This window comes from Sparus aurata, chromosome 23 (genome assembly GCF_900880675.1).
Source record: "Sparus aurata chromosome 23, fSpaAur1.1, whole genome shotgun sequence".
NCBI classification, from domain to species: domain Eukaryota; kingdom Metazoa; phylum Chordata; class Actinopteri; order Spariformes; family Sparidae; genus Sparus; species Sparus aurata.
Window position 1 is genome coordinate 25,316,754 of NC_044209.1, and position 144,179 is coordinate 25,460,932.

General features: G+C 45.6%; 3 protein-coding genes across 6 annotated transcripts in view; 1 reads left to right on the plus strand and 2 right to left on the minus strand.

Moving 5' to 3' along the window:
- The first annotated feature begins 8,413 nt into the window (after positions 1-8,413).
- adgrl1a (adhesion G protein-coupled receptor L1a) lies at positions 8,414-108,086 on the plus strand. Of its 4 annotated transcripts, none has more exons than XM_030407094.1 (26): positions 8,415-9,313; positions 49,979-50,163; positions 64,005-64,218; positions 65,402-65,511; positions 72,018-72,032; positions 80,171-80,378; positions 80,599-80,863; positions 82,510-82,837; positions 84,217-84,510; positions 85,917-86,020; positions 86,987-87,172; positions 87,368-87,406; positions 89,290-89,470; positions 89,618-89,740; positions 90,669-90,877; positions 90,980-91,153; positions 91,763-91,972; positions 92,504-92,724; positions 93,041-93,107; positions 93,275-93,366; positions 93,489-93,657; positions 93,896-94,051; positions 95,243-95,339; positions 98,901-99,023; positions 101,370-101,387; positions 101,513-108,086. In XM_030407094.1, exons 2-26 carry the CDS (start codon positions 50,094-50,096, stop codon positions 102,430-102,432), a joined length of 4,593 nt encoding a protein of 1,530 aa, XP_030262954.1. In that variant the 5' UTR covers positions 8,415-9,313; positions 49,979-50,093; the 3' UTR covers positions 102,433-108,086. The 4 variants fall into 4 exon arrangements, with proteins under 4 accessions (XP_030262957.1, XP_030262954.1, XP_030262956.1 ...); XM_030407095.1 differs by lacking the exon at positions 8,415-9,313 and adding an exon at positions 26,648-26,690 and having other exon boundaries at positions 101,513-102,432; XM_030407097.1 differs by lacking the exon at positions 101,370-101,387 and having other exon boundaries at positions 8,414-9,313.
- Positions 108,087-110,351: 2,265 nt separating this feature from the next.
- On the minus strand, positions 110,352-115,837 carry LOC115574901 (uncharacterized). The gene is made up of 12 exons (XM_030406559.1): positions 115,608-115,837; positions 115,308-115,435; positions 115,025-115,138; positions 114,859-114,901; positions 114,552-114,611; positions 114,332-114,452; positions 114,154-114,231; positions 113,479-113,559; positions 113,301-113,378; positions 112,684-112,770; positions 112,296-112,386; positions 110,352-112,196 (listed from the first exon to the last, which is right to left on the minus strand). Exons 1-12 carry the CDS (start codon positions 115,657-115,659, stop codon positions 112,140-112,142), a joined length of 990 nt encoding a protein of 329 aa, XP_030262419.1. The 5' UTR covers positions 115,660-115,837; the 3' UTR covers positions 110,352-112,139.
- A 14,743-nt stretch (positions 115,838-130,580) lies between these two features.
- The window catches only part of ppap2d (phosphatidic acid phosphatase type 2D), an 18,051-nt gene continuing 4,452 nt past the window's right edge, over positions 130,581-144,179 (minus strand). Inside the window, exons 2-6 of the mRNA XM_030408504.1 lie at positions 135,606-135,763; positions 135,230-135,516; positions 135,042-135,099; positions 132,364-132,540; positions 130,581-132,129 (exon numbers count right to left, since the gene is read on the minus strand). Of these exons, the coding sequence (XP_030264364.1) occupies positions 132,025-132,129; positions 132,364-132,540; positions 135,042-135,099; positions 135,230-135,516; positions 135,606-135,763 (785 nt within the window). The 3' untranslated portion in view covers positions 130,581-132,024. The remainder of the gene's footprint in view (positions 132,130-132,363; positions 132,541-135,041; positions 135,100-135,229; positions 135,517-135,605; positions 135,764-144,179) is intronic.

Consider the following 144,179-nt stretch of genomic DNA (forward strand, 5'->3'; position numbering starts at 1 on the left):
GAGGGGAATGATAGAAGCAGCGATGGCAGGATAATTGAAAATAATTGAGCAAATTGCGGATTTGAGAAGTTGGCTTCATCAGCACTGCGGGGGCGGAATATGAGCATGTGGAGAGAGGAGAGGTGAACAGAGGAAAAGCCAGATCTTAATGATAATGAACAAAACACTCGCCTCCATTTTGCCTCCACCCCCGAGGAAAGCTCTGCTTATCTGAATAATCAGCTCGTACATGTCTCAATGTCACATGCATGGGAGAGGATGAGCACCTTTTGATCTCTGCATCCTCAGCCTCAGCAGCTATTCAGCAGCCTGAGGGGCTCACATCCTGGCCCCAGTCTGAAAAGCCTCTCAAGCACAGAGGAAGTGTACCTCTTTAGAGCAACTGTGTTGGAGTCTCTGCATGTAATTATATGTGTGAATTCAGCACTGGGCATGTGCGAGTCTGAGAGCGATAGAGAGATCGTCCATACATGGAGCACTTTTACCTGTCGGTTTGATTTAACAACTCTGAAAGTGCCCAACATCAAGTCGCACTTGTAAATGTAATGTCATGGCTAATGTATGCGCTCTCTATACAAACTTTTTGGGCGCTTCTCAGTGTGTATGTGCGTGGCAGCATAAATCATCCTCAGACTACTAAATTTTCCTTCGTGGGTGGATTTGTGTATCTGATAGAGTAGCAATACTGACAAGCTATTGGGACTAAAGGCGGTCCCTCAGTTTCAGTTGTTTGTCATCTCTTCCTTTTCTTCCTCCTACTCTCCCCGTCCTCAAGAGCTGCTTACCTTCCACAGCTTTGAAAAAAACAAAAAAAAAAACCATCTCGCTTGCAATTTACATTTCCATATGCTGCCAGTGGCGCCAGGGAGAGTGGATAATTGGGTTGAAAGTGGTGACGGTGAGAGCAGGATAGAAAGGGATACAGAGAAGGCCAACTGAAAAAAAAAAACACAAGCCATTACAGGATGGTTTTCTTTTTTTCCCCTTCACTCGTCATTTTGCCATGCTGCTCTTAACCACTTGTGTAGCTGAAAAGATTTACCTTGGCCTCCCATTCTCTCTCACTCTCGCAGAATCACTCTGTACTTGCCTCCCCCAGAGCCTCGCTCCCGCCCTGCTTCTGCCTCATCCATATTCATCCTGCGTCTCTCTCTCTCTCTCTCTCTCTCTCTCTGTCTCTCTCTCTCTCTTCTTCCTCTCTCTCACTGTGTCACCCACAGCATGGCGTTAATACACCAATTAGTACTAAGAGCAGATAATGGACTATGTCATATTGCAAAAGGGAAAGAGAGACACAGAGACACAGCGAGGGGAAAAAAGCGAAAAAGAGAGCAAGATTGAGCGGGTGAGTGAGAAAGGGAGAGCGAGGGAGAGAGAGACAGAGTAAAGAGAGAGAGGAGAGAGACAGAGTAAAGAGAGAGAGAGAGACTGGGGTGGTGGAGGTGTCTTTATGGATGTGGTCTCTGAAAATGTTGAAATGCTGCGTTTGCTGTGAACATCCATCCGATGGAAAGAGCATGATGGGAAGAGCGCTCTGGCGGTCACGGGGTGGCTATATAAAAGCTGAGGTGTTACACCAACGCTTTCCTGGCTCCAAATACTGATGCCTGTTTGGCTTTGTTGGACTTTTAAACCACTTTCATTGGTTTCTTCCCCTTTTACTACTGGAAATACCATACAGTTTCCATTCCTGCCACTGTGTTGGTATCTACGCCTACAGGCCCTCCACTCCACTACGCTGTATATACAGGGCATGCATGAAAGAGCACAGAGACTTCCTCCAGTTATGGTGCTTCTGTAGTAGCATGTTTTTATTTTCTACATAAATGGGATATTGATTTTATTTATGTACAACAGAGGAACATGATGAAAACAAATGCAGGTGTTTTGTCAGTTAATTTGCCACCACTATAATGCCATAAACGTGCAATGTAATGCAGTGTAAATGGGACTGGTATAATACAGATGTTCACCTTAATCCATAATTCATTATAACAAATACTTGTAGCTCAGACAAAACACAAATGAGGTACTGTTGTACTTAGTATCTCATGCAGCGCGTTGGAAAATGTGATGTACTTTCCTAACGAGTCTTGTAAAAAGAAAAAAAATAGGATTTGGGTTTTGTGGTAAAGCAGATAATTTGTCAATAACTGCAAAACAAGAAGCTGTGTAACTGTGAAAATAGGAGCTATTTGCAAATAGGGCAAGGTGTTATGTAAATAATGGTGCTGCATAAACATGAGCTCTGACTAGGAAAAATTGGCATTAATCAAACATGAGCTCAAACAAATTAAAATACGCCAGCTGTACGAGTCCATTTTTTCCTCCTTTTATAAGAAAACAAGAAATATTCAGGCAAACAGGACCACTGATGCTTTGTTGATAACGTACGTGTTATCATGCGAGACATCGCTCTATTGAGAATATAAATGCAACATAGGACACAAGTGAACAAAAGAATTATTATTAACAATGACTGAAATTTTCACAGTCATGGTCGAGCCTCAATGAATTTATTCAGTGCTAGAACGTCCCCACACACTAGTACAAAACCACTACACAGCTACCCAGTGGCAGGCTCTTATCTTGGATCTCCTTTCATTTTTTCCATCCCCAGTGTATTTTAACCGCTGCATTTATCAACACTTATCTGGATCATTTTATTTGGGAGAAGGCAGGAAAGTTATTATGATGTGGTGTCTAAAAAAATTGAAGTCTATTTTGAATCAAGCTGGACTTTTGATCAGAATCTAGCAGTTTCCTGTGTGTTTCTGTGATGGATCTATTTATCTGAGAGCCACTTCAGATGATACATCCATACTGAATGCTAAAATAAAATACAACGTGTTGTTGTCCTTAATGTTAACTTAACATTACCATTCTGTAACGACTGCACAGTGCATCCATCCTCTTACCTGTAGTGCTTTTTATCCATCGAGATTGTTTAGTCGTGAGCTGCAGAGTATTGGAGATATTGGCCGTAGAGATGTCTGCCTCCTCTCTGACATAATGGAGCTAGATGGCACTTGGCTTTGACACCTGCCATCTGTATCACCGCACAGAAAGAAGTGTGCGTCTACTCACGGACAAAAGCTGGCTAACCAGGCTCACAGCTCAGCCAAGGAGGACCTCACTGTCATGAGCACGAGCCTCTCGTGAGGTGATGAGCACTTCCTTTTGTGCGATGATTACGCTTGGTGGACGTCGTTGGGTAGCAAGAAAATACAGTTTCTATATGGAACTGTTCACATCAATTCCAGTGCATTATCTTGAGTAATCAGGTCATGATTTCTGTTAAGAGATTTTGCTGTTGGGTTTTTTCAAATGTATTTTTTTTTTTTTTTGGGCACTCTGAGCCCCACAAGCGGAGTGCCATCAAGTTCCATTATATGAGAAGGCAGACATCTCTGCATCTATTATCTCTAAAACACGACATCTCACACCAAAACAACTTAGACGGATAAAAAGCACTACAGGTAAGAGGAAAAACATCTATTTCTGATTTTAGGTTAAGCTGTTTTGGCTCATGTATGAAAAGACATGAACAATCCATATATTGGGAAATATCTGAATGAATTTGTTTATGTTTTTGTAAGGAGTAACTGTACACTGTGTTTGTATGCAGGAAGTTAGATATTCATATTTCTCTTTTAGGCCATTTGACTTTGACTCTGAGATGATGGTAATCATAAGTGAAGTGATCAAGCAGTAAGGGCTTCAGTATTTGTAACAAGGGACCAGTGCTTGTGTTTAGTAGGCCAATCAGCACTTAATCATGTGTAGTCACTATTGTTGCTAAGAAACAGGGTTGTGATGAACAACTGCTCAGAGCTTACAAAGCTACAACTGATGCTGTAGATCTGTCCACATTTGGGTCTTCGTGGTCCGTTTTGTACAGTAGGTGACGATGTCGGCCTACAGCCTTCACTGAGTGCACAGAGGAATGTGACTTTGCATGAATAATATCTCATCTCGAAAAGGGGAGAAAAAAAACTGATAGAGTGTGAGACAGCCGTGGAGCACAAACTACATTATGCTAGCTGTTTATTGGCGCAATGAGTCAGGCGGCCCATGAAGGTCAATTGACTGGATTTCAGAGCAGTATAACAGAGTAGGTACTGTGTGACAGAAGGCTAAGTGGCAAAGGCGTGTAGAGCCCCATTCAATACAGCCCAATATTAGCTTTCATAATAGAAAGTGACAAAGGCATTTTCAGAGGGGAGAGGAAAAATTGCAACATGCACTGTGCACTGGTGCAATTATTGCATGTGATATGGAAGTTGAATAATTTTATCTGGCAGCGTTGGCCTACGCTGCGTCCACCAGGAGACCAGAGACTGCCTGAGAATAATCCAGAATTATTTGCACTCTTGGCGAGAGATGAGCTAGAAGAAATTCAGACATAGTGAGTTCAAAATTCAATATATATTTAGTGCATTCAAAAAGTAGAGATACAGAGAAAAGATTTCTGCAAAACGGCAAACGACTATTTGCAGTGTAAAGATATAGTGGATTAAAGGCGTGAATAGAGAGTGATGTCACACTCCCTCACAGTGTGTGAGCTGTGATCTGAGCTGCTCTGTTCTTTGTTTTTGATGCCATCTGCATGTCAGTGCATGTGAGTCCCTCTCTGTCCTCCCTCTGTCCTTTTTCAAAAACTTTCGGAGACTTTTTCATATTAAGGCTAAAAAACGTTTTGCAGTGACAGAATTCTGATCCATATTTGAAAAGCCCTGCTTAATTTCACAGTTTCATCTGAGTTTTGTACTTTATTGAGTGAACAATGCACACGCTTGTTGAGGTCTGAGATGCTGGTGCTCTGGTGCAACATCCGGTGGCAGTGAATGTCGTATTTCACCATTAAAGAGAGACTACATAACTTTTGCTGAACAGTGGCGGAATTGTCTACAAGTGGCAATTGGACAACAGCAGCGCATTGAACTTCCCTCAGTGTCCAATATTGTCATGTTCCACTTGCTTTAAAGACATTATCATTAGGCTCCTTGTCTGAAAGTGAACGGAACAGGATCGCAAAGAATAAACAGGTTTCGCCCTTGTGGTGATATCTATGAATGTACTGTTAACAGTTACACGAGGGGAGAATAGTCTTAAAGTTCCCATGAAGTCAGAATCAATGTTCAAGTGTTTGATCACATACAGCTTGCTCTATGTGCAACCTTTTGCAAATTTCAGGCCCTACATCGACAAAGAAGTCATTTTACAGTTTGTAAATTCCTGGAAAACGAAAACAGAAATGGTTGATGACTCATCCTGCACTCGGGGGGCATACAAATTCTGCCTCCAATAAACGCTTCCTTTATTTTTATGACGCTGCCGTGGATGTATAAAAATAGGAACGCCGCCACAGTGTTTTCTCAGGCCTTATGGATTACTGTACAAAAACACAAGTCTATAACTTAATTCACTGATTTGGGTGAAACTGGATCAGATTTTATGGATTTCCCTCCGCTGCCCTCCGGCTGCTCTGCCTCAGCTCTGGACAGAAACTTTACTTGCTGTTAAAGTGACCGTACCTGCTGCTAACCAGCAGCCTGGCAGTGAACACCTCTGGATCAGGGCTGTACGCCACCCCTGAGAATGACAGAGGCTAGTTAGGTGATTAAGTAGTTTCCTGATGGACAGATACGGCATGCTTTGCAACTAGCTTTGTAGCTTTTTTTTGTGGCTTTGTTACTGCTGCTAAATGTACTCAGTAAGCTCAGTTAGCCGTGTAGCTAAGTTACTGGAAGCTTGAGTATATTGAATTGGTTTTATTGCTAATAAGTTGAGATGAGAATTGATGTTGTCTCCCCGTGTTTATACATAGTATAACTTTAAAGGGAAATATATATCTGATCTTAAATGTTGCTTTAAAACATTTTGTGTATATGTTTATGGATATGCATGTGTGACTAGTTCTGGATGTGTGTGTACACTCAGTATAATGATCCTACTCCTATAAATGTATGCTGTGCTATAACATTTTATCAGAGCTGTATATTGCTTCCTCCTTGGGCTGCACTTCCCTCTGTGCTGCGATGTTGATGTAGTACGGTACTGTATATGATAAGCATAATACTCTACATGACTTATATGTGATATAATGTGGTACGATATATAATGCAAACGATGCAGTGGAGATACAGAATATGCAGTAAGTAGCCATACGTTACAGTCTATCGTATAACACGGTGTAGTGTGTAGACCTATTATTCTTATGTAAAGTACTCATGTAAACCCTTTTGATGTGTGTGACACGGTGACTGTCAAACATAGACGGAGCTGCTGGCTCTGAAAAGGGAAACTAATGAGGAAGCGCCTTAAACCTGCATCCTCTCTAATGGTCAGTGTGTGTGTGTGGGGGGGATAACATGTATGTAAGCTTATGAGAAAAACGACCCTACTTCTCACTTGAAGTTTTTTTTTTTTTGCTCACTTGCTAGTTTCAAGTATTTTTCAAGACGGGATGATGTTCGTTTTGTAAATGATGATCCCGTTTAGAGTGAAAAAGACGATAAAGCAGGGAATGCTTTCGGGTGTGGTTGTCTTTTTGATTAACAGGTCGCAACCGCGGCAGGTCCTCGGGTTCTCTGTCAGATCCAGAAAACAAGATGGTGCCAAACTCAAGGCTTCAAACCAGAAGTCCACGAATGTTTCATTTACTTTGCCTGGTGTTCCAGCACCATACTGCATTGCCACTGTGTTTTGACATAGAACAAGACTACGTTTTTCTATTTCTATGTCCGGGAGAGAAACATGAGAGCTTACTGCAGTGCATGCTGGTAGTTCAGCAGGCTGAGGAGTTCCAGCTCGGCTCCAAACTGTTGCTGTGTGTCATCCTCTGACTCTGACTCTTTTCCCATTTCTCTACGTGCTCTACGGTAACGAAATCATGTTCCAGGAGAGGTTTTGAACTTTTCTGAGCTTTGTATTCCTCAGATTATTTTAGCTTTTTTCTTTGCTTTCACCTGTGAACATCCTGAAGGGCCCCTGTGCTACCAATTTGTTACACTTGTTCGGCCCCGTGTAGCCATCCAACTCTATTCTCAGCATTCTCCTCTGCACAGGGGCAGCAAACTGCTATGTTGTGAGTATTTTGTACCTTCAGAGAACGAGGGCTTTGACATTAGTCAGTCACGTTGCCTTTATTGCTGTTAAACTAATGAAAAACTATAACAAGCCCGTCGAGATGCATTTAAATTCAAGATGGTGCACTGCAGTGAAGAATCCACAAGTCTCATAATACAGATGAGTTGTGGTAGTTGTAAGGTTGCATGTATATGATTCCCACAAGATGTTATTTGTGCTTATTTCACTGAGCATACGGTATGAAAACGGTTGGATCTTTTTTTTTTTTTTTTTTTTTTTAATTGTTATCATTCACTTAAAATATTACCTGAAAAACACTTTCCAAACGTGAGGTTTTGGCTCTGTCATCACATCAAACTGAATGAGTTTGAGCTGTTTAAATTATAAGGTTCATAAAAATGCTGAGTGAATACTGTCACCTAAAAAAAAAACCAACTCAATCTCTAAAGAAATGTCTGCTCTCTCCAGAAACTTGATGATTTTTTTCAGTGCACACCACTTTAAAGAGGTTACAGTAAATAGCTGCATTAGGGAACAGCTATATTTCATCAAAGTGGGACTGCACAACATCGCGATGTGCAGCGTCAAGCGAGGCAAATGAACTCAAACATGTCAAACTTTTTGCTACCACAGTTCTCTTTTCTCTTGACTAATCTACAGGATATATCTGTCCAATTTACATAATGCTGTCTGATTGAAGGGTTGTGTATACATGGGAGTGTGTTGCTTGTGAGTGAGACGCAGGGCTCAGCCCGCTCAGTGAACCACAATCCTTCTTGACGAATGTATTAACCAAAGCACGGCCCGCTTTGGTTGTTCGATAAAATTCACTCCCCTACAAAATCACCCGCATCACTCTAGGAAGATCAGTTAATTCCAAATAGAGCAAATTAAGTTATTCAGAGGAAATTCCTCTAATTTGTTTTATATCGCAATATACATAAATATCAGAAAACCAAAATGTTTGTCCAATTTCACACAGCCCCGCAGTTTATCTACAGAAACCACATCTGCCAGGAGTTAGATGTATCGTGTGTGTCAGAGTGAGGAAGGAGATATATCATCTCATACAGGCACCTCTGGAGAATTACACCAGTCAAATAAAAAAATATGAGAAATACTTTAATTTTATTGTTAAATACTGTATAACATCAGGGCAACCGCAGATCACCATTTTAAGGAGGCTCCTGAACCCCACCTTGGGGAAACCACGTGGGTTTGAAAAAAAACAACAGCCAAAAAAAAACAAAAAAAACGGCGCTAGTGTTTATATGAAGGAAGTAATTTAAGTAGTGGGCGGGCAGGAGTGTCACATTTCCCCTGCCTTGAGTCAGGGTCGGTTATAAAAACTGTCCGGACACTGTCTCCGGGCTCCCAAACTGTATGTGAAAGGCAATGATGAATGCGCCAGGTTGTAAAAGGCCTGATGCAGAACTGCAGTGGTCGAAAATACCGTGTGAATGGTCCTGATGAGAGTGTGCGCTGCCTGCCGACGAAGAGGGAAACTATAGACGAGTGATCCGCTCGGTGCGTCAGGACGCGCCAGATAACCGCAGATGGCCTGTGTAGACTATCCTAATTCCAACGGGTGATTCCACACCGTAGAGCTTTTTTTTTTTTTCTGTGCGACTGCATGAAGGCGAAGAGTGTGCAGTTTGAAAATAGAAACGTCCTGTGAGCAGATAACCCATCAGACATCCAAGACTCCGATTCGTCTTACGCAGACGTTTTTTGCGACGGTGGCACATTTTTGCTCACACGCTCGATCTCTCCGGCGGCGGACGGACAACACGATTACAACTTCAATCCTGTTAATAATCCACCTCAGTGTCACATTTCCGTCACGTTGTAGTAACTCGCGGGTGACTGTTGTCTCTACGCAGGGCAACGATGTCGTCGCTGTTATTTATTTTGATGCCCACTCGGGCGCATTTTCGTGACAATCTGCTCCGTCCGTGAGGATTTCCCCCCCCCCCCCATCACATTTTGAGTCGGGTGGATTTTTAATTTTTTCTCCCCCCCTCTCCCGTTTTTCGTCGGTTTGTCTTTAAGATAGCAGGCGATTAATTTTTAATTCTTATGCATCCGCACGAAGACGGGACCAGAGAGGAGCAAACGAGTGATAACCAGAGGGGGAGAGAAGGAGAAGGAGGCAAGTGAGGAGGGAAGAATGAATGAGCCACACTGAGCAATTAAGGAAAAGGAGATTGGAGGAATCAAGGTAGGAGCGAAGCACACTTTTTCATCTTATATGTTTTAGTTCATGTGACGCCAGTGCGACGATTATAGCTTGTAATTTGCGCCATTCAGTCGCGTAGTGTCGGGCTGGCTGATGTGTTCAGGCGTGTAAGCAGATTTATGTATTGATGGTTTATGCTTTGACGGAGACGGAGTTCGTGTTACGGTGCGTCAACAGCAGTCGCTTCGTATTTAAAATGCGTGCTTGATGCTCTAAATTAGTCGGATTTAGGACGTGAGTGGGACTCCCGTTTGGGGGCCTATGCATCGCTCCGTGGCCTGCACAGTAATAGATTTTTTTTTAGCCATTTTAATTAACGGATACAGTCTGGAAGCAAATGAGTGTTTGCTTGTCCTGAGAGGGAAAGCAGGACGTTTTCACTTCGGCAGACGACACTGTAAGGCAGATAATAAGGGCTGTAAAATTGCCAGCAATGTAGAAAGTGGGGAACTAATTCTGTCCTGGACGAAATGTTTGGTATCACCCGTACCAGAAAAAGTAGAGAAGGGAAAAGAGGCGTCCTGGGATGGTGGCTGTGTGATTCCAGCACAGCATCCCTCTCGTCATTTTGTCTCTCTTTTGTGAGCACATGTTCCGTGAGAGAGGGAAAGAAACTAAGCACCCCATCGACTGTTAGGGGAGTAAATGCATCCGAGCGAAGTGTACAGCCTCAAAGTGAACTACTCTGCCCAATCCCCCATGTCCTAGACTACACCATTAATCCTGTACCTCCTCAAATAATTACCTATAGGCCAGCTGCTCTCGGAGGGGTCCGGGGAGCCCCAGGAGTCCTTGAGGAATGTTCCAGGGGGTCCCCAAGAAAATGAGATGTGATTTAATTTCCCTCAAATTCAACTTAGCTGGAAACCCAATTATAGAATGCATATGAACGGTCATCGCGGTGGGTTCATGTCATAAATAATACATTTATCATCTCCGTACAGCGTTAAACATCAGCAGGAATAAATCCTTCCACACATCCAGATCTGATTGGATGTGACCCCGTAATGTTGAGGGGTTCACGTGATGAGAACTGAGGCGCCCTTATATTGTTATGCTGAACTAATTCCCAATTTAATAATAAAACATCTAATAAAAAAGGAATGAGCAGCCCACATTGTAGTTATTATGGAAGAAGTTAAACCTTTTTGTCTCGGTGTTTTATTATGATAAAATTGAACCTGAGGCGGTCGACCAGAAAGACCCTGAAAAACACTTATTTTCTGCTGGTAAGCCTTTTCCTCATTTCACCGGGGTGCATTGTGTTTGTCCTGCCAATTCTTTGGGAAAAAATTGGCATGTCTACTATTCTGAAGGGGTTGAATGAAATTCAAATTCTTCAGGTGGTAAAACAGCAATATTGCAACTGTCTGATTGCGTTATCTGGGCATTCAAGAAGCAGGACTTGGAATTGGTTTACTGCCAAACACTCTCCCCGGGAAGACAGAAGGATTTATTTCCCCCTTGTCTGTGTGTCACATCACCATCAGAAAAATTATTCTCGGCTTTCAATGGGTGAATAATAGTCATACATTAGCATGGCATTAATGATCGTCAGACTTTTAATAAGTCACTAATCATAATTAGATTTATTTCAGCGCGAGTACAGCGTTTTTGGAAGCTTTGCAAAAAACTGTGGTCAGGTTTCGAAGAGCGTATTATTCTGTTGAAGGCACTCGTTGTGAAGGAAATACTGTACACAGATTCTGCCTGACCGTCCTCGAGCAGAATAATCGAATTATCCTTTTTTATCAAATGCTTTTAATAAAAAAGAAAAGCTTTATTCACTGCATGTGGGTAAACGGCACAGGCTCGTGCTTTCATTTCCAGTGTAAAGTGAGTGTAAATGCACACACACATGCGCACACATACACACACACACACACACACACACACACACACACACACACACACACACACACTATTTTTATGAATAAGGACAACGTTGCTCTGTTCCCGACGTGAGTGCTCGCATGTTTCCGTCGCATTTTTTGTTTTTTCCTCATCTGTACAATATGTATGTCCCCCCTGTAGCTCTTTGACAAGGCTGACTAAATGAATATGTTAATAGAACTTAAGCAGAAAGATACAGCGCTGATACGAATTTCAGAAAATGACCTATGATGTTTCACACCCTCAGGACAGCTAAATGTATTGCCTCGGCTGGTTCAAAGGGAATGTGAGTGTTACATTCATCGGATTGTAAAAGATCCTGAAAAGCTTTTTTTCTGTCACGATAACGTTCCGTTTTCCCAGCATGGCTATTAATTACAGCAGGGGACACATATTGAATGCTACGTGTCAATAAAGGATTGCTGTTTGCTATTTTGACGGTGAATGGCGACTTGTCCTTAACCTGTGAAGGACACTGACATATTTTGAATGCACGGGGTGGTGTGAAATGAAAAGGAGCGTGGCTTTTAGCAGCGGCACATTATTCTACTGTTGACAATGGGTAACAAATAGCATCATTCAAAAAGCGAAGATAAACAGACTACATACCACGGCTGTAAGAATTCAGCAAGTCCACGGTTCAATTATATTTTCTATTTGGAGATTAAGATTGTCTTCATTTTTCAGTTTTCTGCGTCATTTCAACAGACGATTTAACTGTGGCTACTATTGTTACCTTATCTGTGTGGATTTATCAAGAATATATATATATATATATATATATATATATATATATATTAAAAAAAAAAAGAAATACATTGGTACACTAAGCTGTTACAGATAACAAAATGAGGATTTGGCACATAATCTATTTATCAGTGCAACCTGTCAGTCAAGTCAAGAATAGGTTTTTCAAAAATGTGCGCAACAATATAAAATGTACAATTAGAGAAAAAAATACTCCGGTTTAATTTTAGCTCCCGATACAAACGAGACAGTGAATAAACATAAACCTGCATATATTTAGTCACAACGTCTGCAGTTTAAAAAAAGTGCAGCCGTTTGCCTTTTTTTACATGTCGTTTCCTTTTTTGTTCCTTTTGCGGGAAAACTTGGACGAGTTATAGATTTCAGTCGCTCCCTCTGAAACGGCGAAAGCATCGACCCTGCGTTGTTTATGTCTGCGTTTAACAGTACATGTCAAGTTATTGTTAAAATTGTTACACCCCCATATATTTAGCACCCAGATGTTTGCTGATGTAACACACACACACATGCGCGCTTAACACACACTCGAAATGTACGCCATGCTGCCACTGTAAGTTTATTCAACCTCCAGGAGGGACTGATGGGAGAATTTTTGTGCCAGTAGAGAATAGAGCGCGCCGGCACCGCAGTGTAGTCTGATGATAAAACTTAATCTCATCATTGCCTTTTCATGATGAAAGGCTCCCAGATATGATATCCGATTAGAACTACAAGCCCAGCGAGGTAGTCTGCCGGTCCCCGCTTCTCATGGACCATTGTACAGGGGGGATTTATTTTTTAATGATCACATTCGTGGTCCGTATTGATTTATTGTTGCTCTGGAGATTATTTGCAATTACAATCCACTCAAAACAACCCTTTCGTAAGATTGAATTGTAACTGAAAACTGTCAAAACAGTTTTTGTGTGCAAAAAAAAAAAATAAAAAATCACGTCGGTAACTGTGCAACTAGTTGCGACCTTTACCGCAACAATTTTGTAATAGCATTCACCATCCCCTTGTTCCATGTTTGCTGACATTTGCAATAAAGGAGATATGCATTGTTTGATGCTTTTATCAGAATGGGTTGAAGACTCAGATCGTCAGTTGTAGGTCTCTTTAACCTATTCCATCTCATTAGGGTGGAGGTATCCAGTGATGGATGCGGCGTTGCTCGAATCATTGCATTTTTTATACCGCCTCATGAGGTGCTGCTATGTATCTATGCATCTCTTGTGTATAGGCTAAGGGTAATCTTTTATGCCCTTTTCGGTTATGTCAGAATGCTGTGTCTCTATAGGGCAGTTTTTCACTGGACTGACCTAGAAAGGCTTTATTGTGCAGCACCAGGTAGCTTTCCCTCGCTGCTCCTTCATAGGCAGCACTGTTTACCTGGTGGTGGCAGCTCTGTGGTTGTCACCAGCCTGATAAGACATGTCCTGACAGGAAAGCCATTATGATTGTAATGACAGTTATTATGGTTCAGTGTTTTACCACCGCCGACAAAACATGCTGAAAATGGTTTAAAACAGCTGTTGTTGGACTAATTATTGCAATAAAAAAATAGCCTATTACATTTTCTAAGGCTGTTCGTAATGTGTTGGCTGTTTTCCCCTAAAATGCTAGATTACATTTTGGGAGCATGAACATGCAATAATGGACTGAAAAGAGACGGATAAGGAGAGAAAGAAAATACAGCAGGCGAAGAATATAGCGCAGTAGAGGAGGGGGACAGGTACATAATGGACAACAAGCTTGAACTGTCTTTGCTGAAGCGCCGTGGTGCAAAAGCGATGGGCAGTGTGTGCGTCCATTTTGAATCTCATGGCCTTTGTGCCGTGGCGTTCTCTGGGAATGTGGCCACACAACACGAGTAAATGCAGGCTCCCAGCTCTGTGGTCTCTGCTTCACATGGAGAAACACTCAAGGTGTGGGCTTTGAGAATCTTATAGGAACCTTACCACACACTGATTCGATTCAATTGCTGCCAGCCTTGAGCACGTGTAGGCGCCGGCATGGCGAAAATGAACAGGAGCAACGAGAGCACATGAACAGAAGAAATCGATGAGGACTCTTTTTCATAAATGGAGTGGGTGTTAAATTAGCTGGATGAGCCCATGTAGCAACACATTGGATTGAGTGCCTGGTGTATTTGGGTTGTGTCTATCGACTGAGAGACGACTTGGTGTACAGCAGTGAAAAGACTCAGTGATGCTCAATCAATGTGACCAATCAGCCTCACCAGCAATTCATTCGTTTTTACACAGATCAGTCGGGGGGGGAGGGGGCTCTGAATTGCTGCTTTAAGAGGCGCCACTGCAGTTTCGACGACCAAATGCTGCTGTTTGTAATGGTCGGCTTTGATTGCCCTTTTGAGCCTGCCCGATTTTCCTATTCATGTTGTTAAAAGGGACTTCAAATAGCAGTTATCAGCTCTGTATTAGTCAGTTTTCATTCTTAACATGCATTTAATGGCTTTTCGAGGCCCTGTGCCAAGATTCAATTTTGAAGGCACTTGAGAATAATGATCACAAATCAATATAATCTTGCTTTGGTTGTCCGACTTTTTGGGAAATTAGCTATGGCAGCTCCTGCCATTATACACCTTTGTGTATTGGCAATGATGCGCTTAACACTGTGCGATGCAGATCCTCCTGCACCGAGAGCCAAACCCAAAGAAAGATACATATGAATCCAATCACATGCTAATAGAGATCCAGGGAGCACAAACGCCCATTCAAAAGCACTAGCAAACAATTACAACCTTATTTCTTCAGGATTATGATATTTTTTTGACACAAATTGAGTCCTCAATTTACAACAAAACCAAACCACTGACGAGTAGAGAGGGAGAAAGAAAGCGCCAAACACAAAGCGAAAAGATGGAGGGAAGGTCCATCAGGTTGTCTTCGTTAAAGCCTCGTCCTCAGGTAATTGGAGCGGCTTCCCACGTCCAATCTGTCCATCTGAAAAGGAGGAGCACGCAGATGAAAGGAAACAGGGATCAATTGACCTAATAGCTTGTCCAATCAATCCTTGTGTATTTCTGATGGCTTGACGGAGGGTCCGGACTGGTGCGGGCGGATGAGCCTCTCTAATTGGCTCGGCCAGAGCAGGCAGAGCGGTAGGCAAGGGCGGTAATGGCAGGAGTAGTCGCCGCTCTTCCTCACACCTGGCGCGCTCACTCTATCAGCGTCAATACTGACACCTTTGTCCTCATTATCATCAGCTTAGTGCCATGTACAGACCCTTCGTCTGCCACTGCTAGACTCCAAATGTTCTTTCATTACACCTGCGTTTACACAATCCACTTCTCGCTTTCTGCCACTGACCCCGCACACCGTTTCTCGGCAAGGTCTTAGCTATCAACAAATGTGGTCAGGCAGCAGAATTAGGAGAGACGTGTGTTCAAACAGGAACACTGTCTGTGTGCTTTCGTGTGCACGTTTCTGGCTGTCTGGCCCTTACAAGCAGTTACGTTCACCTGAGACTCACCTGAGTTGTTCCACGGAGGACGGCTCCAGTGGGTTCGTATTTGTGTCAGCGGGTACTCCCCTCGGAGTTTATGGTGTTGGACTGGTGTGAGCATGTTTGCGTTTGTGTGTCTCTGCGTGTGTGTGTGTGTGTGTCCATGCTGTGAGCTGTGAGAAGAGGCAACACCAAGAGACAACACGGGACCAAAAGAAGCTGTTTGTTTGCCTGTCTGCCAAGATGGGAGTTGGAGGGAAGCGGGGAGAGAAAAGAGCGAGGAGGCAGGGGGAGGCAGGGGAGGAAGGGGAGGAGGGAGAGGAGAGGGAGGGGAGCTCCTCGACAGAGGTGTGAAAGGGCACGTATATTCATAAACAGCTGCAAAAACACCCAGAGCATAATACATACAGTAGGCAGATGCCAGATGAGACGGAAAGGGGGGGGGAGGTGCACCATGATGGAAAAAGTCCATAAACACCTAGAGCAATGAACTTAAGGAGAGGGGGGGGGGGGAGAGGGAGCGAGAGAGGGAGAGTGCATCCGGAGTGGATTAATTAAGGATTATAATTATGTTGGGACTACGCGTGTCTCACCTGAGACTGCCCCGTGCCGCTCCTTTCCAATCCTCGCGCCCTCTGCTCCGCTGCACATATGGACGCAAACCACAGGAAAACACTAGCCAAGCTCGCGGTATCATAGGCTCAACTCTGACACTGTGCAGAGGAGAGAAGGAACACAACAGTCTATTAACCTGTTCGCTGCTGGTTTGAAATGAATCCAGCACAGCGGCGGCCATATCATGTTAGTCTCTGTGTTCGTGCCGTGAATGTGCCGAGTTAAGCTGTTAGCTGAGCGCATACAGTTTAGGTGTGTGATCAGACAAACACTGATTCAAATCCCCCAGTATTTGGTCGGGGAATTAATTGGGTTGTGCAGATTACAAACTGGCGTTAAAGAGCAATTTCACATTTTTTTAAAAATCTAAATCTCCATTGATGTATTTTTAACCAATAGGGGGCAGTGAAACAGTCTGTAAATACAACAATAACATGCCTGTTTACGCATCCAGCAGTCACTGAGGAATAGCATTTATTTGGAGCATTTGGCTAACGGATGACTGAAATTCTATTATTCACTCTTTTTTAACTTTTTATTTTATATTTATTTTTGCTCTCCACCAACCTACTGATGGGAATTTCTGGCGCTTTATCTGCAGAATGCTCCATTACGTTCATTTGCCAGTCACAAACTTTTTCTGTGTATCGTTTGGTGAACAGGTAGCATGCAGTGAGAATATCAGAGTTCCTGTTCATAAACAGGTGCCTGCTCTGACTGGAGACAGAGCCGACAAATCACAACACTAAAAATTGTGGGCTGTGGAACCAAAACAATGGGGTGAAAAACACTAAAATGCTGCTGAGCGCTGAGGGGAAGTGCAGTGATAATTCTCTGTGGATTTGTCTACGACTGAAACCTTTGTGTGATGTGATTAGGGTTGACGTTGTATACCGGTGTCACAGTATACTGTGCTATGAAAGCTGACAGCTATCATGCCATTTTACATTTTCATATCCACGGTATTGAATTCTCCTATATCAGTATTCAGTGTTTCCCACAGGTTTACTCGTGGTGCCGTGTGACAGCGCGGTGTGTGACAGCGTAGCGAGGGACAGGCGGCGTCAGAAATATTTTAGTCAAAACAAAGGTTCATGATAACTCAATTTGTTTGCGAACAAATGCTCCATATAAATAGTGAAATGTCAATATAAATAACTGTTTACATGTTGAATAGATCTTTTTCATAACGCAGAAGTAGAAAAGAAAGATGTAAATGTTAACTGCTTTTTGACGAACAAGTCACAATAGATATTTAAAAGTATATTGAATAGATTGACCGAAATACAGTTCATATTTTTGAATTATATTCAAGAGGTCAAGAGATCACAGCTGTTGTTCTTCTCAGCCTCTTGTCATGTACTTATTTGCACTTTTGACATCCACTGTTTGAAGTTTTGAAAACATTTCCACTGCCTGCTAGCCAGTCCAACCGCAGGTTTAGTGCGTCTTGTTTAAGTACAACACCACGGTGGCAAGTCTACATACATTATTCCACTATAATTGACAACGTGATCCAATGTTGAAGGGGATACATAGTTGTAATTAGCGTGGAGTAAATTAGGTTGTGTTTTTAAATGGTTTCATTCATTTACATACTTGTGCCAAACAAATATAGCCGCAACGGAAAAATCTATTTTGAGGAAACGTGTTGCCGTCGGAGGTCGAGCTCATCGTATGTTTAAGGCTTTGAAAACGTCGCTAAACAAGCTTTCATTTCCTGCAGGCATCATGGATGCGGCACAAGCTGGCCACGTTTAAGAAGATGGCTTTGTAATGTGTCTTTGCAAATTCATCACAAATAAAGAAACCATCACAAGAAGGAATAATGAATGAACGGGTGTTTTTCTGCCTTTTCATCTTTACTGGTTAATATTAGGTAGTTATTGACTGGAGAAAAAAGTAATTCACCGGCTCACTGCGGCTCACTGCGGCAGCTTTTAAGGTTTTCTTCCATTTTAGTTAATGCGATGTTTGATGTTTGATGTCTTGAATCAATCATTATACCTTAAGTTTGACCATTTTGACCATGACAGTTTGTCGGTGTGTGTATGTTATTAAATGACTATTGCAGGTCTTTATTGAAAAAATGTTGGGAGTTCATAATTTACCTGCCTGGGCTGGTCTGAATCCACCTATTTTCTGAGACAATTCTACATCTTTTACAATGTCTGCTCAGTGTGATCCACTGTTATTAGAACCAGTTATTAGAGCAGCTTAAAATACGATTTTTTTGAACTGCGTCCTTTATTGTTCTGCCTATTTTCAGGACTACTTGTAACGTTTCATTGCAAATGTTAAAATAGCAGATGACCCAGCTGTGTGGCCTAACCCCAAATGTTTAATCACAGGTGACATCATGGAGGTATTTTTGTCCGTTGCTAGAATATCACTGTTAAATTCTATTACAAGTGACAGATGATGGTTTTTGATTGTTTGATTTTAGGGATGTCTTGGACCTCCTGTGGTTTTTTCGAATTTCTAAATATGAGATTTATGTATCCTGTAGTTCTATCCTAACTACAGCCTTAACCCAACCCTGCTGTAGATACATGGAGTTCAGGGATTTTATTTTTTTCTCATCAGATCTTCTCCTTGCATCACAAAGATAGGATCGACGTTGGCCTACAAGGGGATAGAGAGCAGTGCCTTCCGGTAAAGCTACACAGTGGCCAACAACTAGCACACAGCTGTGGATTTAACAGTCTAATTGTGAAGAAATGCTTCTAAAAATGACCATGCACGCTCAGCAAACTGTCCCTGGATATGTGAAGTTGTGTTTATTTGTTTGTTTCTAAAAAGTACAGTGCAGTGCAGCAATTTTTAGCAACCGAGTCCTTTTCATGTACTTTCATCTGAAACGCAGACAGCGATATCTTCACAAAAACATTCAAGATGATTGGCAGCATGAACGGCTATAGGTGGATGATGAGGGACATATTTTTTAATAAAAACACACTGCCTTGTCCGTCAGGATGCGAATGTGCTTTTAATCCGATAACGATTACGGTCGCACCACTTGTGCTCCCATCCTGTAGTGCTATTAGAGTATGAACAAGAACCGCACGTCATACGTCATCTGACCACAGAAGACACTTGCCAGACCGCAGCTTAACCTCTGGTCACCTCCCAGCACTGAGACACGCACGCACACACGCACGCACACACACACACACACACACACACACACACACACACACACACAAACTGACCACTAAAAGCACACGCACATTTGCTCTGAAGCCACAGACATGAGGCATTTAGGGAACAGAATGGGAAAGGATTTAATTGAGTCTTTGATCATTATAGAATTACCATGTGCCTTCTTGGCACCCTGGTTATTGTTTCATGGATTAATCGTTTTCATTCCACAAATTGTGGAATCCACACAGCAAATCAGTGTGCTGCCTGCTTGACATAGATATGCAGTTGGAGCAAGGGGATTTTAATGTGTTCTTGCCCTCCGATTGGCTTTAGCCGTCCATGCGACTTGATTTATTTGAAAGATTGGTTTTATTGATTTACTGAATTAATGTGGTGCCAGTTTAATCAGTGTGCTATGGAACTATGCAGAATTTGACATCTCTGTGAACTCAGATGAATTGAGTGTACCATATTGATCTGGTTATCCACAGTATTTATTCAGCTATTTGTCTGAGAGCTGATTAATTCAGTGTGTACGAAATAATGTAGGTACACGCTTGTGAGGCTGCGCGAGTGTTTATGTTTGCGCGTCTCTCCCTCTCCTGCTGTATTTGCGAATACGGAACTGGTGACTGAAGCCTTATGGACTGCAAGTTTCACCGTTTTTCTTGGAAAAGCAGCATTTTACAATGTTTACTTCTTCTTTTGCGTACACGCTGCTGTATGTTATAACACGGCACGTCACATGCAGGATCAGCACGTGCACGTTCAGCTTTAGCGTGCATACAGTGCGTCCGCGCACGGATATGCATGTATAAGTTCTGCGCTCGGATGTGTGCAGTGCACGAGGTATCGTTGTGTTACTGTGTAATGCGCCTTGTAATTGCAGGCGGGATATTGTCGGGCTGGAGCAGTGTTCAGCACCGGTGTGATGATTGAGCAGTATCTGTCAAATAGGGCCAGAGGAAGGAGAGTACTTCTCCAATTAGAGCTAACTCAGGATGGATATGGATGCTTTCTGACAGCTGTCTCATCCGATTCAGCTGCAACTGGAAGGAGAACATTTGTTTGGAGATGTTTGTTTAGGCTCATTATGGATAAAAGCACGAGCTTCACACATCTCTTTCCTCCCATTCCATGTGTAATGGAGGACCACCGATGTTGATATTATACAGCAGAGAATCTCAGCCGACACTTTGCTGCCTGCTCTCAATGAGCTAGCTCTATTCAAGCTGTGCAGTCCTCGCTGTAATCCTACAATACTATTTGAGCATACAGGGGTAAAAACAATTGAATGGATTAGAGAGATCATCAGCAAAGAAATGATGACTTCCTGGGGCTTGACTTGTAAGTCTACAGTAACATCCTAATACTGAACTGTATGATATTGCATATACTATTATGGAGCTGTAAGCTAGTGTTCATTCCAGGAGAGAAATCCACTGAGAGCAGTGTTAGCTTGCAACCGGAGGGTAAATTCTGCCATGTAATGAAATACAGCAGAAATGTAAACTCCTACTCCATGTGTTTATTTAATCATATGACATGGACTGCAGCGCAGGTCATAATTACCATACAAGTTCAAACAAATGCAAAGGGCAGCACTCAATATTCTTGTGGCATTTCAACTATGCATTATATTACGCTGTACATAGTTAATCAGAAGAATAACTAAAGTTAGGGATTATTCTTATGAATACAGGCAAACAGGATTGGGAGGTTCTTCCTTTTTGTAAGAAGTGTATAGATGGTGGATGCCTCAAGTTCCCTGCATAGAATTTCTGCCGCTAGGAGAAACGAAATAAAAGACGTCGTTAGCGCGGGATCATGGGAGTTTTTGTCACCCACCTTTGCTGAGGAAAATCTACGTGACGTGAAGCAGAAATGCTCACAGGCGAGGTAATACATTAGCATTTGATTCGCATTATGCAAACTGTTCGCTGACTTCCGTCCTCTTTTTCTGACCCCACCCCCCCCCAACAAGTGATTAAATCGAACTCGCTGTTATGGATGGAAGAATGGAAAATATGGATTTTTTTTTTTTTGTGGTTTATTCAACACATTTGAAATAATGTAAGTACACAACTCAACTAAATATACAACAATTCTCTCGTCATTTTTAGATGTTTTAATTAGTAAATGTTGCGTATTATATCTTTAAAGACATGCAGGGACACTAACCTTTTGTACTGTGCAGCATCCAAAGGTTACATGAATGCCAGTATAACCAGATTTAGGCACTGTGCTCAAATTACTGCAGCTGTCATGCAATCATGTAAACTGGATTATCTTAGTTGAATTAGAGCCAGAATTGAAGAAAGGATAAATCAATTGTCTGACCTCACGATCAATCTCGTCTGTGCTCTGCCACACCCCCCCCCCCCACTGTGATTCCTTTTGGTGGTTTGATTCTGTTGAAAGCGACAAACGGCAGCGTGGCTAGCAGTGGAAAACAAAGGAAAAACAGAGCAAAACGTGCCTTTTTGGGGTGACAGCAAAGTGACTTTCATGTTCCAACCAGCTCTGCTAGTGACGGAGCCCGTGTTACAGGGTTCTGTAAATTCATCATCACAACAAAACACAGGCGCACGGGCGCACAGCTTCCCTTGTGGTGCTAAAAAGATGTTTTGCTCGGCAACTTCCGCATCAAACAAATCATGTAAACAATGAGCCACTGAGCAAACCGAGTCACTGAAAACCATAATTGTACGATCGCCTTGAGGTGGTCATTCACAGTCAACAAGTTACGGTGTGTGTTTTTAAATGAACTGCCTCGCTCAGATCTGCTACTTTTGGTCTCGGCAAAGCTGCCACGCTGCATAGTAAACTTCCTCTCTCCATAAATCGCTGTTTTGTCTCCGTGCTAACAGTCTGAAAGTATCTACATTAACCTCTTTTCTTTGCTCTTTCCGTTACCCTCTGAACAATTTGTTCTGCCCTCGCAGACTCTTATTTGTCAACTAGCCAAAATAATTACGGTGCTTCAGCCCACATGCATACCTGTTTGCTCACCTACCATTTGCAGTTGACAGACCTAAATGTCTGTGTGCTCACCGGGTCTTCTAATATGTGCCTGTTTACACTCTCTTGCCCCTGCACCCTGCACTTACATGCACCTGTGAGGACTCCCCTTTCCGCTGTGAGTGTGCTAACGTTTGCCCTACACTCACCTTCTCCTGCTCATGCGGCCCCCCCTCGCTCGCCCTCCGATGGTAGCAGATATGGATGGAAATACAAATGACCCCTCACGAACCCAGTTATTGAGCTGTTTTAAAGCTGCAGGCTTTAGACAATATCCCTTCCTTGCTCCGACGTGCTGGAGAAGGAGGGGCCACGGTTTCTCACCACATCGGGGTTTTATGGGATTTATGACCCTCCGTCCCTAGCAGCTATCGCTCCCTCTTCCTGGCACTTCTCCCACTGGCTAGAATTAGCAGGCGAGGAAAACAAACAAATTACAAGAAAACAAACACAACGGCTAATAAGCATGTACTGACATGAAGAGAATGCTTTCAGCAGGATGCAGGCTGAGGGAGGAAAAGGGAAGGGAAGGGCAGGGTATAATCTTCTCTGCCTCTCCTCCGTCTTCTGTTTCTGCATTTCCCTCTAATTTCCTCCTGCCCCGCTGTCCCCTCCACCCTCTGCGACTCGCCAGTGGGGCTCTCCGAGGAGATCATCTCCGAGCACGGGCAATGCGAGACAGATGGGCGGATGATGGATCTGACGTGATAGACAGCGGGGTGATGGATGGCTGGCCGGCTGATAGGGGATTAATGCAGTGCTGAGGCCACTGCAGCACAGCGGATGGCTTAGTGATAGATAGATAAAACTGACGAGCAGATAAACAAGAGACTGCTAATCCACGCCCCCTTGATGGACAGAAAATCAAAGCGAGGTAAAAGAACCACCGAGGGAGAGGTAGACCTTGATATTGCCATCGCGGGGTGTAGCGCTTTCATGGGAGGGGTGTAAGTGGACGCAAGGTGAGATGAGGTAGGGGGCTGAGGAGAGTTAAGGAGGAGCACCGTGTCGTAGCACTGCGTAGGTGTGTATCAGTGCTAGCACATGTCTGCCGAGCCGGGCTGAATGTATTGGACGAGGGCGGGAGTTTTGGCGATACGGCGTGGTTGGGTGACAGCGAGGGCCGATGATACGCTATTTCGAGCGATGGCGAGCAGTTTGACTGCAGAGGAGAGATTGGGCATATCAGCAAATTGGCCGTAGTGGGAGGTGATGGGATGATTGGACGGCAAAGAGTGTGCTGGTTGGGTATCGGAGATAGCAGCGTTTGTTGTGTCTGTTGGTATTTTTCTTTTAATGCACTTCCGTCAGTGCAACAGCTTAACCTCCCGTGTAATGCACGAAAATAAAGGTTTTCGGGTCTCTGTGTTTATGCAATTCTGCCAACTGGCGAGTTGGAAAGGTCTGTCGCGATGAGAGAAAGAAATAAAAAAGAAAAAAAAAAAGAGCGAGTGGAGTGGAGGACAAGCCCGGGGAGAGTTCCTCCGAAAATCGGGAGCAAGCTGCCTATCCCTGCATTATTAGCAAGAGCTAAGCTTTGTCTCTCTTCACCGTTTCAGGGGGACCCCAGGGGTTCTGGCATCGATCCGGTGTGCTCAGAATGCACTCCGGTGTCACCTATTTAAACACAGTGAGCCGCTAGCCAACAGAGACAAGCCTTTATTTATCAAGCCTCTGATTTTGGCTGCACGGATGACAACCTGATTAGCACTTAAAGGAGCTCTTAAATCTTTTATTGGAATGGGTGGAGGCGATCTATACAGAGATGGAGACAGCAGTCCTAGCCAGAGAGAGTTATGGAGGATGAGCAGAAAGGCAAGGTGAGCGCCTGTGTCATCCGGGGGGTTAATGAAGGGGAGGGAGTGACTAGGCTGTGCTGCGAGAGAAAGAGGAGAAAGAGTGTGCGACTGGGAACAATGGGTGAGAAAAAGACGGGGTGAGTGAGAGCGAGCATGAGAGCGTGGAGTGGTGGCAGAGTTTGGGGGGGGACCAGATACAGTAAGAGCACAAGTGGCCGGGGCCGTGAACAAAATGTGGGTGAGAATATCGCGATCAAGCGAAAGGCCCGAGCAAATGAACAAACTGCTGAACAAACAAGTGGGTGATGGCCGTGTGTTTGTGCAGGCCGCGTGGATGTTGGTGCACACGGGCAAATGAATGAGTGAGGCATGATGGAAGAGACTAAGTGAGCGCGTAATGGGGGTTAGTGATGGGTGTGTTGACAGAAAGTGTCAGCTTTAACCACACTGACCTACGCATACAGGCTGCATGCGCAAGTGGCTGAATTTGAGTGCCAGCTTGGACGTGAACTGACTGTAAAATTGGATGCGAATTTCAAGTTGGATGTGAAATGAATGCAAATTTGAGAAGTAGGTGGTTGGTGTTTGTGAATCCATCCCTATGTGTCAGTCTCCTGACGTTTCCATATCATTTCAGATGAGCGTCTCTCCGGTCTCTTTGGCACGTAGCTGCATTTGAACACCTTGTTTCATGCTCTGTGTGATTATAGCAACTGGGATTTCACTGTCTTGATTTTCAGGGATTGCTCCCCCTATCACTGTCTCTTTCTATTACCAGGGTACCAGAAAAAAGGGGGTTGTATTTTTAGCTTAGATTTGACCCTATTAAATAATAATCTGACCTTCTTGGCACGCTGCAACTAGGAACCATTTTGTTTCATGTAATAGATGAGTACTTTATATTTCCTCTCGTAGGAAGAGGAACACTAAACGATGCCAGTGCTCGATTAGAGAGAAGCTGTTACTAGAGAGCAGCAAGATCATTTATTCTTGCTCTCTTTCTCTTGGGATGCCAATGGCCAATTCACTTTCGACGCCAAGAAGTGTGTGTATACATTTGTTTGTGTGTTTGACACTGGCAGCGTGTTGATGTACTGCAGGGACGTTTGGGACAAGGCTATTGTCTGTCCTGCGGCCTTGTGCTACACTCAAATCCTTCCCCCCCTTCTCACCTCGTCCCTGTCAGTAACTGCGGCAGCGAAACAATACAACCCGTGAAATGTCAAGAGAATTAGCAGGGCACAAATGCACACACATTATTTGCTGTCCCCTCTTCTCTCCCAGCCTTTCACCTGTCTCTCTCACCTTCCTGTCTGGCATGGCTCTGTCTCATGCCCTCTCCACCACCCTTGGCTACAGCATGCTTGCCTGACCCTGTCGTATAGTCTCCTTCGTGGCCTGTCTCTCGGTGATCACGCTCCATTATTTATGCTGTATCGCGTTTCGCCATCAATTCCTCGCGAATGGAACAATCGAGACAGATTTCCTTGACTGTCACAATAGCAGTGAGACTCTGCAGAGGTTGGAAATGGGATTAGTCTTAAATGGAATTTAATTTTCACCGTTGTTGTCTCCGAAGCCTGTCTGCCACCCAGACACCGTGACGCGCTTTGGTAGTGCTTTCACCATTTGTGTGTTGTGTGTGTGAGTGCGTGTGTGTGTGTGTGTGTGAGAGAGAGATTACTGCTGTGCTGCACAATGGCAAGAGTATCATTTGTAATGTGATGCACATGTGCAACAGCTTCTTGCCTCTTTTTCTACTAGCGCTGTAATGAAATTGTCTGCAGTTTCTCTCTGTGTTATTCCAGTTTCTCATTGAAGAGTTTTTACAGGTAAGACTAGTTGTCAATGCCTGAGTTCATGATACAGCAGGAGGTAGAGGGAGCTTTCTTTCAGCTTATTGATGGGGAAAATACACGGGAGCAGCACAGTCCTCCATAACAAACAAAAGAAACTTTTCTTTCGGTTTTGTATACACCAGACATCAGCCTCACCAGCTGCCATTCATTTATTGTGAGATGTATAAGGGAATGAATGAATAAATAGATAAATGAGTAAGTGCTAACTGCCAAAGTGTGAATCGATGTTTATGGATCGGCGTGCAAAGACCTGCTGTGCTGCAGATGAAAGCAAGGTTGGTGTGTGTGTGTGTGTGTGTGTGTGTGTGTGTGTGTGTGTGTGTGTGTGTGTGTGTGTTTATTAGTTGGATGGGGTGGGAGCAAGGTTCGGAAGGCAGCTGTGATGCTTTGAATCTGTCTTTAACTGTCTAGGTGTGCAAGTATGTCTATGATGTGTTCATCCTTGGGAGTCAAGAGGTGTGTGGTGCCTGTGTGTGTGTGTGTGTGTGTGCGCGCGCGTGTGTGTTTCCTGAATGCCAACGGTGGCTTCTGTTTCTGATGAATTCTGTTTGGGGTTTTTCTGACTTCCCCGCTCTCTTTTTCTCCCCAGCGCTTAACACAAACATGATCAATACTTGAATTAATGTGTAAGTAAAGAGTCAAAACATGTCGCCCTGGCCTTGGCACAGGCTGCCGCCCCGCCCCCACCCTGACAGCCTCCAACCCAGCTGGGCTGAGAGAAGTCAGGAGAGGAGTGAAGAGGAGAAAGAAAGAGCAACAGAGCATGTGGAGGAGAAGACGCACGTGTTCATTCGTAATGGACACATTATGGGGGTAAATTGGAATGCTTTAAGCTTTCAGTTTCAGTCTTCTTTTGCTGCTGTATTAATTTGAGTAATTATTAGTCAAGAGGTAATTATGTCTTGCTTCATGGGCGATGCCTCTTGTCAAGGAAGGCAGCGGCGTGGTGAATGACGTGTGCGCTCAAGTGTCGGGGTTGTATGTAATGTTGGGTATAAAGAACAGCGACTGCAGAATGGCTAGACAGGCAGGCCACAGGTGCGGGTGCCGCCTCAGGGGAGGGTGTGTGTCCGCGTGTGTGTGTGTCGGAGAGAGTCTTTGTGTTGTGTTTGCGTGCAAGCGACAGGGTGTGAGGCTCAAGAGGCAGAACGGTGATTTGCTAGTATTGTATTCCTGTAATCTGCTCAGATCAGATCAACCAGAGCCAATAATGCAACACTGAGCCAAATACCACTCTGCTCTTTCTTCATCTCTCACTTCTCTCCCTCAGTCTCTCTGACACCCCCACCCCCAGCCACCCCCACCCTCTCTCCGCCTTTTTCCGTTTTCACTGCAGTGGGAGCCAGCTTTGCTGCAGAGGGAAAGATGGAGTAAAGATGGAGAGAGAAAGAGAAAGACGGACTAGAAAGCGTCAGGAAGATGGATGGCGAGAAACGGAGATAGGACTGAGGAAGAGGCTCAGGGAACAGAGGAAGGTGGACGGGATGGAACAGTAAACGATTACTGCTCTGCTTGTGTGTGCTCCTGGTAGAGCCTGATACCGAATCAAACAGTGCTCTTTCTCTCTATTGACACACACACAGAGACACACACACACACACACACACTGGCCACAAGCATTTGAGTTTGTTTTTGGCCAGTGCTGGGTGGTGCTTGGCAGAAGAAATTAAGCCTAACAACCGTGGCATCTGTCTCAGCAGCAGGAGAGTCCCGCCTCCCCACCCACACATGACCTGCCCTGCTTTCATTCACTGAGCCGCCTGCTGCCAGCCTCAGGATGGGCCGCTGCCTCCGCCACTGCCCGCCACCCCCCTCCATCCCGGCCTCTCTGCACTGCCAACCACTCTGTGCCCGCGCCCATGTTTCCCCCCTCGAGCAACAACCAGGAGCCTAGCGATATGGCTGCTTCAAATATTCATAACAGCCACGCTGCAACACGGAGCTCTCCGCTCTGTGTTGCAGCCTCTCCATTTTGAGAGGCAATTCTCAAACCATAGCTGCTGTTAGCCCCGAACACGGATTGTGTGCTCCGAGTCAACTACTCTGTGGTCAGCGTGTATTAACAGCACGTACCGTTAAGCATTAAGAGTGCTTCAAATCTTCAGTCTGGCCTCCCAACTGATTGTGCACGGAGCTAAATATAAACACTCATCCGTTCTCTTTGCCGCCATCCCTCCATCCGCTCCCAACCCTCCCCCTCACCGAGGGCTGCGCACAACCACCAGCCTGCTATAGGGGTCGTGCTGCCTTTCTCTACGCTGAATCCCAACCCGAGCCGGGGAAGAGCAAACTAGCACGCATGCAGAAGAGACACCAGTGCTATACTTAGCCAGGCACACCACAGGCACACATACAAGGCCACTGTGTAATACATGCAAAGACTATTATGCACAGAAATGTATCTGTGTTCCTGCAAACAAACACGCAGGCCCACAGAGTGATGTGGAAGGCGGCTTCCGGGAAGAGAAGTTCTACTATGTGTCTCCCAGGAAGCCACAGGCTGGATAAACATCCATGTGGAGCAGCAGCAGATGCCTCAGTCTCCCTCTAATGCCCGCTCCTCCCTTCCTCTCCACTCTCATCCTCTCACATCCTACCACCTACTCACTTCCCTACGTCTCACATCCCTCTCTCTTACTCTCTCCTTTCTCCCTCCCTTAATGATGAGTACCCCCCACTTGCTCCACCCTTCCTTCTTCATCTCCCTTTCATTAATCCATCTACCCTTCCTTTATTCACTCCCCGTGTTGTCTCCAGTTCTTCTTTTCTCTCCATCTCCGGCCCTTGTTCTATTCTTTTCCCTCCCTTCTCATCATGCAGGCCGCCTGCTAGCTCAGGGTCCAGCTGCTTATCCTCCGTATTCGCCCGCTATATCTCCAGTTTATTTCTCTGGGGGGGAATTCTGTGTGTGCTCTCCACCGTACTGTGTTATCTAGCTCATCAAGTGGGTTGGAGTGGATGAGGATGGGGGTGGGGGTTGAGGCTGGATGCTCTGGCTTGTGGCAAACAGGTTGGCCCGTGGGGACAAGCACTAACGGCAATAAGTACGAAGGCATGGGAGGATGGTAGTTTCTATAGCAATTGTTTCTGAACTGGCATGGTTTCTAAACAACACGTCGTTATTTGTTAAGGTGAGCTATCAATATCATGAAGTTCTGAGGCTTCCCGGCGTGCCCACCAACTGCTCGTGGGCTACAAGATGGATGGGATGGCAGCTGGAACTAATGTGACAGCTGAGTCTCAAGGCATGAGCTTGAATAATGTGTGGCTTATAGCAGCTAAGTTCTAGAGCTTGCTTTTATGTGATTATTTCAACTGCGTTGGGGCATCTGCAATTTGGCATTGATTATTGTTGCTTTTAACAGCTGGGGCACTGTTTAATGTTCCTGTCAGGTGGGGGTTATCATGTAACCAGTTTCTCCCATCTCCTGTCCTCGCACCAGCTAAATGGAAGGCCATCTTCCTGAGAGAGAGAGAGAGAAAGAGAGCAAGAAAAAGAGAGCAGTGCAGCACAGAGCCCTTATTAAAGCTGTCCTCCAAGTCTGCCCTCTGACTGATTCCCCCCTGTAAATCTCCCCTTTAATTGGAGAGGGCACAAGAAAAGAGGTGCTGCCTCGATCACAAATGTATTCTGTGTCTCTAAGGATGGATCAGACGGAGAGAGAGACAGACGGAGAGGTCCTCAGAATGTGTGGGTGGAGACCAAGCACAAGTCAGAGATACAAACACGATGAGGGTTTGAGAAGTGAGATGGCATATTTACATTCGCCGGAGAAGTGCGAGGCGGGAGGTGAGAAGATGAAAACGTAGCACAGTAATGGAGAGAGACGGGCAGAGAGGTGCGGCAAGGGTGATGCAAGGAGAGACGGAGAAGGACAATGGGCGAGGAAGAGAAAGTAATGGAGGGAGACAAATAGAAATGGCTGGCAGTGAAAGAAAAGGAAGGTGTACGCGTGTGTGCGTGTGTGTGTGTGTGTGTGTGAAAGAAAGAGAGATAGAGAGGTATAACAGGCTGATTTCACCAGAGTTGCAGCCTGAGTGTCCTCCCTTAATGGGGTTTCCATGACAACAGTGTATAAGAGAGTCAGGCTCCAGCAGAGTGTGCGGTGTGCGGATGTGTGCGTAAAAAAATTTTGTGCATGCACGCGCTCCTCTCCTCAAGTGATTGATCGTCTGTGAGGCAACAGACAGTACAATACCGTGACACAGGTGCACCCTGGGAATTTTTTGTGAAAAGGTGGGCGGCAGTTTATTCCTTTTCACCGTTTGTCTGGTAGTACGTCCTTGTATGAATGACGAAGGGAGCGGCGGTGGGAGGGAGCGGTGTCATTGCCCTTCCTGGCAGCACCAAGTGGGCGTGCAGTAGCTGATGTGCACCGGCCACGTCCCTCGTACCGCTGGTAGCCATGTTGAATGAGGTTAGGTGATGTCATGCCAGTCAGGTGACGTTGTTCGGAGGGCCCAGCTGTCACGGAGCAGAGGCAGTCCCACAGGAGCGCCAATCTGTCATCATTATATTAATGACACGCATAGCACTGCTAGCAATGTCATCTCTTGTGTGTGCCAAAGCTAACGAGCAGCGCCCTAATTGTAAAATTAATTGAAAAACATTTTGATTAAAGACCACCCTCCCTACTCCGGCCCTCCTCCATCTTCATCAGCTCCCCTTTCACTCCATCTTTCTATCCCCCCGGTTGTGTCCTTTTTTGCGTTTCCTCCCCGGCCCCCCGCGGCTCTCACATTCACACACGGCTCTCACTTTCTTCTCTCCGTCTCTTCCCACTTTTGCGTCCCCGACCTTCGCCCATTTTTCCTCTGCGCTCCGTTTCTCCTTCAGCCTTTTCTAACCCACCAACGCGCTCCCTACCCAATCATTTTCTCCTCCTCTCAACATACTCTTTTTCTGCTATCTGTCACTCTCGTCTTTCGTTAGGCAAATTACAACTCTTTTATGTGCTCGATCTCCCTCCTTATCCCTCCCTCCCTCCCCTCCTTCTTTGTCTTTTCCCATCAGGCTCCCCTCTGCGCTGCCGTCTCTCTTGTCTTTTCTCCTCACGTCTCCATTACTGTCTGTTTCACGCCCTCAGTATGTCTGCGTATGTCTGTTTGTATGCAGTGTTGGAGTTGAAAAGGTGGTCGTCTGTACCCAGCTTTGTCTTTTTACTGCACCCCCCCCCCCCCCCCCACTCCCCTTTAGCCTTTTGTAGCCTCAGAGAGCGGTCACTCTCTTGTCTCCGACTCTCACTCGCTCACACTTTCTCATTCCCTTCTCTCTAGCAAAGCTCCAGAGCCAGAGGGAACGAGGGAGAAGTGATACGGCTAGTGTACACCTCTGCTGGTCTTTTTATTCTCTCACCTCTCCTCTCATCTTGCCTCTCCCTCTGCTGCTCTCACTCTATCATTCTGCTACCAGACTCCACGGCAAGATTTCAGCCTTTTGTACAGCTGTGCAAGTGTCTACCCACTGTACCTGGACATGTCATGATGTAATTAAGTAAATGACACACTGGGTATTCCATGTCCCACAAGGTGCCGGAAAGAATACAGTAGGTGTGAGTGCAAAAGACGAGGTGTGAGAGTACATATAGTCTGGGATAATGGGAGCAGCAGGGCTCATTAATGTCAGTCATCGCAATAATGACGGAGACAAGGAGGAGACGCTGATCATCAGCGAATGATCAATCGTAGGCCGTATTGATCGGAGCAACAGTTTGTCACCATGCAGATCGACACCGCTGCAGGACGCCGGGCTCCCGGGGGAGGGTGTTACTGTCTCACCACAGGCTCCTATGTTCATTTATTCAAGAGGACACATACGCACAAACAAATGTCACTCTGATAAATGTCTTTTTTTGTGCATAATTAGGTAAGCATAGCGCTTCGACAGTGGGAGATTGGCTCCACAAATTAAATCTTATCTCTAAACATGCGTATTAAGCAATACAGGCGTATCCGCAAATCCTTCATGTTAGTCTTAATAGTCTCCGGTTCGGAGAGAGAACGGGAACATTATGAGAAGATATACTCGTAATAATACCAGGTGCTTTGAGCCTGCCCTCTTTTCCTGACTCGCCTTCGTGACTCCACTCCTGTCGGCCCTTTTTTTACAGGACCCAGACTGCTTCTTAGAATAGCTGGCAGTGAAAGAAAAGATAGCAAAGTGACTGTAACACCGGGTGGAGTGTTGCCATAGAAACGCAGCGTCACCGCTCCTAAGCAGATAGCACATTCGGTGCCATTCCCTCCATCGTGATTCCCACATCCAAGGATGGAGCGAGAACAGGTGTGATCAACAGCTTTCTTAAACATCAGAGGGGAGGGGTGAGGACGCATTTGGCACCGGGAGGGACGGCTGCTCTGTGCATTTTGAACGAAGCTCGTGCAGTTGTAATGGCGACCTTGGGAAAAGAGCGTGAGACAGGTCTGAAACCTCGCTAGCATGCACTGAATGCAGAGCAAGGTGGCGCAGATGAAGGTACAGTGGCAAAACACATTGTAGTAGTTTCACTCTCTAATCTGAGACTTCCTAAATATAGCAATTTCGAATCAAACACGGTCTGTTAATTATAAGTGCTTGTTAGCTGTGGCCATAATTTCGGTCCTATCCCTGCCTATACACACCCTCCCTTTTCCTCTTTCTTCTTTATAGTCTGGAGAAGATGGCAGTGTTGGACAAGATGTTGAATGTGTCTGTGTGGGGCTGGCCCAAAGGCAGATCACCAAACAGCTGTGTGTTAGTGCCAGTGAGTAGACATTTGGTCCACTCGACCCGTAACGCTGGCACACAGGGTGGGGAACGGTGTCCAAGTCCTCCTCTCAAATCCTCGGTCCATCCGTCCATCCCCTCTCATTGTCCCCGGGGCTGCAGGCGGCCCCAGCTAAATACTGATCTGCCTGAACGGGCACAGGTGCAGCAGGGGGTCTGTCCCTCTGCCAAATGTTGTGCTTCTGTTTCCTTTAGGCTTATGCGAGAGTCGTGCGGTTCTCTCTTTCACTTCTGGGGGGATTGAAAAAGCTGCAGATGCAAGTGTTTGATCAGCCTGCCGATAGAATGGGAAAGAGTGGGGAGATTGAGACTCAAGTGCGTAAAGAAAAACAGAAGATATTGAAACAACAGAGAAAACCAATTCTGATGAGGATTGTGCAGGACTGACTTAAGTGACAACAGCGTTGCGACTGTTTCAAAGGTGTTGTGCAGCGCTGGAACTCACCAGAAATGGAGTGGAGGTCTGGCTGTCTGGACGGACACTGCAGTGTGCCTGCAGCTGTCCTCTGGGAACTGTGTTTGGTGCGTATGTGTGTGCCAGGGGTATCTTTAGAGAGGCACGCTGCAGGCCTCCCTTTGGGAGCGCAGGAAGGGGAGGGAATAGAGAGGTGCTCTGGTTTCATGTCTCAATCAGAAAAGCTTCAGGAGTACCTCTCAAGGCTCAAGTAGAAGCTAACGTCCATTTGTAGTGTATTTAAAAGAGAATGCCCGCACTTAAGGGCTACTTATTGCTTCACATTGCTGAACGGAGAGCGAGCGAAAGTAGATACATGCGTAAAAGCCTCGGTATACCCAGAGACTGACACATAGCACAGCAGACCTCTCTCTCACTCTCTCTCCCTTTGAATGCCCTTGCTTTCTCATTCGCTTTATGTCTCCCAGGACAGTGCTCAGAAATGTTGAAATGGGGCCTAACCCACGAAGCAAAGAGGGAGAGTCGTTTAAGCTAAGTTAAACAAGGGCACTTAGATTTTAAAGGGCCATAATCTTCAAAAAGGGGCGCTTTAAAATCAATTGACAAGACGTATAAAAGGTAAAGACAGATTGAGAGGAGGAAGGTGTAGTTGTTGGCAGTTAAGTGACTTATTTCTATGAATGAGCATGTTTAATTAAATGTCATTGATACTTGTTCCGTGCGAGCGTCTTTGCTTATGTGCACGTGTTCCACGTCTGCAAGTGTGGGCTTTAAGTGTGTTCGTGTGTGTGTGTGTGTGTGTGTGTTTGCTGGGCAGCGCAGGTGGGCTGGATCAGTATCCAGAGCAGCACTGAGCCAGTGATTCAGCCCGCGCAGTTATGGCCAGAATCCAATCAGGGCAGCCATCTGGTGACCAATCAGGGCCCTGGCTGTGATGTCACAGCAACAGAGCTTTGGGTTCCATGGGAGCTGGGAAGGGTAAATGCCATGAATCACACTGGACCTCTGTGCTGGTAACGCTGGCTAGCTAGGCCACAGAGCAGTCTATCAGGCCGTAGCTATGTGGGCATCAGCCGATTGGACGATGAGGCGTGAGGGGGTGGACTGTGCCGCTGACCGGGATATGCCGGGTCGCTGAAACAAGGCTGTTGTCGTTTCTGTGCCCGTAAATGTGGGAAGTGTTGTGTTTTGTGCTTTCTCCCTGAACAAAACAGGAATTGCTGGCCCTGCACACAAGCTTCTTCTTTCTTTACGGTCAGGCTTTCAGTGTTTTTACCGTAGGTGACATGTGGAAAGAAATCAGTATTTTTCCGTCATTTGTTACAGTTTGCAGATGATGACATTGAGACAGGAGCCCACGCAATTAGGGCAATGTACTCTATTTGGCGTGATTGACAGCTCTCTTAATTCTAATGTGATTAATATTTCAAGGCTCTCCTCCATGCGAACGTCTCTATAATTTTAAACAGTCTCAGAGAGCTCCGACCAGGGCTCCAGCGACCAGTGAGTCACCCTGACCCGTTCCTACGGTGGAAATGTTCCCAGCCTTAACACCACTTTCGGTTAGCAGACTAGAGGGGCGGCGGATGGCTGGGTGACAGAGAGAAGGAAGTCTCGGGAGAATGGCTGTCACTAGCAAAAGGCCCTCTGCAGGGCATCAGAGGGGAAACAGGACAAGCAGCCAAGAGAGAGTCTCTGTGAAAGTTGACCTTAAAAAGCTTCATAGCACCAGATATTGCTGTAACACTCAGGTCCGTGAATATTTCATCATCCCTTAAGCGAGTTGTAGAATATAGAAGGCTGGCGATGCTGCAGCAGCAGCTATAGTGGTAATGCAGTTCTATACTGTGAAGCCTCACATTATGTCTCAGGCTATATAGAAGAAGGGGTTTATATTTATATGGTAGCAGAGTCGGAACAAGCCTACAGTATTAATGCAAATCCCCCAGTTGGGACGTACAGTTGCATGGATGGAGGAGGGGGAATGGGCTGTTACGATTACTAAAACCAGTTAAATCCACCCTCCTTCCCTCCGGTGCTTATCTGATCAGCAGAGCAACCAGCTAGCCCCTCAGCACGGGATTTAATATCAAACACAGGACGTAAGCCGTGTTCAATAGGCATGACGAGGATAAACATCAGTGGGAACACGCAATGCGTTGCCGCCCCAGCCTGCATAAAAGGGCAGCGGGGGTGAGACGAGCGCGGCGTCTTGACATCAGCACATACGTAGGTAAACAGGGGGAGAGCCCAGAAGCTGGACCTCACGTACGCTTCACACAGCGAGCGTGAGTGCAGCGGAGAGGGAGGGTAAAAATTAGGGAGGGGATAGGAAAAGAAGAGTGAGAGGTGGAGGCAGTCATGCAGAGAGAGACAAATCGTGGGGCCTAGCATGGTGGTGCAGGAGGTGGGAGGTGTGTGAGCTTCTGGGATTGTTTGTGTGCGAGTGTATGTGTGTGTGTGCCCACTCTGCCGCCCTGGTGACTTCAGGTGTTATCTTCTTAGCCTCCAGACGTGACAGTGAGATAATTAGAAATGTTAACACTCACTGGAGCTTGTACTTCTATGATTTTCTCTCTCTCTCTCTCTCTCTCTCTCTCTCTCTCTCTCTCTCTCTCTCATTTGCTCTTTCTCTTTTCTATCTTTCATAAACACACACATACACACTCTCGAATTCTATTATCTCCCATAGCCCGTGTTATGAATGACACACTTAAAGCCCGGAATGACTTGGCCATGCAGCAGTGGATCACAATTAACGTCAAGGCCAGCATCTGTGGAAATAATTGTCACGGCTTAATTTTAATGTGCTGATGACCCGTTTTCTCCTACTTTTAATAAGAAATACTTTTTCTTAAATTCCAACTATCTACACATAAGACAATTAACTCGTTGCGAATTTGATAATTCATTAAAATTGTACAAATTGGTTGTTAATGACAGTATTTTCAAAAAGGAAAGGTGAGAAGGAAATGAAAGCCGTGAAATTGATTTCTATCGCAGTTAGATTAATCACACCACGGGATAAGACTTGAGGATGGTGAAAAGCATTTTATTTCCTTGAATAGACCTAGACAGTAGACATCTATTTTTGAGGCAGGCAACAAACAGAGCCCGGTCTACTGAAGCAGTAGGAGGACACTGCTGAAATTCTGACAAATGTCTTGGCTCAAGGAAAGGGAGAGAGATACAAAGAAAGACATGCTCACTGGAGTGTTTCGTATGGAAAAATGAAAAGTGACAGAAAGCTGACGGAGGGATGACAACCTTGTTTGTCCTTTGCTGGATGATCAACATGTGTTACGCGGATATGGGTCCCCAAGGTGGACACGGGCCGGCTGATACAGAGGGTTCCACGCTCCACTGGAATTCCCCTGCCTTTAAATTAGCATCCTAACTCCGCTTACTCAGCTAGCGGCACACGCTGTGGAGCAGTGTGCGAACACTGGCGATAATGAATCCGCACACCGTCGACATCATTAAAGATAATCTTGGCTCATTTTGTGCTGGGACACATAATCCTAAGATGCTGCGAACAACAGGAAGAGCTAATTTTGCAAGAGCAAGGCACATAAACACCTTCCTACTATTGTCTGACTGGCTTCCACCGGTCTCCACACCTCTGATGCTTGGCTGGAGGTACTATAGGTTGGTTTGCAGGAAACAGATCCCAGGTCAAGGCAAAGGCTTGTCTGAAGGCGTCTCCAGCGTGTGTCTAATTGAGCGCTGTGTAGTTAATTGTTTGTGCGTGGGAGGGGAGAAATCAATCTGTTTTCTCACTGCCGTGACTTCTAGGCCCTGGGGTGAGAGACTGGAGCTGGCAGACACAGACGCACACATACACACACACACGCACAGCTCTGCCAAAAGAACCCCAAACCATGCCTTGCAAGCACAAACTTGCACATGCAGACCCACACCCTTCCTCTACTGGCACACACACTCAAACACGCACACGCACGCTCCCTCCTCAGAGGAAGAGGATGTGCATGAGGGGTTATTGAGTCAGGGTAAAGTCAGATCCATCTATCGATCGGCTGCTTGCCGAGAGAGGAGTCAGGAACGTGAGACCTGCACAGGTCAGAGGGCCAAGAGACAGGGGATGAGAGACAGTGAGAGAGAGGGAGGGAGAGAGGGAGAGAGGGAGAAGCCTACAGAGCTTTACAGCTAACAGTGCCCCCTCCCCACACACCCACACACACCCATCCTGTCTGAATGCATAGCCAGTGTTCTGCCTCTGATGTGGATATTCAGAGCAGCTCTGCTCAGCTTCATGAACGTTTGAATGAGATTTCTTCACTTTGTAACTTGGGTCAGTGCCACATGTCAGATCAATGGAAGAGAAAGAGACATACCCCGGGAAACGAATCGCTATCCTTATCTTTTTATCTGCATCCATTGCTTTAGATTATTCTATACTTAATCTATATTATATATAATTAATCCACGGTGAGCCACCTTGTCAATTAACATATAAATGCCTTCTACAAATCACAAATTAATTAGCATATTCAGTTAATCAGCTCATTTGCATGTATTTAGTTATCTTTTAGGGTGTTTCAATTTGTGACTGAGTGCTGCTGTCAGTGAATGCCTATTTGCATTACAAATCTTTCACTGTGTGGGAAAACCCCCCCCCCCCCAGTGCTTCCTTCAGTGCACTCACTGGTGTCCCCCCGCAGAGCCGAAAGTGGCTGTGCTAGTTTAGGGGGAATTTGCAGCAAAAGAGTGTCACCTGAATAATTCACTTTTCCTTTCAATGGCGTCAGAGCACCGGCTCACCTCTGATCTCATTTGAGTCACCAAAACCCGTTTCCCATTGGCTGTCAGCTGCTGGTGGAATGCATGTAAGTCCCCCGTTGATTGGCTGAGAGTTGTTTATTTGCACCCAGTCAAAAACTCCTCTATTATTGATGGGAATGAAGCAAACTGAGATCTGAATTTGAGACATGAAAACAGGATGAGAACTGCAGAGGGATGGAGGGACCATGCGAGTACAAAACAGGGCCGGTGGGGGGGGTGGGGGGGTGAGGAGGGGTAGAGTCGTGTGCTTGAGCAGAAATATGTGGAGGGGGAGGGGTGATAAGGTGGATGAGTACAAATAGTGCTATCCTTCACTTGGATAGCAGCAGGCGCCATGAGATGTCTGTTGATTCATCTCCTTTTATGCGCCTGGTTCTCCTTTCTCTGCTGAATCTTTTTACGAACAAAGGCAGACTGAGGGAGTGATTCAGAGTGACCAGACGCCCGAGACTCCCGAAACGGAGGGGCAGAAAGGTCACACGAAACAGGAGGCTCCATGGAGACCACCGACCAGAACGAAATGTGTCGATGAACTGATGTACTCGGGCCTTCGGGGACGGGAGGAGATGGAGGGAAAAATGAGTATTCGAAAAGAAAGGAGAAGAGAGTGTGGGTAGAGGCGGCGCTGTGTGTGCGTGTGTGTGTGTGCGTGCAGATTTGATGGTGTGTGTCTGGGTGTACATGTCTCAAGGCGTAATCATTACACCAACGCACGTAGCAACACAAAAATATACAAGTGCGTGCATGGGAGTGTTTAAACGTGTGTTTTTCCCCGTGTGCACATGTGTGTGTAGACTAACTTCATTCTGCGAGGAGGGAGGAGGGTTGGGGGGCTGTCGGCACAGACCCTCTGGATCCTCTCCATGCACTAATGGGTGTTCACCTTGTGTGGATCCCGGCAAAGCGTTTCCAGCGCTGCGCTGTTGGTAATTAAGAGAAGCAGGCAGTGGAAAGCCGCACCTGTTACAGCCTGACTGACTGAGGCCCTGAGCTCTGGGCTCTGGACTGTGTCTCCCACTGCTCCTCTCTAATAATCAGACCACCACCGCCCATCCCTCCTCTGGGACCTCACAGCATGAATGTATGCACTCGTGTTTTTGTGTGATTACGTGAGCTGTTCAAAACAAGAAGAAAAAAAAAGGAACGGATTAACAGAAAGCCGGGATGAAGAAAAAGAGATTCTATAATCATTTCAGAGAGAATGGTAGCTTTAGGCTCGGTGTGGTTCTGAGTGGGATTTCTCTCAGCGAAGGTGCGCACCGGTGGAAAACATTTACCTGTCTTTTTCTTAGACAGCCGATAGACAAACGCACAGGCGGCCGTGTGATGATTAAGCTATTGTTGTGACTTGATTTCATCTTTCGAGGATGAACATGTCAAAAATGGTCTGTTTTCACCACCTCTGCTCAGGCTTATTTATACAAACACCCGCAATTTCTCTGTCACTGATTCAGTTGTTTCAAGTTGCAGACACAAATGAATAGATGAGGGGTTTTCAGAATTAAATTTAGATTTGTCTGAAGATTGCATGCTCGTGTTTTGCGTGTGGGCACACACGTGCATACATTGACTTTTATTTCTCCTCGGTTATTTCTGAAGGCTGCTGCTGCGCTGTATGTGGGACAGTGTCGGTGTGCCTTCATGTATATGCGTGGGGGCTGTGTATGTATGTATGTGTGTGTGTGTGTGTGTGTGACATAGGTAGACAGAGAGAGGAAGCAAGAGAAGAAGTGAGTGACAGCCATGTTTTGGAATTGGGGCATGTCAGCCAGGCCTGCTGTGTCAGAATCTCCTGATGCCCACTCTGCCCATCGTAAAGCTGGATAACCTTGGCAGGCAGATTGGGGTCACTACTATCAAATTAGATACATCATTCTCACAAACACACACACACACACACACACACACACACACCGTTGCACAACATCTGAATTTAGAGAAGGTAGGCATGTTTGCATCCACATAAAAAAGGCCAGGCAGGACAAGTCAGATCACTGTGGTCTTGCGATGCGTAAACACAATGATCTGATTGATCTCAGATTGGTATAAATGTGCCAGGACAAACTCAAAGTCACACTCATAGTTAGAGTTTGCCTGAATTGGTAGAATCGTCCAAAATTGGGTTCCCTGCTGCCAAGCTGTCACAATGAGAGAGCGTACTGGGTTGATAAAAGTCCAGATAAACTCATCTGAGGCTTAATTAATTTGCACTCACATTAAAAGCTAGAAGCTCATGAATCGCTTTGAATACAAACTGTTCTGTGCCTGTGTGTGGGTCATTTGGAAGCTCTGACATTCAGAGTATTGCTCATAAACAGCACTCACGTTATTGTGTCAGAAACTCAAGCCCTAAAAACCAAAAGAGACCTTTAAATAATCAAACACTGATGCTGTCAAAATCACGATTCCTCACCGGTCAAAAGGCTGCTCTTTATCAGCCGAGCACCAAGACCTGGAACTGAACGTTCTTACAAGCTGAACGCACCGCAGCACAGCAACAATGTCGACTTCACATTCAACGAGCAGCCTGCGGTGCACTTTAAAACCAAATGCACCGGATGGGGTGAAGCCTGTTTTAAGCCTGGTATAAAGTAAAGAGAAGGGAAACAATTCATTTGGCCGAGGTTAATTCAAAAGTCAGTACGTAACACTCACATCTTTCAACCTCTAAGCTCACCGTTTTACACCGAAATTAGATAAGAGTTATGAAGGCCAGCAACTGATGAAGCAGACAACAATCCATCTGTTCGAAATCCTCATCAGTAAAATGAGCGTCTTAGTTTGCTTTTTGGTCTGTCGGAGCCTCCAGCTACCTTGAAACCAAACCTCCGCCTGTATAGGGAGTGGATCTCTAAAGTGGCAAGTTGAAGATGTGAGGGAATAATTAGTTGACGCAAAAGATGGATACTTCCATTGTGTGGGTCTCAGCAATGAGATGAAAAGAATGTCAACCTATTTTTAAATGTCACTGTCTCTTTTTGTTCTGAATCCCTGCTCTACTTTGTGCCACAGATCTAAACTGGGTCAACATCACATGTGCTGCCCCGGTGGGCCCTTCTGTGTGTGTACATGTGGGACTGTGCATGTGTGGGAACATGCATGTGGATGCTTCAAACCATGATCATGTGTGTCTTATCATGCAGTGATATGAACACTTAGGACTGGGGTGTCCACAGTTTGCCTTGAGTGAATTCCCAACGGTTGCTAAACAATTACGAATTAGTTTTTTCCCGCACGTAATTATTGTCTATCGTCCCCAATTAGAAGTGAGCATGCATTATCTGCAAATTGTTTAAGTCTGTTGCTGTGCTCGTTATTGGAGGAAGCTGCGGGCGGGAGTGTGAAGAAAAGATCTTGTTTGACTGCGTGTCATGCAAACTTTGCATGTGTTTGTGTGCATCAGAAGTGCGTTTGTATACAGCGATGCTTGGCCGTGGTGCACTGTAGCGCAGCAGTGAGGCGGGGGTTGCCCTGCTGGAGCTTTCAGATTAATAGACACTGATAATAACACACACAACTCACAGCGCTTCTGTCCTTAATGAAGATGGATCTAGCCGGGCCTGGCGGTGCACAGGCACTCAGGGTGGCAGCCTGCCAGTCACAGCCAAGTGACATCTGGGAACAGCTCAATGCAAAGGGCGGGAGGGAGCAAGATTCACCAGAGAGTACAATTTCATAACATTATCATGTTATATCATAATCCATTGTTGGTGGCTCATAAGATTAATGTCAGGGCCGGCAGTTATCACTCTTGTTGTGCAGACTTAATGGTCACAGTGAATTATTCATTTTCTCCTATTGATTTGCAACGCAACTCGTGCTGACAAAGTTGACAGCGCAGGTTGACTGATATGGAGTATATCTAATTTGACTGCGAGGTTGGGAAGCAGGGGGAAAGAAATGGAGTAGAAAGCGTGAGAGACGGAGTCAAAAGCCAGAAACAAGATGAAGTTATGTGTCTCAGGGCAGACAGATATGGCATAAATGGAGCTGCTCATCCTTTTGTGTCCTCCAGATGTTTTTAATAGATTTTTATGTGTTCAGCAGAAACGAGTCAATAAGTCTCAAGAAAGCCCCAAGTCATTCTTTCCTGGTTGAGTCATTGGTTAAGGCAAGTCAGCTCCCAAGTGAAGTCACTTTTTATTTACCTGAGAAACTTCAGTCTTTAAGGGACTAGATGAGGTGTTAATACCTGTCAAAAAATGACATCATATGACCAACTTATCCAACCTGTTAGTGTAACAATAAATTGAGAATGGTTTATTGAGATGCATTGTAATAAACATAATCAAACAAAACTAAAAAAGCATTGTAAAGCATTCTTCAAAACTTAATTCACTTTTTCCTTATTAACAGATAAGATAAGTCATTTGAGTCACCACATTTAAGTCGGGTCACAATTCTTAAACTTTAAGTCCAATTTAAGTCTCAAGTCATGAATTTTCTGTCTAGTAAAGTCGCAGTTCATCAGAACAGTGACTCGGGTGGCCTCCAGTCCAAGTCACAATGACTCAAGTCCACTTCTCTGGTATTTAGATTACAGAAATTAGGCCCGTCACCTCTGTCACTGCAAAATAGCATTTTTCACACTGAATTATTATAGCATTTCCCCCTCCGTGTTGGCAATTGTCTAAGATGTTGCTGCCAAAGTGGGTCAGAGGTTCCATCCCTGTAAGATATTAGAGCCCATTAGAGCGGGGCTGCAGCCACTGTTTGTGTGAGAGGACAGGTGGGTGCTGAGGTCACTTCCTCTGGCAGCTGTGGCGGGCATCACAGGGCAAGCATTGATGGTCGGTGGCATTGCCTCCTGTTGCATCAGTAATAATGAACAGTGACAAGCTCTCAGACGCCACAATAAATCACAGGCCACGCTGGAGACACCGAGGACCGGCCCGGGCAGCGCGCTCTCTCTGCTGCGTGGTGTCGGTGCTGACGAACAGGCCGACTGACTCGCTGCCTGGCCAGGGGCAGACTATCTCTATCACTCATTCATAGATGCAGCACTGTTATCACAGTCAACCCCCTTTAGATACTTGTGCACTCTGATTAGCATGTATAACTGTCGCTCAGGAATATTGGGCTCTCACTGGCTGCTTTATTGGCAGCAAGGCTTTATTTTTGTATTTATTTTTTTATTTTTTTAGAACTACTATTGTTCCGGAAAGATATAATAATAAAGTGTAGACTCTCGAGATGAGGAGGATTGTGGTTTGGGCTGTGTGGAAAGTTGTAGCCGAGGGCGGATGCTGAAGCAGGAAAGAAGTGGTACAGGAGTGTCTATTAGATAAAGTGAGAGGGGCTCTCTCCCTCCCTCCCTCCCTCCCTCCCCCTTCCCTTTGCCTTTACCTCTTTGACAACCACACTAGCCCTGTTTGATATCCCTCCGCTGTGTTCTGCAGCTCTGCAGACTCCCTTGTCTCATTTGCATTCCCTTAAAGCACACTTCCATTAAAGTCTCTCCCTGTTTTTTTTTTGTCTCTTCCCTCTTTCCTTCTGTTTCTTCAAATACGTCTTTTTTTTTCCCTGGGTTGCTGTTTTGGAGGGAGCCTTATTCCCTGTTGACTACACAGCCTATCCCCGCTCTGCCTGAGTCAGTAATCAAACACATTGGCCCTAATACACAGGCCATTACAAGAGCTCTGATGTTCCATCTGCACACAGCCGGCACAATGGTGTCATTATATAAACAGCTCTGCTGCTGCAGCCAGCGAGATACTACCACACCAGAGTCCCGGCCTTAACTGACCTAGCCCAGTAAATGGAGAAGTGTTGGGATGATCTGACCTGAATGTGCTTGTGTAGTCGCTGCTGCTAGCTTAACAACATTATCCATCCTGAATGAATGCTTTAGTGTTACAGTATGCTATCCATTCACCCCATGACCGAGACTGCGCGCGCCGTTGAGCATCAATGCAAATGTAATAGAATCAGGTTGTTGTGAAGGAATAATATCTAATGCTATTATGTTGTCTTTGCTAGCGATAGCCTCACCAAAAAGGATTAGGGAGATTAGCGATAGGCCCAACTGGAAGATAACAGCGAAGGGGGTGGGAGGGCAGAGGTTTACACATGCTGCTATATTTTATTGTTTTTGCGCAGTGAAGCTGATTCAATCTCATTTTGGCAGCAGGCGAGTTTACAGAGATAATATGTGATTTTTTTAAGTTTGGAGTTTTTAGGATATTAAAGGGACAAAATGTAACATATGGCCAGAATTTTCGTTCAGTATATTCAAAACTTGAGCCAGTAATATGTAAAGAAACGACAGTGTTGATCAGAAGTCAAAATGTCTAGTGTTTCAGGGTTGTCGACTGAAGTTTGTGTGCTACAGCCGCGGCACGTTCAGTCTCCAAATACCACTTTGTACCACAAGAGCAGATAGTAAAATATTATAGTATATAGTATAGGTGAGTTTGCTATTTATGTGAAAAAGTATAACAAAATAAACTCCCAAAATGTCAAGAAATGTGGTATTTTAACACCTATTTTCCTTATTAAACATAAAATACAACAGCACACCTTCTGAATTCTGAAGTTTCTCTCCTCAACCAAACTATGCTGAGCTTACCTGCCTCGTTAACTCTTCGTAAAGCAACTCGTGATTCAAACTTGGTGTCGACAAAATAAAACTCACCAAATCAGTCTTGTGTAGTCTTTTCAAAATCCCCATAACCCAAATCCTAACCCTCTGGTTTGGTGGAAATAAGTCCTCAATTAACCAAGAATGAAGTGAAAATATTGAGACTCTACATACAGTTTTCACCTGCTGCTGACGACTCTCTCTCTCCTCTGCTGCTGCATGCCTCTCTTGTCCTCGCCTGATGTGTTCACTTGTCCATAGTCTGATCAGAGTCACTGCACACCACCTTTGTACTGTATTCCCTGTCTTTAAAGTGGCACCTGTCAGTCTCTGACGCTGTGTGTGGGCTACAAGATGAGTTCACTCGGAGGCTGCTGAGCCCTGTTGCCCACGATGACTGCTCCCATAATCAGTGGTCACTGCCCAGGGAAATTACAGTCAGCTAATAGGGCCTCTAGTTCCACTGCAAACTAACCTAATAAGCTAACGGCAGCTAGCTACACCCAAAGAATGTCTGATGATATTCTGCCGCCTATACTTTTAGAGCAACCTTTGAATTCTCGCTATATTTTCCAAATGAAACCTTTAAATACTAAAAGGGCATACTTCACTTGTTTTGAATTGCGTACGCTGGATAAGGCCTTTCCGTTGAGGTTCGTCGCTTTCGGTACAGTGATGGCAGCTTACTGTTTCTCATGTTCAGAATATTCTGATTCTAATGTGTGCTGTTGTTTTTCTCAAACACACACACACACACACACACGCACACTGCTAGCGGATGTGCGTCCAAATCATCACTTCCCCTAATTTGAATAATCATTGAATTAAATTCAACTGTCATACCTCAGCGTCCTGGAAGGCAAGTCTGTCAGTAAAAACACAGCCTCCCACTCAGCAAAGCTCCATCGCAGATGGTGATGGTAATGATATTTCATGGTATGTCTGTTACGTTACGAAAGAAAAAGTAGGATAATTATATTCGCTTTGGCGAGTGATTAGTTTTATGGAGGTGAAGAAGTAATTAATGAATTCTCTCTCATTCTCATTTATTGTTACACTTCCTTGTATTGCTCCCTCTTGCTTAACTCAAGAGAGTACAAAAGAGTATCGAGTGTGACAGAGCTTCAGCACCGATGAGTCAGAAGGAGAATTACTTACAGGCCCCCAGGCGAAGCATACGTTTTTTGTCGTTCTCTGCAGTCTCATCAAACTCTAATACTACATGGCTAGCCTTCACTGGGTCTACTGATACTTTCCTCTGAAATAAAGTGCCAGCCTCAGACCTGACTGAAACCAAATCCCAATGGCTCTGAGTAAAAGAATTTAGTTGTTTTCAATTTATTCCATTTTAAGTGGATGTTGGAAGTTTATTTGAGCTGGAATTTTACTTGATTCCAAATATTTAATGCAGCAGTTCGCATCGCTTTCTGATTTGTAAGTGAGATGTGATTGCCATTCAGTTTTGCACGCTCGACTGTGCCGGTTGCTAGGAGGCAATCATTTCCTTCATAGCGGGAGCTTTGCTACTGAACCAACTATTTGTTGTTGAAGCATCTGAGGCATAAACATCAATCCTAATAGCATGGGAGATGCTAGTGCTTCATCTTAAGATGCAAAGACATGCATGAAGCAACAAGCCGTCAGAAGTTAGGACTGTCAACTCTTTAAATCAATCATGAGTGTTTTCCTAACTGAATAAAATTGTGTGTTTGCGTCTTCCCGCTCCTCATTTTGCCCCCCGTTGCCTCGCATGATTTTCACTTGTTCATACAACATACCTCATTTTCGAACGTATTGAAATGCTAATTAAGATGGTTTCAGCTTTCAGGAGGCTTTATGTGTGCAAAGTATCCTCGGCAAACTCTTGGTAGAAACTTCGCTTTTAAAGCCGCGGTGTAGTCTAACCAGTCGTGTGGATCTCTAGCCTTTTGACCACAGGCTGCCCACTCACAACACACACACACACACACACACACACGCACACACAGATTCGAATCACACTCATACTTGTCTCTCCCACCTTGATATCAGATTCCCCACGGCGGGGGAGAACGGTAGAGAGAAAGCCTGGAGCTGTAGCAGCTCTGAGACTCGCACCAGCTTTTCTAATTATGCAGCAAAAACTGTCTACGTAAACTCTTTGTTCTCCCTCCTTTTGATTCTGGCTGGGTAATGTTCCTAATGTTCCGCTTTCTTCTGCACGGAGACGATATGCACCATGTGGCAAACGTAAATGTTTCCCATGACAGACGCACACAGCTTTTAACAGCGCCCCTCACCCCGTATGAAAAGGACTTGTGACACCCTGTTCTTGATGAGCATGTCTGCTAAAGCAAACAGATCCTAATGATCGCGGTGATTATCGTAATGATCCAATAGAAGTGGATAATGAGGTTATTTGCTTTGGATCAAGGCAAGCCCGTAAATTAATAGTCGAAGAAACAGAGGGTAGCCTTCCAGACGAGACGACTGAGCCGTGTACTTCAGTGTAACTTCGTTTAGACAGCACGCCTGTCTTTGTTTTCATGCGGCTGACTGTCGTTCGCCCTTCCTTCCACTTTTTCACTCGTGCTCGCCCCTCCTCACCTTTCAACCAGTGCAGCGAAAATTGCTGTCCATTCTCCCATTTTTGCGGTGCCCTGGTCTCACAGGGATATGATGTCCTGCTCTATTAGAAGAGAAACAGTGATGATAATAATGGTGGATGTGATCAGTGCAAAAGGTCAGCGTCTGGCCTCGGGCGTGTAGCATCCTCCAAGTAGGGGGGAGGCGTAGAGGGCAAAGACACCCATCTCACACCCTCCGAAGACTCCTAACCTTCCTCCACCCAGAGGCACACTGACTCATAGACACAAGCAGAAGAAATGCGTTCTCCTCTGCCATTATTTCCTGCTTTCTTACTATTCCTTTGCCGTTCTCACTCGGCTATTTTCAGCAGTTTACCCTCCCACTCTCTCTTATTTATTCTCGTGATGGAGAAAATCATCCTTCCCTTACTTTGTTTGTTCCTTACCTCCTTTGCTCCTTCTGTTCCTTGTTTATTCGTTACCCAGGCCGCATGATGCTTCCTTTCTTTTTTTTTTTGTTCGCGCGTTCCTTTGTTCTGTCATCCCTTTGTTTTTTCCTTTGCTTAATTTTTGCCTTCCCTCCATCCTTCTCTCCTCTGTTCCTTCTGTTCTCCCTTCCCACCACATGGAGTGTTGTGTAATTCTAGCTTTCTTTTTGTCACAAAATAAAATCAATTTATCCACCCTGCACTTTTCCCTCCCTCCCTCCCTCCCTCCCTCCCTCCCTCCCTCCCTCCCTCCCTCTCCAGTCTTCCTCTGGTCCTCCTCATCTGCTGAGACCACAGGAGAGCTATTGTTGAAAAGTACAGACAGAAGCACAGTCAAAAGAAACAAGAGGAAAGACAGATTTTTCTTATTAAAACCACAAAAGTTGAAGAGGGAAAAAAAAACAGCGGCCTGTCACCGCACAGTAGGGGGTCACTTTTTGACCATTAATAATACAGCGAGATCGGGGGGGTGGAGGAGAGAGAGGAGGGTGGGACGGGAAAGGCCGTGAGAGAGAGCGGAGCAGCCAACGCTTCTACAGTACCGCGTCTCATGTCTATTGCCATTTGTTTACTGCTTTTCCACTCTTTCTTTGTCTGTCCTGCCCTCCCTCTGAGCGTGTCCTTTTCTCTCAGCTGCTGGTCATAGAGGGTGGTCGCAAACAAACTCAAATTAAGGCTCAGGCACTTGTGCAGAGGTTGTTTGTGTGTGTGTGTGTGTGTGTGTGTGTTTGTGGGTTGTGTGCGATAGAAATAAATGCTGGTGTAAAAACAGCTGCCGCGGATGTGCTTTGTACTCTGTGTTCTGCTTTCGATCCCTCTCTCTCCCTCTTCACTGTTTGCCCTCCCTCACTCCGTCTTGCCGCTCGTACTCTACGACATCCAACATACTAATCCACACAGCGTCACCCAGGCAGGTCTGTGGCTGTGGGCCGGGCGGTGCCACTGGGGAGGAGGGTAAATATCAGAGAAGGTCAGGGAGAGGAGGGGCTGGAGAGGTGGAGGGGAAGCCAAATCAGTGATGATGAAGAGAGGGAGAGATTCCACCCAGTCATTCAGGATCTGCCATCTTGGCTGCCATGAGATGATAGCTCAGCCATGAGTGTGCGTTGATGAGTGTGTTGTTGAGCAAACGTACATTGATGAAAAATGCACGCAACAGACAGTTTATAATTCCAAGTGATTTATATTTTGGGTTACATTTTAGAATTGTGATTAGGACGAGGGTTCAGAGAATATCACATTGTATCACCCTGCACTGTTATAAGAAATGGAGATATTATAGATTTCTGGTGCATCCTTTATTACATTCAGCTGATTAAGCATTATTTATCTGAACTGATCTTGACACTTATCTCGTACAAAAGATTTGTGTAGCTGCCGTTAGTCAGCTAGTAACAATCACTGAACAAAGAATGCTGAATGGTCAGCTCTGCACCGCACAAAAGAAAGTAGACATATAGGTGGATAGATGATATCCACCACACAGATGGAACTGTATAGTAGCTGAACCTGCGTGTGTGAGAGAGTGCATGCTTACCCTCTTACAGTGTAGTATGTTGGTAGGATCAATCAATAAGAGTGGTCGAGGGATGGAGAGATCAAAGGAAATCCTCTCAACCCCCCTCCAAAAAAATAAAAATTGCAAATATGCACACACACACACACACACACACACACACACACACACACACACATACTGATACAGAGCGACGCAGTCCAATCTGTCTGTTTCATCAGCAAGCTCAGCAGGAGGAGTATTAGCTCTAACAATACCGTCTCTACTGTTTTCTGTCTTTCAGCCCCTGGCGGGGCAGAACAGTGTCTGCTGTCAAAAAATCAGAGCTAAAGTTCCAGATTGTGATTTATTTCATTAGGCAAATGAGATGTGTGAGCCCTACGGCACTGCTGACTGAGTCACCACTTTTCACTGTCTCACTTTGTGCGTGTGTATGCAAACAATCACACACACACACATACACACACACACACACACACACACAAACAGACACACAGAAAACACGTATTTGTATTTTTCACATGTTCACATGCTCCAGTAACAGCCCCAAAACATATGTAGCGTGTCTGCATCACTGTAGAGTGATGAGCCAGTAGTGGCAACAGCTGTTGCCATGCCATCCTGCACAAAATGGCCTCAGATCTCCCTGTCTGATCATTTTACCTGACCACCAGAGGGGGAGCCTCTCCTCTCCTCTCCTCTCCTCTCCTCCGTCTGCTCTGATACCATTTAGTATGCTATACCAGTCGTGAGCCACTCAGTTTTGTGCAGAGTTATTATCACATATTCCAGTGATAAATGCAGAATAGATTAGTCAACACTGTCTAATTCAAATGCCATACCGAGAGTGAAAAGAATGAAAAAGTGAACAATAGAATAACTCCTCCTCATGGATAGTTGGCAGTTGCATGCAAATGTTTACGGTGCACTAACCTCCCTGTTATTTTTCTCACTCGTCACCTGCAGGATCACCCTCAGGGAGGGTGTGAGCTGAGGAAGTGCCGCCCCACGCACCTGTGCCTGCTGACCACCTTGACGCTTTAGCCCCGCCCCTCGCCCTGCCCCCCGGTCAGCCTCCGACATGGCTCTTGCGGTGTGGATCATCTTCGGCTGCGCTGTGACTTTCAGCAGTGTAGCTCCATCCTCCCAAGGTGCGTAATTAATATCCATATAATATCATGTGTGGTATTTTGTATGACAAATAAAGTCGTCTGCATTCAGTATATATACTGTATGTGTCCGCTGTTCATTTAGAAATATGCAGTATATATAATATGTATATTTTATCGCATCACTGAGCCTGCTTGCAATGTTGCACATAAGTGCTTATTGGTTTCCCTGGGCTGTGTGACTGGCCTGACCAGGTTATTGCAAATGAGGATGTAATATTTATACGTTAGCTACGTGATGAAGGTTGTAAGTGTATCGACTTGCTGACCAGGCTGGAAACCCTGCACTTGATTAACCAAACTGTCTCTACAGGAGACAGAGCGAGAGAGAGTGAGTGTATGTGTGTGTGTGAGCGAGGTGGAGAGTGTATGTGTGAATGTCAATAAAATTTCTTGTCATCTTGATGTTAGTCGGAGCGTGGAGAGAATATAAGGGGGAATCCGTGCATGTAATGGTGCCATATGTGTGACCTCCTTGAATGTGCCATGTACCATAAGATGTTTCATTTTATGTTTGTGTGTGCACGTGTGTGTGTGTGTGTGTACATGTGTGTGTGTGTAAGCCTGGCAGCAGGTGACCTGGTTGGGCTGAAGTGATGCTGGAGGGTGTGTGTCCGTGTGTGTGTCCGTGTGTGTGTGTGTGATAGAAGATGTGTAGGAGGGAAGGAGCAGGGATCGCAGGGGGAAGCAGAGGGCCGGTGAGGGAAAGGAGGGGCTGTTGGGTGTCCTGCTAGTGGCCTGCCACACAGACAGCAGCACACCATCTGCTGTATGCTCTCAGTCAGCTTTGTGCCAATGAGCCGCTGGGTGATGGACAGCTAGGACGAGGAGCAGGAGGAGGAGCATCAGGGGCATGCACGGGCGCCACTGGGAGGGGCCGGCGATGAAGCAGGAGAAGTCGAGGAAGCCGAGGGAGGGTAGTGTAAAATTAAAAAGTGTGTGTAAACGCCTGTGTCAGCATTGGTTTCAGCAACCCCTCTGTGTAAGCTTTGATTGGCCAGGTGCAGTTCTAATTTGAGTAGGTGCTGTTTTTTTTCCATCTTAATTTGGCCGCTTTGTAACATTGGATTTGAGTAGCGTACGTTCTGTTCCATCGGACACATTCGGCCTCTGGCACTATTTTGCTTCGTGTTTGTGGGTGTGTGGGTGTGTGTATTTGTGTGAAAATAAGCCTCCAACTATCTGTGTGACCTGGCGCTTCGGGAGTATTAATAATGCATTAATAATCAATTGACTGTTATCTGTATAAAGCCCTAAAGCACAGGCGCAAACAGCATTTGGTTTGATGAAATAAGAAAATCTTTTCCTATTGGAATCAGGCACACATGCCTGCTCATAGACTTATGCTCATGCACACCCACACCGTTCTGGTGCTCCTAATTTTGCCAGCTGAATTTTGGCTGAAATGTATCCTCTCTATTGTCTTGTGAGTAGAAGAGCAGAGAGAAAAGTAAAAGAGAAGAAGAGAGGGAGACATTTAAAGGAAGAGGGCAGGGTTTGGATGTGACGAGGGCTGCTGAAATCACTCTCGGGCTAATCAGAGCTCATTTGGAAACCTGCAGGATCATCACACATGGCTTCACAGTCTAATGTGTACCCCTGCTCCTCCTCGATGTCCCAACTAATCCGCCATGCTTTAACCTCGCTCTACTCCTGACTGCACATTCTAATATTTACCCTTAACTCGCACACATTTATTCTCCACTGGAACCAGCTCTTTAACATCCTAGCCAGCAGGAGCTCTATACATGTACTTTTTGCTGCTCAGTCACACAATGCACCTCCCCGTCTCACACAGTGGTTTTTTCATCTTGCTAAATTGCGCTACAGTTCTCAGTTTCTCTTTGAAATGCACTGGCTGGGTAATACATTAACAACATGTTTTATTCGTGAATGCAAACACGTACCCACCTAGGCAAACACAGTCTACACAAAGCCGCTCCAGCAGCCTGTCGCGGCAGGCTTCCTGACGGACTGACATGCGTTCTCTGACAAACAGAATGTCCCGCTGATTCCACAGAATGCTCAGGAATGTACAACCCTTCATACGCAGTGTTGTTGCTCTGGAAGCCCATTAGGCTTGCTTAATGTGGCAGGCATTGCAGGCAGCTGCGCCGTATGTGATGAAGCCCTGACGCAGAGCTTTCATTTAGCACAGTGCAAGCACCGGTGTGTGCATGTATGTGTGTATTTGTGTATATCTGCACCAGTTTTGGCAGCCAGACCATTATGAAGGCTACTTATAGGTCCTTTCAGTCTGTGGGAATTTGCAGATATGTCCACACTGGGTACTGTACAGTATGTGTGTGTACAGTTTGTCCATGAGTGCTTAGTGATGTGTTTGGCAAGAATCTGCATGGGGGTTTTTGTGCTTACATGATTGTGTTAAAGTGTCCACGTGGGTGCGTGCGTGCGTATTTATGCAAGTGTGTGTGTGTGTGTGTGTGTGTGTGTGTGTGTGTGCCACTCATATCAGGACACCGGTGCCAGTTGACTGGTGGAATCTGTTTTCATCTCCCCTGTATTTAAGCCTTTGCTCTCAGATCAGTCGCGTGGAAAGGCCCCTGGTCCTTTAGTGCTCATGCAGACATTTTTATCTGTGTTCCCCTCCACTCCCAAGCTTTTTCCTTCCATGCCTTTTCCCCTGAACAGCAGTTATTATTTAGGGATGGGGGACTAGCTGTTTTTACACATCTTCTCAACAAAGTGCTTTAGTCTCCTGACTGTCCTTGGATGGTGACAGAATGCCTGAATGGGGACTGATCTCAATGCAGTATTTTGCTTTCTATAATGCAGGGCCGGGCACTTGAAGAACATGAAGAATTCACTGTGCCTTTGCACACCAGATGCTTTTTTATGACTGAGCTGACAGTTATTTCGGGAGTGTTGCTCAACCCGAGATTTAAAATTCTGAGTGAAGATCCTAAAAAAATAAAAAATACTTGACCTGAAACCACATCCAATATTGAATTTTCGCACAGAGAGAGAGTAAACTTTCAGTCCCGCAATCCTATAATATTAAAATGATAATTTCAAAACTGCGACCTACTCACTAATTCATAAGAATTGATCCACTGACAGGCTTGCAGCAATAATATTTTGAGAGGAGGCAATAAAGCGGGAGCTCCGCTAACCTTGCTATGCGAACTTGGCTTCTTGTTGTTGTGTATTTTGCTGAACAGCATATTGTATTGCTTTAATGGGTGTTTTGTAAACTCTTAGCTCTTCACTTTTGCAGCTATCAGACAAGTCTAAAAAACTGAGCAGACTTCAGGCAGAGTTGTGCAAAGTATTAGCTGAGCAGAATCAGCTGACACTAGTACAATCAATTATATTCAAACAGGTGAAGGAGGTGAACTTGGCAGGCTCATACTCTCCTCATTGTTAAGGCTGTGCTGAATTCTTTGCTTATAATCACCTGTCAATACATCACATGGGACGTATCCTGGGAAGTATTTTTCTCCCTAAATACAGCAGTTGAACAGGGCTGTGCCATATGACGATATCTATTGTGTGATGACAGAAACAACATCTTTTGTTTCATGGTGTGCTCTATTGTTCGTTTGTTGTGTTGCATCACACCCTTTACAGCAGTATTTTCTGTCATTTGGGTAAAGCTTTGCATTCTTTCTGCACAGCATGGGTGCAGGCAAGAAATCTGCATGAAGGCAACACAAACAAAGAAGAGGGGCTACTTCTTCACTCTATGTATAAACCGTTTATTCGTTGCATTTACAAAACAATTTCAATGTGTTTCATCATCAGGTTATAACATTTCTCTATAGAGGTATGAGATGTTGGTCATATGGCACAGCCCCTACAGCAAAACCAGTGCTGCTAAAATACATCCTATAGAGCTCAACAGTGACCGCCCACTTTTTTAACGGCTCCGGTTCCGGAAGTGAATTTGCCATTAATTTACTCCATTGACGTTTCATAAAATCCTTATATAAAGAGTTTTAGGCCTGGAACCGAGCCAGTCAGCTAGGAGATGGATCGTGACCATAAAACATTTAATTCGGCGCAAAAAAAATGTTGCAAAACGGAGAAAAAAGCAAAGGTACAAGACTGTGTACATAATTATCTTCAGAGTAAAGGAACTGCTCATCCCATAAACCATTGCGAATGTAACAGCAACGTCTCTGATTGGTGGAGCTCGCTGTTACCATGTAAATGTTTACCGAACCCGCAAATTTCATGTTCAGGTGAACCCTTAATAAACTTTTCTCATCATTAAATAAACGCAGTAGGTCAGAAAGTGAAATCATGGCGGCTCTGTGGTAAACGGTCGTAGAGTTCAGTGTTAGCAGTAACTAGCGAACATGAAATTCGCAAGTTTGGTAAACATTTCCATGGCAACAGCGAGCTCCACCAATCAGAGCCGTCGCTGTTACACTATAGGATTGTGGGTAGTATAGTACTTCTCCATGATATCAAAACAAGATTGATATCATACGTACTTGTGAATTCTACAGGATCATGTATCATTGTTTGACATTCTGGTAAGTCGTGGTGAGTCTACTTTGGATGGTTACGACATTATGGCCAATAATCAAAATCTATACGCAGAATATGAATGGCATTTTCACTTCCGGAACCTCACTGTTGAGCTCTGTTGTCATTTTACATAAATAATAATTGCAGAATCATAGACAGACTGAAGACCTAAGCAGGACTTTCATGGTTTATATTCAGAACTATACAGACAACTTGTATTCTCAAGTTTCTAATGGCTCTCTGTTTTATAGACTTGAGAGGGCCATCAGAACCGGCTTATGGAGACGAGTAAACTTCTCATTTTGTCTGAAAATGACCTTTTGAATATGTTTTACCGTGTTTTTTCTTCCGCCATAAAGCTGAAATCCACAGGCTTCTCTGACACTAATTGCTAATCTAGCAGCTTGTGAATATTGCTGCGTATCATCTGGGTTTTGCAGTAAAGAGCTGCTGTAAAGCCTTTTGTCCCTGTTTTCTCTCGCCTTTTCTCTCGTGTGCATTTCCGAGCTTTCCTTCCCTCTCCATCTTATTAGCAGCAGTCGGTGCTTCTCACTTCTCTCGCTCCTAACACTCGCCTCTTTTTCCCATCCAATGCTTTCTCTCCCCTAACACCTCAGCTATTACTCCCTCTCTCTCTGCGTCGTGATGTCCTTCCCCCAAACCTCCCCCCCCTGTTTTCACTAGCCTACCTTCTCTCTCTTGGACCCTCATCCTATTCCCTCTACCACTTCTGTTTCCCTCCCCTCCTCCTTTTCCCACCATGCCTTTCCTTTTACATCCTTCCTCTTCACTCCCATCCCTTTACCCCACTTTCTACCCACCTCCCTCCTCCAGTATCACCCTCTTGGCTCTGTTTATCTTTTCCAACCCTCTCCCTTTCTCTTGCCATTGTCATCCCCTCCTTTCCCTTCCCTTTCACTCTCTTTTGCCCCTTTCTTTCGTTCGCCGCCTCTCTTGCTCCCTCCCTGGTGCTGGTGGTTGCTGTGCTCTTCAAAGCCCTTGGCTGAGAGCAGTAGATCACAGAGAGGCCTGTGTGAGTGAAAGGTTAATGGATGGCCTTTGAACATATATTGGTAGTCAGGGGCAGGCGGGAGAAGGAGGGAGAGGCTGGACGAATCGGCGGCGTGTTCTTTCAAACCTCCCTTTGAAGATGACGCACGCCACTCTCATGTGTCTGCGGCTGTACACGGGGGCTGCGCCTTTTTGTTTATTCATCCGCTCACCGCGTTGGTGCACGTGTGTTTTTTTTGCGCGTGTGTCCATTTTGTCTGCGTGTTTGTGTTTGCTTGTAGTTTGTGTGTGTCGCGGTACGTCAGTTTGTGTACATTGATTTGTGTACTGCAAACAAGCGCCTACATAAAGGATTGGGGACTGTGTTCCTGTTTGTGCAGTCGTGTGATAGCTGCCTCTCTTCTCCCAGGGCCTAGCTGTGTAACATTGAGGCTTTGTAGCCATAAAGGACTGTGTGTGTGTGTGTGTGTGTGTGTGTGTGTGTGTTTGTGTTAAACATGTCATGTGCAAGAGAACGTGTGCATTTGCTTCTTGTGTGTTTTGTGAACTGCAGATTGATAATTACCAGCAGCAGCTTACGGCTGGCAGCCAAGGGCAGAGAGAGTTGAGAGGGGGGGGGGGGGGGGATGGATGAATGGAAAGGCTTGAAAAAGTATGAGATGGGGAGAAGGAGGAGAAAGGGATGGAAAGAGAAGAGAGGGAGAACTGGAGGTGAAGGGTCAGGACAAGAGGGAGGAATGAAGACATGGAGAGAACGAGGGGAGGGTGCAGAGAAAGGGTGGTGGAGGGTAAATGAGCGCGTTTCTGGGTGGATGAAATTGGATGAGGGATCGAGGGATGGTGCTGAGGTGAAAAATAAAAACAAAGAGAGGGGGAAACACACAGTTAATGTTCATTGCACTGCAGGTGAACAAGATGGCAAAGGAGGATAGGAGGGATTTAGTAGCGTTTTACAGCCAAATCCATTTTTAATTCGTAGGTATAAAACATAAAGGTACAGGGGCATCTGAAATGTTGGACTGTAGATACTCGCAAAACAGATCAGCTCATAAACATGCGCAGTAAAAATACACACAGACACACACCGGGTCTTCACGTCCAAGCCTTTGGCTTAGTGTATAAGGAGGTTAATTAAGTGTCTAATGCAGCGGCAGGGTTGGGCTTTAGCACTCATCTTTCCTAACAAGTCTCTGGATGCGACTTGCAACTCTTCCACATGCACACACACATCTTTCTGACAGCCGGCCTTGCATGGTACTCACTCGTCAGCCCCCCCACCCCCACCCCGACCATCTCTTCCACACTTTATCTCTCACTCTCTCTCTTTTTCCTTATCACTTTCTTCTCTTCAGTCTCTCACTGCCATTCTCACTCTCCTCTCTCTGCTTCTCGGTATCTGCTCCACCCCCTCCCTCTCACCCCCCATCCCCCCTCATCCCCGTGGCTGTTTCCCTGCATCACCTGCAGTTTCACTCCACCACAGTGTTTATATGAATCTAGGTCTGACTCACTGTCTGCTGGCCCGCCTCTTATGATATGTGCTGGAAACAGAGAGCACAATAGAGTTGTGTTAGGCCCGTAGCACAGCCCCCGTCTCTTGGGAGATGGAGGATATTTTACACCGGGTGAATCTCCTACTTTTTAGGCAGGCTGATTTTTATTTCGGGCTATGCCGTCTTCCCCCCGCTGAGGCACTTTTATTGCATAATTAGGCGCCAGGGCCAGCAATGAAGTGATTTGACAGTATGAGCACGTCCCGTCTCGCCTCCTCCTCAAGTTTGTGTGTGTGTGTGTGTGTGTGTTGCTTTGTGTCTCAGTGGCTTTTTAACCGCCTGTCTTAATCTCTCTGCTATGCCTGCTAGTTTCCCCCACAGCAAAGTTTGTCAACACACACTGAGAGTTCTCGAGGCTGGATGGATGAGGGTTCGGGCTCATGTGTGCTTGCCTGAAAGACATTTTGGTGCGTGAAATGCACGAGTATGTGTTGCATGATGGTGTGTGTGTGTGTGTGTGTGTGTGTGTATGTCCCATTTCCAGCAGGGTCACGTTTAATTCTCTTATGAATGATGTAATGTTATGGGCTGTGCTGTAATTCAGTTCAGTTGGAGGACTGGGCTGCTGAGGAGAGAGCCTGTCTGTGCGGAGCAGGTCAGAACAATAGCAGGCCCTCTCTCCCACAAATCTGTCCGCCTCTCTCCTATTATGTCGGTGACCTTGTGCCTTCACAAAGAACGGTCGTCATGTTCATCTTCTGCCAGCATCTAGTTTGATGGTTTCTATCTTTTTTCCTATTCTATCTCCCCTGTCTAATTTGCTCCGCCATTCCATTTCCCCCTCCCCGTGCTGTTGGCCTGACTCGGCTCCATCACAGTGGATGTGTGTCATTTTGGGACTGCTTTGTGTTCTGACCTTATAGCATGGCTGGTGACTCCCCGTACAGTCGCTCCTCATCTCATCTCCTCCGTCTCTTTCACCTGTAGGAGACAGGCGGAGGAGTCAGTGGAGATGAGATAGCATCCTAGCTTTGATGCCAGCGTTACCCCATCCGATCCACACACACACACACACACACGCACACGCCGTCCCACAAGCAGCCCCCACCCCCTGCACCCTCACGTTAGGCCTTTAGGTTTGTCTCAGGATGTCACTTTGTCACAACTCCTCAGCTTGAAGTCTGCCTGGATGTGACAGTTCTGGCCGCATCGCCTCAGCTTGTCTGTGGTGACAGGCCACGCTCCAGCGAGTCATTACGCTAACTCGCAGTGCTAAGTGAGTCGCTAAGATACAGCGCTAAGCTGATAAAGCACTGGAGAAATTGGTCGGGATGATTCTCCGCTCGAAAGGGATTCCCATCACTGACACCTCTTAGTTCAGTCCAGTGACTGTAAAATTACTTTTTCTTCACCAGCTTTACTAAAGAACTAACCTGAAAATCATGGGGCTGCTACCTCTTTTGGTCAGAGCTATTCCACCACAACCTCTGGACAAAAAGAGCGCATTCACCTACTACCCTTAAAGCCGCTAAAGGTCATTTTAAAGTCGGTGATATAACAAGAGTCCCACATCAGCAGCATGCCCCGTTTCTCAACTACCAACGCTGCTCAGCGAAAATGTTCTCTGGCACTATGCTTCAGTGCTATGCTAATGAGTAGCATTAGTAGACGATTGCTGGAACAGACAGAGGGGCTAAGAGGGGCCGATCACATTGCGGCCCCCGAAAGACAGTCAGCCATCCAGCTAACAAGTCAGCCTTGCGGCCGCAGAGCTCCACTAGTGTAATCTCCTATTGTGACTCAGTTGCAGAGTCGCTATCACCGTCTTTGGCTACCTACAAGGCCAAACCTCCTCACTCAGTTATTTCAGAGAAAGCACACCATAGAGTGCCTGTGATAACCCTGTCCAAGGTCACAGACGCTGAAATCAAAGTGGTTTTATGTTTGAAAGCTGATGATGGAAAGTTTTTGGTGGTGTTTCAATGAAGGGAAAACTTAATCTATTCATACTGTGAACGTCTCAGAACTCTAAATAAACGGGTCACGAAATAACAGACCAGATTTTCTCAAAATGTTCTCAAGTGTTGGTCACGACTCTTGAATGCAGGTCTCCACATTTCAAGATGACGTCGGAAAAATGTTTGTGTGTAGTCGTGCGTCTGTTCGATTGTAAGAGGGAGAACATAGGAACAGATTTGTGGTGGTAGAGGAAGAATAGACTAGAGACTAGCTTAGCTTCTGCAAAATTACTTGTCTGAGGGTCCAAGCATCTATCCACCCTCCGGCTTTAATTACTGTGTGAGGATAATGAGTCAAATCCAATCAGTTCTCTCTCTTGCTCTTAATTTGTATGGAGCTTCTATCATGAAGCCAACCGCTTCAGCCCCTCACACCAGCTGCCCTGGAGTGACATCAGGCGTCTGTTGTGTGTGTGTGTGTGTTTGAGATCTCTGTCTCTTGCACACCACCACATCCATGCAAATCAAGTCGCGTAATTCTTGAATTGGCCCGTGATTATCAGCATGGGTGACAATTGGTAACCAATACTGGCGGATGACAGACATTAACTCGGTCTTATATACCAAGAGAGTTGAGTCATAGTCTCGCTGTGAGGGATGAGATCCACCTGTACATATGGCTGCTGCCGAGAAAGACACTCCGTCATCCGGCTATTATGAGTCTGACGGGCACGCCTGAATTGCCACGTGCGTATGCGTGTGCGTCTGCGTGTGTGTTGGCTGAAGAGACCCTGAAACCTTAATGGATTCCTGCAGAGTGAAGGACAATCGTAGCCCATGGCCAGTCCAAGCTTATCCTCTGCTCATCTCTGCTCAGCTCAGAGCCAGCCACAGCTCCAGCTAGGCCTCGGGCCATCTGGCTTGCACACAACCACGCACACACACACACACCCACACACACACACACACACTCTCTCTCTCTCCAACACAGACAGACACAGTCATTGAATCCCTGAAGTTAAGTTCCACACTTTTTTGTGAATACGCCATTCAAAAATATCTGCGTAAATCGGTGTGTAAGGTGCACCCCGCTGTACTCGCACGGTGAATTCTGCCTTAACCCGGAACTTGTCAAAAAGTGGGTGCATAGGTGTGAAATATGTAGGTGTGAAATATGATACAATATGGAGGAAGTACAGATTTGCAGTGTTGCCAGAAATAGGCTAGTTATCATGGTTGCTGCCGCCGTTGGAGAGTACTGGCTCAATACTGGCCGTCCCCAATTATGGCTAAATATATATTTTAACAGCGGGAGCCAGAAAAAGAAATACTTCACATTTCCCATGCAGTCGGAACACTCCATTTTTTAATGTACCAACTTTAAATTGGGGCTGGGCAAAATGTCAGTTTTATATCATTACAGTGATATGAAACTTCATTATTGTCTTATCAATTTTGGATCACATTTATCTCATGAGTGTCATCAGTGTTGTCTCGTCCTGGCATTAAAGGCTGCGTTACAGTAAAGTGATGTAATTTTCCTTAACTTTCCAGACTGGTCTACGTGTTCTAATGCTTGCTTTTACCCTCTTAGTCATTATATCAGTATTACTGATGATTATTTCACAAAAATCTGTCTATATTTTCTGAAAGCATCAATAGTCCCTCATATTGGCCCAATATTGATATCAAGGTATCTTATCAAAAATATCGCGATATGTGATTTTCCAACTCATTCCTGACATTTATGAAGGGCTTTTTAGGAGATTTCAGAATATTGAGATATATATTGTGTATTGTGTATTGTGTTATAGCCTAAAAATAATCAACATTATTTTGAAGGGGCTCTGTGGAACATCTGTACTGTGCTGGAAGCCGGGCTTGAGCATATCTTCTACATGCTTACACAGGCTACTGAAAGAGACATGACGCGCTCAGTATTCATATCACGTTACAATCTGCTCACGAATGGCCAATAAAATTTGATTAATACTTGTAAATTGCGGCAAATTGTTACATAGAACCTCTTTAAGATCATATTGCACAGCCCTGCTTTACATCAATTTGATTCAGTAGACTCATTATATTTTGTTTGAGCATTTACCCCAAAACACATCTGCCTTGATTAGAGTTAGCTCAGCTCGACTTAATAAACACTAAGCATGTCGCTATCTAGTCAGCCAGCTACAGGTGATTTACCAGACATAACCGTGATGGTGATAAGCTAAAATCATCCACATAAACAAAAGCCGATCAGCATAAGTACAAGCAATGAAATGGCCCATTGTCAAAAACACTGTAGAAATGATGTTGACTCTGCACTGTTGAAACAGCCTGGCTCGAACTCAGCCAGCATCCCAGAAATTAACTCAACTGCTCCTTTTGTCTGAGCCCTTCCACTGCGGCCTTTTCTATCAGCGCTCGGTGGCGTGGTAGTGGACGGCCCTGAAATATGAACCGTATAAAGTATGTTAAACATGGGGTCTGCCCCGAACTGATGATTGTTCCTGTAGTGTTAGTTCACAGTTTAAGTGGACTGAGTGTGATCACTCCTGGTGGCCCCCTTTAGTTTTACTCCGCTCTTGGCTCACTGTGTGGTTCTAATCGCTGGCCAGCTGTACGCCGCTGTGTACCGACACCACAGGGTAGTTAAGAGAACAAGGCCACACACTGACACTATGCATTTTAATCCCACTGTGACACAAGGACTCTGTATATGTGTATGCATGTGTGCAACTGTGTGTGTGTGTGTGTGTGCGCGCTTGACTGTGAATGTGCACTCTCGTCTGCCCAGTACGTCTGCGCCTGCACTAATTTGCTTGTGTGGGTTTTTTGCATTTGTTGTGTGGATTTGTTTGACTGGCCTCGCCTGCTGTTTGCATCTCCGTGTGCTTTAATTAGTATGCGCTTTTGCATCTAGGCCTTTGTGATTTGGCACTGGCACTGCATGCTGGCGAGGCATAAAAGATTTGAAGTCTGTCTGTGCTAGTCATTCAGCCTTAATGGCGTTAGTTACACAACTGAACTCAAGTCCCCGCTGCATAAATGGGTGGCATTTAGAAATACGAGCAAGTCCGATGGCAGTGAATCATGTAGCGCATCGCTGCAGAGCATGTCTGGGATGACTGACATTGACATTGACCCAGATGGGCACCCCTCCTGAATGGACAGAGGCTGAAACCTAAGCAGTGCTAGCTCAGTGTCAGGAAGGGGAAACCAGCCCCGCTCTGTGGGTTTCAGCACTAACAGTAGTGGGGGAGAGGGGCTGACTCAGTGCCCTTGTCTGCTGCTGAGCCCGTCTGGCAGGGGGGAAATGCTGTACAGTGAGAGCCTCAGTTTATAAAGTACATCTAAATTCCAGCGTGCGTAAGGCCTGGTTCACACATACGCAGATATTTTTGGAAGCTGAGGTTTTTAAAAAAAAAAAAGATCTCTGTCCAGTTTTAGCGCTGATTCAGAAATAAGCTCCGTAAAAAGGAAACTGATGAATGTGGTTGTCTGCAACATCGTTTCCAAAAATCTCTGTTCCTGCCAGTCCAGTCGTGGGGAAGGAAGGAGTTTTCAAAAGGTTCTTTTCCAGTGACCTAAAACACAAAGTGTGTACGAAAAGTTAAGAGTCATGTAAAAGCTGTGTTAGGAAATCTTCATGTGCATGCAGACGGGGCCTGATGGGCACTAGCTCTGCTGTTTTTACCATCAGTCCGCTATGTACAGTGCCATGTCCTCCTTGTTGACAGTGCAGAGGAGAGCTCAGTGGAAAACCTTCTGCCCCTTCAGGACAGCGGACAGCATCTACCATCCACCAGTCTCTGATGCAGCTCCAACACTGGGGATGTTATTTTCCCTGAAGTAGTATTTCACTTCAGGACCACGGACAGCAGCTCTCACAGCCTCTGGCAAGAGTCTCAGCACATAGACACCATCCTTCCACCGCATCATGTACCCTGTCTCTACTTCTTTTCTGTTTCCGTGCCCCTGCCTACACCTGGGCTGTAAACGAAGCTGGCAGCCATTTTGTTATTTTTTGTTTTGTTTGTGAGGTTGAATGTAGAGGCAGTTGGAAAGGTATGCAGTTATGGAGAGAGCTGAGAGAGACGGCGAGTGTCTCTCTCAGCGCCTCTTTGCAGCCCTCTTTCATGCCTCTCAGCCTGGCTCAGCGATTAACCCTGAGTACCCCGCTGTCACTGCTGACCCCTCTCCTCACAGAGCCCCGCTGCTGGCCACAGCAGTACATTAACATGCCTCTCAGACGGCTGATTATCAGCACTGTGTGTGCAAATGTTGTACACACCAGAGGTGAAGGCATGCACGGACACTAATTGTCTTTAATTTTGCTCGTTCCGCCCTTACTTTTGCTCGTTTTATTCAGAGTGAGTCCTAAGGTGCCGCTCTGTCACCTTGTTGAGACGGAACAAACTGAAGGATTCTGAGAAGGACGCGCAGTTTTTCCCTGGTGAGGGATGAGTCTGATGAGCTGCTGCCACGCTGTGTGTAGGAGTTTTTTAACATTTGAAACTCACAGTTTGTTTCGCGAGTGGTGCAATATCTTATTGGAGAAGCTGGTGTGTCTGCAAGTCTTCCATGCCAATATGTGATCTGCGATGTTCCAATGTGAAAACCGGTCTGCCAGACTATGCATCAACAGTTCTGAAATATTAGTGCTCTGTTAAGGCAAGTCGATAACAGCTAATTTGTGCTTTACACAAGGACAGCGGAGCCACTTTCATTCTGCCTGCTCTTGTCAAATGCTACACATCATATTTACAATGTGGTGGAATAATAAAGTGCCTCCTAAAAGTATTAAGGTTCATTGAATTGTCGATAACTTTTCCTCTCTCTCTCTCTCTCTCTCTTTCCACTCCAGCTCTGAGCCGGTCAATGATGCCCTTCGGCTTGATGCGTCGGGAGCTGGCGTGTGAAGGCTACCCGATCGAGTTGCGCTGCCCTGGAAGTGATGTCATCATGATCGAGACGGCAAACTACGGCCGCACCGACGACAAGATCTGTGACGCAGACCCCTTCCAGATGGAGAATGTGCAGTGCTACCTGCCCGACGCCTTCAAGATAATGTCACAGAGGTAACTATTGATCTGTTTGGATCTCATACGTGTGTTTGCACAGAGTCTGAGCTCCGCTGGCTGAGGAAACAAGATATTATTTCACAACATAGTTCTTCCAGAATTTCCTGCTTTCCTTCCTGAGGTGTTGATATCTTGTGTGAAATACTGAAGTCAGCATCACTGCCCTGCGAAGATCACCACTGCATCTTGAACGAGACGCGAATGTGTGTGGCGGTGTAAATGTGTGTGTGTGTGTGCGCATACGTAAGTGAGAGTGTGTCTGCGTGTGCGTGTGTTTTGGAGTGTTGCAGAAGTATTTGTAGGGCTTCCTACAGCTGCTCTCTGTGTTTGCGCTCAGCATCTGCTTCCTCTGAGCTCAGATCAATGGAAGCCCTCTCCTAGCTATCCATCACGCATGTAATGGAGGCACAGGGTGCTAGCTTGGGGAGAGAGTGAGGGAGGGAGGGAGGGAAGCGGTGGAGGGGTGGAGGAGAGAATTGAGGGGATAAAGGAAGGAGAGAGACGGCTAGAAAATGATGGGATGATAGAGTGAGTTCAGCATAGAGATATGAACGGAGACAGCGCAGGGGAGAACCGCTAAAAGCTGGATCGAGAGGGATTTTGCGATGAGAACGAGTGAATACATGTATGTGTGGATTTGTATCTGTCCCGCTGTGTGTGTGTGTGTGTGTGTGTGTTTCTCGGGGTGTGCAAACGTGAGAAGGCATGCGGCGCTGTGGTTTAGATGTAGGTATTACGCGCATATGAATGTTTTCCCTGTGCGTGTGGTGCAGAGTATTTGCCTTAGCCCCCCTCGTCCTTCCCTTTTCTCTCACCTCTAATTGCTCCCACTCACAATCCCCCAGGAGAGAGGCCTCTTACGTCACTCGCCCTCTCCCTGCCTCTTCCCTCCCTCCTTCCCTCTCTCTATCCTTCATCTCATTCCTCTTCCCCCTCCCGCACTCCCCTCTCTGTTTCCCGCCTCCCCTCGGGTGCAGCTGTCACATGATCTAGTCTAGTGTGAAATTACTCCCTTCCCTACCGTTCCCTCCGTCTTCCAGAGCCCGAAGATGTTTTTTTTTTTTTTTGTACCCACTCCTCTTTGTCTTTCTTACAATGGCACTCATCATTTTTTTTGTATCACTTACTTCCTCTCTTCCCTCCCCCCCCTCCTTTTTCCCTTCATGTCTTCCTCTTGCAGGTGTAACAACCGCACCCAGTGTGTGGTGGTAGCAGGGTCGGACGTGTTCCCGGACCCCTGCCCGGGGACCTACAAGTACCTGGAGATCCAGTACGAGTGTGTGCCCTACAGTGAGTACTGAGACCCTTTCACCCGCTCCCACCTTCCCAAACCCCCCCCTCACCCCATTCGCTGCCCCGCCCATCCCTCCCTCTGCCCCCCACCTGAACCCCCTACCCCCTTTTCAACCACCGAAAAAAAAAACCCCTCGACAAATGACATCTGCACACTTGCTCTCTCTGGATTTTTTTTTCACAACACAGGCAAAACAAAACAAGACAGTCATCCTCACCTGCTTTCTCTCTCTCTGTCTCTCTTTTCTTTCTCTCTCGTACACTTACACTGCACAAACACACACACACACACACACACACACACACACACACACACTCACCCAGAGCGCTAAACCTTTTTTCTTCATCGACAGAGCAACGCACCAGTAGCTGAGAGGGATTTTCACATGGGAGGAAGGTGCTCCACAAATACAGAGTCCGATAAGCACTTCGCGCACACCCGCTGCAAACGTGGGGTCAGCCTTTATACGCGCTCACAGCAGTGTAACACACACCGCCCCGCACTCACACACCGATTGACCCAGGGGCACGCCGCTGCCTTTATCTGGTACCAAACACCTTTGCCGTCCCTCTGATTTCCAATAAAAATTAAAATTGGCCGCAGTGGGATCAGGAGGCAGGGTGCGCCGTGTGTGTGCCGCACCTCACAATAGCGATGTTAACACAAACAGCAAAGGGCTTATTTTAGACCACATGACCTGCAGCGCCACACATTTTAATGTCCCCATGGTAACGGCTGACTTCCTCACGGCACTGCTCAAAGCTCCGTGGCAGGTGTGACATACAAACGCGCCTGCACACACACACACACACACACACAGAGACACAGACACACACATCAAGTCTAACTCACACCCAAAAGGGAGACACACAGTTGATCTCTTTCTCTCTCTCACTCCTCCGAGCAAGCAAGCGCACACAAACAAGAGCGCACTCACACAGCCAGAGGAGCAGACACCCGAAAGGATTATATGGTGTTGTGTTGATCCTCGTTCATGTGAAAATCTCGGCTCAGTCTCCCCTCCTCCCTCTCATGTATTATTACTCTCAGCATTGATCCCCTCACTGTGCAGGAATACCTGGCTGGAGGGGAGGGGCAGTGGCGCTCCCCTCCGCCAGGCAGAAGCAGAATTGGGGTGCAGAAAGGGGTTGGAAGGACAATTGAGGGTGTTGGGGTGGCGGGAAATTGGGAGACAAGGGTCTTCTCGGAGTTCTTGAGCGATCAGGGTGGGGGATATGGGGGTGATTCTCTCTGCTTTTTCCTCAGGCACAGATGTCGAGGTGAGCTGCGAGTTCGAGCCGGCGCCGAGCCTCTAACCTCCTTTGCTCTTTTCTTTTTCTTCTCCTTCTTCCCTCTCATCTCTTCTCTCTGAGATCTCTCACTCATCCTACCTTTGCTTATGATCTCTCTCAGTCAATATCGCCTCTTTTCATGTCTCTTGACTCCTCTCCTTCTGTGTACCGCTATTCTCTTTTTCGCCTCAAGTCTGCCCTCCAAGGTCTTTAATCTTCTTCAGTCGCCCCATTTCTCTCATTCTCCTTCTATTTTTACTCTCTGTCCATCAATCTGCCACTGTATCTTATCTTTATATTCTGTCTCTTCCGCTGTCTCTGTTGTTTATTTCTTTTACAGGTGGGACAAATATTCAAATACCCAACCATCCAGCTCTGACAAAGAGGCGCCGAGAATCTCAGGGACTTCCAAGTGAATGTTTCAGTCTTTGCCCTCGCTCTGCTCAGTGCTTTTACACCCCCAGTTTACCTTTTGAGCGACTTTGTTGAGTCAGGTTGCAGCCGCGGTCACAGATAAGTAGAGGTTCGCTTTGTTTCGTGCCATTGGGGATTATTCTCTGGTGGGAATCTTTTCTTCACAGCATTGTGGCAACAAGTGTTCTTCTCGAGCGTCCTCTGCCCTCTGTTCACCTGCCTTTTGGTCGATGTTAGCTGCAGTCAGACTGACCCCCTCCAGGCTTATGACTTCATTCGGTGGTCCTCTGGTAGTTCTGCTCTGTAGCACGGTGTCCTGTATTGCATGACCCACAGAGGGTCATGGTAGCGTTGCTCGGTTGTACCTGCCTCCTTCTCCTCGCGTATTCTAACCTTGTCTTTTTTCCCCACTGACTGCACAAGGGAGCTTGTTCTCTCTCCTGGAAGCAATCAAAGGGATGATTAAATAGCTGCTGACTTGCATTTTTCTTCGCCGTGTTTGGAAAAAAAAAAAAAAACTTTGTTGATTGCGTCTGAAGTGTGGCGCGGCTTAGAAAATTGGAAGCTGATCCCTCTATGATGAAAAGTCCCGCCTGTCTGAGGTGACAAAGAAGAGCCAATTACCCCTGTCCTCTGCCACTCTCCGCCGCTGGAGTAACACGACCACTCACACACACACACACACACACACACAGAAAGAGAAACGAATAAACACACACATGCACACAACTCACTCTACGGCCGCCGTACGCATTTGTGCTCATCTGGCAAAGTAAATACGACCTGACACATCCAGACTCCGATTTGGAACTGTTCATCCCAAAACCTAGTCACCGTCGCACCACACGCCACTCAACTCGGCCACTTTTAATTACCAGGAGAGGGGGCGCGTCGCTCTCTTCAGTTCTGCCTCAGCAGAGATTTGTCAAGATTAATTGAATTTGCTGCTGCTAATCGCTCTGGTAATGCCCCATCGTTCACGTCTGGCTGGGAACGCTGGGCGCTCGGGCATCATCCGAGGCTGACGCACGTTTTTTCATCGGTCGTCTCAACAAAAAAGGTGAACAATAGAGAGATGATGACTAAAGCTTGTGTGTCATAGCGGCTGAGATGGTGTGCAGCCACGCTGACGGCCGAGTGTGATGTTTGTGTCTGACAGGGTCCTCTGTGTGCGTGTCACGCAGGCGCCGTGTTACCAGTCACCTGAAACGGCGAGGTGACAGCCTGCGTCGAGCTGACAAACACACCTCTGTCGGCTGAGCTCAAACAGGGGTCCGGAACACGTGCGTGGGTTGCCGCGAGTGGGATTGCCTTGGCAAAATACAACATCCGCCAACAAGTCAAATCATATCTCATCGAGCCAAAAAAGCCCTGCGAGGCCTCCCCGCCACATTGTTTTTGCCAGCCGGAACAGAGCAAGACAAAACGGCTCAACTGAACTCTCATTTCGCACTGTCACAGCCTGCTATAGACTGCTTGGTTCCATTAAGACATCACAGATCCACGCACACAGCTGCAGCGCGTATTTACTGCAGTGGAAACCCTACACTGCAGTCTTAACACAGACGTTCAATGAGTCAAAGTAAATCTACCCAGCGAGAGAACACTACTCGTCCCCCCTCCTCCTGCAGGACACAGTGCTACATCATTATTGACTGCTAATGCTCTCTGTTCAGGCCATCCATGCTCGCCATGCCAGAGACATTAGACTCAGTGTTGTGCCTCCGCTATTTCATCACTTGTGATTTATCTTGTTAATATGCAGGTAGCCGAAGAAACCGGCTTCAAAAGCGCCTACTCAGGCTGTATTGTGCACAAGAGGTTCTGCAGAGACTCTTCGGTAACTCCACATTCTCGCTTGACGTTCTTATTTGTGGCTCTGCCACTGTTTCACTTTATAAAACTGATTCTTCCCCTGCAAATGTATTCAGCGCAGACTATTCATTACGAGACATGGCTTTTTGGACACAAAGCCACCGGAAATGATAGTTGATTTGTTGCGAAGAGTTTGTCACGAGAAGGAATAAAGGCATTGTAATATGACAGGTTTTCAGGGGAGGTGAGGAAACACTTTGATGTAGCTGAGAATGAAACTCTATTAATATGTATTGAGTCGCCATTAGACGCGTGGCTCATAAATGAGAAGCAGGAGGCTTTTGCTCAGGCCGTCGAAAGGGACGACTCTTTAACGTGAAAAATGTAAAATGAGAGAACAGAGAGGGAAGGGGACAGAAGAAGCTGAGGAGGACACAGTATCTCTCAGCACAGAGAAAGAGACGGAGGATGCAAAGTTGTCCTGCAGTACTCCCAACAATGCGTGTATGTGTGTGTGTATTTGAGAGTGTGTGTCTCTAGCTGTACTCATTAGTGTGGGAGTAATTGATAGGGTTGTAGAGAGCGCTGAGCAGAGTGATTAAGGGGAGAGAGGGCAGTGGCTTATTTCTCAAAAGGGCCCTGAAAGAGAAATGCTGAATGAATCAAACAAACAACCAAGGTGGCCTTAAACTAACCCCCTGCTCACTGTGAGGACCGTTTGATGAGTTTTTCTGTCTCTTTTCTCTGTGTTTGTGTGTGTGCACACCGTAGCTCAGCTACGTGTGATGATCTCGTGTGCGTCTGTGCTTCATGTCTATTTTTCAGGAAAACCAAGAGCAAAAGGAATGGAATCGACACAAGTCTTCTGCCTCCCATATTCTTCTTCCTCCCCTGCAGCACTGAAGAAGTTTTCTTTCTCTTTTTGTCTCTCTCTATATGCCATTGCTGTGCATCATACACAATCATTTTCCGCCTGCTCCATTTATAACATTGCATTCAGTATACTATCTTTTGAGGGCTGCAACCTAACACTTAGATCAAGTGGACAAGCTGTACTTTCAGTGGATGCCGCGATAAAAAAAAAAACTCTGTGTCCGGGTTCTGCTGAATTCTGCTGTCCCCATGCAGCCCCTCCCCCCCTCCCTGCAGTTGTTCCAGAGAGGATGAAAGCTCTGGATGCTCTCTGGTCGTTCTCTCTCTCTCCTCTAACCTCGGAGCTAATGATTGCACTCGTTGGTGGTGGGGATGTAATGCTTTCTTGCCCCCTGCCCCAGCTTCACAGGACTCGTGTTCATAGCTTCTCCGTGTTTACCCCCTCTAGGCTGAAAGTGGCACCCATTCCCCAGGTCTTCATGGAGGTTGTTTGTCCAGTTTGATCTTGGCATAAGATGATAAATGATCAGTGTTGTTGCTGATACTGATGCTGCCTCTTCTGTAGCGCTGCCAAGATTTGAGGCCAACCCCCACACAGATCAGGCTACTGCTAACGCCCCCCTTTGTCTTTTTTATTCTGCTGGCTATTTGTCTCTTTACATCTCTCTCTCTTCCTGTCTTTTTTCGTTCTTTTTTTCTTTTTTTTTTTTTTTTTTTTACGGGCAACCCCCGTGAGGTGTCGTGACAGTCTCACTTAGCTCTCCAGGGACAACAGACTTCCCTACGATACGTGCACGACAGTCACGCTCGCGGTGGGGATGCACTAGCTCTGTGTCCTTTTGACACGTCCCTTCCCGAGAGACGTGGGGATCCACACGCACGCCGCTTGTGCCTCAACCAACACGGAGAAGAAGCGGGTGCCGGCGCTGTAACGTGAAAGGCGGGGCTGAGATCCCGTGCTAGTTTCTCCTCTAGTCTCCAGCTGCTCGCGGACCTCCCCAGACACAGCCGAACAAGCAGCGTCATGGATGTCGAGGGAGCCACACCTTACCTGTTCGTGTCTGCCGAGGCCCTCGGTGTGACTCGACACACCAACCTATTGATTTGTGTGTGATGAGCCCGCTGTAGACACTTCTCTCATCTCTCTTTTGTCTCTACCCTCTGTTTTTTTCTCCCCCTCTTCCCCCCCCCGACCGTGTCTCTTGGTTTCTCTGTGTTTCTGAGGCGTTCCACTCTGTCAAGCCCTCCCTTTCCCCTGTTGTTTGTTCTCTTTTTCTTTGATGAGCCAGCCTCGGCCAGGCAAGCCGGCAGCTCCCCATTGATTGGACGGTCGATGGGTTGAGTGTTTTTGCTGGCTTCTATAGCGAGCATCCTGACTCTGTAAATTGAGCAAAGCCAAAAGCGCCGCTTTCTTTAGATCAAGGGGTCGCTTTAATGCCAACACAGACTGTACTTGGAGAGAGAAGCGGAGAGAGGGATTCGGTGATCCCTCCAACCAGCCACAGATAGAGACATCCTCATCGCCACCTTTCCATCTGCCCATCCCCCCATCGCTTTCTCTATCTTTCTGTTTACCTCCACAGCTGAAGAGGACTACAGTCGAAGAGGCTCTCCAATGGTTTCTCTATCCAACAGGTTCCTGGAGCCGTGCTTCGGGTGTAAGGGAGAGTGGGAGGGAGAGGGGGGGAGGGATCCGGCAATAAGAGAGGTGGAGGTGGGGTCGAGAGTGTGTGGTTGGGGTTGGATTGTGTTGTTGGGGGATTATTGATAAAGCTAAAATGAAATGGAAATGGATTTAAACCCAGGTCAGGCCATTCTCCCCTCCTCATTTTCCATTTGAGCCATCCTTTCTCTGAGTAGCCAACCATAACACAGACAGATAAGTTGCTTTAAAAAAAAGAGAGAGAGAAAGGACAGCGTTTTATTTAATCTCAATTTTCTCTTTTTTCCTGCACCTGTTTTTTCTTTCGTTCTTTTTTCTTTCCCTCTCCCTCTCTCTTTCGCTCTCTCTCTCTCGCTCTCGCTCTCCCTCTCTCTCTCTCTCCCTTGCTGTCTTTCTCTTTTATCTTTCTATCTCCTTCTTTCTCCTTTTTCCGATGCTTGAATAGAAGTGGATCAAAAAGGTAAAGACCACAATGAACATAACAACCACAGCTCGCCCCTTCCTCCCTTCTCCTCCTCCCTTGTCTCCCTTCCTCCCCCCATACCCCCCCCTCCTAACCCAGCACCTTGTGTAGTGGTCATGTTTGATGTTGATACCCCTCCCTTTACTTTCTCGACCTCTAATCGCCTCCTCTGCCCCTCTCCTCTCTTTCTATCCCTCTCTGAACTATAACCAAAACTCTCAAATCCAGAACTCTTTCTATCTCTCTGAACTATAACCAAAACTCTAAAATCCTTCTAGATTTCCTCCTTGGTTCTGATGACACCAGCCTGACCTGCACGCACGCACACACACACAACCACAACTCACATGCACAGACACAGAAAAAAAAAAAAAAAAAAAAAGGCATCACGGGAGGTCAGTCCTCTATCTATGAGAGATAAACGAGAAATTAACTTCATTCCTTTCCTGTGCGAAGTGTCACATCTTAGCCTAAACCGACAGACGAGATACATTCATTTCATCTCATGGATGGTCGGTCTCTCCTCCTCTTCCCATCCCCTCTCCTTCACACTGTTGCATCGCGTAGAGCTGAATATTCACATTCCTCATTACATTTTTTCGCTCATTTTGCTTCTGCGATTGATTTGTCCCTCCAGATCTAAGCGCCAAACAAATTATTCTCTCTCTGTTTACACTGCTAAGCTCCTCCTTTTCTCCATACTGTATCTCTTCCCTTCTTTTTTTTAATTTTTATTTTTTTTAGTTTCTCGGGACTGATTCGCAGTTTGTTGTTGCTGTAATCTCAAAGCAAAACATTGTGTTAAGATAACGCAGTAACTGGCCAAAGTGGCTCTCGGTATCATTTTCACAGTATCCCATTTCCAGGTGCTTCAGTGTCCTCTCATTCTGTCTCTCTTGCTTTTTTCAATTAATCACACTTCCATTTACCTCCTTTTCTCTCACTGTCCCCTTACTTACCTCTGCTTATTTCTCTCTGTTGTGTTTCTCATCCTCCCTCTCTCTTGTTCTCTGATTGGTTTATCTCTCAGATCACATCTGGCCATCACAAGCAGCTGCAGGCTCTTTTGAGCATCTCTTACACTCCTCTTCCTTCTCCTCCCTTCTCCTCCTCTTCTCTCTCTACAGTTCTTCACCGCCACGCCTCTCTTTTCTTTAACGCACACGCACTTGTGAACTTGTGCCCCCCTGTACCCGTCCACATCGTCAGTCTCTCCCGGTCTCCTTATGTGTTCATTGAGGCTCCGGAGGGGGAAGAGAGGGGAGGGGATGGGGGGGGTGGGAGGTGTATCCCCTGTAGAGAGTGCTCCCGCTCTTTGTAATGACCACTCCGATACAGCGGGGCCTCGCCACGAGTCCTCTTAAAGAGCCCCAATCAGCGTTGCTAGGCACCTCAATCACTAGCTTGAGACAGACCTGACCCGTACCCAAGGTCACGGTGAGAGCAGCGGCCATCAGCACAGGCTTCCCAATGAGCCTTAACTCCCTCTCTCAGGTCCCCACCCTCCTCGACTCTCTCTGAGCCCCCCCTACTCACATCTGTCTCAGCCTCAGCCATTGCCCTGTCTGGCCCCATGGTCGGATCCATATGTTGGAGAAATTAACTCCCGTAGAGGTTGCCATTAACGGGTTTATGGACCCCTTTGTCTGTCGTCGTGTCTTTGGCTTTTCATTAACATGGATCATTGTCTCACATTTTTCTCCCACCGCAAGCAGCCATCTTAGCTCACTCTCCCTGCTTGCGGTGGAATAGTGAGCTACAAAACCATCCTCCTCCTCCCCCTCCTCCTCCTGCTTCCGCCTCACCCAACTGGTTATTTTTATTTACTACTCTTCCTCCCACTAACACTAAGATCAATCCCCCTCTCCTCTGTCTGCACTCCTGCCCTTACCCACCTCAATCCATCCCTCCACTGCTGCTAAACACACTTCCTTTCTCTGTTTCTGGCTGAAATTGACATTCCAGACGTGTATCTTGCCCGTGTCTGTCAAATTAATCCTCACTGATTGATCGGCTGATTGACAGATTTGGATTGGGATGACGTGCGCCGCGCAGCGATGATGTCACACGCAGGAGATCCTGTCCAATGAATGTCCAACACTTTGTCAACCTACCTGCTGTTAGGCTATTTTAAGACTATGTCAGCTGCCTCTCCTTCTTCCCATCACTCCCTCTGTCCCTTTTGTCACCCTTTTCACTAACAGTCAAGCACAGTACACTATCCACAGCTTTACAGTATTTCTTTTATCACCGCTGACGGGACAAAACAGGTGTCCGCCATATTTTTCTCACCTCCAGTCTGTTTGCTTCTAAAGGAAAAGAGGGAAGAAAAATGAGGCAGTGCTAGACTGCTGTGAACAGTCCTGGTATTTCCATGAAGGGTGAGGTGGGGGGGAGCACACGAGGAGAGAACCATGGCTCACACAAATCGCTTTGTACCTGTGATTTGGAAAAGCGAGAGGGAATGGGTGAGAAACCACTGCATGTTGTGAAAAGGAAAACAGGAAGCAAGAAAAAAAAAAATGGCTGCAGATGGACTAAAAAGGTTGGAGAGTGGTCGCTATAGAGACGATGAGTCAGGCAGCATCGCCTCATTAGGAATGACCCGCCACACACGAGCACAGTCATGTGACCAAAGCAGCGCAGACACCCTCTTCAGTGGCTCGGGGAGATGGGGAAAGGCGTGGGGATTGACTGTACATGCAGAATTCATGCATTGTTTGAGCCAGAGAACAGGCAGGTGAGTCAGGGAGCCAGGTGGTCATGAATATAAATCACAGCTTCTGGATTCAGGACCTTTTACGGGCCTGATTCAGAGCAGAAAGGGAAAGGGGGAGAGGGAACACGCAGGGCGGTGGCAGGCCAGGCAAAGCTTACGTTAGAGTCCCACTGTTCCGCCACCGCTCGAGCGTCAGTCAGCGAAAGGTGCGTCTCCCGGTCGTCTACTGTATCAGCAGCCTCTAGCCTCTGCAGCCATGTCCCGACCAACTTCCCTGTCACTCAGTGTCAGCTCCACTCCGAGGCAGATAAGACTTTGCTTTCAATGGACACTATCTCTAGCCGTTGCCAGCTTTTGGTCTCAGTGAAGGGTATTCTCTGGGGTGAATGTTTGGGTTGATAAAGGTGCCAGCTTGACACCTGCCTCTTCCACTGTCTGGACAGTGTGTACCCGCTTGCATTGTGTGAGAGTCTGTGTGTGTCCTAAGGGTGTGTGTTTACGTCTGTGCACGGCTGTTTGTACTGTATTGTGTTTTTACTCCCATGACTTGACCCCCCTTGTAGTCTAAAAGGAAGCGGAAACACAATGGGAGCCCCTCCCTTCTCCTTCCTTATTCCTCTCTTCTTCTTCTTCTTCTCTCTGTCACTATATGTCACTCCTCAGCAGATTAACTCACTCCTAATTCTCATTTCACAGGAAATAACCTATTTACTCTCTCTTACTCCACTTCTCTCTCTCGTCTTGTTTGCACACACAGAACACGCTCACATCCTTCTTCACGCTTTCCTCTCTCTTTCTGGCTCTCTGTCTCTCTGAGCTGCACACATGCATGCCTACACACACACACACACACACACACACACACACAAATACACAGTAAGACACAGCTACACACACTAATGGGCTGGTGAATGCACATAAACATACCATCAGGAGACTCCCTGCACACACATGGACACAAACACTAACCCTTAAAGCCCATCAACTGTCCAGCACAGACTCGGGGTGCCATGCCATGCTCCATTCTGCCCCCTGCTGCCTGCATACTGCACCTGCCAGTAACAGGTGTGGGATTCAATTAGAGCAGCATGCTCTCAGCAGTCAGTCCTGAGAGCAGGCCATGACTGTGGACTGGGCAAAGGCTCGGGCCAGCCGAGCCCTCAGATCCCTGTAGCTGTGGAAAAAAAAGACAAAAAAACAAACGGCATGAGGACACCACTTTAGAAACAGCTGCCAACCATTGGCAGGGGGTGTTTAGATCATCAAAGTCAGACATTAACCATCACCATGACGCTGTCACATCAAACATGAAAACACCACGGACTGCTGAAGACAACTAAAATGAAAAGTCTAAATTTAGCCCAGAGCTGTCAGCGCTCACTTTTAATTGCGTTACCAGTCGATCACAAATTGCGGCGAGACACTAATGGGAGATATTTACTGTCATTTTCAGGAAAGTTCCAGCGCTTTTATCATTTTATGCTGCAGCCTCATATTGACAAGTAACAGCTGACCTGTGCCTGGGAAAAGGGATTATGGAGATAAATAGTCAATTATTACAGCAGTCTTTCCCTGTGTGTGTGGCAGTAATTGGCATGCTAGAGTATGATAGCTACAGCCTGGGTTTTAATCCCTGATAAGGTAAGTTTCATTAGCCATCTGGCTAGTTTGTAGGGTGAAGGAGTGTTGTGTCGGCGCTGCCTGGTGACTTCACTGGGATGATCGTGACTGCAAGATTTCCTTACGCACCCAAGCAGGAACTAATCTATTAATCTAACTATCTCACATAATCCCAGATGGCTCTTACTCCAGCTAACCTGCTCTAGCCAGACTAGGATAATGCCTAATCTCAAGACTTACGCCTAATGCTTAATGCCTAATGCCTAATACCTCATTCATACCGTGGTCATAATAGTCTCTTGTACTGCAGACTCTACTGCTCAGGGTTGTGCTGCTCTGGCTTCTTGCTGCTACAATCACCCTTCACAGTTAGAGAGAGCGAGAGAGAGAGAGAGAGGGAGGGAGGGGGGGATACAGAGCAAAGGAGAGGCAGAAAGAGCTGGTAAACAGGAAGGCAGCCGGGAAGGCTGGGGAGCGCAGGTCAGAGTTAATGAAGCCCCCTAGGCAAGTTTTGCAGGGTGTGAAGCATGGCCACTGTTTCTGTTTGGCCTGCGAGCGTGTGTGTGTGTGTGTGCGCGCGTGTGTGTCTGTGTCCTCGTGGCCTGTGTGTGTCCAGCCTAGAGGCCGTTGATGAGCCCCTTTGACACCGGGCCCACCCAACGACCAATTCATTAGAATAAACCGAGGCTCGCTGATCGGCAGCCGGCAGGGTTGGTACGGGAGAGGAGGGAGTGAGAGGAACATGGAGGAGGAAGGCAGAGGATGACAGAATGTTACCGTGGTGATGAGCCCAATAGAGTACAGACTGCTACCAATTTAGGAAAGGGCTGGAAGGTTAGGTGCAATAATGAACAGAATCACATGGTATCTTCAGGGGTGGGCACAATTTAGTGTGAGTGAAATGTAATGCGGACAAAAACTATTGTGGAGCCGAGGTGGATCGTATCACATTCTTCTCCGTCTCTTACAGCTATATTATAGCCAGGCATGACTCAGTGGATCATCCCTGCTCCTCCGAGGCTCTGATCCTGCTCTTTTATTATCGCGATTAGGAGCTTTAATCTGTATATTATAGTTATGAATGTTACACCGCGTGTCATACATACATACAAGCTGGTGATTGATATTTACTTAGCTTGTTGGTTCACACCCGTACTAGAGCTGCAGCAATTACTTGATGAGTTGTCAACTGGTTAACTTTATCAAGTATTTATTTATCGTTTTCTTATTCCAAGTGTGAATTATTTTGTTAGTTAGCTGTCCAAGTTGATAAAGACAACACCCGCAGAAGTGAATCCTGTACCACCGTGTTTTAGCCGGCAGTATAAACCCAATAGTGTCAACCTTTGGAAACTTGTTTTTTAGGTTTTCCTTCTTTATGATATCGATCCAGCCAGCCCAGCCATAGGTTCAGCCTTCAGTCAAGTGGTTCTCCAACACTTATTGAAGCTTTTGCCATTGAGCTACTTTACTTCAGGTCATCAGGTGGAGGTTCAGATGGGTTCTGATTTGCTCCCAGTCATCATCTGCTACTGGACGATTTTGTTCCCTTTTCGCACACGATGTTGATGCCTTTTACTGGATGAATGGCTGTGACAAAAGTTGTGCCATGCATCTTTGTCCCTGTATCATGGCAACAGATGTGATGGATGCCAGCTTGTGTATATTACTACTTTACTCATTGGTCATCCTTTTAGTTTCTATAGAGAACAGGCTCACGTGTTTCTTTGTCCTTTATTCTACCTTGAGGCAGAGTGTTCCTGGCTTTGTTTATGGGTCACCTACATGCAGAGCCACTGCATTGCTTTCTGCCTGCTGTTTATTTCTCTATTTACAGTAGCAATGTACTTTTGAGGCAGTGTCCTACTTTAAGTGGTCGTTTTTTTTCCCACTTTATGGCTTTCTGTTCCCATAACACGTCAGATATTAGGGGCTTATTTGAAACATTTTGGAGCACAACTTCGGTTTATGTGCAAGGCACTCATGCTGTGTCTGGATTGATAAAGATGTCATTTGATTGTGGTGTGAGGGAGAGTTGGCAAAGATGTCAGTTAGGAAAATCATTGTTCAGCTGTCTGAAAATGTCACATTTAACCATTGCTCCGAACATTATTTTGCATATTCCCGTCACCCACATTCATATTTGCAAAGCAAACACCTCAGGCGTTCGAGAGAGCATTTTGGTTCGACAATGAAGCATGACAAGCCTCCTGTGAAGAGTCTGTATTCTGAGTGTTTGTTTATGCCTGAGCTTGATTAGATTCCTGTTTGGCTGCCAGTCTCAATCCCCGTTGGACCCCCTCAGACAGTACAGGCTAATTCCTAAGTGGCCTAGCACCACAGATCACCAGCCACTATCAACAACAGCAGCGCGGCAGGCGGCGAAAAAGAGAATGCTGGATTTCCAAAACCCTGAAGTAACTCCTCCATCCCTCCATTATGATTCTCCTCCTGCTCCGGACTCCATGCAATATTCAAGACAGTTTGAGCCTGGACTGATCTATCACTCCAACAGCCACTGTGTGACTGTGTACACACGCGTGTTAGTGTGTTTATGTATGTCACGTTCTGTCCTCGCGTGTATTGGGATGGTACGCCTGCGTGTGTCTGTCTGCGCACCCGAGTGTGCCGCGTGTCATCTGTGTCCAAATGCCCCTGCAGCGTCCAATTAGTTCAGAGATGCGTTCAATCATGAGGTGACCAGCAGGTGTCTGGTTCTGTCGCAACCCCAAGCCAGAGAGCCACATAAATAAGCTGGCAGAGGAGGCGAGGGGACTCCTCAGCTGTTTTATTCTGTAGTGCCTCCAACTCCCTCTCTCTCTCTCGCTCGCTCTCTCGCTCTCTGTCGCCAGTACCCCTGTGATGTCAGAGTAGCGAGGATGCCAGCAGCTTTCCTCATAGATCACCTGACACGCCCGGTGGTCCCAGGGCACTCTCTCTGTCAGGCAGGGACACTCTGTGTCAGCCAGCCAATTTGCACCAGTCCCCAGTGGATGACCTCCACCTGCCTGAAGTAGGCATCCTCTGTGTGTTTGTTTTTATGTGTGTGTGTGTGTTTCTGTTTGGTATATGAATTGTGTGAAAGGGTTACATTGTATTTGTGTGTGTGCGTGTCTCTGTCTGTCTGGAATTGGGACTATTTGTTTGGTCGGTATATATGTGGGTGTGGGAAGTGGAGGCCCGGCCAACCTCACATCTTTACCCCAGGAATCTTCTTTGAGGCATTACTCTTGACTGAGAGCCAAATTTGAGTCCTAATAAAACAAACTTCACAATTACCGTTTCGCCACCCAGTAGCTGAGCGGAGAAGCAGAGGTCTTTGAAATAGAAAATGCACAATCAAATCAAAAGTAGGGCAAGATAAATTAGATTAGAGACTACGTCTGAGCCGCGGCGGCAGCCAGAAATCTCCCATTTATCATATCCAGACACTTTCCGACCACAATGGTGATGTTCTACAAATGAGCTTTTATATGTTCCTTCATTTAAAAATCTGATATTGTACCTCACCTCACTCCCTTCCTCTCACCCTCTCTCCCATTCTGCTACTAGTCTTTGTCTCCTTTTCAATTCTCAACTTACTTTTATCTACTCACATCTTTCTCCCGTCCCCTCCATGTCCCTCTCCTGTTCTATATTCCATGGTCTTTGGCCTTCTCCCATTTCTTCTCTCCCTCCCTGCCATCCCCATGATATCTTTCATTTTTACAATGCTTTGTTTTCATTTTCTGTCTCTTCCTTTTTTTTCCCCCCTTTTTCTCCTCCTCTGTGCCCCAACACACCTCCTCCGCACCAGTCTTTGTGTGTCCGGGGACACTGCTGCGGGTACAGGCGGCCAGCTCTTTGCAGGAAGCGGAGCACCAGGCCGGGGCGTGGTGTAAGGACCCGCTGCAGTCTGGGGACCGCCTGTACGTCATGCCCTGGACCCCCTATCGCACCGACATGCTGTATGAGTATGCCTCCTGGGAAGACTTCAAACAGAACCGAGCCACCACCACCTACAAGTGAGGGCGCCTCCAACTGTCCCGGATGATCAAATAGCATCTGCTAGTGTATTGATTTATTGGCTTTTGATGTGGCTATGGATGATGATAGTAGAATGGTCCCACTGTGGTGTCAGCTTGCTCACAGTGAGGCCATCTTGTAGGATTGCGTCATGCAGAGTAGACGAATTGACTTGTTCTCCCTGATTTGTGCTCCACTCATATGATTCTCTCTCAACAGGTTGCCCAACAGAGTTGACGGCACGGGGTTCGTGGTGTACGACGGTGCAGTGTTTTACAACAAAGAACGAACACGAAACATAGTCAAGTACGACCTAAGGACGCGCATCAAGAGCGGTGAGGCCATTATTACAAACGCCAACTACCATGACACCTCGCCCTACCGCTGGGGAGGGAAGTCGGACATCGACCTCGCTGTGGATGAGAACGGCCTCTGGGTGATCTATGCCACCGAAGCCAACAACGGACGACTGGTGGTCAGCCAGGTGGGAGAGCAGCGCTGCACGGAAGATTATGAGATGTGGATTATGAACGCAGGAGTAGATTACACCAAAATCTCATCTGACTAGTCAGGCAAAAGGGTCGTATGTCACATGAGAATGAGTTATTATTGAGATCGCATAAATGAGAGACAGAGATGTTGTTAGCCACGAAAAAAGAGTAGCATCAAAATCATCTTGAAAGGTTAGGACTGATTTCAAATGTCATCATATCCCCCAAAAAATAATCTCCTCTAAAAAAAGGTACATGTTTGATTTGTTCTGGTGAGATGAACGACAACCAGTGACTTATAATCATTCAAATGCAGCATTGTCAGGTTGTCCCCTCGAGATACTGTTCATACTATTTCAAACATGTCAAAACAACTCAACAGCCAGCCATAATAAATGTTGGCAGTGTACATTTGTTGCACACAAACATGTTGAAACTTTCATTTTTCCACGTTGTTATGTTGTGACAACTCTGTGCTTATGATCTGGTTAGGCAAAAAAATGAAATAAAATAAAAACACATAGTCAGGGTTAGGAAAAGATGATTTGTCTAACCTTGATACCTGGCTTAGGTTTTGAAATTGTCCCATCATCTCATTAAAAATATTCGGGAGTCTCAATGCTTACAAATTTGACGGTGTCCGTGATTCGACGAAAATCAAACATCGACATTTTATCCCGGCGACTGGGTTGTTTGTACGGTTTGTCATCTGTAATCCAAAGTACTTTACTTTACTTTGCCCTGCTCCCTTGACAAACTCAAAACATGATCCATCACTGTGAACTTTGGAACATTCATATTTTAATACCAGCTGGTTCTTTGTTTCTTAACAAACAAAGCTGTAATCAGGCAGCAAGTTTCCACACAAACAGAGATTAAATTAATGTGTTGCTCAGATAGACGGGACCCATTTATTTTCACTATCTTTGACCTTAACGGGAAATTGTTTTTCAAACCGTATAAGTTAAACTATCCATCTGAAACATCAAACCCTGCATGAGCTATGAGAGTGAAGAAAACAGAGCAACAAAGTAATAAACCAGAAAGTGATCACTTCCGTAATCAAGGAATTGTTTGGTTTTTTGGGGGAGTTTTATTACTTTTCCTACTTACGCAGAGTTGAACAAACACAATGAGGTCTCCATTATGCCTCGGCATCCAGTGTGAAGGTATATTGAGCAGAAGCAGCTTTGCAGGAAGGCAAATACAATTTTCTCCCCTCAGCTGAGGGTTTAACTGCTTTTTAAATGTTTTTACAAGCACTTATAAACATTTACATTATTATTTGTGTGACTGTGTAAGTATGGGTAGAATGAGAAATGTGGCCTCATATTTCTTCGTCTTTAAGGGGCGGAATAGATACTTCATTACAACACGTAGTATTATTGACCATTTTTGATTCTTGTTATTTTTTTGGAAGTTTTAATCATTTCCCCATCCGTTGAGCTGCTTCTGTACAATAGACTTCCATTCATCAAACTGCACATATAGAAAAAAATACAAATATCTGGAGATAAAATGCAAGTCAACCCTCCTCTTTAGCCTTTAAGACTACTTTTATGACTGTGTTCAAGCTCCCCTGTGTGATGGTTTATGCATTAAGTCCTGGGCGACTTCAGCTTTTCCTCTTTGTCTACAGGTGAACCCTTACACGCTGCGCTTTGAAGGCACCTGGGAGACCAGCTTCGACAAGAGGATGGCATCCAACGCCTTTATGGCGTGCGGCGTGCTTTATGCAGTGCGGTCTGTCTACCAGGATGACGACAGCGAAGCAGGCGGCGACCTGGTGTTGTATGCCTACAACACCAACCATGCCCGCGAGGAGCCCGTCAACATCCCTTTTCCCAACCCCTATCAGTATATCTCCTCGGTGGACTACAACCCTCGAGACAACCAGCTTTACGTCTGGAACAACTATAACGTGCTGCGCTACTCACTGGAGTTTGGACCACCGGACCCAACCACAGGTGAGGAGCGATCCCACAGAAAGCACATAAAGACTGTGTTTTAAAGCTGCGAAGAAGCTTGTTGCATGCGCATAGGTGTATGTAAATTGTTCAAAGTAGTGCACAATAAATGTGTACATTTAGAGAAGCATTATGTGTGCATCTGCCAGAGGGCCATCGTGATAAGAGTAGACATGAAAATAAAGGTGGGAAAAGTGTATTTTGCCCCAATTGGCCAAAATGAGAAGGAAAATATTGGCGCTTCAGATAATCCACTGTTGTGCATCGCTGGTGTAAAAAAGTTATCAAAAAAAGAATATGTATATATATCCCCATTTATACATGAGATATGGGCTTTTTACTGTTTGTTGAGCACAATCTGTAAATGTGTCTCATATAAGGAATTACTTTGGTTACAAATATCTTTAATGTCATGCACAGAACTTTATTTCTCTTATGATTATTTCATTTAATTCACATGACATGAAATTATGAAACAAGACTTATTAATTATGAATAGTGTTTGTTTGATTTGGTAAAAAAAAAAAAAAGAAAAGATAATTTTTACTTGATCAAGGAGCACTTCAGACAGCCTGGGCAGGACGTGCCTGTGAGTGTTTCTTATCTGACATTTGGGCGCCTCGAAAATCAAATCATTGTATTTCCATCCGCAGCCATAGTTATCATAAAGAGCAGCCTCTCAGGTATGACTGCTATATCACTTCATTTCAACTCCGTGTCATGGATAATGAAAAAGTCATTCTGAAATGATAATGGAGCAGGATGAAATGAGAACACCACGCTGCATTTTGGCCATCCATCAATATGAGAGCGAGGTTTGGATGCGTTGTATATCTGAGCTGCGTAACGGCCTGTATAAAGCTGGGATTAGGCCCAGAGCGAGCAGCAGCAGAGACACACAGGCGGCAGCACTCACAGAGCTGAGCGCTGACTCTGCGTTTGATCAGTTAGGATTTTGTAGTTGTGATGTGCTGCTTTTATCTCCGCATTAGGTTTGGTTGTTAGTGATGGTGACTTCTCTGATACATTTGATCAATTATTTACTTCTGCCTGGCTTGTGATGATGCTTTCTCTCCATCTCCTTCGCTGCTTCTCCTCATGTCTCCCAAGAGCAGCCTTTGAGAGGCTCAAAAAAGTATTTGTCACCCCAATTATTGTCAGGCTAACTTTTGAACTCGGCTTCTGAGAGATATCTTGCATTCACATGCATGTGTCCTTCACTCTCTTGATCTTTTTCTCTTCTTCTTTTTTTTTTTTTTTTTGGCTTTTGGGCTTTGCTGCTCTCTAACAAATCCCTTACATCCTCTCTAGATGTCTTCTTCTCACTTAAGGTCTCGTTTTCAGAACTCCCCTCTCTCCTCTCTGTCGGGTTACCTCAGGTCCTCTAACAACCACCCAAGTGACCACCACTCTTCCGGCCAGGCCCTTCACCTCCAGCGCCAGCCCCTCTACCGCCCGCCCATTGGCCCCCACCTCGCGCCCAATCGGCTCCATCAACAAGCACCCTGATCTTCGACCGATCACTGCTACCGTGCCTGTCACCCGCCGGCCACCCCGCCCTCCTCAGGGCCCGGAGCCCCACGTCTGTGAGTCCAAGCTGGTCCGTGGCGTCCAGTGGCCCACCACACAGAGAGGAGAAACAGTCGACCGCCCGTGTCCCAAAGGCTCTCTAGGTGAGGACATCTGCATGTGTCTATTTTTAAACTTGTGTGCATTTTTTCCACTCCACGAAACAAACAACTTGTTTCATGTCGAGATGCGCTCACACAGTATGTCCTCCATGCATGTGGGTGTTGGTGCGTGCAATATATCTCTGTGCATGTGCCCAAGTAATCAGCGTGTTTGTGCACTCGCACTTGTTTTTTTCCACTGTTGTCTTCTTCTGTCCCCGCGTCGGTCCCACCAGCAGGCACAGTCCCAGAGGACTCGCAGATGAAAGCCCGTCCTCCACAAATGAAAGGCTCATCTCCCGCAGAAACAGAGCCGATTGAAAGTAACGAATAATGAAATGAAAGGCTAGACAACACAGGCTTCACCTCCCTTCATGTTAGTTTCTATACCTCTAAACATGCAGCCATCAAAAAGCTCTCTTTAGTCACAGAAAAAAAGACATCCCCCCCCATCCTCCTCTCCGACGCCTTTCGCTGTTTCTGTATGTTCTCTCTAGACACGACAGTAACATTAATTTAGCAGCTGGCTTAATTGCCGCATCTTGGCAGCGCTCTCAAACCCAATCTGTGGTCGATGGAGGAGAGTATAGAAAAAAGCGATAGAGAGAGGAGAAAAAAATTAGTGGGAGAGAGAGAAAAAAGGGGGTATGAAATGCAACGCCACATCTGCTCTGATCCTTCCACAACTGTGAAGCGTTGCTGCAGTGTCTCCGTCGTCTCTGCTCTTCCCCTCTGTGTCTATCTCTCTCTCTCTATGTGGTCTCTCTTTTCTGGCTTGTCTTTGTGGCTCGACGTCGGTTATTTGTGTTAGCAGCAGCAGATAGACCCTTCTCTGGTTTTATCCCTGCATGCTGTCCTCTCTCTGAACCCTCGTAGCTTAACAGAAAAAAGCTAGCAGGAATTGAGGGGTTGGCGGAAGGTGCTCCCCTCCAGGTGTTTTTATTTGACTGTGAGGGATCATACCTGATGTCTTTGGTGTGTGTCTGTGTGCGCGCTAAATGCCATGTGGCACAGCTGCACGTGTTCCTTTAAACCCCGTTCCTTTTAGTGCATGAAAGCCCGTTCCGCCCCTACCATCGTCTTCCTCTCGTTCTCTTCCCTCATTTTCTCACTCCATAAAACCTTTTCCACTTCTGACCCATTTTCTTTCCGACTTTTTACTCTCCCCTCCTCCCTCCTTCTCCCCTCTCATCTTCAAACACTTTGAGTGTTGCATTTTTAAAATTCATTTCATTCCATTTTTCTTGGGTGGAAAAAAAAAAAATTCTTTCTCACTTTTTTTTTTTTTTTTTTGTGGTCATCGCTCTCCTCCACACGTTCCCCTTTAATTGCAGGCACCTAACGCTTATTATCTCTCCATTACTTCTCCCTCGTCCTGTTTTTTTTCTTCGCTCTCTGCTCGTCTCCAGGCATCGCTTCGTTCCAGTGCTTGGCGGAGCAGGCCTCTTGGAACCCGCGGGGTCCTGACCTGAGCAACTGCACCTCCCCGTGGGTCAACCAGGTGGCCCAGAAGGTGAGACCCGGAGCCGTACCCCCTGGCCACGGGTCGGTCCCCTTCCTCTGCCCCACTGCCCCCATATCCTCCCTGTCCACCTCCACACACACATTAACATATCTCCAAGGCTGGCCTGATTAGAATACAGACTCATTTTGACTGGCCCTTCATTACAAGGCATCTGCTCTTGATACTTAATTAACTCTCCTTTTTTCACTAATATACTTTAATTACAGCTAGGTTAAATTATTTTTTTAAAAATCATGCTGAGGGCCTCACAGCCTGCAAAGTACTCTGCCACTTCAATTTCTTCATCCTAATCTTATATAATGCATTATACCTGTGCAGTAGATAAACATCACGGTCTCTAGATGATGCACAATCATTTTAGCTTAGCTTTAAATGGCTAAACTGTGTTACTATATACACTGTGGTGATCTGATTAAGCTCCAGTGTTGGCGTTTAACTTGTTTAACAAAAGTCCACATAAACGAATTAAAGAGTTTTAGGGCTACTTTTCCGCAGGAGAAATCCCGGATTCTTTAGCCATGCGCGCCCATGACTGGATTTCTAAAAGGTTTTTGAAGTGTATGCATGAACCTTGAAAGTAGCCTCACGTTTTAAAAGCAACATCGTTGGAAGAATCCATTATACCTTCTCCTTTTGGCAAAAATCAATTGCAATTGCAAAGTGTTTGCTAAGGGTGTGATTTGCAAGTGAAACAGCACTTGGGAGAGTAAAAAGCTCATGATGTCTTCTACAAGGGCTATCTGTGTTAACACTGATGGGAGAGGGGCTGTTAAAGGTTCTTCTTTTCTGATTACTTAACAAATAGCATGCAAACTGAGGTTTTTTAGGGGGGAAATTGAGAAAATCTCTTTTTGGTTTCCATGTAAACAGTTTTCCAACCAATTTGAGCATCCATCCTATCGCGCTATTACCATCAATGCATGTAAACATGTATGTGTTTGTGTTTGTGTGCAGATAAAGAGCGGTGAAAACGCTGCCAACATCGCAGGAGAGCTGGTGAACCACACGCGGGGTCGGATCCAGGCCGGAGATGTCAGCTCGTCCGTGCGACTGATCGAGCAGCTGCTTGACATACTGGACGCCCAGCTTCAGGCTCTGAGGCCCGGAAACAAGGAGTCAGCTGCACGGAACTACAACAAGGTAGAAGAGAGTGTACACACATTCATACGTACGCACACTCCTATATTTAATTCAGGAATTAGAAAAGGACGCTGAGGTTAATGTGAATTTACCCCCCTAGTGCACATGCAAGGACGAGTGAGTTTTTAATTTAAGGACTCTTTTTTTTTTTGTTTAGCTGTTTTAATTCCTGGCTTTGTTTTTTCTGCCTTCCAGCTCCAGAAGCGGGAGCGTACCTGTCGAGCCTACATCCAGGTAGCTTTTCTCTTTTATCTGCCTGCTTTACATGCCTGTGGAGTAGGACTGCTCTGTGACTTAGAATAACTGAGGGAAGATAAATCCTTGAGCAGACTAGGTTTGTGGATGAGATTCCTTTGGCTCAGTGCTCTGTATTATGATTTATATTGCCTTTGGAATCATCACTTTTCTGGTTTGTGCTGAAGAGCAGAGTGAGTAAGTTTTTGGTATAACTCCCGGCAGGCGGCGTGTACAGTATTTAAATGTTGGTGTAGTATTATCTGGAGGATTGAAAGCTGATTTGTAGGTGTTTCTGTTTGAAATATGGGTTCAGTTAATGTGGGAGTCATCTCTCTTTGACATATTCTTTGTCGGACTGCGCCTAACAATATTGGCGTTGGCCTCGTTGTGTTGTGCACAATAAGGTGCAATATCCGCGGCTCTGAAACAATGTAATTTGACGATAGTATGAAAGGCGGCCGTTTGTGTTACTATACCCTCTGTGCTTTTTCAATATTTGTGCAATATCTGTGGTTCTGAGAAAGCTGTAATGTAATATCATGAAAAGGCCTTGTTTATGCTTCCCTCTAATGATGAAATGCGGCACTCTGCAGCACACAATCTTTTTGTGTGTCTTGACCTGCCTGCAGCACGCTGTAATGTGACACCACATCTTTCTGATCTCTGTTGGTGCAAGATGAATGTAAAAGCTGCTGTGTAGTATGTAACTGACCATTATTTTTTGCCACTCGCCGCAAGGTAGCTCGGCATAACAACGCTGTTCAAGGGATAAACCGAGAACACCCTCTGTCTTCTTCTTCTGTGGCGGATGCAGTGCATTCTGATGCAAAATTCATTTTGCTAACAGCAATGCTCTTTATTCCACGCAGCAGTCAATCCTTCATTTTGAGAGGCCTGAGCAAGAGAATTACATGATTCATCAAGCAGGCTACTCCAATAAATTGGATAGCTGATACAACCATCAAAATTGCCATTAAATGAATTGTAAGTGTGAAATAGAACGGTGATATGTCTGACATAGCACGGTAATAAATGTAGTGCAGGGGAGTGGTGAGTTTCTGTGAAATTAGAGTGAAATTGTCTCGACTTTGTACTTTGAGGTGGGCAAGTAATATGTTTACACCTAACAATACGGTTGGAAAAGAGAGTAATTACCACGGAATGGGCAACAAAGCAATCAAGAAGTAACTGTTAATTAGCGAATGGCTAATGGCACTTCCTGAAAAACTGGGAACGGATAGCTAGACTCGGTGCCTAATGATATGTTACTAGATCTGTGAATCTGCACTCCAAGCACTTTCTTAATGATTGTTCCTTATTGACTCAGAATTATGTACTAAATGGCACCAAACCTATTAATAATAATGACTGCCTTATTATGTTATTTTGTGTCCCCTCGCATGCGGTCGAAGACTATACTAGATGTCTTTGCTTCATGATTATCAGAACTACCGTTTCGAGCTGCGACCAGCATTGATCGCTCCGGTCGGTCCGCAGAAACGTCTCCACCCTTAGGCAGCAACATTTTTTTGCGCCACGGGAGACTAAAATTTGGCAAAGAAAATAGGAAGTCATACATGCAAACTGAGTAAATGTGTGTTGTTGTGAGGTGGGCTTTTGAAAGCTTGCAGCATCTATTGCAAGTATGTGCTTTGTTTGTTCCTCCACAACTGCTGTTATGTAGTGAACTGAGGAGTCTATTTTTTCCTTCAGATATTCAAATATCTGTAACAAGCTATTGAGCTATTCATTAATTATTAGTTAGTCGCTTGATTTGTTTGTTCTTCGTTCCCTGCGAGCTGCTCAGGATTTTTCGCACCTTGTTGTAAGATGTTCCCAGTAACGGCAGTAATGAATGCTTTGCCTCGTGCCCGTGTCAGGCGGTGGTGCAGACGGTGGACAACCTGCTGCGACCCGAGGCGCTGGAATCGTGGCAGGACATGAACAGCACAGAGCAGGCCCACACTGCCACCATGCTACTGGACGTCCTGGAAAAAGGAGCTTTCCTGCTTGCCAACAACATGTATGGGAATCGCTTTTCAGACAGAGCGCCCAGTATTGGTAAGAAAACACAACAAATGGTGGTAATTATGTAGAATGTATGATGAAGCACGGTTTGGCCGCTGTTTGTGGAATAAGAATTTCTCCTTGATGTTGTTTACGTCTCTGACAGCGTAGATGATTGTATGATTTTTCTTCCTCCATCAGATCTCGAGGTGCACGTTCTGAACACAGAGATGGACCTGCAGGACTTGTCCTTCCCACAGAACTACGCCAGCGACAGCACCATCCAGCTCTCAGCTTCCACCATCAAACAGTACAGTCGAAACGGTCAGCGGTCCTCACGCAGCCCCATCGTCACCCCTGAGAGATCCCACTGTCCTGTGTAGCCCACTCTCACAGCTCCATTTGCATTTCATGCAAGCTTAAAACAATCTGCATGCAGTTGACTAAGTTATTGGTTCATAATAATAGGCTAATCAGATTAACAAAAGTGCTGAGACAATTTCTTTTCTTGATGGTTTCTTAACAGCAGCCTTAATAGAATAGCTGGAGAGGCGTGTAGATTACAATCGGCCCCAGTCTGACAGAGCAATCTCAGCACTCCCTCTCTTCCCCATTCCGTTCCCTCGCTCCGTCTCTCCGCCATCTTATCCCCCTCTCTCATCTCTCTTGTTTCTAACCCCCCCCCCCCCCCCCCCCCCCCTCCAGTCAGCCCCCCCTCTTCTCTCCAGCGCTCCCCTCCTCCCTCCACGGCCCCCTCATCCCATACCCCTTTTCTGTTTTCTGTCTCCGCTCGGCTCTGCAGTGGGAACGAGATTAGAATGATTGAAACAAACGCACATGAAATATTCATATGGAATAATAAGAGATCTGTGAATGCTTGAGGGATGAATGTTCCATTGCCCTCCACATTAAATCTCGCTCTCTTCCACCAGTCAAAATGAAACGGTCCTTACCATCATTCTAACCTTCACTAACTCTCTCTCTCTGTCTCCCTCTCGCTCCCCCTGTCACTCCCCGCTCTCTATCTCTGTCACTCTCGCCGCCATTACCATATTATGCCCCCGTTTCTGTATTTGGTCTTTTTTTTTTCCCCCCCTCCGTCCTCCTCCTCCTCCTCCCCCCTTTATCATTCTGTCTGTATCTACCTTTTTCAAACAATCTGCCTTTCCCCCCCCCCCCCCCCCCACTTCTTTCCACTCCCGTCTTCACGTTCTCTCTTCATCTTTCTGCGTTTCTCTCCCTCCACGTGCAGGACAAGTCAAGGTGGTGTTCATTCTGTATAAAAACCTGGGATCCTTCCTGTCCACCGAGAACGCCACGGTGAAGATGGAAGTGGACGGGCCCAGCCACGACAGGAAGCGCCTGGCAGTCAACTCCCATGTTATCGCCGCCTCCATCAACAAAGAGTCCAGCCGAGTGTTTCTCACTGAGCCGGTGGTCTTCACACTCAGACACCTACAGGTAGCCGAATTAAGTCCTTATCACTCTCAATTTATATTCTGACACATCCAATCAACATTTTCCTTCATCCCATCATTATTTTTTTTTTTTTCCCCCTCACAGTTGGAGAATTATTACACTCCAAACTGCTCCTTCTGGAACTACTCCGAGCGCTCCATGACAGGCCAGTGGTCGTCGCAGGGCTGCAGGCTGCTGGACACCAACAACACGCACACCACCTGCTCCTGCAGCCACCTCACCAACTTTGCCGTGCTCATGGCTCACCACGAGCCCGATGTGAGTAAACAAGGGCGTGGCGCGCACACGGTTAAAATGGAAGCGGGATAATTTATGCGGACGTTCATTCGGGCGAGCATTAGCGTTCGCTCGCTCTCAGTCACACACCCTCACACACATGCACATTAATGTATCCTCTCAAGGCTGACAAGCTCTTTGTTTTGAATTTTCCCTTTTCCTTCTTTCACTCCGACATTCGGGGAGGCACACGCTTACAAATTCATGTCCTGCTACTTCTAGCTGACATTCACATGAATTTGAATGTCATGTATTTTTTCCAGGACGTCTTGTCTCTTGTCTCTACACTTTAGCTCCTTGCATATATTTACAAATATTAAATAAAGCAATTTTCCTCTTTCTCTCCCCTCCCCCCCTGTTCTGTCTATCTATCCCCCCTTTTGTTTCCTCCTTCCTCTCTTCTCCCATCTATCTCCATACTCATCTCCCTTCCCACTGTCTCGTCCTATATTTTTCCCTCTCTGTTTGTCTGGTTCGGCTGTGTATCTGTGTCCCTCGGCCCTCTCTTTTGTCCCAATTCCATACTCTCAACCTTTCACCTTTTTTTTTTTATTTTGTTTTTTTTTTTACACCACACCACCCGGACTTCAGTACCAGGGGCGAATGCATGAACTGATCCTGTTTGTGATCACCTGGGTAGGGATTGTCATCTCCCTCGTGTGTCTAGCCATCTGCATCTCCACTTTCTGCTTCCTGCGGGGCCTGCAGACCGACCGCAACACCATCCACAAGAACCTCTGCATCAACCTCTTCATCGCCGAGCTGCTCTTCCTCATCGGCATCGACAAGACGGAATATCATGTGAGTTTTGTAGTCTGACGCCTGCCGGGGATGTTTTCACGCATGAACAGGGTTCTACTTGGGGTTTTTTTTTTTTTTTTTTTTAGTAGGGAGATGTATTACTCGATTTTAACTGCCCTTTAAAAAAGCGCCGCGGCACGTCTCCTCCTGTAAAACTCAGGTGACACAGCTGCGACCTTTTGATGAGAGTGAATAACAGGATCAGGTTAGTTTTTCCTACTTGAAAATGACACAGAGAGTTACCGCTAACACAACTTTTTTTTTATTGAATGGTGACTGTGAAACTAAAATTGAGGCAGTGTGTCATTACGTTACTCTATAAAACATTTACTGCGCTGAGTAATGAATTACCACTCAATAATATGCAAAGAGCCAGTCACCCAAGGGGCAGCCTTTCATTTTCCTCTCTGAATGTCCAAAACTATTACCTGATAGTGACTCTGTTCCTTCCTTGCTGTCTTTCCTTTTCACCCCCCCTTCTTCTTCTTCTTCTTCTCCTCTCTCTACACTCTCTCCTGCTGCTGTCTTTAGATCGCCTGTCCCATCTTTGCTGGCCTTCTGCATTTCTTCTTCTTGGCTGCCTTCTCCTGGATGTGTCTGGAGGGTGTGCAACTCTATCTCATGCTGGTGGAGGTCTTTGAGAGCGAGTACTCCCGCAAAAAGTACTACTATCTGTGCGGATACTGCTTCCCCGCGCTGGTGGTGGGCATCTCTGCGGCCATAGACTACAGGAGCTATGGGACCAAGAAAGCGTACGTGTGAAGACAGGCCTTTTGCACCTGCAGATTGAGAAGTAGGATTATGTTATTCCCCCAGCTGGAAATGTAATATACAGTGCTGTGTGAACGGCTCTCGCACCTCCCCGCGGACTGGCTTTTCTGAGCACACTTAGCAAAAGCCTGATGATTAGCCTTCAAAAGATAATCCGCTGAGACAGGGAAATAGTGCCTGACTGTGCGCGCCCGTGTGTGTGTGTGTGTGTGTGTGTGTGCATGTGTCTGAGTGTGTATGTATTTGTTCATGAGCTTTGTTGCGTGTAACTCTGTCTTCTCCTCTGTGCCACTTCAGATGCTGGCTGCGAGTGGATAACTACTTCATCTGGAGCTTCATTGGACCCGTTTCATTTGTTATTATGGTATTAGCTTTACTGTCAGACAGCATTATTCCTACTCTTTATTTTGATATTACCCAGTCGAACTAAACGTGTTCCACCATGCCCGCTTTGCGAGGTTATTAAAAGTTCAAAGTGAGTATTTTTGGAGCAAACATGTGTATTTGATTCCTGCTGTCTTCTGTCCTTAGCTCAACCTCATTTTCCTCATGATCACTTTACACAAGATGGTCCGCAACTCATCAGCACTCAAACCTGACTCCAGCCGTCTGGATAACATTAAGTGAGTTGAAGTCGTTCAATTAGGGGCAAATTGTTGTTTTTCCAGGAAACAAACTCATGATACAAAAACCACACTGTCAGATGGACTTCACCTTGATTCACTTTCTCGGCCTCTTCCATCAGGTCGTGGGCTCTGGGGGCCATCGCTCTGCTCTTCTTGCTGGGGCTGACGTGGGCATTTGGTCTCCTCTTTATCAACGAGAACACGGTTATCATGGCCTACCTGTTCACCACCTTCAACGCCTTCCAGGGCATGTTCATCTTCATCTTCCACTGTGCCCTGCAAAAGAAGGTAACAGTAGATGCTGTAATTATAAATAAGCAGATGAGATGTTGTTGAGACGGATGGCTGGTCGGATGATATACAGCGTTTACATTGAGAGCGATTGCAGTAATTACATTTTGCCGTTGCTGTGCGTTAAAAGCCTCTGTTGCTCCGCGTTGGGTCCGGGCTTTTGAAACTAAGTGTTTGTGTTTATGAGTGGCTTTGAAACCTCCCCACTGTGCTGCTGGTGTTATTTTTTTTGCAGGTCCATAAGGAGTACAGTAAGTGTCTGCGTCACTCCTACTGCTGCAGTCGCACCTCCACCACCAGCTCCCACGGCTCCCTCAAGAACTCGGGCCTGCGTGCCAACAACCGCTACTACAGCGGCAGCCAAGCTCGCCACGCAGCGGCCCACAGACAGGTGCGGGCGGGACAGACCCACACACACACAAACAATGGCACACACACAAAGCGGTACACACACAATGTGCTCATGCACTTGTTTTGTTCATCTTAACGCATCAATCAGACCACTGTTGAGTTTTGAAAATTGTCTTTTTCTTTGGGCAAATGAAAACTGAATCTGCCCGTGCGGCAAAACGATTTCACTTGTTTTCAGTGGAAATCAGCTTGTTTCAGTGGAATGAAACGAAAAATCAATTCCCCTGAATCAAACGACTCTCTTGGTGCAATCCGACGTTTTTTAAGAACAATGTCAAAACAAAATAAAACAAATAGCTCCGAAATGAAGAGAAATTTCCTCACCTCGCCGGTGTGTTTTTCCCTCATTTAAAGGTCCATTATGTAATTCTGAAGAGCAAAATGCGTGCATCTGCGGGGGTTTGATTGCTGATCAATACCAATGACTCACCGATTACTTTGTGAAGCACTCAGATTTACTTAACACACCTTTCAGGCCCGCAGTCGCATTGTTTCTGTTTGCCAGCGAGAAAGGCATCATGTGAACACCCGTGTTACATTTTGTTCTCAGTGGCAGAGTAATATTAAAATATATTACATCATGTTATATGACAAGATGTTTCTGTTGCAGACCTGGTCTAATAAGCCTCCGTGCTCACCTGTGTTGTGAAACTTTTACTTTAATGTTTCTGTCCATTACCGGCAGCCCTGCGCTCGCCACAGTAGATGACTCATTAATAAAGCTATCCTTTGAAGTCCATGTGCTATATATAGACACAGGCACCATAGAAGACATTTGGAAATATTGGGTATGACAGCAGATGCACACATACGATACACACACACACACACACACTGATGTTTGTCCTCACAATCAACAAACAAGCTTCCCCACAATTTAATAAGACGCTTCAAATAACAATCGTATCAGCCGCAGCGATCGTGTCTTACACATCTCGGGTTTATTAGCGCCCCTCATGATAACATGACATAGCTGCATGGCTCTTTACCTAACGCCTCCATCTCTTTGTCTGGCGTGTTTGCCTATTGTTCTTTGCGGATTAGAGCGAGCCCCACAGTTTTGATTACAGCAGCCCCACTGAGTTACAAAGTCTACCCGCCGCGTTTCTATATTTAACTTGTTGTCTGTTTTGCTGCCACTCACTGCGCGGTGCTGTGCTCCCTCTTCCAGAGTCGGATCCGCAGGATGTGGAACGACACGGTTCGGAAGCAGACGGAATCTTCTTTCATGGCGGGAGATATCAATAGCACCCCGACACTCAACCGTGGTGAGTCCTCCCCTCTATCACCGCTCCGCTTCCCCTCCGTTAAGTTAACAGAGGGGAAGCGTAAACGCATAGATTCTCACACACTCGTATGGATTTACACAACGGAACAAAAACAAACAGACCGTGGGAACAGAGCCAAGGCCAGAGCAGTTATTCAGTGTTAAATGTGCACATATGACAGCATACAGGGTGACAAAATATACGTGCACATGCCAGGTGTGTTGAGGTGAGCTAATGATTCAGATTGCCTCTCAGCGATACATGTCGCTTTAATCAAATAGCATATGGTTGTAGTCTGGCAGGTAGGTGTGAGTTAGTGATGCAGTGGCAGCCGCTGGTCAGTAAAAGCACTTAGCAGCAGCAGCAGCAGCAGCAGAACTGCACTGAGCTCAGAGACTGTGATGATGTGTGTGGGTGTGTTGTTGGTGTTAGTGAGTTCATGTTCCTGCCTGAACCTACACAATGAACTCCTGTTACTGTAATTAAGGAGATTTAAGTCTAGTCATTATTTTTGAGTATGTAAATTCACTAATACTAATTGAGCTTAATCACAGCCTAGATCATATCTATCCAGTGGAAGAAAAGGGATATTTTATTGCAGTAAAAGTAGCAAAGTAGCAATGCACCGTTCAGGATCGTACTAAATAGGAGACACTACAGGCAAAAACATTTTTTGAATATTTAATTTGACTTTACACTTTGACTTTAATAAAGTAAACAACTGCTCAAGTGTCTTTGCTTCATCTGTTTGTTAGAAATGTTACCTAATCCACCTTAAAGAAGTTCATCCTGCTGGAAAGATGGTTATGGTATAAAACAGGGCTGTCTGTGCAGTAGAAAGATGCAAATCATGACGAGCAAAAACAGAGGAAAAGGAGCTGTGTTATTCCATTTTGCTCCAAAGGTAGAATACCTACAACAACCAGAATGCACTGCACCACACCGGACCAATAAATATATTCCTGCTCATTGCTGACATTCATTTGAAAACATTTAAGGCAAGAAATAGAAAATCAACAGGATCGTGGTTCATATTTGATCAGCGATGCAATGGAGTATTTTCACATTACAACACGGGAGCCACGTCTGGTTTCAAAGTCTGTCTTTATTACAGCTAAACAGAATGCTAAACGTGTTTCTGCAAACGTTTGAGGATAGGCGGTGTAGTAACAGAATCTTGCGTTGTAGTTTATCAGCACCGTTTACTTTTGTCAGCTTGATCGGAGTTTGATGAGACGCCTCTCACTCAAAACAAGAGAGAGAGCGGCGCCTCTCTCTCTTCCTCTGACTATACTCTTTGTGTCTGTGGACGTGTGCTTACAACAATCTGTAGTTGATACAATAGCCCTAAAATTACCACATTTTTTATATGCTGGGTAACTCAATCCATAATATTCATCATTGTTAATTAGTTGATTTATATTTTATATTAATGATCTAAATCTGCACACTAACTAATGCCAAATTAATACTGATTTGAATACTGAAAAAGTTAAATATTTCCTTTTCTTGTATTTCACACGATTTACACAGAGATATTGATGTGTTCAGTAAAATATCATAGAATTGCACGAGCTGTGATTCCATTATTAAAGCAAAGTATTGTGAAAGCAACGCATGATAAACTTCCAGCCCTCGTTTGAACTCCCCGTAGCCTGTTTTTTGTAGCTGCACGTTATTGATCCCACTCAAACACACATTTATTCTATTTTTTGCCCTGGATGCAGTGACGCACACATCCCCTCTGAACTCGACACAACGCGTGAACGGCGCACTTACGATTATTTAAGACCCGAAGCGGTGAGAAATGTGTGCGGAGTCGCTGATTGTCTCAGCCTCAGCAACTGGTGGCGTCACTGCCGCATCCTTCAGTGACACAGACACAATCAAGGTTGGCTCAGGTTCTGGATTTGGGGGGGAGGTGGAGGTGGTGGGGAGGGGGTGGGTGTTGATGATGACACAGAGGCAGTTGCTAAATCAGCCGTCACTCTCTATGCTAATTTCATCCATTTTCTTTTTAATGAACTGATTAGCGTGTGAGCGAACAGGGGGTAATTATTCTAATTGAGGAGAGTGACAGGAGCAAGGCAGGGGGTGAGGGAGAGGGGTGCCACAAGTGAGCAGGATGGATGAAAGGTGTGTGTGTGTGTGTGTTTGCGCGAGTGTGCGCTCGTGTGTGCGTGCGATATCTGTGTATGTGTGTGCGTGTGTGGTCGGGCGGGTCGGGTTTCCAAGAGCTTCCTCGTCACGATAGAGCAATCACCAGGCCCGGTGGAGACGCGGTGTGGATCATTCCATGTTGTGCTGTCAAACACAAGCAACTGTGCTGTGAAGCCTTTATTTTCTGCGCTTCTGAGAAAAGTTTGTCAGTTGGCAGAAAGTGGAAGGGGAGCGCGGGAGGGAGAGAGAAGAAAACAGATACAGAGCGAGGCGCTATCATGGAGGAGTAATTAAAGAGGCCAAATCTGGAGAGGAGAAGCTGCGCCGTTATCACTGGCATCTCGGATCTCTTTGATTTCTCCACTTCACTTCTTTATGAACCGCAATCTCTTCCTGACAATAGCAATGTGTCCAGAAGACACAACCGCACACACACACACGCAGCCTCCCATGGTTCCCCCTGTCCTACTTTTTCCTCCCCACTTAAAGCTAGTTCCTTTAATTTTCTACAGGGTATTCCTATGAGGTATACACAGACAGCTAATCCCACCTAATTTAGTGTTGTTTGTAAAAAAAATTCTGGCAGGAGGAACTGAGAAAATGTGGTTGAGTCAAGACACAGCAGAGCGAGCCAGAGAACGCAGGGAGAGGGGTTTGTGTGGCGTGCCAGAAAGATGGACAGGGGAAGTGTAAGAGGGGGGAAAATGACAAATAAATAGCTGTGCGTGAGCGCATATTTTATGGGTTTTTTTAGCATTCCCTGCTCCCTTGCTGTGTGATGAACGGTAGGCGTGAGACCTGAAGGTTGCACTTTGCCTTGGACCACTCTCCGTCATGCTGTCCTATTTTTAATTTCATGGCATTTCTGTTTGACTTGCCTCAGGCTGGAGCCATACATGGGCATTATACAACATTCTCAGTGCACCATTTCTTTGAATTATATTTGTCTTGTAGTGGCATTCACATTTCACTGGAAAATTAACTGTGTTTCAATGGCTGCACCCTCTAGACTACATAATGGCATGCATTACTGTTTCCCCCCCCCCCCCATCTGACTACATTGTCTGGAGCCAGAGGAAAGAAAAAAAAAAAAAAAAAGAATGGCAATGCTCCAAACAGTACCTTTCCCCTGCAATTGTATTTTTACTCAAAGGTTACAATCAGCAAGCATAAACATCGAGGGGAGCACTGTGAAATGCATTACTGCAGAAAGCGCCAGCGTAACAAAAATAGCCCCATCTGAATAAACAGTAAATATTTTTATGATTCCAGATGTTATTACCGAGTGTGGAAATTTCCAAACGTTACACCTATTGTGAAAAGTGTTTCTGCTTGTGTCTGCTTTGCATACATTTGAGGAAAAGCCACGAGGCTATTTATACTTCTGTTTGTGTCTCGCAGCGACGATGGGCAACCACCTCTTGACGAACCCCGTGTTGCAGACTCGTACTGGTACCTCTCCTTACAACACTCTGCTGGCTGAGAGCTTCACCCCGCCCTCACCTGGCGTCTTCAACTCTACCGGTTAGCTCCTCATGTTGTGTGTGTGTGTGTGTGTGTGTGTGTGTGTGTGTGTGCAGTCTTGTTAGCATGTGTGTGTATACGGTACTCGCTCAGCTTAACACAAACTCACTACTGTACTTGGAAGTAAGACCTTCAAATAATAATGTGATATTTTAGGCTGTATAGCAAAACACAGTGAATGTCTTGATAATTAGAAATCTCCTAAAAACTGGTTATTTGAAAAAAAAAATTCAAATGTGTTTAAGCATCAAAATAATTTTCAAGGAATAAATGTACAAAATAATTGTATCAAAATGTTAATTATACATATTTTTACATGCCGATATATGTATTGTATATTTGGGGCCGAGTGATTATCGGCCTGGCTTATTATCAGATCCAATATTTATAATTTTTTTAATAAAATCTGATCACTGATAAAACAAGTTGATTTAAAATTGTGCTAAAATTGTCTCTGATGCAGCATACTGTAAAAGTTAGCAAATACAAGTAGTGAAGTACACTATATGCATCTAAAATGTAGTGAAGTGGAAGTATTAAAGTACTTCACAAGTACAATACTTCATTTTAACTGCATTCCATCACTGTGGGTATCATTATTCCAACAATAATGTAGGAATGACAACATTTTAACACAATGAGCTGTTTGATGAATTACCATCAGCGGTGCAGATGTAATGACTCAGCGGGTAAAGACAAGTCGAACAGAAAATGACATCACTTTACTGTAATTCACCCTTTAAATCCAGGAGCACTTCATCACGATATAAAGATATACACAACCTAGGATGATATAATGTCTCATATCACAAAGATGAAATAATATCGATACGTTGCTCAGCCGTACTGCTGTATTTGAGTGCTTGCACGTATGTGTGTGTGTGTGTGTGTGTGTGTGTGTGTGTGTGTGTGTGTGTGTGTGTGTGTGTTGTCAGCCTGTTTGTGTGTTGTGTTTTTTCCGACTATGTAGCTGTCAGACGGATTCACTAGGCTGAGCAGAACAGAGCCAAACAGTGCCTACAGCCTAACCAGCCATCTGGTCAGATCTCGAATCTTCATGGGAACAGCCACAAATTGATTAGAAGTTTAGCTACAGCTGTGACTGCCAGAAATCTCGAGGACAGTTTTGCTGTTCCCAGACAGGAAAAGTCGTCAGCTTAAATCATGATGGCCATAGAAAGGGATCAGACAGCTCACTGGCCAGGGACAGTCCATCTGGGTGGAGGTCAGTCAGGTGTGAGTGTTCACTAAAAGGGCCTGTGTGTGTGTGTGTGTGTGTGTGTGTGTGTGTGTAGGTGTGTGTGTGTGTGTGTGTGTGTGTGTGTGTGTGTGTGTGTGTGTGTGTGTGTGTGTGTGTGTGTGTGTGTGTGTGTGTGTGCGTGTGTGTGTGTGTGTGTACGTGCTTCTATCTCAGAGTGGGGCTCTTTAAACAGCCTAATGGCTGTTTTATCTCATTGCTGCAGTCCCACACCACTCTTTGGATGCCTATAACTGCTGAATTAGACATGTTCTGGTAATTGCCTCACTACAGTACTAATATTCACTTGGTAAGCAAGAACTGTCACTGTGTGTGGCTGGTGGCTGGCTGAGTGTGCACCCGCTCAGTATCAGGCCCGTGTCTGAGGACTGAAATTTAAGGCGGCGTTTCTGTTAAATATTTTAAAGCCTCTCCGCACAATACGTCAAGCCTGATGGCCACAGGCCTGGCAGCCAAGACATTTTTAGAAGGGAGTGGGAGAGGAAGTAGGGAGAGCACTTCATTAGAATGTCTAATTACCCACACCACCACTGAAGAAGAACGCTGATTAAAGTCATTCCACACATTGAATTTTAAAAATGAACACACTTTTGACTTTTGGGCAGCTGTTTTTTTGGCCGGGCTTTACTGAGTGACGGTAATTTGGGAGAAAAAGCGCAACGTCTTTGGTGTGTCGAAGGGGACTCGTAAAATAAACATTACTTCTACTGTACAAGTATGAATTATGTATGTATGCAGGTATCACTGACAGAGGTAAATAAATATCCAGAATATTTTCCGTGGCTCCGATGTAGATGTTGGAGGAATATGATGTCAAACAAACAGGACTAACTCTGCATAAATCAGAGTTAATGTGCTGTGAATGTGGGGAGAGTCGGAGGGTTGGATGTGAGAGTGAGAGAGACGGAGATAAAAGAAAAGGGGTGGACTGACAAGAATAATTTTTTTTATTCCTTTAATGGCTCCCTTTGAAATGTCTTAAAAAGGAATTCATCAAGTTAATGTTGCATCATTAAAGAACACTTACTGACGAGTGTGTTTTTTTTTTTTTTTTATTCACCCCACATGACTTTCTGTGGGATACACAGGAACTTTCCGTGACCCAAGTAAGTGTAATTCACCTGCGTTCACATCACTGTAAACTAATCCAGCTCACAATTTTCTGTCCGATATTGAGTCTTCTGCTCTTACGATGATGATAATAATGCCTCCGTCTTCTGTTTGTGTCCAGAGACCACGTTATCTAAGGCCCGTGACCCCTGTGGTATGGAAACTCTGCCCTTGAATGGTAACTTCAACAACAGCTACTCTCTGCGCAGTGGCCCGGGCGGTGGAGGCGGTGGCAGCTGTGACTTCCTCGGCGGCGGGGGTGGAGAAAGTCCCCCATCCCAATTCAATACGCACAGCTCAGAGGCCTTGGGAGGCGGAGGCATCCGACGAAATCTCTCTGACGCCGCCGCCTTTGAGAAAATGATCATCTCTGAGCTTGTGCACAACAATCTGAGAGGTGGTGTTGGAGGAGGAAGTGGAGGCGGGGTTGAAGTCGGGGACAGGGTATGTGGCAGCCTGGCCAGGGGACGTCCTCATGGTGGGGTCGGTCGGGGTACGACGGGGGCCAGGCCGGAGCCGGCTATGGGCTTGGATGATGACGAGGACTTTTTGAGAGAAGGGCGACAGCGGACCCCGCAGGATGTGGAGCTGCTTTATAAAGCTCTGGAGGAGCCTCTGCTGTTGCAGCGCGCCCAGTCGGTCCTCTACCAAAGTGATCCAGAGGAGTCAGAGAGCTACACGGCCGACCTCACCGAGAGCCTGGGCCACAGCGGCCACAGTGGCCAGAGTGCTGGCGGGCAGGGAGGCAACAGAGCGCCCGACTCCCCTGCCCGTGACTCCCTGTACACCAGCATCACCAACCTGCGAGACTCACCCTACCCCGACAGCAGTCCTGAGCCCCTGGAGGTGGTGCCCCGTTCGGCCCAGCCCCCCGAAGAGCTGTACTACAGCTCAGGGAGGCCAGCCCTGGGCTCTCGTGGGGCCCCCATGCAGACCTTCTACCAGGCCCCGCCCCGGAGACCGAGCGGGGAGGGCCACCAGGCTCAGGAGCCTGCCCACAACGAGGGAGACGGACAGATGCAGCTGGTCACCAGCCTGTGACTGGAGCCTGAAGGAGGAAGTTGGGGACTAATGTGACGGCCAGAGCCGCCTCCTAGCCCGCCTCGTTCTCGTGTCTCTCCACTTTCTGCTTGTTTGGTTGCCTTTCTTTCTCTTGACTTTAATTTAACTAACAGATGAGCAAACAGAGTGACCTTCAGGGGGAGTCAAGGCTGACTTTGCAGAAGCAGCCTTTATATTCAATCCTCCCCTGTCTTATGGAAAGGAGTGACGGGTGTTTTTCAGCAGAGCATTCATCGGCTGTTTCCGTTTCCGGTCCTCCCCACTTCCTTTGGTACCCTAAGGCCAAGTCCAGCACTCTGAATGTACCGATCCACCCCCTTTACCTTCAGATATTTCAAAACTTTAAAACTTTGTTAAAGTTTTTTATGTAATTTCTCTTCAGACCTGCCTCCGGAGATGGGATTATCATTTTATATACTTTCTCATTTCCCTTTCGTACCATCTATAGGTCTTCTTCGAGTTGTCATTTGACGGGAGTAGTTAGCTGTGGAGACAGGGAATATAGTACACTATTATAACCTGAAAAATATCTCACAGAAAGCTCTTCATTGTTGCCAAAAATATCTTTTATTGAGCCAGAACAGAAACTAGAACATTCAGAAAGCAAACACACACACACACACTAACACACACACACACACACTCACTCATCCAGAAGTGCTCATTACTGAACATCAGAAGTGAAAACAGCACTCCATCTAAGTAAAAGGGAGCAAGAGCTTTTGTTCCGAGCAGGCAGTGGGAGCTGATTCAGAGTAGTTGCCTTCATTTTCTCTTGCTGTGAATCGACGACTATGTACAGAAGTGGAGTAGAGGCAGAGACGGAGACTGAGGAGGCGCTGCACCCCCCCACCCCCACCCCCCTCCGGAGCAGAAGGACTGCATCCATAAGACTGGCCGATCCTCTCCACTGTTCTCTATGGTTGTTTGCTTTAGGCATTTGAAAAGTTAAATGACTGCCTTGCTATTGTTTTGACGAGAGTATTCAATTTGTTGACTTTGGGTCTGCATCCTCGGGGGGCTGCGAGATCGGACCAGTGTCGCCCCCATCCCCCCCAATCCCCCTGTACCTTGCTGTTAGAGACTAGCCAGTTGAAGTGGACTTGTTTCCTGTCTGTGGCTGTGACAAGCAGGACTGTAAACGTCGCAAACGCACTGGTCGACCAATTGGTATAACCGTGTACATAGGAACCACACATGAATCTACTTTATTCCTACCATGTAAATAGAGACACCAGATGATCAAAAGCAACAAAAGGTAACAAATACTATGAAAAATGACTTCTTGTACTGCAACAAACCAACAAAAGAAAAAAATAAAATGTTTTGGACGTTGTGACCTGAATGATACGCTCCATCTCTCTCCCACCGTTGCTCGATCGCTCGCTCTCTCTCGCTCTTGTGCCCCAGCACTGTGCCATTCGGTGAAAAAAAAAAATCCTTTGTGGTCCAATGGAGAGAGAAAATGCAGAGAGAGAAACAGATTATAATGTGTAGTAGATTTTATTTATACAAATGAGAAATGGAACAACAAAAAAAACAAACACAAAAAAAAAACTCCTGGCACAATTTTTATGTAATATAATCCGTTACATGTTGTTGATGTTTGACCTTTGACATCCCCCGGGGTGGCGTTGCCGACGGCAGCGGGGGGGCGGGATGTGTGGGGCGAGCGGGATAGATGTCGTCAAATGTCATACTGTGCCTCACAGGCACGATAAAGCATTGTGTGTGTGAACGACAGCATCCATGAAGTGATTTGGTTTGTTCTTGTATTATTTGGAAGATATAACCAGATGGCATACTTTTTAACAAACATGGGTTTTAGCATGTGTAATGATGACATTTGTTTTGCTATCAGAGAAATATTGCATTTGCTGTTTCTTAAAGATAGTTTCAGCATTACTCCAGAGCCTAATGTGACAATTCATTAATTTCCCTGTGTGCATGTGTTTGTGTGCATGAGCGTAAGTGCCAATGTGTCTGAGGTGCTGATTGTGGGTATTAAGCGTCCAGTGTGTGTGCATGTGCGTGTGTGAGTGTGTGTGTGTGTGTGTGTGCGCCGTGCACCAGACTTTTGTATGTGCACACACATCCGAAAGACTATTTTTTTGTGACATGACTTGAATGCACATCAGACATGGGGGACACTCATCTCAGAGAGCTGCCATTACTTCTCTGCCTCAAATGGAAGTTGCTCTCGCCGCGGCGTTCAGGTATGACGAGGAGGACGGCAGAAATCAGACCGCCCCGGGAGACGTGAGATATAGAGACCATATACCATGAAAATGACAAGCAGGGTTGACCGATTGGGAGGAACGTGTTTCCAATATGCCACCTTATGCAAGCGATACGTTTGAGAAATTAGCTGTCAGGAGAGAGAGACGCTCGTGAGGCTCCTTTCATCCAGCTGGAATCTGTCTGACCTTTAAAAAAAAAAAAAAAAAAGAAAATCTTTGCCTTCTTCTACGCTGTATTTATAGGTATTTGTTATGGGTTATTTATCAGTTTTTATGTATGTTTTTGGAATATTTATTCACATTGATTTATTCATGGCATTGGGTTATTTTCCTTTTTCTTTTGATTGTCTCCCTCGTAAACCTGCGCCGGGCGAAGAGAGTGGGATGTGTGAGCAGAAACGTGAGCAGAAAATAAATGCACCCACTGCAGTGTGACATTTGGCTCGGGCCTGACTGTCCCACTTCTAAAAGAACCCAAAGGACAGCTTTTAGCTGCGGCTCCTGGGGCTGAAAGAGAGAGAGGGGGTTAAAGACAGATAAGGGAGAGGGGATTACAAGGATTTGCCACCATTTATTCTTGTTATTCAAATCACTTGTGTGAGTAACATTGTGTGGGCCGTGGAGCACGATGAGGCTCAGACAGAAAGACCCTTGTATCATCACTTGAGCCATAGGGGGGAACATGTGCAATACAGGTTTCGACGGTACATGACTCGGATTCGCAGCCGACCCTGGGAGCTGTCTGTTTACAAATGAAAAGACAATATGCACATGTGTTCTGCTCTGCTGCAGTGCTGAACAATGTGATCTCATGGCTCAGTGGTGGGGCGACGCACCGAGGCGGCGCTCGCTGGTCAGCCGAGGACAACTGAATGTATTTTAACAAGCAGGACCGAAGATGAAAGAAGTCACTCCAGGGCGGAAGTGTTAATGGGAAACACAAGACGGCCGTCATCATCTTTATCCTCATCATTCTCATCAGCATCATCATTAACTCCACCCCCCCCTTCCTTCATTGTATTTGACATTATGTGCTGATGCTGATCTCCTCGGCTCAGCTGGGACCCGCCCCGGGGAGAAACGCTGTTTAGACCGACGCTCCCCACGAGAGGAGGAATGTGCGTCACCTTGGGCCTGCTTCTTTCTTTTTCCAGCACCTCGCAGCTCCTTTTTCTTTGAGTCCCTCTCCCCCCGTCTCATCCACATTTTTAATATCAATCTCAATGGACTCCATTAGTGCAGCACTTCTTTGAGAGTGTTAATTTGTTTTGTCAAAAGCTTTGTTTATCCCAGATTAATATCTCAATAAACAGAGGAGTGCTGTACTGTGGTAAATGATAGTGATTATACAGTAGAGGGTCCGCGGCCCGTGCTGTTGGACGGAGGCTCACACAACGGGAGTTTCTCCACCATTCAAAGCCCTCCAAACCTCTGATTACTATAATAACACTGTGGGTACTAATTTACTGCAGTGAACTCGCCCTCGCTCTCCTTCCTGCTCCCTTTCTCGACTCCGTTTATAACTGTAAATGTTTAACACCGTTCCCGCTGCATTCCGCTGGCGAGCCTGACGTGCGTGCGCTTCAGCGGTTAGGTGGGAAGTTGCTTAAAAGGTGGGACGCCCAACCTTTCGACATGGTGCCGTCTCACCCCTGCAGCTTAGTGTCAGCGGTGAGTGAGCTGTGCCATTGTTCAGCCTGTCATTAGACAGCAGAGGTCCCAGCAGGCCTACAGTCCGTTTACTTGCAGTTGACCCTTTCTCGCTCAGAACTTTTTTTTTTTTTTTCTTCTTCTTACCAGGGATTTTTTTGCGGCGCATGTCACACCAGGAGAGCGGTTGAGATGAGGGGGCAGGAAACTGGTGCGTGAGTTCAAGAGCAACAGAGGAGCAGAAGGTCATTATGTCTGCAAAGATGGGCCCAAGAGGGGACAGAGCGGGGGGACAAACATCAGCAGAGATGTCACAGATGTCACAGATTCATAGCCATAGGCAGTGAGAGGGGAGGAGACGGCTGCGGGCGAGGAGGGAGGGAGGGTGGCGGTGAGGCTGTGCAGGGTTGGATCTGGAGATAAGGGATGAGGAGGTGCTACTTTGTCTCGGAGGGCTTTCTGTCGGTGGCTCGCAGTCCAGAGGTTATCAAATTTGCTGTTGAAACTGATCAAGCCGGCGTGTCAGATCTCCAGCCCGCCCTCACAGAATGAGACAGATTTGCCTGTAGAGGAAGAGAGATGACGCGATTGTCGCCTGGTCTCACGAACGCTTCCTTGGAAAAATGTGAAAAAAACGAACCCACTGCCGCATCAGCCGATCAAAATGGAGATTTTTAGAGAGCTAACAAATGCGACAGGATTTTCCTATAGAGATTTTTAAAAAAGCAAATGTAAACAATGATAAAGTAGTACTATTTTGTTATCGGTCTCTTGTTACGTGTCCACATAACTGCTATACAGTACCTTTTAGATTAGTTCTAAGAATATGTAGGGGCTCGGCGTAAACCCAGCGATGAGGTTTGTGCTGTTCCTCTTCCGTGTTGAATATGTGTCCGTGGAGCTGTGCCAGCAATTCAGGCCATCTATAATGCACAGGGTGGGACCGACAAGGGGGGGCTGGGTGGCGTTCTCCGAATGCTCTCCCGTGAGGTCCGTTCTACAGCGAGACCCCCCCCCCCCCAAGGTCCAAAACAATCATATCTTTTGACACACAGACATGTAAACAATACACAGGCATGAATTTCTTTCTGTTCCTTCCTTTTTCCGTGGCTGGGTGCATCGTCTCTGAGAGAGGGGGAGGAGCTGAGTTGTGCCTGCATGTGCCCGTCCGCGGCCGCAATGATCTCCATCCCATGATGGGTTCGCGGGACAGGCCGGGGAAACGCTGCCTCAGATGTGTCCGTGTCCATCGTCAGAGGTAGAGGAGCTGGTTACAGCAAGTGTGAGTGGGACATTCTGAGTATCGGGCTGTATTAATTAGATCAGCGCAGTAGAACCTGGTCAGTATTTGGACGTCCCTGAAATGCTTAAATTAACGGGAATGAGTTACTGGGTGCTCGTGGTTTTACATAGCAGGCTGTAGGCTCCGGTAGGAACAAAGACTTTGTGCCATGTGGGGTTCTACATAAAGCACCATATCCAGAGCTTTCTGTGACTTTTCTATGAAATGGGTAATTTATCATGTACCACTGAGACATTTGTAAACTGAGGTCAATATAGCACCTTGATTCTGTTTTTCTTTGAGAAATGATGTTTATATGTTTTATTTGGTTTTTTTTTTCTCACGGTCATTGCTTTGACAGCTGTCTGGGCCAAAGGGGATGACTTTCTGTGAGTGTTTGCGTCATCGCAGGTCAGAGCGACCTTGTATCAGCACATATTAATAAAAAACTATTGAAAATATCCATCGGTCATGCTTCAGGATTTCTATGGGGACCTACTGAAAGGCTCGGTTGTTATATACGTGTGTGTGTGTGTGTGTGTGTGGGTGGTTGTGCCAGTGTGGTGGAAGCACAACAGCATGCAGAAATTATTATGAATCGTTCTCTGTATAGCATATGCATATAGACTTCAGTTTGCCTACCTTGTGATTCAAACTGGAATGAAAAGACATCTTTAAGCACCGACACAGCGGTTATGTTTTATTCATGGGTTGTCCTGCAGGTTAGGACAGCATTGTGTTGCTCGTTCGTGTACCATGGGAAGCGAGGGACCGAGGCCAAGCAGCGCAGCCCCTTCCTGAGTCAGCTCCCCTTTGAACCGCACACTGTATGCATATGCAGATTCGACCTGCTGGTTGGGATGACGATGCTGTCAAACACTGGTCTCTGTCCAGAGCACACCGCACAGAGTGATCAAAGAGAGGCAGAGAGAGGCGAGCAGTCAGCTCAGGCGACACTGTCAGTGTTTGGACAGGGACTAGTAAGAGCTTTACGCACTGAGGGAGGTGGAGAGGACTGGTCCAGTGCTAATCTGGGGGAAAAAAACAAGGCTTTGTTTCACTGAGGTGACCTTAAGTCAGCATTAGCGAGACCAGCTACAGTGATGCTTTCAACCGCCGCACATATATCTGTACGTACATGCAGACCTGTGGGCAAACTCGCTCAGCTGGAACCAGTTTTACAAAGCATCAGTCAAGGTTAATTAATCATACAGCATGGTGTGATCCCCGATGTAATCTTTTAATAACCGCCGTTCGAATACAGACTTCTGACTGTAGCTGTCTGTTGAGCCTCGGCGGCAAACAACAGTAGGCGACCATTAGCACACTCCAGAGTGAGCATAAACATTGTGATCAACTGGAGATCAGTTATGGATCGCGCTCCTAAGTATCCGCCTTATTGCAGCCCCATCTCGCTTCGCTTAAAGGAACAGTTCGCCGAAAATGTGCGATTCAGCAATTTACCCGCAAATAATTTTCTGGGAATGAAATATTCACGAGGTGGCAGAAATATAACAGTGTGCTGATTTAATTGCAAAGAATCCGATGAATCATTATTTGTTTGGGAAGGCCCCCCCCGAGTGAAGATAAAAGGAACTCATTACATTATCGTGGCTCATGAGTTAAACATTACATTGAAATATCTAATGGGGGCTTTCAATAAAATCAATAAACACTTTTATTTCCTAATTTTCAGACGTTTTTTCTGGGACCGTCAGTCGGCCTGAACATATTTTGCCTTTCAAAAAGACATCTCGGGGCTTTGGATTACACTGGCCCAGCTGTATGAAGCCATGTAATGCTTTTATTGTTTATTTTTAAGTCCTTCAGATGTTTAGGAGAATGCTGCAACACTGTTTTGCTCTGAAGCTCCAGAAATGTTCTGTGGACTTCGAAAAACATCACCTGACTTTTCCAATCAGCGTGTGGTGAGTAGATGACGACTGAGTGAACTGTTCCTTTAAGCCTCTTATCCTCGATGTGGTGTGATCAGTGTTTAGCTCCCACTGAGCTTTGTTTCCTCAACTGCTCATAATACTGTTGTGATTGGTAACTAATTAGCCGATATCCAATTATTATGTGCATCGGAGCGGAGAGGATTCATCCATAATTACAGCCTCTCCCACGTGCCTCCTTCTTCCTTGTCATACATGTTATGACGACAGCGCCCACCCCCCCCCAACCATCCACCCATCCGCCCAGCCCCCGCCTCAGTCATGTCCCCTCCGTGAAACTCCCTGCGAGGGGAGACTCTGAGGCTGTGACCATTCAGTCACCCTCTCCTACCCGACACTTTCACACACCGACATATCAAACATGAGCAACAAAGCCTCTAACCCCTGACACACGCTCTCTCTCTGGTGCTCGGCCCATCCGAGAGGTTTCCGTCAAGGTCACTGCACATTTAAGGAAGTAAAAACAGAATCAGACATTTACTTACCAACAGCCACAGGGGCCCCTCGGCGGACCCCGAGAGACAGAGAGGCGTATTAAATTCAGGCCGAACCCCGGTGTGTTTGTGTGTGACTGTAATTATACCATACATCAAAACCACAAGGGAAACCAACCTTTTAAGGACTTTAACTTTAAATTACCTTGAGGTGTGTAATGTACGTATTGTCCCTTTACTGTTTCTAATAATAAATCACATCTCGATACTAAAAGGTAGATCAACACAAACACAGACAGTGATTGCCTATAGAAGAATCACACAATAGTCAATCAGCTGTACTTTAAGAAGGCTCTGATTTATTGAAACATCATCATCTCCATCCGCGGAGGTTGATTATATAAAATGACTGCATGTTACAATGAGAAATATACATTGTGTAGGTGGAAGTACAATTAAGGATATTGAAGCCATTGCAATCTGGAATTAATGTGAAATAACGGCGTTTGCATCTCTCAACAAAAGTAATAAGAAGAGTAATTATGTTCCTGTGGACCTCAGCGGTGCAGAACTCATGACTGTTTACTGCCCCCGTGTGGTAAACTGCACAGAAGACTGCTGTGGTTTCCTCCGATGGTAAAAACAAACGAGCAGGCAGTGAAATCCAGAGTGGACTAAAGAATGTATTCAATCCAAACACAGCTCAGCATATTTGAATAAAGATATCGTCATATATATGTTGTTTAAAATACAGAATAATTTCTTAAAGTACATTAAACACCCAAATCAAAGCAGCGGAGTATATGAGCAACAAGAGAACAATACAGAACTACAAGCAAAAAGAAAACTAAGTTCAAAAGCAAGCACATTGATTAGAACAACAATATATAGCACTGCGATTCAATTAAAGGAAGATACAATTAATCAGATAAATTAAACACTATATAGAGAAAAAAGCAGAAAAGATAAAATATACTGAATATATTCAGTCTCATTAAAACGGAACATTCTAATGAGGTAAAATATAATGTTGAATAATATATAATTGTCTTAATTTATGAATACAGTACTGTATGTATTTATACAATACATTATACATGTTATATAAGTACATTAATATTTATACTTCGATAGTGATGTATTAATATTAATGCATCTATATTAACCCATAAGAACCCGAAGTGACTCGCTTGTAACTGTGTCCTAAAATCTTTAAATAAATCTTTAAATGTCCCCAAATCTTTAAATGTCCTAAAATCTTTAAATAAATCTTTAAATGTCTCAAAATCTTTAAATGTCTTAAAATCTTTAAATGTCTTAAAATCTTTAAATGTCCTAAAATATTTAAATAAATCTTTAAATGTCCCCAAATCTTAAAATGTCTTAAAATCTTTAAATATTTTAAGATCTTTAAATGTCCTCTTGTCCTACAGTGGTTCTGGGTTCTTATGGGTTTGTTGTCTCAGCTGGGTCTGTGGTACCTTCACTGACAGGTGCACCCCTGCTTTGGTCAAGCGATGCACTGAACACTCACAGTAACGAAATTTAAAATTAGACCAGTGTTTTCATTGTATTGATCAGTGTGTACTGTGATTACTGTCGGGTAATACGATAGTTTGGTAAAATGTAATTAACCGTATTCATCTAAACGTAATAACCCCAAATTGTGATGTCATCCGATCCGTCTGATTGACTTTTTATAGGTCGGTGAATACGGTCAGACGGAGACGCAGACGAGACCGGTTTCCACCAGGACTGTCTCATTGCTCCCTGAGCAAATTTATAAAATGGTTTAAAGATGCTGTAACTGTATAAAATTCAGCACATCAGGCTTGTAAAAATGTATATTTTCTGACCTTGTTTAAAAAGAAATAATTATTTAAAGCTGCTGTAAAGTGTCGTCGCTCCTGATTGGACACGTTGGCAGGGATGCAGAACGTGTCTTCTCTCTTCTGCTGCATGAGTTTTATCACTTTAATAAAATAAATATCACTTACAGCAGCTTTAAACAAATGTGCTCGACTTGATCCAAAAGCAGTCGCCAGGAAAAGTACCACAAACCCTAACTTTATTATTATCATTATTATCATTATTATTATTATTATCATTATTATTATTATTATTGTTATTCATCTGTCATTGTGTTCTTCATGTTGGGCGTTGACTCCACGTCAGCGTCCGGCTGCAAACAAAGCAATTGCAAAATCAAGCAAAAAACGTAAAACATGAAAAATAATTTCATGAAAAAGAGATAATAAATTCTATATTCAAAGTCACGTACCGGTGCAGTAGAGCTCCATATGACCTGCTGTGTGCCAAAGCCGAGTTCGTTCACCAAAACGGCTCCACCTGTCATGTCTGGGCTGGCAGCTCTGGAGACAGAAACAACAAGACATCAACACGAGGCTCGCAGCGAAGCTTTGACTGTGCTCACTTTCTGAGCAGACGTCAGACAGGTTCTGAAGTTCAGATCGGCCCTTCAGATTTGGGACGGGGATGGGGGAGAGCGGCTGAGAAAGTTGCTCCTGACAGCTGTCCAAACAGCAGCAACAGGCAGAATGAAACAAGGCGTGAAAGAGACTGGAAATTGGAAATCTGGAAAGTGAAAGAGATTTCTCTTTGGGCACAGTTAAGAGCGCAGAGTGACAGAGAGCAAGTGGCAGTCTCACCTCTGATTCTGCAGCAGAGGCTGTCCTCCGTTCTCGTCTTCAGGACCACGATCACCGCAAGCCCGTCCACTGTGCACGTCCCTGATCCTGGAGAAGAATGTAGGCCATCATCAGTTAACAGCTGAAGAACCCGGAGTGACTTCAGGTCAGATCAACCTGGACCCAGAGTGACACCGTCGTCTAGTTTTGTTTCTATCTTCTTTACTTTTTGATATTAATATACATTTAATATCAGATACTAATGTACTATAAGTACAGCTTACTAATTTTCCAACATGATATCATGACTTTGGTGCTTTTACAACACTGACTGCAGACTAACCCGAGAAGGCCTCTTCCTTTGTTATCATCAGACATACAAACGCCGTTTAATAAGAACTTGTAAAGATGTGATAGTAAACACACTGATAATCCATTCAGCAGTCTAAATGCCTAACTGTGCATGCTTCCATGATTAGAGGCTCTGTTAACATCGGGGGCTCTTGTGTCTCCACTGCAAAACAAACTCTAGGTAAGAATGACTCACATCGACAATCTACCCAGTTTTTATGGGCAACTTCACCAAGATCTTCAAAAGTAAAACAGACTACAAACACAACAACAATTCTCCTTCTCACTTTTTAGACTCCTGGATCCTCAGGGTGCGGCCCAGACCGGAGGATGGAGGAGTCTCGCCACCAGGCGCACGATCAATACTATGGAGACAAAGGTAGCTTTTAGCAGATTACAGTCTAGACTTCCAGTTGTTATTAAAGAAACAAAAAAACACTTTGGAAGTTTAGAAAGCAGTCTCACCTGTGAGTATAGACACCTTCAAGTTTCCCATTTTGATGATTGTCATCACGCGCTTGTTGATCTTCGGCAGAGAGTTGTTCACTACAATGACAGAGGAACAGTGAGGAGGTTTCTAGCTTCACTGATCTGTGCTGAAAGTAGAATGTTAGCTGACGCTGTTAGCTCGGATGGAGTGAAAGAACTATCGTCAGTGAAGTAAACACGTTTACTTGTTAGCAGTTCACTCTGTCTCTGGAGAGTACATTCACCTGCCATCACAGTGAGACTGCTATTATTGTCTGTGTGTATGTGTGTGTTTCTGTGTGTGTGTGTGTGTGTGTGTGTGTGTGTGTGTTTCTGTGTATGTGTGTTTCTGTGTGTGTGTGTTTCTGTGTGTGTGTGTGTGTGTGTGTGTTTCTGTGTGTGTGTATGTGTGTTTCTGTGTGTGTCCTGGCCTTTTGTAGCAGGAGTTATACTGTATGTCTTTCTGTGGACCACGATAACACTGCATGATGCCGTCACAAAACTTTACAGACGTGTAGTTAAAAAAACAAAATGAAGGTCGAGTTTGAAGACTGACTTTAAAAAGGGGTAAACGTCATGTTGAAATGGACCAGCGCTGAAGAACATTTGACTGTTTCAAACGTAAAGCGTACTCTCATGTGTGCTGAAATTAACATTAAAGTTGAGACTGACCCAGTTTCTTTCGCTGTCTCCCTCTCAGCCTGGGAAGTTCTGAGTCTGAGACACACCGGCAGGTTTTTACACAGCTTCCTGAAACACGAAACAAACAGCAAACATTTCTGAATCCGCACACAAGAATTTGTAAACGTTGTTAACAGGTATTTGTAAGTTCATGTAGAATAGAACTCACTTCACTTTCTTTTTCCGACGACAAAGAATCACGATGATGATACCGACGATCACAATGATCGCAATGATCACTGCGATGAGCCAGCCGACCCAGGGGGGCTTTTTCACAAATGGTTCACCAGCTGAGCGACAGACCAAATGCAAAGTGTTGCAATCAAAAGTAACGCCAAGAAAAATGTTGACAATAACTTAAAAATGCCAGAGAATAAACATGCACTCACGTGGAGGGTCCGTTGGGTTTGGTGCAGGACTCGGATCAGGACTTTTCAGGGACATATTCTCTGTTTAAGGTAAAGAGGCGGGGTGATTTATCTGTCACATACATGTGATGTACATGAAGAGTTCATTTGTAAAATCGGATAAAAGCTATTCTTAAAATAAAACAACAGCGGTTTGACATCTCCTCGACTGCAAACTTAAATACTATGAAAGGAGATAACATTTTGCAAATTAACCCTTCATACGTGTATTTATAATTAACGGTGAGGTAAAATTAAATGAGTAATTTACAACATCTCATTGTCTTACCAGTAATTACATAATCCCTACAGTGCTCCTTCACTTTATCTCCCTAAAAGAAACAATAAAGTCTATTATGAATGTGGAGAGAACATGTTTCACATTTACAACGAGACACATCAACTTTTATTCATTCACTTCATATCAGCACATACTGAAATGGAGGGAAACTCACAATAACTGTGCATCTCTCATGCAGGCCTCGGCACTCTGTTGTGGTGATTGAGTTGTCGGTCATGTTCGTGACTTGATGTGAATGTTTAAAGGGCGGCCCGTGAGCAATCTTTATCTGGTGAGATAATATTTTCCTTGAGTTGCGTCATAAGCATGTGTGGTCGAGTTATTTATTAACCACCAAATCACAGTCAAACGTTCACTTTCCCCTTTAAAATCCTTTTAAAAGTTATTCCTAAAACAAAACTTTCACCACTACAGATTTTAGAAGCAAATCAAAATACCTCATTGTCACTGATTTCGACCCAGTGTCCCGTAGACCTGTCCTGGCTCGGTTGAAAACAGTTGTATGGAAACTTGAATCCATTATTCGTCTTGATATCAGCGCAGGAAACGTTTATCACCGAGCAGCCTGTGAGATAAAGAAAGCGTATCATTACAAACTTTTACAAACATGAAAAAAAAAAACAGGAAGAGTGAGAGAATAGAAACGAGCGAGCAAAGTTCCAGGAAGTAAAAATAACGTTACGTAAATAGAGACAAAAAAAGGAGAGATAAACAAATCCATGTGTTTCATCTCGTACCTTCTGACTTCACCAAACCCAAAAGGGTGAAGACAACGAAACCACAAAGCATTTTTGGGGATTTTTTTATCGAACTGAAAGAGAGACTGACTGGAAAGGTTCTAGCAACAGGCAGCAGGAGTGAATACACTTCACTTCCTGAAAATACAAAGGCAGTGGATGTGACATCACCCCCATGTCGTCATAGATTTTTTTTTCATCTGTATAACAACGCATCAATCTGCCCGAACAAAAATGAACACACATCAATGAACAAAAATATTCTAAATTATATGTGATTAAAAATAAAGTTATAGACGACCATACAGAGAAGTGAACATAGACATGGTACATCTTAGTCTTGTCAAGAAGCCATAACTGGAATAAATCAGTGAGACAGTGTGAGGAAAAAGGCAAAGACGGAAGAAAAAAGGAGGGGGGGAGTTACTCAGAGATAACTGGTGAGTTTCAGCTCATACGTGACAAAACGTCTCTCCTCCAGTGTGAGTGTGAAGGAGGGGCAGCGTCCCTCCACTTTAGAAAAGCTTGTCAAGCCAGTACAGATATAAAAGCCAACATGTTCAGTTTTGCTTTTGGCAAAAAACAAATCTGGAGCAATACCAAAAAAAAAAAAAGGCAGACAAAGGATTTGGCTCAGTTTGGTGGTGAAGGGTTTCTGAGATAGTTTGAAAAGACAAAACTTTACTAAAGATGGTTGTGTGTGTGTGACAAGAGCAACAAAAGACTGTGAAAGTTAAAAACACCAGTTTGGATCATTACACAGGTTTATTGGTAACAGGGTGTGAAAGGGAAACCACTCGGTGAAACGCGTGATTGTATAAAGGAGATTACCAGCTGTTATCTGTAAACAAGGCAAATGCATTTTTTCTTTTATTTACATGTACATCACAGCTTCCCAGTGTTTCTGTGCGTGCACAGTTGTGTCCTGCGATCGTGCCAAACAGCTCCTGCTGTTGTAGATTTGTAGTTGTACACACCCAACACAAGGGGAGGCCGTCGTCCTGCAGGTCAGAGACGCACGTTAAACACGCTGCCCTGACTCTCGTTGGAGGGAGAAACACAACCGCCACAGGGTTTTAATTTCCCTCCAGAGGAAATGATAATAAAGAGAGGACCAGAAATAGTCCCACCAAAACGCACACAAACAAACAGATGTGTCGTTAGATAAACACGTCCTGCAGCCCAGTGTGGAGTCTGTCATGTGGCCGGGTGTTGTCGCCGCGCAGGTGGAGGCATTTGTGTTCCTCCACGTCTCCACATTTGTGTTGCGTGTGTCCTCCTGTTATCTGTGTGGACAGAGGATGGCAGTCCTCCCAACATATTCTAACCATGAAACAACAGAGGGAGAACAAGAGGCCTCCGGGTACTGAAAGAGGCCTCTGTCAGTGTCCCTTTAACACACACACACACACACACACACACACACACACACACACAGTGCAAGGATGAAGCAGAAGCCGCCATGGTGCAGCACGCTTCATTTACACTGCATCTTCTCTGGTCCACCGAGAAAACACAGAACCCGGTCTGTGTCACTCAATACGGGCCCCCTCTCTATCTCTTCGGCTCAGTCTGCTTCCCTTCCTCCATCCCTCCGTCCCCCTCCGCCTCTCCTTTGCCCTCCCCTGTCTCTCTTACATCACAACAGTCCAGCAGTGCAGTTGAGCAAAAAAAAAAAAAAAAGGAGAAAAAAAAGTGCTTTCAAAACATCCTCTCATGTTTCCACCTTGAACATCATCATCCCATCGCTGTGGGAACGGAGAGAGTGACATCGAGGCCAAGCGGATTTACTCATTAGCCAGTTTGCTGTGACTAACCACTTTAATATTGCATCAGTCTTGATTGCTTCATCGCTCCTTGGCGAGGCCCTTACAGAATAAAGATGACACTTTCGCAAGAGACATGAATGAGAGCGTAAATGGACTTGGCTGGGCTACGCCGCGTGGAAGTGTCCAAAATGGTCTGATCCACTCGCCGTAGATATCAAGTGACAGAGGGGCGGCTCGGATATCCCAGCATCCCTCTTCATATCCTCAGAGCCCCTGCATAAACAGAGGAGAGCGGGCGATGACGCAGGACAGCCTGAAAACACACGCAAAGCTCTGAACGTGCCCGTCTCCCACAAACACCGCGTCTGCCGCTGTGATCTGCAAGGAGAGGAGTGAATTCCAAACAGTCTAAACACGAATTCTCGGGTAAATAATTACAATTCTGTTGTGCTCGAGTCCTCTCCCCATCTGTCTCAACTCCTCCATCTTGTTCCGCTCACAAAAGCCGCGATGGGAGATAAACAGCTCTCCCTCTTCCCGTCTCTCTGCCACCCCCTCAATCCCTCATTCTCGCTCGGCGTGGATGAAGGTCGACAGTTTTGTGAGGAAAAAGAAGGACAGGGGTAAATTAACCCCCTTAGAGTTTGTGAGGTGTACTCTTATGAAGTCTGAAGTTTAAAACAAAAACTGGGTGCACCATTCAGGGGCGTGTGAGTTGTGGAGTCAACGCCGAGGCAAAGCAACACCCGGAGAATCCTGAGCAGCTCTGAAACAATAGTTCTGGCCGCTCAGTACCCTGCTTGGCTTGAGTTTGTAAAAGCTCCGCAACGGTTTCAAAATACACCCAGCAGAAAGCGCACCGCAACCAAAACAGCACATATAGGCCCAGGAGTGACTGTTTTTAAGCAAACAGTATCATGTTCACACCCCGACAGGGAGGATTTTGGACTTTCTCTATGGATAACACGTATTTTTCGGTCATATTATTCAAGCAGAGAGCAACACCACTGATCTCCACGTCAGCGTTTTCCGTGAACCTCAACCTCGGAAGCGACAGAACCGTGAAGGGGGGGAAAAGCATCGAGTCCGCGGGGGAGCTTTCAAGCAAAATGGTAATAAGAGTAATCCCTCACTCTGGGTGCGAGACCAAAGGAGAGGTGAGTTAAGAGAGCGGCAAATGGTGCTGGGACTGTTACAGACACTTTGCTCCGTCCAGTCGGCTCAGTGTGAAGCCTGAAACTCCCACTGGCACAGGCTGGATGTCACAAAGGGACGTCTGCAGGCTGCCAGCACAGGAAGCACACCGACACCAACACACACTGACACATTTACCCGCATATGTACACCCATTCATCTGTGCTTCACCGAGCTCAGTACATTCATAAATAAATATTCAATCATGCTGTGTGGTTACAGTACAATATGGCACTTGCATACCAAAAAATGAACAGCTAATAAAAGTAAATTAGCAGGTCTGAAAGAATATTTTTCGCGTGTGCTCCGAGCCGAGGTGTCATGGGAGTGTATGAATATATATGAAATCGCGGGGGCCTCACGCAACACCACGTACACCCCCTCCCCATCCACTCCTCCTACACGCATATTAAAAGCCCCCTCCATCGCCGCCAACTCTCCCCCTCATCGCCAAAAAAACCACAGCAGCCCTTTACAGAGCCTGGTTAGACTGGGCACAGCAACCCGATCCTGCTGAGAAAGTCTTATAAAGGGAAGCAAATAAAACAACCCAATCAGAAACACCTCTCCTCCACCGAGCCAAACATGAAACATCGAAAAAGATTTTCTACCAAGAGACCAACCCCCGCCCGAGAGCCTATCAGAGCTCGGATAGAAAAGCATCACACGCATTTAGGTTATAACGTACAAACAGCCACGTCAAAGCCCCGCACGGCAGCTCTTATTCACATGGTGCTGAGGCACATTGTGCAATATCAGAGAGCGACTTGGACAGCCTCGATTAATCTGTTTTCCAGCTCAATCTCCTGAGAGGGATCTCTGTCAGAAAACAAACCTCTCTGTTTGAAGCGTGGCCTCCAGTTAAACTTGTTCAACTTCTGCCTTTCTCTGCACATTTCCCCTCTCCCACTCTCCCTCTCACTCCACTTCTCTTCCCATGTCATCTCTTCCAGCCTCTCACTGCTCTTTGCTCTCCTTTGCCATCGTTCTCTCCCCAGTGTTTCTTTTTCTTTACTCTCTTCATTTCTTTCCCCCCTTGTGATTCGCCGCTGGCTTACGTCTCAGTATTTGGCTGGGCGAACCCAGGGCGAGCGTGTCTTGTTACAGCAGTCCGGGCCTCCTGGTAAAGCCCTGCATTGTGAGGGATAATCCCTCAGAAACAATCAGGATTTTTATACATGTGCCCTCTGTTACTCCTGTAGCTTCACACGTAAACATACGCACAGAATGCACACGCACATACAATACAACCCACACAGGCTGCCATTTGTTCCGACACAGAAACGAGCACAAGGACAAGCTCTGGCACGCACTGCACATTAAGTGGACTCATGAGAAAGTATGCAAGAAATCCACATCCAATTGCCCTTTGAGTTGATTTTGTTTACATGCTCCTCTGTGTTCTCTCTGCCGTTCAGAAGCCCTGACGGCCTCACCTACAGCTGTGAGTGACATGACGGGAGTTTTAGGGGACAGGGATTTTGTAAGCGGGGGAGTTGCTGCAGCCCAGTGAAATGTCAGTTAAGTCAGCGCGTCCATCACTGTCGTGTTTTGTTAAGGCAGCCATTCTGTAGCCGTTCACACTTGGCTGAGCCCTATTGTTGAATAAACAAAGCCGTGTGTTGGGTTGTGCTGCAGATCAGCGAAGGCAATCAGGCGCTCACCTTAAAGATCAGAGCGGGGAGAATTAGGAGAGCAGAGCAGGAGAGCAGCACACTGCAAGAAATGTGCATTTCATGTCATCACAACCAATGCAGAAATGTGCCGACAGCTTATTTTTTTGACAGCAGACATTATGACATGTAATAGTGTGAAGGCACAGGGGAAATGAATAACATTAACAACAGCCGTGTGCCGCGGAGGTGATGCACTTCCAGCCTCCTGGTACCTCAGTGCACCGTCATTAAAGCCGCTTGCTCCATTTGACATTGTACTTTTCTGCAAAGCAGCCTGGTTACAGCTCGGTAAAAGGCTGCCAAGCGTGCAGATAGCATTTTAACATTTGTGAGGACAAAACCACTTGACTGATGTCGGGACATTTTCCAGACGTGTAAGTGGCAACGAACCGGATATTTTTGGCTGGACATCGGGGCAATTTACAGCCAAGAACGTCCTGCACCGTCTGTGTTTCGGCCAAAGAGCTGCACTTAAATTCACCACAAAGCCGACAGCTGACGGCCGTCTAGCTGCTGCTGTCTGCACCTGACTGGGAGGAGAGACCTCTTAATAGCACCAGGTAGCAGCAGTCTGTACTTTTGGCTCACGAATATGTCAGATAAAAAGCTGCAAATGGCGCTGGCGGAGAGGTGGAGGCAAAAAATAAGGAATAAGAAACCGTCTTAAATGATTGACTGGGCCCGCTGCCAATCCTACATGTTCAATTGGCCAGTAAGGGCCCCAGACACTCACTCACGGCCCCTACATGATGTGTCAGGGCCCTTAAGGAGACATGGGACTATTTCCTGCCATGGCTGCAGAAAGAGAGCCGGGTCAGCCGAAACTTGGATCTTTTCCTCAACCTCACCGATCTGTTCTCGTGCCTGAACCCAACAAGACCAAGCACAGAGTCGTCAAAACATAAAACTGAGTATTAAACATGAAGAAATGTAAAGCTGCAATGTGAAGAAGCTTGAAGTTTCCAATTATCAAACCTAAAGGTTCGACATGTCTGTGGTTTGCAGAAACCTACATTACCAACGTTTATTCATAGGGTTCAGTTCATAAACATTACTACATTTTTAACTTTTGAGACAGGATTACTGACCTGTCTTTTTGCAGTGTGGGAGCTCCAGCTGTTCAGTGTCTAGACAGGTAGATGCCTCTGTGGTTCCAGGTCTGGGATTGTCTGCCTGTCACTGTCATCGTTCCTCCTCTTCCAGCAGGAGGTTTCCCTTCACCAGCTTTTCCACTGCCGTCATCAGCTGTCAAGACAACCGAGGGGAAGGAGAAACATAATTACAGGACAGAGGCAACCATAACTCACCCCCCCAAGGTTAACACTAAAAAACAATGGTAGCCAGCGGCCATGACTGTCAGGCTGCCATTGTTTGGCGATTTACACCAAACGACTTTAAACAAAGAAACAATACATCGTGAGAGCTGGTGTGGTCCACCTGTTGGCCAGCAGCCCAGGAACAAGAGGAAACAGGAAAAGAAGAAAGTTGAGCTCAGGCAACAAATTCAATATTGACTTATTAGCATTATTGTTATCATTAGATTATATCGGCTTCTTACTGTACTGCACTTACTTCCCTTTATCTACCAATTACGCAAGTGCTCCTTGGCAAGTGATGTTAGCAGAGCAGCATTACGCGCACAAATGACTCACAAGTTCACCTCATTCATAACTAGGAATTACAGGAATATTGTCAGGTCTCTGCCGTGTGCATGCTTGTTAAACTGTTAGCGCTAAGCTATCATCACACTTACAATCACAGGAGGGAAGATGAATGGATGTATACACACAGAGCAGCAGAGAGAGAGAGAGAGAGAGAGAGAGAGGACTGCATTGTGTTTAACTGTTTCCTGCACTCCACCAGGAACATTTCATCAGCTCTCTGATGTGCTGCAGAGCTGCGAGTGTGACCTCGACTCCTCACGTTTTTTCTTAAAATGTTCAAGTTATTCCAGCTGGTTCCTGCAGAGGCCTGTAATTAGGAGCACTGCACTGATAGAACCATCCCCATCATCACAGACACAATCTTCTAAATCATAGTCTGGTACAGGCAGTTTACTGTCACACATACAGTGTCGTGCTGTGCAATAAACTCGTACATGCCCTCTCTATGTATTTACACTCTCGCATTGGCCAGTTGCCCATGTATAATTAAATGGAAGTGGCCAAGTTGTTTTTTAATGCCATTATCTCGCGATCAAAAGTTAATCACTTCTTGTGCCAAAAATATTTCTACTTTTCCAAGAAGCACTCGCTCAAACTCTCTTAGTGGAAACGGAAATGGATGTGCTGATGAAAAGGATCAAAAATGATTGTGAGAGAGGAACCGAACCGTTCTGAAACCTCCTTCCTCACGATGGAACTACTGAAAGAGAACTCCTTTTTACAAAATATCGTGACTCTGATACTCAAGAAACCAAAAATAAAGCTTTCAGAGTTATCCAAACATGGAAGTGGCAGCTGCAGGCTACTAGCGAGTTCGCTTATTTTGATAGATTTTTAATATGTAGCTTCCAAATCATGATGCACCTTACTTGATCTGGTTATCTCGAAAAAACAAAAGGCTCACTTCTACATATTTTCTTCACGCACATGTGCACAATCCTCCATCAGTGTGGATTTGGGAGTTTTAAAGCCAACCACGGGAGCTTTTAATGAAAACTTGTCGTTTAAAGGTTGAAGCACAGTCTGGTTGCACCGACGAACAACCAAAATCAGCCGATACCGCCGTCGAGACGCCGTCGGTGCGTGCTGGCATGGCACTCCTGATGTCTGATAATCATTATAAGTAATGAGATGAAACAACCTTTTTGGTTTCTGATGATAGCTGGTTTATTAGCTTGTAATCGCTCCCTCTTTCGGGGGGGGGGGGATGATTAAATAAATAACTCATGATGTCAGATGACATGATTAAAAACAGTAAGGCTGTTTTCTTCTCAGTTGTTGTCAGCCATTCAGCATCACAAAATAATAAAGTCTACTCGGTACTCTCTCCTTTTCTCTCATGCACAATAATCCACTCTCTCTCTCACACAGTAATATTGTATTTCACATTCATACATGTGTTTTTTTTCTCGCACAAACTCCCTCTGCCCTACATACATTACCGTGCTGTCCACACACACACACACACACCATTATTCACACGCTACTATTCATTCCCTCTCACACAAACACTGCCGTTCTTTGTCTTCCTCTACTATTCTGTTTGACATATGCAGTCCCACACACACACACACACACACAATAATCCTCTTTTATAAACAACATCAGTGTTTCTCATACACACCAGTTTATTACAATAGAGGGTGCAACAGTATATGGTAGGAGAGTGTGATTGCATGTGTGTGTGGGAGGGTGTTGCGGTTTAAACGTGGATCATAACGGTATGTGTCGAGGAAAGTGTGATTTACGGCCCGAGCGACCTTCTGAAATGCACACACGCGGCTGTGTATACAGGTATGTGCACGCTCACACACATTTCACCACATAAACATGCGGTCTGGTGGGCAAACACACTGATTGAACACACACACACACTAACACACACACACACACGGAGATCCAGCCATACACTGACCCAACATGTTCTCTACAGATATGTTTTCTCAAGACTTGTGAGGTCATCTCCTCGGAGCTGCAGCGTGAGGTCAGCTGTGTACATCAAACTTTACGAGCTTCAACGTGAGAACGCTGTAGTTTACTTTAGTGATGAATGAGCTGTTTTCATGATTTCCCCCTCGCTTGTATTAACATTGGATGAGTGTCGTGTCATTATTATATTACCGCTATGTGAATGTGCGTGTTGAAGGAGGCTCAGCTTGTTGACCTTGGAGCTCCTCTTCCTCTTCGCTATATGTAAAGAGTAGGCTTTAAAGGAGCACTCCACCCAAACAGTGAACGTTCAGTCATTTCCTACCGACCTCCATGTGGATTGAAAGTCGGGCTAAGTTCAGTTGTCCACAGAACAGTTCTGGAGCAGAACAGTGTTGCAGAATTCTCCTTAAGGTTGAAAAGGATCTCCTGCCTTTTGTTTTTTTGTCCTACTACAGATGCAACACCGTTTTGCTCCAGAAACGTTTTTCAGACTAAGAAGCCTCACCCGACTTTCTATCGGCATGGCGGTTAGTAGATAACGATTCGGTTTCCATTTTTGGCTGGACTGTTCCTTTAAATCTTCCCTTTCTGATAAAGCCTCTAGTTGGCTCAGGCTCGCCCGTAGTTCTGCTGCTGTGGGCTTCGACTGCCGAGGGACTTCCCACGACACACTGAGCTCTTCTCCCTCTCCATCTGTACACATTCATGTCCCATTACTGCATGTTACTGACTTGGCTCCTTCCCTGGAGTCTCTATGAGGCCTTCTGCTGTGGTCCTGCTTGACAGCCACTGCTGTTATTATTATTAGTTGTAGTAGTAGACGTTGTATTGTTATTAATTTAGCTGATGTTGTTGTTGCTGCGCATTTACCTGTCTCCCTCTCTCAACCCAACCGGTCAAGGCAGATGACCCTCCCGGAGCCCGGGTCCTCTCTGAGGTTTCTGCTTGTTAAAAGGTATCTACGACTGTCTAATTATTAGATTAAATATCTAATATCTAAGTGTTAGATTTGGCGCTGTAGGAATTAAACTGACTCCACTTGACTCCACCGCACTCATCACTGACACCTCCTGGGTCCTGATAATTGTTTTTTATTCTCGCAATCTTGTTTTTGCATTCCAGTCCGCCCCCAGCAGCCGGTTAGTTATGGAACAGACACACACAAACACACACTCAAGCACACAAACACACACTCAAGCACACAAACACACACTCAAGCACACAAACACACTCAAGTACACACATGCAAACACATAATAGGCATCTCCCGGGCTTCAGACCGCATAAACAAAGTGGTTTGGTATCTCTATCGACAGCGCGTCTTGTCTAGGTCCTGCAAGATAAGCTTGTTTTACCGAAGAATGTTGTGTCAAAGTCTAACTCGCTTGTTATGATTCTGAGCCAAATCTTTAACTGTCAGTTGTGCCCGGGAAGACGACTTAATGTGTTCGCTCCAGCTTTGTTTCACAGCTGACAGAGAGAGGTGAAGCGTTTGGCTGAAAACACCTTGTCCTCGACAAAGAGAGGGCTGCAGGTGGGTCGGACCGACCCTGAAACATTCAGCCTGACACTAAAATAAACACACATGATGGCGCCAGGCCTTATCAGGTAACCTTTCTCATTCAATTGTCCTTTCGTAACACCTCCTAGCCCTCACAAAGACAGCGATATGACCTCTAAGATGATAAATAGCAGCTCTGTTTGCTGTTTGTCTTAAGTCTTATGAGGAAATATCTTCAGCGAGAGACGATCGCTTTTCACAAACCTAAAAGAACGTCCCTGGAATCATTTTTCTCCCGGGGGAAATGTTACGAGCTGCGAGCAATCATACGACATTTGATTGTTTTTTATTATAAATTCATGCTACTGTTAATCTCGTAACAGATGTTTCTGAGAACTGGGAGGTATTTTATTGATTGTATTAATCTGTAATAAATGATGGAATGTGATAAATGATTGTGGAAGCGGAACTGAATAAAACAAGATTCAATAAGAGCGCAAATGTTTTCACACTGATGCTCAAGAAAAGTATCTGTTATCAAAAGTTCTCAAAAACAAATGAAGACAGTAAAAATGAGCTAAATTGACCGCAGACTTTTTTGGAAAATGGAGGTTTGGGATTGAAGGAAAACTTCTTCCTCTGCCTCATCTACCACATCTCCTTCAAGCTCTACTTGTCCCGTCGACATGTTCAGCCAGCTCATCCTCAAAATCCTCTCGCACAATTGACACAGCAGTTTATTCCCCGTCTGTGAGTCAACATCCAAGCATCCGCAGACGGCGATGGGTCGACTACACGCAGCTAATCTCGCAAGTTTATCTCCGATTCTGCCTGCGAGGAACCAGATTTCTCCGGTAAAGGAGCCGTGGCTGGGAGAGCAATGAAAAAGTCGAGGCAATTTGGTTCTAGTGCGCAAACATCTTAAACGAGTTTATAGGTTCTCGGGGCTTTTGCTGAATGGCCTTTTTCCAACTGGAGAGTAGGTAAATGAGACACACCTGTGAGTTGAAAGGATGGAAAACTCACAAAGACCGCTTGGAGGAGGACAGCCAGAGAGGGGAAAAGCAGCAGAGGGAGATAATGAGGAGTCTAATCCAGTTTTGGAGCGTATTTGAACGAAAAAGAAAAACAGTTACGTATAAACAGAGTGGAGTGAACGAGGGCTGGTGGGAACAAGGTTTGGACCTTCAAAAATTCATATACATCTCTCTGGGCTTCTCCTTCGTGTACACAACGCTCATCTTCTACTCATCACATTACAGTTTCCCCTCTAAACTCAACTGATATATAAGGTGACAGGTTGAGTCTGCCCTCCACATCTACGCTACAAAAAACTGAAATGTGAGTCTCTCATTCTGTCCTTCTCCACAGCTCATTAGACGAGCGCTGTATGTGTGATGAGGTACGTAACAGCGCCTTGATTTGCTGAGCGATTCCTTCACTATCAGATAGCGCACACTGACACTGTCCTCATCAGATAGTGCGCGTGTGTGCATACATATGTCCCGGCCAGATAAATAAGGTATGCTTTTGTATGCACAGACCTCACATACCTGCTGAAACCGACAACAAGGTTTCCACATTTGGCAGTGATTGCGCGCCCTGCTCTCCAGCCGGGGTTCCTGTCAGGTCTTTGCAGATCAGTTTTAGGGCTTGATGTCTTGGCTTATTCAATGAGCCGATGTGGCTCAGCACATCCTGATCCCTGAAGAGCAGAGCGAGAAGAAAGGGGACCCGAGAAGATTTATCTAACCAGGAACATGCAAACTAATGCCTTTAACAGACTCATATCAGGACACAATGTACCCACTTGCAATCCTAATGACTGCAGCCAGTGCATTCGCTGACTTTCATTACCATGGGAGATTTAGAAATATGCATGGCAGTGAGGCAGGGGAGCAGGCCTGAACTTGAGCATACTAAAGAGCCCATTAATCCTTTTTAATTCTATTAAGAGTTGGACTGCAGCTGGATAAGGGGCCAGCCGAGTTCCAGAGACTACGTCTTTAATGCCTTGGAGACCCACAGCGAAAAGCTCTTACTTAACAAAAAATCATTTCCAATGAAATTTCATTTCCTCTCCACACTCGAATCAATTCACAGCCTTAAGCAGCTTTCACTTTGTAGTAAACACAGATAGGTTGAGCTCTGTGAGGACGAAGAGGTCTGTTTTACGTCTTCATCAAAAGGGCAATTTCACCGCTTCAAACAGGGGCAGAGCTCTGTGAGCGGAGTTTGGCTGAGCCGCACATGCCTCGCTGATGCTATCACTGTCAGACAAAAACACATGTATGACACAAGTGTCTTTCCTCAGACGTTGAGAGATATGCAGGTGAGCTACGTGCCTTCTGCAGCACACTTATCTGTACGTCGATTTGGATCGGCGCTCCCAAACCTCCACTCTGCTATTTTTGCACCTGTCCAGTTTCACAAAAAAAAAACCCAAAAAACATCACAATCTTATCAAGGAATTCCCCAGAGTTGAGTACGACAAATGGGAAAGTGACAGCAATGACTTTCACCTGTTGAGTTTACAGTTCAAATACGGCCCCGTCTGAAATGACCGCAGTGCCCGGCTACTGTTCCTCCAACTGTGTGCTCAGCCACAGCAGTGTAAATAGTGAGGCCCGTCTGCCTGGACCTCAGTAATCTGAACATACAGAAAATGTGCCTCTGCTTGTCGACCCCAATTCATTTCCATTAGGGCCACGGGGGTTAGCGAGGAGGACGCCAGTCGCAGTGTAAACGAGATGTCATGTTTGACAGGGTGTGTAAGCTCAGCTCAGCTCAGCGGAGCGGCCTGCCTCGTGCTCGGGCCTCACTCACACACACACACCTAAACACAAGACAATAACAAGGTGCGAGGCAGCCGCAGATAAACAAGAACCTGTCACACAAGCACGGGCATATACGTTGCTCTGGAATGAAAACGCGTCTCCTTAGTTACAGTATTATTAAAAGAAAACAGGCCTGAAAACCACAGTCGCATTCCTTCCCACCCTGACACCCCACGCCCATCACCCTCACTCTCTCCCTCTCGTATCTCCCGCCCCATCTGTTCTGCCAACTGCTCCATTACTCCTTCCCTTCATTACTGGGCCACTTTTCCTGCTCGTCCGTCCCCCTTACATCAGCATTATGCGCAAACCCATTAATGACGCTCTCTCTCTCTCTCTCTGTCTCCCATTTGCCCTCTCCGTCTGATCTGGGCTGCTTTTTTTTTTTTTTTATTTCTCCTCCCTCAGCCTGAAATTGGATCGGAGGGAGAAAAAAAAAAGAGAAAAGAAATGAAGAGAAAATGCCTCAGACGCCCCAACCTGTATCGGGCTAAGCATCTCCATGGTAGCATGACCCCCTGAAACAGCCCATCATGCTCCACTGCACTCCAAAAGGGCTGAGAGCAGGGAAGGGGCAAAGAAAGGAGAGGCGTGAAGGGGAGAGGGAGCGAAAGAGCCGTGATGAAAGAAGCTAGTGGAGCACTGGAGTGGAAGCCTGCAAACACAGGAGGTTAAATCACTTATCATTTCGGTGTTTACTTTTCAGATTTCTTCACCTCCTCGCAGACTCTGGTATCCTGTCAAGAAAAAAAACCTGACTTACAAGTAGCTAAAAGGTTTATTTCACCAACATGACATTTATAAAGTGACATTGAGTTTAAAGGGACAGACAAAAATACATGTTTTACCTCTCACTAGGGTGAAATGTATCCATCTAGATTGTTTCAGTGGGAGTCGCTGAATTTTGAAGATATCGACCAGCACCTGGCTTGTGGTCCGTAAAGCGGCAAAAAATACATCTAAAAAAGCTCAACAGCAGTGTCTCCTTCCAGAAATCTTGACACGGTTTACTCAAAATAATCCGAAAAACTTGTTGTGACAGTTTCATATAGGAACTATTTTCTTTCTACTGAACCGTACCAGCCAACTGCATCACCACGCAGAGGAACGCGCGCATCTACTCGAGGATCAGAGGCTCAAGCTTGTGACAGCGGCGGTGACAGGATGCAGACATTAACGGCGTCCTCCTCCGCTGAGCTGTAATGTTAGCGGGCTTATTTATCTGACGTCGCCTCTGGTTCACGAGTCGATGCACACTTCTTTCGGAAAAATAGCTCCTGCGTGAAACTGCTCACAACAAAGTGTGTAGATTATGTTGAGTAACTGGGTCATGATGTATGGACAGAGACATTGCTGCTGAGTTTTCTGAGCCATCTAGTTCTACCATATATCACATTTGAGACGAGGCAGACATTTCTACGGCCGATATCGCAAAAACACGGCAACTCACACCAAAACAATCTAGATGGATAAACAGCACTACAGCTTAGAGGAAAATCTGCATTTTTGATTGAGGATGAACTGTCACTCTAAGTATGCGTGTGTCTATTAAACACTTTTTTCAAGGTCAAATTCAAGCATTTTTCAAGCACTTTTAAGGGTCATTTTCAAGATTTTCCAGCACCTTATTGCTGGGGTAAAGTACGTATCTACACAGGGTTCGTACGGGTGCTTGAAATCCTTGAAAGTGCTTGAATTTCAATGTTGTGCTTTCAAGGTCTGAAAAGTGCTTGGATTTTAGTTTAAGTGCTTGAAAGTGCTTGACATTATAACTCTGTGTCTTTTACAAAATTGGGATCAGACTGGATAATTAATTTCTGAAGTTTTTGCTATTATAGAATATAATTTTAGATGTTTACAGCATAATACAATGTACATAATTGTGATAAAAAGTGAAGAAAAAAATCACAAGTATATATATTCCTTTAGAGACATATTTCACCCCAGCAGTAAGGTGCTGGAAAATCTTAAAAATTACCCTTAAAAGTGCTTGAAAAGTGCTTGAATTTGACCTTCAAAAATGTGTACGAACCCTGTCTACAGGAATATATATACTCATGATTTTATTCTTCACTATTTATCACAATTATGTACACTGTATTATGCTGTAAACATCTAAAATTATGTTTCATAATAGCAAAAACTTCAGAAATTAATTATCCAGTCTGATCCCAATTTTGTGAAAGACAGTTATAATGTCAAGCACTTTCAAGCACTTAAGCTAAAATCCAAGCACTTTTCAGACCTTGAAAACACAACATTGAAATTCAAGCACTTTCAAGGATTTCAAGCACCCGCACCAACCCTGCATATAATGCATATAAACATGTTATATGAGGGTCTGTGATTCACGGCTTTTTCATTTTCGCTGACACTGACAATAACGGAGAACAGAGGAAGTTAAAAACATTCAACATTCATTTTATTGGTTTGGTTTTTTGAGTACAGTGGTTATTTCTGCCTTTCCGGCATTCACAGACAAAACAAACATATAACAATAACTGGGAACACAAAAAATATAGCTTTCTGATAATATCTGTGGCTCAGTCTAGTAGTTACAACAGATACAATAGTAACTCTCCGTACCTGATCAACACAAACGTAAATACAAACACTTAATAAACGTGTAAAAACTGTCCAAAAACTGGAACTAATACTTTTGAAATTCTGTGTGGTTTATAAAATGAAATGGCTATTTACATTCAATTTGAATAATTATCATTTCAAGAAGAAAAAAAAAATATAGTGTATGAGTCTGTCATTAACAAAAATAAACACTGATTATTCAAACTTGTGATAAAATATATAATATTGATTACAATGTCCATTAGGTTCCATTATGTACTTTCAAGTGCTATTAATAAGGATTCACAGGAGAGCCGGCGGGGTCGCAGCCGTGTCGGCTCTCCTGTCAGAGTGGCATAAATCAAGGTGCAGCTCAGAGAGTCCGGGGGCAAAGGTCAAAGGTTACAAAATTCAGTCAAAGCTCCACCTCTGAGACACAGTCAAAGTGGTTAGTACAGAAAAGCGGCAGTGATGTGGAAGGGTCAGATTCCTTCTCATCACCGCCTCGGTTACACAAAAAGAAAGATAACATTGTGTTACAGCACAAATACTGCTTTTTTTTCTCTGCTTAGGTTGTTGTTAATCATAGTGATGCAGGGCAGTCTGATCAGAGCAGCGGCTCATCAGGCCACTGAAGGTAAAGGATGGTTAGTTGAAGTCAGTGCTTGTTATCACTGCCAGTTCCGTATTTTGTTTTTTTTTTTCCATCTGAGGTCTGATGGTCTCAGTTCACAGCTGCCGGGTGATGTTTTCCAAGATCAGCGGACGATTGAAAACAAAGAAGAGGCCGGCGCTTTTTCTCCTCCTCTCTCACCCACGACCAAAGAGTGACCAGTTCTGCTTTGAAAGCTAAATACATGCACTGACCGAAAGCCTCCGTCACAGGAGAAAACAAGTTCAAACTAGAAACTATCGACATTAGCAGCTTCTAAAAATCCTCTTGAAAAATATACATTTTTTAACTTTTTTTTTCATATATAAAAAAATATCTGTAATATAACTATGCAGTTCTTTTCACTGGACGGGTTTGACTTACAGTCAAATGTGCTTCTTGTGTCTTCACATGTGTGAGTTTGTGATCATATTAGATTGGTCTGTGACGGCATGATTGCATGTGTTAGATTGTACTCTTTAATCATATCCTTCTCTTAGAATGATTCCCTTTCTTGAAGAATTTCTCTACTATCTGCTCCTCGCCTGTGCTATCTGACATTCTCCCTGTCTCGCTGCAGTCCAGCTTCTCTTATCCTCTGATTCCTGGAATGATTGCACGCGCCTGCTAACAGACAGTTTGCTGGCTGGACAGTGGACTCTCCAGGGACATGCTGGTGGGAGACAGGTTTGGACGGGCGCAGGGCTTAAACATGGAGGAGATGTAGAAGGCCTGCAGGCACAGACACAAAACATGTGAGGAAATGTATGCAGACCACACACGCTGTCAATCATTCCCTGTTTATAAACACCATCTGGGATCATAGTGAGGAAAATGAGGCAGATAGAATGAGGCCTATTGTTTAAAATAACTCTGTCAGCAGAGAGCTGAGAGGAACAAATCCTGTAAAGACAGAGATAATAGTTATTTTCAAGACTATTTAGACAACAGAGATGTTCAACGTACCACCCAGTACGCGGTGAGTCCTCCTTGGATGAAGCCTGTGACGACGTCAGACGGGTGGTGACGGTAGTCAGAGATGCGGGTCAGGCCGGTGTAGATGGCGATCATCACTAAGAGGAACTGTATTAGTGGGCGCAACAGCCGAGCTCCTCGCCACGACAACCGCGCCTGCAGGTAGAACTGCAAGAAAGAAAAAAAAAAAACATTGTTTACTCGTTCATGTTGACAAAAACTCCATTAAAAACAGTACAAATACAACATATTTCACGTTTTACCTCATCAATTTCATTGTTTTTTCGAATTATATCCTTTTTTTTTTTTTATTTGACGTTTCAAACACGTTGTGACAGGGTCAACAACGCATTGACAGGTTCATTATTAACAGGTGAGAGAAGTATCATGATCGTGTATGAAAGGCGGCCTCCTCCAAAGGCCAAGTCGTTCAAGAGCAGTCATGGGGCGAGGCTCTCTCCACTTTGTAAACACATTATTGCATGATGGATATTCCCACATGGGCTCTGGAACTCTCTGTAAAACTGTTGTCAGTAAACACAGTTCATTTGCAAAGGATTGCGTTCTGGTTCTATTAAGGCTTCACACAGAGTCCAAACTGTTTCTGGAATCAATTCAACTTCTATAAACACGGGCGGAGCCCTTCAAGAGAAATATACGACATCCACTCAGTCTGCTACCCGGAGGGGAAAGAGAAGCCTGGCACGAGTCCATTAACACTATCTACGTCCCATTTCCTCCTTTTGTTCATCCTCATCTCCCCCACCGGCGCTGCAGAATCCATGTTTGTGTCTGTGAAAAATGGGGTCACAGGGCGAGTGTGATGCAGCTTTATGGAGGTGGCTGGAGTTCTGCCTTGACGAGCCGAACGCTGAGGAGCACGTGGCCCACATTCCTGCGGTGAGGCCGGCGCTCACGGGGTCCTCCTCTCCCTCTCCTACCCCAGCTGAGTGCAGGTGTCACTGTTCCTGCCTTAAACACGAGCAGCTGGCCGCGGTACTGGTGGCGTGTTGCTACAGGTTTCACACAGTCTCTGTCTAAAACACTAGCTAGCAGCGAACTTGAATGCAAAGCTGCGTGTTTGTGCCTGAGGTGAGTGTGAAACAATGGAGCGGGAGAAAACAGGGGTAACAAAGACGGGGGGTCGTGTTTTTCTCAGACCACTTCATCCCTTCGGTTCTTTACCCTTTTCTTCCGCTCATTCAGTCGTTCCCTACTCATCCTCGTCTGACTCTCTCCGCTCAGAGAGGAGCTGCTTTTCATTTGGACTTCTTTATTGCACAAGTGCTAATAGGGGATTTTCTTTCCTCCTCGCTCTGAACATCTTCATTTCATCATTTTTCTCATCAGCCGCACACGACAAAATATTTAGGTCACCTAAAGCTGTAATCGAAAAAAGTTAATGACGGGGTTTACATGAGGAATATGGACAGCTTGTGTTGAAGAATGCTTTTGTTTCCATCTAACTGTCGTTTCTCTCCCACAATGCACCCATGACTACTGGGCAGTGCAGTGTGGGAGAACGGAGGAGAAAGATGAAGAGATGGGGGAGGCTGGGGGGGAGGGAGGGGGGGCATGAGAGGGTGTCTCTTGCTGAAAGAAGCCTGTCGATCTCTCAGCAGGCATATTCAGCCCTCCACCCCCCTCCTCTAAATGAGAGCCACAACAAGGCCTCCTCTGTCTGTGTAGTCTCTTCATCTATTCATGTTCCCCGTGGAAAACATTCTCCCTCATTCTTTAACTCCCCCCTCCTCTCCCCCCCCTCCTCTCAGTCTCACCAGCTCTTTCAGTTTGAAGCCTTTGGAGAATTGCTCCTCTCAAAGATCTCCTCCCTCACGATCAGGAAGTGTGAATATATTTAACAGCACATGTCTCCGTGTGTGTGTGTTTGCGCATGTTTAATTAGCTTATCTAGTTAATAGTTGCACACAGTGCTCTCGGCCTCCAGAGACCGGTGCCGTCTCTAATAACTGAAACGCAGCTGAGAGCTGTAATATTTCCCCAACATTGTAAACACGGAACCGAATGCTGTAATTACACAACATCAGCTCAGGTGAATGTGAAGGTCACATTCCAGTTGTGTGTATGCGTGGACATGTGTTACTCGCGTTGTGGGGACAAACATCTGTTGACCAACATTGTGGGGTCCCCAGAACATAAGTCATAAAATTGTAAGCTAAGGTTAGATTAAAGGTCAAAGGAGACATGTTATGCTAATTTTCAGGTTCATAATTGTATCTTTGGTGACTGCTAGAATAGGTTTACATGTTTTAACGCTGAAAGAACTCATCAGTTTTCTTCTGTCCAGTGATGCAGCGATGAATTCCCGCTCTGTCTGTAACGCTCTGTTTTTAGCTCCTGTCTCTTTAAGCCCACTCAGCTCTGATTGGCCAGCTCACCCACGCCTGAACCAGCACCTCTGTCAGCTCTGATGTGTTCTCAGTTTCTCTTCTACTGTGAATACGGGCATAGATTATGCAAACGTATGACAGGGTGATATAACGTGACGTTAAGAAGTCACAGAATCAAAGGCGAGACCACTGATGAACACTTCAGGCACGGCGGTCCTTGTTCTGTGGGAGAGAGGCGTTCCCATTGGCACTTTGTTTTGTGTGTTTGTTTGTGTGCTTGCGTGCGTGCGTGTGTGTATAAAAATAGACATGACTTACTGCCAGATAGAGCATGGTGTACATTGCGAAGGAAGCATGGCCGGAAAAAAAGGACTTCCTGAAAGAGAACATCAATAAAAAATGCCAAAGGTTACACATTAACGGCAGAGCTATTGTACTCCCCACCCTTGGCAAACAAACCAAAACATTTCTGAATGAAAACACACATGCACACAATCCACACACACCTTGCTTCTTCCACCAGCTTCTGATTAGTCTCCTTGCAGTCGAACTGGGAGACGTAGCTCCCCAGAGTGCAGTTGATGGACTCATAGGTGATTTTACAGACACTCAGGAAGTTGGGCCGCAGGCGTCCCACACTTAGCTTGGCCATATTCGTGAGAGACTGACCCACACAGCAGCCAAACATGAAGCTTCCCAGCTCCTTGTACAGGCATGACACATAGAGGTTTCGAACAAAAGCTCGCGAGTGCACGCCTCGGAAACGCACCCGGTAGCATTCAACCAGCGCGATCTGGGGAGAAAAAAGGACAAGAGACACTGGTTAACATAAGTTATAAAGTACAGCTGCACAGTGAAAAGGAATAACAATCGTTTCCTTACCGTTATGCCAGTGATGGCTATACCGCCGATAATGAGCACGCTGTCAGAAATGACTTCTTTGTCTTTGTTAGGATAGGTGATGCTGGAGTCTCCGCAGAAGAAGCCTCGCCTGTACGGAGTCACCGCCTTCAACTCGCACGCAAAGAATGGGATGGAGGCTGATGAAATGTGGGAGAGAGAAGGGAGAGAGGAGGGGGGCAGACAAAAAACAAAAGATGGCTTGATGAGCGCGTGGTTTGTGCAACACAGATAAGAGACAGAGACACTCTTGTCTAACAGGAGCATGAAGAGGACATGCTCCCGCGAGCTCTGAAGAGTGTCAGTCATCTCGTAGCATGATTTCCAGATTCCTGTTGGATGAAGCATTCCACACATAGCTGCTTTTACCAGATTATCAGGCAGAAGAGGAGACGACAGACGGACGGACAGGGAGATGGGCATGACAGCGGAGGATTAAGATGAAGAAGGAGGAAGAAGATATTAGAGGCAGTGTTAGACACAGAATGTGTCAGGGTGCCAAAAGAGGACAATAAAGTCACTGTAGGAAGAGTAAAGTATTGTTTATTGATGGCACAACTTTAAATCCATCTGATTTTACATTAACAATTGTCCTACTTATGTGTTCACTTACTTCCTGCCTGGTCACTAATTATCAGAGCTCTGTATCAGGTGAAAGTAGTCCAAGGTCTGGCATGCTTAGGCAAACAAACCTCACAGCCTGATGGTGAAAGTTCGTCGGGGGGGGAAAAGTTGTGCAACATTTTAATGACTACATGAAGGGAGCTGGTGTGTTTGTGTCCCCTGAAACAAGGACTGAGTTACACAGCTTTTATTCTGTGTTATATACTTCAAACTCGCGGCCAATAGCCCTTTAAAAGCCTGCCCGGCCTGCTCCATTTCTCTGTCCCCTATCCCATGTCCCCTCGTCACCCCATGGAATGCGGCGAGAACATGGGACTAATCATTAACCTCTGTGCCTCTTCCTGTCATCCCTGGCCCTGCTGGTTGGTTGGAACGCACCCAGGCCAAAACAGTGCTCCTGCCAGGGAATCTCTCAGAGTACGTGACTGAGTAGCGCACAGGATACACACTCGAAATTGGGCCAAAAGGAACAAGGCACCAGATACACACTCAAAACCACAAACAATGGCACGCAAACATTCTCTTAAGCGGGATAAATCGATCACTACTGACTGCCAAAGAGCTGGACACGAATACCTAACCTACTGAAGGTAACAATGTGCACACAGGCTTTGGTTCAGTTCAAGCGTCTATTCCGTCATAAACTAATGAAAACGTTATATTTTGTCCCCTTGTTGTTTCCGCTGTGTTTTTACTTTTACTTTTTATTTTAATTTGGTCAGCTCAAACTGCGCTCCAGAAACAAACGTGACTTGGTTCTTCTCCGTGTTTGCCATCACAACCATACGGTCCGCTAATAAAACACAAGAAGACAGCCTTGGTGAACTGATAAACAATGATAACAAGGTAAATAATCTATAGGTTTGAGGCTATCAGCACAGAAAACACACGAGGAGGCAACTCCTAGCAGCCGCGTGACGTGTTTAAGAACATTAAACTGCAGTCGAAAGTGTTTTCAAGTGCCCGCTGGAGTCAAAGTCATGCTGACCCTCACAGAAAGACAAAACACAGATAAAAACACAGCCCTCTTCTATGTATTTTAACGTGGGCCTTTAGTAAGAAAACCAGGGAGGGAATGAGCGAGGGAAACGTGTAGCAGGCAGATAGCCGAGGCTGTGACGCCAGTAAAGAGAGAGAGAGATAGGAAACACCTCTCATCTGACCCCGATCTCTCACTCCTCTCATTCAGTCGCCACGTCTGCAAGCGTCTACCTCGCGTAGCGCACACATCCACATACAGGTGCCATCTGCTGTTTCAGACAAAAGGGAATTGAAATTGAACTTTTTTATGATCTTTTTTTAAAACCTGGCGTTGTCTCGTCAGACTTCCTGCCTTTGTAACTAAAGCCAGTTCGATCTTATCGTGCAACTGGATTATTCTATTAGTGTATTTTGTAAATCATGTAATGCGGTCAATTGAAATCACCCTGCTACTAATTCTGCAGTCAAATCTTCTATTTCAGAATGTAACCAGTAACCTCACATTAAACTGCTTGCTTTAAGTACTATGGGTTTAAATAAATACTTTGGGAAAGTCCCTTTTTTTTTTCCTGTAAATTTAAAAGTTAATCTCCTGTATGAGGATTTCCTGGCTCCTCCCGGCCACCTGCATAAAATTCTCACACATCTCGTAATCTTGTAATCGTAATCCCCTTATCTGTGTGTCATACCTTGGTGGAGACCTGCAGGGATGTGGTCTGATTCGTCTCTGATTCGAACTGAGTGGGTGTGTGGATTTTTGTTTTACTTGGCTATAGTGACCATTGCATTCCATTTTAAATATGTTTTTTAACCTGGGCACAAAATTAGCTGATCTAGCAAATGTAGGTTGACTAGATCTGCTTTACTCAACAGCAACAACCAAAAAAAAAAGGAAATCTATCGAGAGGCCGGGAGGATATTCATGCTTTCAGAGGTTTGGGTGGTGGACAATCAATGCATGGTCGTAGTTTTTAATATTTAACGTAATACTTGATATTGGCAAACTGACTGGGCATGAAAGTTACATTTACAGATCGTATAATCACTGCTGGTTCTCACTATACAACATTAAAGCAGATTTTTTCTTCTAATGTCTTTTATGTCCAAAAGCAGGAGAAGTAAGGAAGAGTTGGCAGCTTTGTAGTCATTTTTCTACAAGCTCGGACACGCTACAAGTTCTTCTGAAGTGTTTTTTTTGATGATCAAATGTTGATTAGACTTTGATCACGTTGTACATTAACTGCTACCGATGTAATCAGACCAGTTTATTGGCAAAGCGAGAACTTTTAGTGCTTTCTATACCATCCATTAACAGGCTTTCTCTGCATCCTCATCCCATTCCACAATACGGCCAGTCCTCGCTCAATAATCAATATTTTGCTGCATTGACAGAGCGGAAATGGACAGACTGTCCATTAAGGCCACTCTGTGGTTACAGTAGGAACATGGACTTCTTCAGGGATCATTTACAATACATATAGGGGACTAATGGGAACCATTAAGTGCAAAGCCAGATAGCAGCATATTTTATTACCCCAGGCCTGCCAGTACTTGTGGCCTGTGTTGTCTGATGGCCAAGAACCAAAGATCACTCCACAGTGACAGAACTGTTTAAGCTTCTCAATAAAAAAAATGTATCTCAACCTGAGTTGTGTCACAAACCAAAGGTTTTAGAAACCACACGCAGCATCCTCCACAATCCCGTACAAATGACAAGCTTTGTCGCAGTCAACCTCTATGCTTACAACTACATTAAAACGGTTTTCACAACAAGACACAAAAACACTCCAGAGACCCTCACATCATCTGTCAGGCAGCTGTGAGCAAACCTCTGCACCTGGCCAAGACATGCTTTAAAAGAGAGCCGGCCAGGAAAGCCTGTAAGGGGACCCAAAAGGAGGCGGAGGAGTGGGCCTGCTCACAGAGCCGGCCAAAATGTGCTGCTCGCTGGGCCTGACACTCAAGCAGGAATGCTTTCAAATAGTCAAAAGGGATAGAAAGAAAGAAGAGGGGGAGAGAGAGAGAGAGGGAGGGAGGGAGGGAGGAAGGAGGAGAGGAGGAATGAGAGCAGAGGGGATATGAGCCTCACTCTGAGAAACTCTTCTGGTTCTAATTTACACATCTATGACCACAGCCCAGAATGAGCTCACTGTGAGGGGAGAACAACAACAACCGAAAGCAAGAAATAAAAAAAAACTATGGAGAAAGTGATTAAAGGCAGCCTGCTAAAAGAGAGGGCAGATGGTAGGTACTCATCGACATGCTCTCCAGACAAGTTGCTTAACATCTGCTGATCAATAGAGAGTCAAACTAAAAAACTAGGCTAAAACGCATAGCCAGGAGGCTAGAAAATTGACAAATGGGGGTGAGGGCAGTAATACAGGGGTGAGAGAAAACTGGAGAGATGGAGCCAAGAGAGATGCGGCGAGGGGTTACTCTGCAGAGAACAGCAGACGGAGGCGATTAGTGGTGGTTCTGGAATGTGAGGGTCAGAGATCCGGGCTCTGCTGGGACCCGCTCTGTAAACACGACCCCACCTCAACCAGCAGAATACCCCCAAACACACTCACGTACACATAAAAACCTCACTGGGATGCAAACAAACCGAAGCCACGGCCGCATACAACCAAACAAACCACCAAAAAAAAAACCCACCAGCGACTGGGAAGAAAAACTAACCAACCAGATAAACCACACCAGAGCCGAAGAATCCTAAAGGGATGTATTGAGGCAAACAGCCGGTTCACTATCGCAGACCCAAATAAACTCCTTTGGAGGCTGCTGCCTCAAACAAACAGCCTGCGCATCATAGATTAACACGACACTCTGCCTGCAGCTTTATCCAAGCCACAATAACGGCCATCTGCGTCATCACACCCAATAATGTCTGACCGTACAGGCTACATCGTTCTACATTTGCCCTCTGATAGGACTGGTGGACAGACAATCAGTGACCTGTCGACGCCGGTCCATCTGGCCTGCAGCTCTGTGCTGGGCTGAGCCTGCGCTGTGGCCCGGCCCGCTGCAGCACCCTTCAGGGGTGGTCCACCCTCGCTGGGCCTCTCACCAGCTCACATGTGCCAGTGTTTCCCAACTAAATTTTAAGCTGCTTGTTTACCTTTGAGTCAACATTGCAAAAAAGTTACAAGGTCGTGAACTGAGCTGTGAAGTGTCGTAATTTGAATCTCTGCGAGCACGATAATCCGTGGTCACAACATTACAAGAAGCAGCGTGACGGCCTGCCTGACACGCTCGTAAACAGCAGTCCGCAGATGGGTTGGGTGGGCTCCAGCGATTATTTACGCAATAATGACTTTCACCGCACAAAGTCTCGGTCGCCGTAAGACGGCCTTGGTTTGTTCTTTCATCTAATCACTGCTCTCAGTGTGTGACAGGTTCTTTAGGGGCAGAGCCAAGCCTTTCATGTTTCACCTGATATAAAAAAAGTCTTTGTTTGAAGAGGAAGTCCAGGAAGAGACAGTTTGCACCATCGCAGAGGCTCAAGCACACATAAGAGCAGAGTTACAGACACACAAAACAAGACAGGCTGTTGTCTCGTAGGGAAGGTAACACTCACACAGTCGGTGAAGTCATTCGCACCAAGGCTGTGATTATGATTGTCAAGCATAACCCAATAAAGTACTGAGCGTGTCTGTGTGTCCTAGGAGTCGGTTCTTCCTGTTCATCCTTGGTGGCCCAGTCCAGGTAGTGGAAAGGTAGGATAAGGTTGAGTGGTGCCACCTGCACTGACACACAGCCAGCTATCTTTCCGTTACTGTCTGGACTATTCTGAGGGACTGTGTTTCTTTTGTCTGCTCTGACGGTAGAACAAACAGTCTAATCAGAGAAGAACAAAGAGGACTGAGGAGCCACAACAGGCCTGGATCTTAGTAAACCATCTGCTATCATCAGCATCTGCTACTGCTGGACCTCATGCCATTTTCTTTTTAAGTAGATGCTTACAGGGCTCACAGGTCTGTCATATTTTTTTAAGAAATACGCTGCATGCATCCCCATCATACGCACTGACAAAAACAAGTCATAAAAAGGCCAAGGGTGAAACAGCAAGACAGCTGAAAGTGGCTTCACGACCAAAAATGCTGATGTTTATTGAGGAGTTTGAAGTGCAATGTTAACAAGCTCACACAGAGCAGAAGAAAGTGTGTGGAAACTAAAATATTATGTTTCTTGTTGGCAAGGTTGTTCTAACTAAAGCTGAAACAATTAGTCAATTAATCAATAAGCCAATCTAAAGTGATAATTTAGATTGGCTTATTGATAATTTTGATATTATTCTTGATGCACGCTATGGACGCTTTTTCAGCCAATACAGATTAAAGATAAAGTTCCTAACCTGTAGTTTATTAACACCTAACAGTAAAAAAGTAGTGAGCAAAGATGGATGATCTATTATTCCATTGCTCTATTGCTTATACTCGAGCTTCTATTTGTTCTACTCTCCTTCTTCTTCTTCTGTTTTTATTGATGGGTCACACACCAACTTTCAAGGTACAAACAGCCGCCTGCTGTGTCAGAGTTTGTGAATGACGCACTTGTCAAGTCCATGAAAGCAATTTGGCTTTTTAATACCAGCTCGCCAACGATGATGATGATAACAAACGTTTCAATTTAATTTTAGTAACTCGTCGTGAAATAATCGTCAGCTCAACAGACTAGCTGAGTAGCTGCAGGATGACCACCAGCGCACCAGGTAAGCTCTTTCTTGCCCCCCCTCTGCTGTTCCTGTGACCACCGGCCAGTGGAGACATGCTTCCCACAGCTGCTTCTGTTCTCTCCACACTTCACTGACCTGCTTCCTGGAGCCCGGCTCTGGAGTTCAGGGCATGAGTGGTGAGGGCTGAAGTGGGTTGTCTGTGTGCCTGTCTGATTCAGCAGGACTATAAAGGACCCGCCACTGTGGCATGTACCTTGGAAACTTTAAAGCAGCTCTCTGGTGGTTTCTGTGGTGTGAAGGTGAGGGTGTGCGAGGTGAGGTGAGGTGCGAGCAGCCTGCAATGGGAGAGAACGACACGGGGCTGTGGTCGAGACTGAAGGGGGGGGGTATTTGGAATAGAGAAGCCCGATTGTGGTCGTGCTGCATGTATGGAAAGAGTCGAGGGCTGCAGGCTTGTTTTGTCTGAGCGTCTTGGTTTGCAGTGGAACATGCAGTTGGAACGACTTCAGACGGAGCGGAAGCCTGAGAGGATGAAGGGGAGAGAAGGCTCCAGCAGGTGAGATGTGACACAATGATAAAATGGTCCCAATGATGAGTAACCACGCCATGGCGCCAAAGGGTGGATGTCTACGTCTCCTTACGGGGGGGGGGGGACAGACAGAAGAGGACGAGTCATTAGTTCTGACAGACGCACAGGCGGGGCTACAGGCTGTGTTCGGATCCAGGTAGATACTTTGATGTTAAACTTCTCCAAACCCATTCTAGCTAATGAGCACTGAGGATTAGAGTACTACACACATCTTCATTCACTCATTACGGCTAATACCTATGGACCACCCTGGGCACTTACGTAACCGCCATCGAGGAAAAGATTGCAGCTGCCTCATTAAAAGTACATTTGAAGCTATTTGCTGTCGAACAGTTCCTATCCCTCTCAATACTACTTCCTCACTTGGACATGAACAGACAGCTGTGGATGAGATCCCCTCAGGCGCCCATGGGTCTGACCTCTGACCCCTACTGTAGATCCTCATCCCCGTCTCTCTTTCAGGCTACTCCCCCCCCCCCCCCCCCCCCAACCCCGGGGCTGTTCAGGCTCTCACTTGCCCTCCCGCCTTCAGGCAAACGAGACGTTTCTGAGGCCCGAGCCGGCTCTGGAGAGCTAATGGGCGAATGGAGACGTATTGACAGCAGAATACATGTGTCCATGTAGACGGTCCGCGGCAGAGCGTCGCTAATGGATTCCTGATTCTGCACTGCTGTCAAACGGGAAGGAGATGCATTAATAAGCTAACGAGGGAGCGTAAGCAAAATCACTTCTTCCACTAGCTAATGATTCGACTGAGCCATTTTTAATGGCTCTCCATCTGTCATCCGCAGAGTGACGCCAGCGTGTTCCATAACTTCAGAGTGCGTTTGATCGGGGCCTGAAACACACAGCAAAACACACCCGGCGAATTTGTCAACAAACAGCACGCACATGGCAGCTGTAGTAGGGTGTCCGCATTGGCAACCATGACTCATCCACAAAAACACCCACACCCACACTTTTACTCTCACAGGCACACACACACACACACACACACACACATAAACACACACATAGGAGACAATTTAATATTCCTGGCCCTTTACACACAGACATGCTGTGACGTGTTGGCCTTTTGCTGTCTCACTCACTTGGCGGCTTTCTCTGCCAAAAGACTCGAAGCAGGAATCCTCTACGATAAACCCGCCGCCCGCCCAAAGCACACAAACAGACATAAAACACACACGCACACACACTCACACACCTCGCTACAATGCTGGATCACCTTCAGTCCCAAAATAGAGTCCGTCTGACGAGAAAGGGGACAAAAAAAGGGGGGGAAAGCAGATATAAGCTGGAAAAAGGGAGCCCTTTTAAAATTCAGATCTCTTCGGTAGATACCGGTCCTCTCGTCCTGGCATGCTGCTTCACGTCTAGAACAAAAACGCACTCACACACACACACACACACAAGTGATAACTGATTCCAGCTTTCTCTTTCTGTAGAATCCAAGAACTAGTTGTGTTTTTACCACTGAAAGAAATCACTTTCTGGTTTAAAACTGCCAAGTCCATGCAGGTGTGACAAATGGGAATGTTTTGTCTAGTCTAACATCTTGTGCATTGCCACCGCAACTTCAAATTATCTTCATTAGCTGATGTTTAATTTCACAATTCATCATTAAGGAGGTAAAATGAAGAGAAAATGTTGGAAAATGATCATCCAAAACGCTTTGTCATGAATTATA

Bases quoted from the DNA above. Each gene is read 5' to 3' on its own strand.
- adgrl1a (XM_030407094.1), top strand. From the start codon at position 50,094: ATGGCTCTTGCGGTGTGGATCATCTTCGGCTGCGCTGTGACTTTCAGC. The intron at 84,511-85,916 runs GTGAGGACATCT...GCTCGTCTCCAG, and splicing joins GTGTCCCAAAGGCTCTCTAG to GCATCGCTTCGTTCCAGTGC. The intron at 86,021-86,986 runs GTGAGACCCGGA...GTTTGTGTGCAG, and splicing joins TCAACCAGGTGGCCCAGAAG to ATAAAGAGCGGTGAAAACGC.
- LOC115574901 (XM_030406559.1), bottom strand. From the start codon at position 115,659: ATGCTTTGTGGTTTCGTTGTCTTCACCCTTTTGGGTTTGGTGAAGTCA. The intron at 114,232-114,331 runs GTGAGTTCTATT...TTCGTGTTTCAG, and splicing joins CGTCGGAAAAAGAAAGTGAA to GAAGCTGTGTAAAAACCTGC. The intron at 113,560-114,153 runs GTCAGTCTCAAC...CTGTCATTGTAG, and splicing joins GAGACAGCGAAAGAAACTGG to TGAACAACTCTCTGCCGAAG.